Genomic DNA, 144,179 nt, shown 5'->3' with positions numbered 1-144,179 from the left:
CGTGTGCAGACAAGAGAGATACCCCAAAACAGGCTACTTAACCCCCAGTGGCTGTGGGCTAGCTGTCTAGCTTGTTCAAGCATGTGTGACAGACAAAGAGCACACCACGGAGCACAGTGGTGAAGCTGTGTTACGCTCTCATGTGACTATGTCGGCTGGCGAGGGCAGTTGTTCAAAATGGCGCACGTGTGTAAATGTATGTGTGTGTGTGTGTGTGTAAAAAGAAAGAAAGCACACTTAGAGAGGGAAACAAAGAGCACTTGGAGTCTTGATCTTCAAGGTTCTGACAATAATCTAACTTCTCCACGGAGACAGCAATGGTAGCATTTACAGTTTAACAAAGCTACATTATTCAACATCTCAACAATATATCGTGATCAAATGATACATTCACAGCAACTGGGACACGGCGGTCCTGATCACAGACTAATGGCAAAACAATGGCAACATTAGACTTAACTCATTAATAAAGTACACTGTCCTATATCTCTGCCCATAACAAAAAAGGCTTACTGCAGTTTTGAAACACTGATGCCTGTTTCACAGGATCCAATGGTGCCTCCAGAACACAGAGAAATAGTCCACTTTTCCGGGAAATGGAACTATTTCGCACAAGCGCTTGCTTGCTCCCTGCAGCAACTGGGGTTGCAATAGAAGGCAAAGAAAGAAGGCATGTTTATAGGCTTGGACCCCATTCTGCGTTTAGGTTTCGCCAGCTAATGGGAATTCAGAGCTCCGGCCATTTGTTGAACCTTTTCCCTCTAGGAGTTTGGTGCAGAGGCTGTCAGGATTACATGTAGGCCCCGATCTCTCTGTCTCTTTTGTCCACAAGATAGTGTCTACCCATACTGTTTGGTTCCAACAAACTTAATGATAACAAACTTTTTTATACAAGCATTTTCTAGTTCTCTAGTAATCCAGGGGTTGTCTTCATAATTATTGGTTTTTACTGGTTGTAAATGGCAATGTTTGTCATACAGAGTTGTAAATGTAGACATGGGTCATGATAAGTATATCACATTGCACTTTTCTGCTCTTTTTGCACTTCTGGTTGAATGCAAACTGCATTTTGTTGTCTTCGTACTTGTACTCTGCACAGTGACATTAAAGTTGAATCTGATCTAATCTAATCCAATCTAACTGAAATAGTCATCTGGCCACCATTAACTGTCAAGTTAAAAAAAGCAGTGCAAAAAATACTCCCAATCCAATGTATAGGCCTACATGAGTGGAGTTCTCATCCTTGTCCCGTCCACTGTTTGAACCTGGAGATGAAAAAAACATACGAGTCAGGAAATGAGTGAAGAGTGTGGTAGTTTTCACCCTTCAGCTCCACAGAGAAAGACACAGGGAGAGAGACTCACTCACCTGTAACCTGCAGTTGGATGGTTCTGATTGGCTCCGAGTCAAGGATTGCTCTCTTTGTACGTATGAAACCACCTGATGCTACTCGACACTCGTATGTTCCTCTGTCCTGACTCCTCACATTCGTCAGAATTAAAGACACATCTCCATCCTTCAGATGTCTGTCCACCAGGTCCACTCTGCCCTTATAGGATGGATGCAGGTGGGTTGTGTCCAAGTGTCCATCTCTGTAGAAGAGGACGTACTCTGGAGGCTCCAGGTCAGGTCTGGTCCACTCTACAGCTCTGATGGAGACGTCAGCGGCCCTGCATGGCAGAATGGCATCCTCTCCAGGGTGGACTGATACCACGATCAAATCTGAAAAACGATAATAAATAAAAAAAGGTACACTATGTTCTGTATGCAAGCGAGAAAGCGAGCCCAGCCAGACTTTCGGGAGCATCCAGTTGGGCCTATAGTTTATTTACATGAATCTTCTCACAATAAAAGATGATATTTACCAGAAGCTGCTTCAGACAGAAGGAACAACAGGAACAGAAATGCAGCCATGAGAGCTGAGTGTCGATCTGCTGTCGTCTTTTATTCCGTCACTGTTCTCTGCTTCACTGGCTGTCTGTTGTGAATTTAAGAATAATCAGCAGTTTACTTGGTACATAGTAGTAAATGTACAGTGTAGGATTGCTGCAGCTCCTCCTCACCCATGTGATGACTGTAATGGGAAAATTACATTTAAGCATAATTCCTTATATTTTTATGTTTAATTCGTACTTTACTTCTCTCACAAATGCTGAAAGAGTTTATCTCATTTCCCACATGTAGATTTTGATTCTAACTTTGTGAGACACCCAGTCTGGAACATTATGTGAGCTGTTAGCCTGAACCGATAAAGGTACAACGTCACCCTAAAACTATCTCATGTTTTCTGCCATGTTTTCCCATGCCAGTGACAAAGTTGTTTGCCCTGATATGACCAACCAATTAACAGTCCAGGATCAATCAAAAAGAAAAAAAAACAAAGTTGTTTGCCCTGGATTAACATGTTTAACCAACCAATCAGTGGCAGGTAAGATTTTGCTTTTTGATGTCAAAACATTATAGAGTTGATGGCAAATTCTAAAAAGATAAAAAAAAACGACCAGCCAGTTTCACTCAATTGGAAAGGGTTATCTACCAAATTGATATTTATAAGAAATAAAATATCACGGTCCAGTTCTATCTCTTAACAAGATGGAATGTCAGTCATTAGGCTAACCACTTTAATCCTATGGAAAACACGCTACCTAGCATGACCAGCTAGTGTGCTAGCAGTTATTAAATTGAAAAGGGCTGAGCTACCAAGTGTGATATTAATAAGAAATAAAATATCACTGTCCAGTTCTATCTCTTAACAAGATGGAATGTCTGTCATTAGCCTAACCACTTTAGTCCTATGAAAACAGGCTACCTAGCATGACCAGCTAATGTGCTAGCAGACTTATGGTGGTATGAACTAGCCTAAAGGTAGCTTACTACTAAAATGTTCATGCTAAGCCTGTGTGAGTTTGTAGACGTTTTTTGCATAACTAACATTACAGACAAAACACCTTAGCAATGTGTGTTTTAATCAAAGTTGATAGCATTAGCAACTTATATGTGCTATGCTAAAATTAGCTGCAAGTGATTAAGTGTTGATCCTGGACCACTACAACATCACATACATCCTGGACTGTTGTTTATTGTTTGTCCTGGACAATCAGTCAGTTATTCTGTGCTGTCATTAAGTGTTGATCCAGGACCACCACAGCATCACATTCATCCAGGACCACCACAGAGTGACATTTATCCTGGACTGTTGTTAAGTGGTAGTCCAGGACAATCGCAGCATTACAGCCCCAGAGTAATTATGTTATTAAATCATAACTCCGGCATTATGCAATCTATAGCCCTGTTATTCAAGGTCACCTAAGGCTAATCTATCAGGGCACTTGGCTTACATTTTGGTTTGGTTTCAAATGCCCAGTTAGGTTAACTTTAGCTGCTGAGTTATTTATTAACTCTATAATGGAAAGTATTGTAAGTAAAGTCTGTGGAGGTAAAACCATGTGCTCTTTTCTTTCAGAAATGGAGGATATTTAAAAAGCGGTCATCAATGAAGAAAAAAGAATGTGCATCCAAGAAAGCCAAACTTGATGTTTTTGTGATGCCACATCAGCAAGGTTCACAGTATTCAAATGGAAAAACGGCAAAACCTGGACTCTTATTTTAACCTGCTGCTGCATTTTACCTTGACCTCAATTGCTGTCTTCCAGGAACACCACCCTTTGGAGTACATGACAATAAAGTACTTGAACTTGATTAGACAGTCTTCTTGTGTGTATTAATTTGCACATACATGAAAATGGATGAAATGATAAAAAAAAACTCAGAATGTTTATGAAAGGTTTTTATTTATAAACTAAAACTGTAATTGGTCCAATTTCCCGATTAGACACTAAGTGTCCACAATCCACATCATAAACTGTTGTTCTCCAACATCTTCAACGGAGGTTGTCTGAGGAAAAAACACAGCAAAATTAGTTGGAACCTCATCTGAAATTTACAAGTTCTCGAATAGAGTCTTGAGAGAGGAAAATTGTGTGAGGTCCGCACGTTCCCACAAGGTAATCTAATAATAAAAAAAGTAAAATGATATCTTTAAGGATATACTTTGAAATGCACTAATGGTTAATTACGCTTTATTACGTAACCTTTCACACTTACCAGACATCCAGACAATCTATGTTTTCTGAAACATAGATTTGAGTGATTACAATAAGGTGTGGTCAAGATAAGAATGAATGTCACTCTGTGTCGGTCCAGGATGAATGTGATGCTGTGGTGGTCCTGGATCAACACTTAATGGCAGCACAGAATAACTGACTGATTGTCCAGGACAAACAATAAACAACAGTCCAGGATGTATGTGATGTTGTAGTGGTCCAGGATCAACACTTAGTCACTTGCAGCTAAAGCTAAAGCAGTTAAAGCTACCTCTCCTTATGACCTGTCTCTCTTAGTTACGCTGTTATAGTTACGCTGTTATAGTTCTAGACTGCCGGGGGACTTCCTTCCTTTGACACACTGAGCTGCTCTCTCCTCTCCCTTTCTATTACTATTACTATTACTATTTGTGTGTATCCCGTCCCAGAAATGCTTGTTACTAATCCTAGCTTCTGGGGAGTTTACTCCCCGGAGTCCTTATGTTTTTTCCCCCAGCGTATTTCCTTGGAGAACGTTGGCACCAAGATCCTGGTTCCAGCTGTCGCCGTGGTCCTGCTGCACTCCCTGCTGAGCTCAGCGGTGCCCTGCAATGTCATGCTGCTTCCTGCTGAACCCTGCAGCTCCCCGCTACATCCAGTCACTGTTCCATTATTAATGTGACTACTATTGCCACTGTTCATCACACCCCCAACCGGCCCGTCAGACACCGCCTACCAAGAGCCTGGGTCTGTCCGAGGTTTCTTCCCAAGAGGGAGTTTTTCCTCGCCACTGTCGCACTGCTTGCTCTTGAGGGAATTACTGTAATTGTTGAAATTGTTGGGGCTTTGTAAATTATAGAGTGTGGTCTAGACCTACTCTATCTGTAAAGTGTCTCGAGATAACCTATGTTATGATTTGATACTATAAATAAAATTGAATTGAAATTGAATTAATTGTAGCATTGCACATATAAGTTGCTAATGCTATCAACTTCGATTTAAACACACATTGCAAAAAACGTCTACAGACTCACACAGGCTTAGCATGAACATTTTAGTAGTAAGCTACCTTTAGGCTAGTTCATACCACCATAAGTCTGCTAGCACACTAGCTGGTCATGCTAGGTAGCGTGTTTCCATAGGATTAAAGTGGTTAGCCTAATGACAAACATTCCATCTTGTTAAGAGATAGAACTGGACCGTGATATTTTATTTCTTATCAATATCACATTTGGTAGCTCAACCCTTTCCAATTGAATTACTGCTAGCACACTAGCTGGTCATGCTAGTTATTTTATTATCTTGTTTAGCCTACACGTTAGCTCTTTAGGCTAGCTAGATCATACCACCACAAGTCTGTTAGCACATTAGCTGGTCATGCTAGGTAGCGTGTTTTCCATAGGATTAAAGTGGTTAGCCTAATGACTGACATTCCATCTTGTTAAGAGATAGAACTGGACCGTGATATTTTATTTCTTATCAATATCACATTTGGTAGCTCAACCCTTTCCAATTGAATTACTGCTAGCACACTAGCTGGTCATGCTAGTTATCTTATTATCTTGTTTAGCCTAGCTACACATCAACTCTATAATGTTTTGAAGACGTTCAAACTCTTGGAAGTATGCTAAATCTTACCTTTTAAGCACGATAGTGAAGCATCGGCGGCAGCTCTGGAACAGGCGGCCGTTACGATAGTGAAACTGGCAGACGTTTTTTTTTTCTTTTTTGAATTTGCCATCACGTCGCACTATTAATGACATCACAAGCAAAACGTGCCACTGATTGGTTGGTTAAAATGTTAATCCAGGGCAAACAACTTTGTCATTGATCCTGGACTGTTAATTACTTGGTGTTATCAGATCGTGCATGCCGCACAAGATGTAACTGGGGGGTGAAAGTCATACAGGGAGGAGGAGGTGAGATGACTCCAAGATGTCTCTTGCATTTCTCTGATTGTCTTCATGTATCAGATTGCCTGTCAAAATTGTAGCGTCATAATAATCCAAGTGCGTGTGTGCTGTCACTCTGAAGATGCATATAAGCCTGGTGTTCTGTTCACTCATTGGAGAAACTGACTCCACACTGGGCTGAGGCCTTTTGTGAAATCATGTTGATCCTATATTTGCAAAGATATCTTTTTTAATAAAATACAAAAACCCAATTCGGTTTTAGTCTCAACCTGTCTTATTTGTTTCAATTTACTAAACTCTCAAACTCTTCCCCCTGCTGCAAAGGAAACTTCCACTACAAACATGGCGACGAGAATGGGGATCATGTTCAGGGGTCAGATAAGAGAGACTCCGTGGTTGACTGAGGACTCGCGATCCGAGATAAAACGATCTTCGCCTCTACCTCGCCCAAAAAGCATTCAGAGAGAGAGGATCAGAAACCACGGAGGGCTCTACTGACCCAACACTGATCTGTTAAGACGGAAGCAATTCCACGCAGCAGGGTAAGATCACACTCTAATTTAAATTAAATTCAGAGTAATTTGAATTGGCTGTAGTAAACTTCCAGAAACAAAAACTGACACTAAAATAGGATAACCACTTTGGGGTTGTTTGTATTAATTTTGGGTAGGCCTAGTCTTTTATGTTTGTGTAAATACATAGGCCTAATTGTGATCATTCCAGCAGTATTTTTGCACCATAAAACTGATCCACGCACGGGTGTGACTTTGCTTTGTAGATTTTCGGGGGACAAATCTAAACAGGTTTTGAAAGAAAATCTAATAAACAGTTTTTCAGAAACTGTTAGGTTTTTTTGACTTTGGTTTTCCGAAATAAGATAGAAACCTGGCCTTACAGTGACAAAAACTTCTTCCCAGTAAAATGGGTCGGATCGGGAAGATCCGGCTCACGATTGGTCCAAAACCGTGGTGGATGACATTTTCCTGAAAATGGCTCAAAAAGCCTGGGGTGTCTCAAACTGGTCCAAAAATTAGACGTTTTTCCTGAAAATGGGTCTTTTAGCACGTACAAACTCAAACTGTTAAGACAGGAATTAGAGGAAGTAAAAAGAAAATTAAGGACTTTGGACATTGGGTATGTAATTGCCCGAAGAAAAAGCTGTCCAAAAGCTGATAAGGAAGGTAGTGCTAAAAAACACACACACACTCGCTTCATGCAATGAAGAAATGCTTGGCACTGATACACAGTTTTTGTTTTTGCTATTAGGGACAATTGATAGGTTAGAAAGTTCTGAAAAAGAATCTAATCAGTTAAACCATTATAGTATGTTATCTTCTGAAACCTAGAAGAAAATGCCTACTACTGAGGGTAAAGTTAAAAGGGGTTCCACTCACATAACTTGATTATTAGAGCTAAAGATTTGACACTGAAGTGCAGTGGTCATTCTATTTGGTCAATTGGGAATACAGGTTAAACAGTAAAACAACAATTTTCTGTTCCTTTCTCATATACATGGGAAACTTTTTTTTGGTGTCTGATTTATGTCCACTTATTTTGCTCAGGTAGTGATTTAATGTGCACTTTTAACATTGGCTTAACCTCAACACCTGATGGATTGAGAATTTCTCATAATGATGCATCTGACAAAACTACATTTGTTAATCACAGTGTGGCTAAAATGACCTCACTGAGGCGGCGTCTGTAATCAGTCCTGCCTCTGACTGCATGAAACCTGACAACCTGCACTACACAGCTCATATTACTACAGGGCCTGATGAAGAATGGCTTTAGAGACATAATGACAGTTTGACAACCTCACATCTGATTTGGACTGATACTGACTGTGTTGTAGCTGTATGCTTGACTGACAACCAATATAGTTTTTTAAAGTGCCCAGCTTGTGTTTTTTCTACATCTCTCAAGGCTGCATCTGCTTTTTCCTTCCTCGAGAGAGTTTTTTGGTACAGTGCTGTTTTCATGTAAAATGAACAGAATAGCAGCTTTTTCAGTTTAGTGTTAATGATTAGGATTTTTTACTTGAGCCTCTCACGTAAAAATGCCTGTACACGTTCCTGAGGTCACTGTGAGACTTTTTGCTGCCTGAGCTAATGAAGCGTTTGTGAATATGAAACTGGCTTCCCCGACGCTGGGACTGCCAGATCCTTAAAAACAGTTCATGCAGACCGATGATAAGCACAAGAGCTGCGTGGCTCTGTGTTGCTGCAACACCACGGCGACAAAACTCCATCTGGTTGCAAATTTCTCTGCTAAACTTGATTCTCGAAGTATTAAATACGCCCTGTTCCACATTCTGTGTCACACATTTTGTGGGAACAGAATGAAAAACTCTATTTATCTGTGGCCAGGTACCTTAGATATTACTACTCTGTTAGATTGCAAAATGTCACTCTAACAGATGCACTGTTCTTAACCCTGATTTTCTTCTCCACACACCAGTTGACAGAGAGAAACAATGGTGTTGCAGAGCTAAAGGTGGTCTGAATACATGACCTGACCTCTCTGACACACCTGTCACTAACCCCGATTTCATTTTTTTTTAGGTTAACAGTTCTTCTTCCAGAGACTCTAGCAGTGTGGGCTTCTCTGTTGTAGGTGTTTCTGATGCTATCTGATTTGGACCTCTGCCATCTCATCTCTCTGTACAAGCAGTAGAGCTCATTCTTCCTAACAGAAAGTTATCCAGCTTTTTCTTTCCTAAATTTTGCAAAGTTGACACATGGGTTAAAACCAGGTGTAAAAAGTATGATTAGGATGATGGAAATACAATTGATGGAAAAACAGTTGTTTCACAATGGTGAAGCAACATTGGTTCACAAATGATTTCTTTTTGATCAAGACTACTGTCAGCTAGTGTAGGAGCCAAAGCCCTACTTACTGAAATAATTCCAAAATGGAGAATTCCTACCAAAATCTCAAGTATAGTGGTTTGCATTCAAAATGCAACATGCCTACATTTAACAAAAGCTCTGCTTATTGTACTGAGGTATAGAATGTGCACGCGCAAGCGACTTGTCACCTGTCACCCTTTTGAGATTTTGTTTACAGTACCTCCACACATTGGACTTGGGTAAAGAGGACACCCACCAGACACACCACTGTGTGAGGACCAACTGGTAACGTATTATGTCTCAGTGCAAAAGGCACAAATTCCTGATGACATGCTAACAACCACAATGAGAGCAGCAGAGCCACTCAGTGAGGTGATTGGTTAACCCTCACTGTAGACTAAGCTTACAGAGCAGCAAGGCCATAGCAACACACACGCATAGTCAGAGATAAGAGAAAAACAGGAGTTGTGCATGTAGAGTTCAGCAATGATTTTGATATACTATAGTTTGTCATGAATTATAAGAATGTGATATGTTTCCCATATCAGGTAAGAAATGGGATAAATAGAGGTCAAATTGGAAGTACTTAGGTTTGTTCTATAGGCCTAAAAACTTTAATTCATAATGATTTTTAGAACTACCAGACAGCGAGTAGTATAACTTTGGGTTGCAAACTAAAGATAAAAAGAAAATAAACAACATAATTTTTGTTTAATACTTATTTTATTGGTTATATTGAAACCAATACAGGTTGATATGAGATTTCAGCCTAAAAACAGTTAATTTAATATTGTACTCTAGTGAGTTTTTTTTTAATAAAACTGCACTAAAGACTTTGTTTGTATTTTGATTTGCTATATCACAAATAGGTTAAAACTAAATTAATTGATGTTGATGTTGAAAACACTTTGGTGAATGGTTTCCTTTTAAAAGAAATGATTTATTGAATTTTGTGTTGCTTTTATTCAGGTTTTGCTGTGTAACACAAGACAGTGTTAATGGCTAAACCACTGAACAGATTTATATGTGCTGCGTTTTTTTTGAGTCATGAGCTTGTCATGCCTCAAATAGAAGGGATATAGTAGCAATAATAAATTGGGTGTTTAATGAATGGGGTGTTCACATAATTTTTAAATTTAAAAACTATTCTAAAGAAAATTTAGTTTTGTTTTGATTGACCTTCACTATTTACTGAAACACAACCCTTAAAGTAATCTAAAAGAGAACAATTACAAAAGCAGTGTTTCCTTTTTAGCACAATTTGTATGGATTTTATAGAGTTAAACCAGCATGAGGGAAAGAAATGCGGTTTTATAATTATTGATATTCATTAAAATAAGTAGACACTTTTCCAAGTGATAATATTAATAAAAGAACAAATAATGCTTTTTGGAGTTCTGTTTTGTGCCACACGGCGCCTCATTTGTGTCAGTCGGGTCCATCTCACTCCCCCTCCAGCTGCAGGACCGGTGAAAACTGTCTGGAGGTACGGACCAGCAGACAGACTGAGAGAAGGAGGGGGGGGGGGAGCACCGTTCTGCTCTGACACATCTGACGCATTGTGAAGTTAAGTAGCACACAGACTCACATTCTGAAAATACAAACATTATTAGGAGAAGATAATTAGAAGTACTTATTTTTACTTTTAAGATAAGTATTCAGTTGATGTGTCAGGAAATGTTTAAAGTACGTTTCATTGTTCGAATCTGAATTGGATTGATGAAAATTTGATAGAAATAACTTTGGCTTTAGGTAAAGTCTGACATAAAACACGTTTACACGAAAAGTAAAATATAATATAAGTTAAAGATAACTCTTATAAACAGTAAAATATAATACTTTTATACCATAAAGATAATAATATATAATATACTAGTATACTTTATAAATAGAAGGGATAATAATTCAGTCAGGAAAAGCTTAGAGGAAACAAGAGCTTTAGAGAGAAGTGCACTGGATGACAGTCTATGAGAGACTGGCTCAGGTTACAGCAGGCGTGTCCAGCGAGGAGGAGTCTGACACAAGGCCTTCTGTCTCGGAGCTTTCAGCACACCAACATAAAAACTTGAATTGACTCAAATGCTTAAAAGTTTAGAAAAAACAAGAAGTTGCCTTTCAGGCCAGTTCCTGCTGGTACCAGAGAGCTAAAAGTACTTTTGAATTAGGATAATAGGTTTCCTATTGATGGATTGTATAGGAGTTAAATTTAACTTTTTACTTTCAAACGGAAGTCAATTATATTTGACCTATTTCTTGCTTTTATCTGAGGGAATTTTCCCACTGGGGGCTAAATAAAATCTTTCTTATGTCATATAGGTGATAAACAAACAGTTGGTTTTTGATTTCAAAGACAAATTATGTCATTTTTAGGAATAACTAATTTGGATTTCAAAGACAAAAAACTTTGTATCAGAATTTTGTCAAATGCTTACAGATGCTATTTGTAATCTGACATATTTGGGTTAAAAAGAATTAGGATTTTTGTACACAAAACATATGTTTATAAAATATAATGTTTTATTGTCATCAAACTGCCCGACCAATATATAGGCCTACAAGTCCAACTGAAATGATTAGTTGCTAAATCAATTAATTGATAGACAGAAAAACTGCTTTGATCGTTTCCAGTTTCAAAAAATGTGAGGACTTTTCAATATTGCTGGTTTTTTTGTACCTTAAGTACATATTTTTGGATGGAATGGAATATTGGTGGTAACAGAAAATGTTTACTTTAACTATCTGTATGAACCTTGTTTAATTGACTAACCTAGATCAAACTTTGAAAAGCAGTGTGTTTAAATGCTCCTTCTTACAGAGGCTCAAAACAGCCAAGAAGGTCACTACACACACACACACACACACACACACTGACACACACTGACAAACACACACACATACACACCCGAAACAATGGTAAAGATTGTTTCCAACGATTTGTCAAGTGCTAGCAACCTCTGACAATAGAAGACATGGAAGACGCTATTTGCAAAAAATATATATAATCATTAAAGTAATTTGTGTATTATGATTAGGTTGTAATCAAAAGGGTGGAATGTAATGGGAAAATTACATTTAAGCATAATTCCTTATATTTTTATGTTTAATTTGTACATTACTTCTCTCACAAATGCTGAAAGAGTTTATCTCATTTCCCACATGCAGATTTTGATTCTAACTTTGTGAGACATGCAGTCTGGAACATTTGGTGAGCTGTTAGCCTGAACCGATAAAGGTACAAGGTCACCCTAAAACTATCTCTAGTTTTCCCATGCCAGTTAAGATGTAACGGGGGGGTGAAAGTCATACAGGGAGGAGGAGGTGAGATGACTCCAAGATGTCTCTTGTATTTCTCTGATTGTCTTCATGTGTATCAGATTGCCTGTCAAAATTGTAGCGTCATACTAAGCCAAGTGCGTGTGTGCTGTCACTCTGAAGATGCATATAAGCCTGGTGTTTCTGTTCACTCATTGGAGAAACTGACTCCACACTGGGCTGAGGCCTTTTGTGAAATCATGTTGATCCTATATTTGCAAATATATCTTTTTTAATAAAATACAAAAACCCAATTCGGTTTTAGTCTCAGTCTGTCTTATTTGTTTCAATTTACTAAACTCTCAAACTCTTCACCCCTGCTGCAAAGGAAACTTCCACTACATGACGACAGGATGTAGTAACTGGAGGGTAAAACCAAAACTAACCGGATCAAAGACGTGAGAATAAAAAAGAGCCATTGTCTGTGACCGGACTGTCCTGTCCGAGAAGTGTCACCGTGGATCTAAGAAGTTGTCACTATGGGAATAAGAAGCGTGTGGGCCATCTTGGTTCACACTGAGGTCATGGACTCTGTGTTTTTACGCATTAGCTCAGAGGGCTAACTTGGCCTGTTGACTTTTGATTCCTTCCCTTGAGACTGTTTGCATCCGTACACTAGCTGCAGTCCCTGATTCCTGCTGTCCCAGTTAGGATCTAGTTTTTAGACAATTTACAATTTAAGACAGAAACAGAAAACACAGTCTACAAGATCAAAACATAGCCTATATACAAAACGAAAAAAAAAAAAATCCCCATCCCGTCTTTCCCTCTCTCTCTCCGTCTCATCCTACAGTTTATCTCTACGGTCACTCCCTTCCTCTCGCCCCTTGTCTGAGCCTGACGCCATTTTTTTAACTGCACATTTGGTCAAACAAGGTAAAATACTATGATCCCTCCTTTGTAACAGCACTTATCAATCACAGACACAATAGTGTTTAAGAAAATACATTTAAATGTTTTTTTGGCCTTTTTTTCCCCCCTCCAAAAACAAAAGCCTATCTTTGAACTATTCCATGTAAAACATGTTAGTGTTAGTTAAACATTATTCACACTTTCATGAATCCAGTTTCATTATCAAAAGACTAAAATGTACTGTCAATAAATGTACAAGTTCTCTTAACAAGATGACATCATGCTATAAGACAGGTCAGAAATAAAGTCTACATGAATCTTTTCACAATAAAAGTTGATATTTACCCGATGGTGCTTCAGACAGATGGAACAACAGGAGCATGAATGGAGCCATGAGAGCTGAGAGAGGGTCCATCTCCAGTCATATTTCTCTCCTTCCCTGTTCTCATCCTCACTTGATCTGTTTCTACGTGACGGTGCATTGTAGTTGCATACCGTACGTTCTAAAGATATATGTCTGTGTGAGTGGTTGGAGCTTTACTGGGCAGTACGGTGTGTTACAGGAAATCATGTGCTTCACGGCTTGGCACTCTATCAGAACTCTGTGCAAGCTGCACTAAGTGAAGCCTCAGCCCTCTCTGGGGACACTGTTAACCGAGGAAACTTTAAAAGGCTCAAAAAGGGGTTATTAAGTTCACCCATGTACACATCTAGATGCACATTTTAAGCATCTTAACTGGTTGATGTTGGAAAATATAATCAATATGAGGATGCTGCTTGATTGTGAACACACATAGTATCAAAGTACTTAATTATGTTTCACTAATAAGAGGCGAAAGATTGACAGACTTTGAGCACATATACCCTGAAATGAAATAAAGGAATAAAGTCTGTCAATCTTTCACCTCTTATTAGTGAAAAACAATTAAGTACTTTGATACCTAACAGTGCAGTTTGTGTGTGTGTGTGTGTGTGGAGGTGACCTTTATTTAAAGTTTGAATCTCCCGCTGTCCGGCCTGTCCAGTGGTTCTTCTACTGGGCCTTGGCACAAAAAAAGTTTGAGAAAGGCTGTGATATGACACATGCACAAAATGAGCCATGCTGTGTCTTTTGTCTTGCTGTTGGTATTTTTCAGTCTATTTTCTGCTGGACCTTGTGGTGGGGAAAGACCTTGATTGAATCATATGTCATATGCTGCACTGTCTCTTCATGTGGCACATTATGTTTGGCACAATGTATGTGTCACTTCTTATATCATAACAAGGTAATACAATGTATAATCAAGTGATAACTGATTAACATTAATGTAAAAGCTAAATGCCCTAATACCTGTTGATACTACAACAATGCAAAGTTTGCAGTTTTGCACATATCATTTAAGACTCGATTTTTCAATTTCTTTCCACAAAACTCTCCAGAAAGTGCCATTTAATGGTTTATTTAAAAAAAAAATCTCAGCTCAGGAGCTGTATGGAGGTGTGTGTGTGTGTGTGCGCGTGCGTGCGTGCGTGCATGCGTGGTTAGTAAAAGAAGAAAGGGTAAAGAAAGAGACACACTGATCTTAGTTATCAATAATGACCAGCCCCCCTCAGCCACTCAGGTCTGGAACAAATGTGCAGTTAGGGTAGACTCCAGTAGCTAACAGATGATTTTCTGCGATTATCTCGCAGACAGTAACTAAACTCCGTGAAAGGGGAGTTAGCAGGTAGCAATTACAGTTTTACCAAGCTACTCAACACAACCTATCAACAGTATCATGATCAATGATACATTCACAGAAACAGATTAATAACCACATATGGACCAGTACATGATTAAAATCAGATCACATTAATGGCAAACAAGTGGTAGCAATTCTTTCAGTAATGGATTACCGTGAAGAGCCGGGATTTTTGGGTGATCAGGCTATTTATAGGTTAAGACCTCATGCTGTGTTTATGGTCCCGCTGAATCAATAGGAAGACTCAAAACTCTTGAAAGTGTGAAGACTACAATCTTATAGTTCCTTGACTTCCGGCCAGTCATGAGGCTATTTCCCTCTGGCTGGGACTTTCACATAGAGGTGTGAATTAACCAGGCTGGGGCTTTTACATGCAGGCCAAGATTCCTTTGTCTTGCCCACATGTCTTTGTCTCTCCGGTCAGTTCAAACTGAGGCATTTTTGGTTAAAATCAGGTTTAACCAACTGCTTAGTCCCAACACTACTAATCACCTTGTTGCTAAATTTGCTGACATTGATTCTTCACACAATGTCTCACCTTTTTTTTGATTGTGAAATTTCCTAAAGATTTTGGACAGATTTGCAGTCTTACTTTTTTAAACCCACCAACTTTGTCTGCTCCTTTAACCTTAAATATATTATCTGTTTCTTCACAGTTTCAGGTAATGGTGCTCTTGAGTATCTAATTAATTTCATTATTCTGTATGCAAAATTCTATATTCAGAAGCAAAAATTTTCAAAGTCATCTCCTAATTTTGTACCTTTTCTCATAGAATTTAAATTTCTATTGCAGTCACTTAAAACATTGGATAACAAAGTGTTAAAATTGTTGAAACGGTAGAGCTTTTTTTTCCCTGAAACCTTTGACTAATTGTAAATTTATGTCTTCTTGTACTTTTTGTTTTGTTTGTAATGATTCTGGTATTTCTCGTTTGTATTGCCTCGTATGTTTTTAGTTTTTTTTCTTCAAAAGTATGTACGCTTGATGTTCACATGGTATTATTGCTTACCTGATTCTCTGTATATTTTATTGTCAATACAAAAAAAGCGTAGTGGATTTATGCTCTCTCAGCTCTAATGGCTCCATTTCTGTTCCTGTTGTTATTTCTCTCTGAAGCAGCTTCTGGTAAATATCAGCTTTTATTGATAAAATTGCTATGTAACGTTAGACATTAAATGTTTTATCGGCATGGGCGCCTAGCTAATGTTAGCTAACTAGCTGTCCGGGCGGACACCAGATTATTAAAAGTGAACATCTTAATGTTTCATTCACACACTTGTCGAAAATCCATTGCTATGGTCAGATGGGTGGTGACTTTTTTCAGTTCAAGTTCTGTCAACAGTGTAACATTACTAACGTTAGCATTAAAGCACGGTTTGTGGAATCACCTACCTAACAAGCTAGCTAACGCAATGGTATTATCACTAAGATAGAGGACTCATGGAGAAATACATCGGTTACATCTTCTTACATGACTACTTTATTATTCACTAAGCATCATATGCATTAGAGAAAATAATCACTTTATCTGATGTTTAAAGTAAATAAAGCCTTGCGGCCTACTTACAGAAGTTCCCCCGCAGTTATGTTTGACGCAGTTATGTGTTGATCGGTATTGTTTCAAATAAAAAAAAGTTTGGTATCTCCCATCCCTAATCGTCACACTGTTTCTAACTTTGAAGTTAAAAAAAAAGGGTTTAGAGGGACAGAGATACAGAAGAGAAACAGGGGGTGGAGGGGGGTAGTATTGTTATGTGTGTATGTTTCCTCTGTTGCACTACCATTAATGGCTGAGATGCAAACTGTAAACCACAGGGACATTAAAGAGAGACATTACCACTATTTAAATGTTGAACTCTATTAGTTTGAGTTGTTCCTCACAGCAGCTGATGACAGGAAGGACACACGTTAACATTCACTTACTGCAGGTCAAATAATGAGGCAACATTCTTAATCCAGCAAAGATATTGAATAATGTTCTCTATATACAGTATGTATATAATATCTTAAAGAGATTTAAATTAATTCATTTTAAGCACATTTGCAGACATGGTAAAATGTCACATTTGAAACAGATTTATACTGATATATTGGTCCAACTCCTATCTTTAAAATAATCTGCCAACACTTTTCCACGGCTCTGATTGGCTGCGTGAATGGTGCTATTTTCACATCACTGTTGAAATGACATGACGTTTTTATCATTAACAATAGTTTTTTATTGTTTTTCAGACGTGATTCTTGTAACAGTGGATCCTGGACAGGATGCCATTCTGACATGTCAGGCTGCTGATTCCTCCATCAGAGCTGTAGAGTGGACCAGACCTGACCTGAAGCCAGAGTATGTCCTCTTTTATAGAGATGGACACTTGGATCCAACCTACCAGCATCCATCCTTTAAGGACAGGGTGGACCTGGTGGACAGAGAGCTGAAGGACGGAGACGTGTCTTTAATTCTGAAGAATGTGAGCAGCATCGACAACGGAACATACGAGTGTCGAGTGGCAACAGATAGTTCAAGACGGAAAAAGAGAGCCATCATTGACTCTGACCCAATCAGAATCATCCATCTACAGGTTACAGAGCCAGGTGAGTGAGTCTTCTGTGTTTTTATGTTGTAGATGCAGTTTCAAACATCAGAGAGGATGAAGACTTCTTACTCTCAGTTGTATTTCTTTACATTTTATAAAAAAAAACTTGGTGTTTGGAGTTTTAAGCCCGCAACATTGTCTTCCAGTTAGGCACTACAGTTAGGCAATGGTTAGGGTTAGGTGCCTTGAAGTCAACGTTGGTGGTTTAAAACACCATCGAGCAAAAAACTCCCTTACCTTAAATGCAAAATATTCTCATCTACTACTACAACTACTGATACTCATCCTTCCTTATTTTCTGTATTCAATCTCTTATAGTTTAAACATACCCATCATCTCTTAGAACAGCTGCAGTAAACCTTCAGTAATATTTTATATTTAGTCCTATTTTCTTTCCTGGGTAAAATCATATTTAGTTTTAGTAAGATGTGAGTAAGGCAGAGTAGGGCGGGACATCCCTTCACCTTGATAGAAAACCAAAATACACTCCCTCTAACAGTTCAGCTCAATAGTCAGCTCTCATGGCTACACATTTCTGAAGAGCAATTCTTGACTGGGACACAAAAAATACAGCCAAAATTGTACTTTGTTTTTTATATATATATATATATATATATATATATATATGCGGCCTCTTTTTTTCTTTTGCTGTGTATCATGTTGTAGTTGCAGTTTCAAACATCACAGAGGATGAAGGCTGTTCCACTACCACACATTTACTGACTCATGTTTTTTTTTAACTTCAGGTTCCGAGGATGGAAGCTCAATGAATGATGTCCCTGGTGATGGGAACTCCTCTCCTGTAGGCCTATACGTTGGACTGGCAGCAGGTGGACTGCTTCTTGTAGCTGTTGTTGCAGTGGTTGGTGTCCTGGTATGCAAATGACATGCGAACAAGAGATCAGAACCGTCTGCTGCTGCTGCTGCTGAGAGAGAGAGAGTACCGGTACATTTTGTTTCCTACTTCAAGCACTGGTTACAATGACAAATAAAGATATTCTATTCTATTCTGTCAATTTGCATATTGAGCACCTCCATGCTGCGTTCGCTGCAGCAGGCTTTGTCTAGACATGCGTTGGTACACTGGGATAAGTTTCTTCCCCACATATCGCGCTAGAAAGTTTCCAGCAGGGTGTTTATGGCTACCAGGTGTTTCACCATTTTCCTCTGCTTTCCTATACCAACACCAGGATTCAGTTATCATTGGACATAGAGTGGAGAAGACCTTGCCAGATTGCTGCCTTCATCCGATTTACCCCCCCTGTAATCATTTAGCAATATTGGCAGTCAGTTTCCCCACACCCTTCCCTCCTAACTTACACTGTGCACTCAACTTTCTTAGTGCCGTACCCATTCGCTTGTGGGCATGATTGATACACTCCAATTTCTCAATGTCATGCCCAGGGTTCAGTACAACCACCTCCCTCAATCCTGCACTATCCCCATCTGAAAGCATCTCAGTGTACTGCACCTGGTGGCGATGTACAGACCTGGCCCACATCCTCTTTGCTGATTCCTGCTCCATTGCCTTACTCGATCCTGCAAAGATTTTCTGCATATTCACTGTGTGTCTCTTTCCAGTTGTCAAACTCCTGCTCTGTTATCTTGTTCTGTTGCTTAGCATTTTCATTCAGGGCACAAGCAGACAACATGAGGATAGGACATCATAGTCTATCACCAGTCCCGTAAGGATGTCAATGCACACACCGATCCCATAATGAGAGGTGAGAATCAAAAGACACACTTATATTAATGACAGCATCTGCATCCTCCCTCAGCAACTCTGCCACATCTGGGTCAACATCTGCATAAGCCTGTCTGATCGTTTCCCTGGTCTTGTGCAGTGACTCCAAGCCTCACTCATAGTGTATTACTAACTGTTCACCCATATTATAAAACACAAAGATGGAGGCTAAAATCTATGATGCCGAGAGAGAGAGAGAGAGAGAGAGAGAGAGAGAGAGAGAGAGAGAGAGAGAGAGAGAGAGAGACAAGAGGTGGGATGTTTTCAATTACTGCTAAACATACAGAAACAAGCTGTAACATTTTGGACACATCTAAATGTAAGTCAACAAGGCAGCTAACTAACCAGGCTCCCATCAGCACTGGTTCAAAACAACACAACAGAACAAAACTAATTATGAATCATTCAAAAGACCAATATTTAGAACATTGGAGAAAGCAAACTAAACTAACTAAATTGTTATTTGACAGAGTATCTGCTCACGGTCAGAGATAGCCTACGAAGAAGAGATGGATCTTCACTAAATACAGGCTCAGTGGGCGCCCGGTTAGCTCAGTTAGTAGATGTTGCAGGTGGCCATATAAAGAGGTTTACTCCTCGACGCAGCAGGCCCGGTTTGGACTCCACCCTGCGGCCCTTTGCTGCATGTCATACCCATACCTCTTCAGCTGTCCTGTCAAATAAAGGCCTAAAAATGCCCCAAAAATAATCTTTAAAAATAAAAAATAAAAAAAATAAATAAATACAGGCTAAGTGACCACCAACTGGGTAAGACAGAGGTGCACTTCCTCCTCCACTGAAAAAAAAACTTCACTAAGAGATTTACACCTTGGAAAAATAGCCCAAAAATAAAACTTCCCAATGTTAACACCAGACAAGAAGCTGGTAGTTCTCATAGGAGAGGGGACAGCAGCTCTACTGACAGCTAAACATGGATCTGCCTGCCACAGCCTGAGAGACTCACAACCACTTAGGATCCCAAAATTACAGATTTGTTTAGTATTGCGTAGTAATTATATTATACAGAAACTGAAACATGTTGTGTAATGTAATTACACGACACGGATATTACACAGACATTACCCCTATCTTCCAAAATGCTGCATTAAATGCTAAACTTGGGAAAAGAAAAGAAAAAAACGTTCACAGTGAACAAAAACACTCTGACAAAAAATGGTTCGACAAAAAATGGTTTGACAGTGAATGGAAACATTTAAGACAGCTATCAAACCAGACCATGAGACTAAAGAAATTCTACTATAGCAATCAAACACTTCAGGAGATTGAAGACGCAGTAGACCAGGGTCAGTTCTGGGACATGTTGAACAGTTTAGAAACCACAAAGCCACAACAATTGGCAATACAAGATGGAGACCTCTGGGAAAAATACTTCAGTGACCTTTATAAAAGTATCCCACCTGAAGACATGAACATAAACCAAATTGATATTAAATCAAAATTAGACAATCTTGAATCAGCCATCAAAACTAACCAAATATTAGATTATCAAATTACACAAAAAGAGTTAACAGACAAACTGAAATCTCTTAAATCAAGAAAAGCTTGTGGCACAGATTGCATTGTTGTTAAACTGCCGTTGTTAAACTGTTAAATATGGTGCTGACATCTGGCTGTGTTCCTGATGTCTGGAAAGAGGGCCTGATCACCCCAATCCACAAAAATGGAAATAAATCAGACACTAATAACTACAGAGGGATCAGTGTCAACAGCAACCGTGGGAAAATATTCTGTAGTATCCTAAATTCAAGGATACTAACCTTTATTCAAGAAAAAAACATGCTTAGTAAATGCCAAATTGGCATTCTTCCAAGTTACAGAACCAACTTTCATACTTTAATTAACAAACATATCCACCTATCAGCACTGGTTCAAAATAACACAACAGAACAAAACAGATTATGAATTATTCAAAAGATCACTATTTAGAACATTGGAGAAAGCAAACAAATTAGTCTAAATTGTTACCTAACTCTTAACAGAGAATATAAATTGGCTGAGTATCGTAATAAGCAGAGACGGATCCTGACTAAATACAGGCTCAGTGACCACTGGTTGGCCGTAGAGACAGGAAGACTCAGGCAGACATGGCTGTCCAGAGAGGAACGTATATGTGCTCACAGGGGAGATAGAAACAGAGATACACCTCCTCCTCTACTGTGAACAATTCTCTTCACTAAGAGATTTACACTTAATACACAAAATACCCCAAAAAATAGCTAATTTCCCAATGTTAACTTCTTAAAAGAAGCTGAGACAGAGAGAAAGACAGACAGACAGAGAGAGAAAGAGAGAGAGACAGAAAGAGAGAGAGAGAAAGAGAAAGAGAGAGAGAGCGCATGTTTCCATGCCTGTTACTCTCCTTTGGTGTCTCTGATACATAGGGCTGTGCAATTAATTGAATTTCGATTTTGGCTCCCAGCGATCACCAAAATAGTACACTTGTGAAAAAACGATAATTTTGCCATGTTCTGTTTTGCAAGAACACTCTTGTTTTGTCTTGTGTTCTGAATGACACGCGCATGCGCACATCCTCCCCTCCGCCCCTCCCATAGCCATAAACTCTCTCAGCTTATACAGTCAGGTAGGCAAGTCATGTGCATATCATCTGTTGGAATTTAAAAACTCAGTGTGAGTAAAGATGGCAGAAGGAGGGCAGTCACTGCAGCGTTTGGTGAGAAAAAAAGGCAAGACCAACTCCATTGTCCGGGAACAGTTAACGTTAGCTAACTATGCCTTTGCTTCCCCGCTGTAGTAGACATTGTATTCCCCCGACAAGTTGTATTCACTTACTGTTTAAAACTTTTCCAGCTTAGTGGGGGTGCATACCGCTCAAAACCAACATTAAAAAATGTTCCCTAACCATTTTGTTTTGTTGTTAAACTGTATGTAAAATAAGCGGCGATGTTAAATTACCTGTTTGTATCGTTATTCTAAGGTACCATCTATGTGCTGGATTTTTCCTTAGGTTAGCTAGGAAATAAGCCCACTGACGGTGACATTATTGTTCATATTTTGGCACATGTTTAGTGATGACAGTAGTAGTGGTCATAGTGAGTGAAAATGTTATGTGAGATGCACATTGTGTTATGTATCTGGAATTGTTCATTAGCTGTGTAACGTTATGTGTGATATCTGTAAAGCTGAACTCACAGTAGTAAAATTAATTTTATTCCGATCCAAAGACTCTTTCTGTGACACCAAGGACACTAACATTATATGCTGGACACTATCACTTGTATCCAAAGGTTAGTGAGTAATGTATCTGAAGTCTCTTTTATATAGACCTTAGTGGTCCCCTAATACTGTATCTGAAGTCTCTTTTATATAGACCTTAGTGGTCCCCTAATACTGTATCTGAAGTCTCTTTTATATAGACCTTAGTGGTCCCCTAATACTGTATCTGAAGTCTCTTTTATATAGACCTTAGTGGTCCCCCAATACTGTATCTGAAGTCTCTTTTATATAGACCTTAGTGGTCCCCTAATACTGTATCTGAAGTCTCTTTTATATAGACCTTAGTGGTCCCCCAATACTGTATCTGAAGTCTCTTTTATATAGACCTTAGTGGACCTTAGTGGCCTTGACCAACTGCCACTTTGAAAGCCATGATGTCGCTCTTTCTCAAGGACAGGCCAAATTCTCTGGGTGGGCAAAGCAGAGAAAGGGGAGGTAACCTTGCTCCTTATGACCTCATAAGGAGAAGATTCCTGATCGGTCCATCTGAGCTTTCATTTTCTCAAAGGCAGAGCAGGATACCCAGGGCTCGGTTTATACCTATCGCCATTTCTAGCCGCTGGGGGACCATAGGCAGGCTGGGGGAACACATATTAATTTTAAAAAATCTCATAAAGTGAAGTTTTCATGCCATGGGACCTTTAAATAATCATGATTTCAGTATTGACCAAAATAATCATGATTATTATTTTATTCCATAATCGAGCAGCCCTAATGATATGTTTTAAAATGAAGGCCAGGAACATTAAAAGGTAACTTTTTATTTGGCTATTAGTTTCCATATGAGACAGGCTTTTTCTGTAACACGAGCACCATCTATTGGTGCCATTCTGCAGACTTTAGGGTAAATTCCTACACACCATCACCAGTCTGCAGTAGCCTGTTTCATGGTAAGTCGCATATACTGAGCTCCACTGTTATAGCTAGGTAAATGTGTTCATGGTGATAATATCTTAGTATGGATGCTGTATATCCACATGGGAGGTCTCTAAGAGTCTCTGAGAGAGAGAGAGAGAGAGAGAGAGAGAGAGAGAGAGAGGAATCAGCAGCCTGACATGGCCGAGTGACATCATCTCCAGGGCGCACTGCTACCACAGGTAGGTCTGAAAAACAATAATAAACAATTATTAATAATACAAAGTCATGTTATTTCAACAGTTGTCTCCAGGTGTGTCCCTGCAGAAGGTCTCTGTAGAGTCTCACCTGATGGAGACGTTCGCTGATCTGTCACAACTGCAGCGATATCACAGGACTTTATTACCACAAGGTCAACAATATTTGAGACACATGAAGCTGATCAATTTCTAATCAATTGTTCACATCTTAGCATCTCCTTAGATTTGAATAATTGATTTGATCTGATCCCTTCCTCAGTCAGCGTCTCTAAAGCTGCTGACACGCAGAGCCGACGGCCAGACGGCGGCAGAAAAGGCGGACTGTTCAGTCAGCTCCCCGAGGTCCAAAAAGTGCCTCGGAACACAGCAAAGTGACGAGACGTACGTCTCAATAACAGCAGGTGGCGCTAATTTGTATTGTCGCCCAAAAATTAAAACCGGCAGCTGATTGGACGAACCCGTCAACGCGGGTCTGGTTTCTCCAGAAATTCAAAGCCAGACTGTCATGGCGGCTTGTTCAGAATACGATCTCATATCGTACTAAAATAGTGTGTCTGGAAACATTTTAAGCGAGAAATAGGCCATGCAGATGCTGAATCTGTCTTCAGATCAACAAAGGTCAGTTTTAAAGATTTTCGTCAGATTTTGAGAGACTCTAGTCACGCTCTCCACCAATCAGATGGGTCATTTGAGGGCGACTGCCAGCAGTGCCCGCCCCCGCCGATTTTAAATGTCAAATCGGCCAAAATGAAGGCCAACGGCCCCTCAGACGGACGACGGCAGGGAACACACCGAACAGACTCGAGTCACCGACCTCGCCAGACTGTCCAACGGCTGATTATTAGGGGTGGGAATCACCAGAGGCCTCACGATACGATATCATCCCATTACTTATGTCACGATACAATATTATTGCGATTTTAAAGATATTGCAATATTCTACCTTTTTTCCAACTTCAGATTTTTCCCAATTTCAAATGATGTCCCGAAAGGACAATTTTGTCAACATCTGTTGTATCTAAAAATATACATTTCTCTGTTTGTTCATCACACTTCAGTTTTATTGGTGCAAAATGTGATTGTCAAGCAGACAAACTGACCAACACATATATCATAAAAGATCGATACTTGGCGTCTGTGTATCGATATAGTATTGCCATGAAAAATATCGCGATACTATACTGTATCGATTGTTTCCCCCACCCCTACTGATTATCGGTGTCCGGGCCTAAACAGCACAGAACTACAGACTCCAGGTGTCCTGCTGTAGGAAATGTGTTACTGCTTGTGTTTTAACTGTCACTGCACTCATTGGTATACAACTGTTATATATGTGTGTGAGTGCAGCACCACGTGGTTTAAAACATTGTTTTTTTATTGTTTAAATCCAACAACATCAACACAGCACATCACAATGCACGTCAGAAATGTTTTTTTTTTTTTTAACATTTAATTGCTATACTGGATATTTATTGAAGATGTCCGTATTTCAATTCTTCCTAGTCAAAAAGAACATTGTCATACTTCCTAGAATGAATGACGTCACTTTTGCCATTCATGGTTATCCAAAAAGTCTATTTAATATGTATTTGTGTTATTATCAGTTGTTGTAGGAAATGGTAAACAGTAGTGTCACTATGAGTATCTTTTACTTTGTACTGTTCCTTCAATGCTAAGTAAAAGTTAAAACATGGTACATTAAAGCAGTAATAATAATAGTCTTAATTTTAGTGTACTCATTCCTACCTATCAGGTCCTGAAGCTATAATGGCAGACGAACTTATTCTGAAGTATTTCACAGAAGGCCACAGTTATGAAATAATATCAGAGTTACTGGCAACCAAGCACATTTAATCGAGTCTTAGCACTTTACTACACTCTGATTGCAACTGTGTAGGCACTTAACGGATCACTCTGAAACGGAAGAACTCTCTTATCAGAAGAGATGATATCATGTGCCTAATGGGAGAAATTGATCCATCTGGAAAAGATAATCATGCAGTGTGTAGCTAAGCTTCCAATGTGTCTCAGCCAAAAGCCACATGGACGGCACTTCAACATCCAACCAGCACATTGAAAGCTGGTTGTCCTACTTTCGGAAACAAAGTTTTTTTGTCTCATATGGTACATTCTCCATTGATTTATGCTCTACCTACTACATTTGTGTATGTTTTACTGATCTAGGCAATACTAACTCCTGCTTGGTGGGTGCCTTATCTGTTGTATTCATTTAGTGTCAGATTGAGAATATATTTTTTTCCTACATTTTTTTCTAATATCTACAATATTATAGTATGTTAATGTATGTTTTCTTAACTAGGAGTTCCTTTTGGATGGATCTGTTCAGTGACTTGAGGGAGAGGCATATCTTCAATGGCAGCTATCAACAAACACGTTTGGTGCGATACTGCTTCTTGGGTGTCCTGCAGAACGGATTGGATGAATACAAGCAATTGTGGAAAACTATTCATTCTGTTTGCCAATCCCAATGCCCATCTGGTAAATGTAGTGTATAATGTGCCTCACAGGTGAGTGTTGCCTCACCACCTTAAAACAGAAACATCAGGTAACGCTTTATTTGAACTATATTTACATTAAGTATTCATGGATAGATAATACAATAACATTGCACATCAAAAGCCAAAATCTTCAAATGTAGAAAACATTAATAATAATAATAATAATAATAATAATAATAATAAATACATTTAATTTGCACAAATCATGAATGCCTTTTTTAAAGTTTTACCTTGTGCTACTGACCTTAACACTGCACTTCAGATTTTCATATTGTATTATGTCTAAATGAAATTGCCTCTACAACTTTAATTTTCAACCCATGTTTCACATATTGCAATCCATTTTTGTTGACCACCATATAGTCTTCATATACAAACAAATTATCTTTGTTGTCATCATTTCCATCTGACACGCTGCCACATAAACTTCCATTATTCATGCTTCTCTCCAAGATACGCTATCTGGTCTGTAGTCTGTCAGATTGGCTAAGTGGTTCTGGGAAATTATGCATTCATGAAGTATTTGGGAATAAATAATGTTAGTTGATTCACAAAATGATTTTTTTATTTGTAAAACATTTAAAAAAACATACCTCTCTGGAATAGGGTTTAAGGTCAAATTTGTGACTTGAATCTGACCTAACTCCACACCTTTGCCTATTTTTAGGGTAAGACTGAGGACATGAAACAAAACCATAGACTGTACAAATGGTAATATACAGTCTATGAATAAACCCTTTTACATGGCGTTAAATACTGTCTAAACACAAGAGTCCACAGTCTAAATTCTATTCATTTACTTATTTTATTTTCAGTAGAAGCAATGTTTACCATTGAAGTGGCTAAATGTAGATAACATGCAAAGTATACAGCCTCTCTCTCTCCAGCTGATCCAGAATGCTGCAGCACGTGTTCTGACGAGAACTAAGAAAAGAGATCATATTTCTCCTGTATTAGCTTCTCTGCATTGGCTTCCTGTAAAATCCAGGATTGAATTTAAAATCCTCCTCCTGACCTACAAAGCTCTAAATGGTCAAGCACCATCATATCTAGAACAGCTCTTAGTACCTTATTGTCCCATTAGAGCACTGCGCTCCCAGAATGCAGCGCTACTGGTGGTTCCTAGAGTCTCTAAAAGTCGAATGGGAGCCAGAGCCTTCAGCTACCAGGCTCCTGTCCGAACCGGCTGCCATTCTGGGTTCGGGGGGCAGACACCATCACCACTTTTAAGAATAAACTTAAAACTCTCCTTATTGATAAAACTTATATTTAGGGAGTCTCAGCGTTCGCCTAGACTGGCAGGGGAGGGTGTGTATCTCTTCTAGTTGTCAGATTCATCTACCAACCCTTATAGAACTGGCTCAGCTTTGCCTTGCACCAGCTCTTAATTATGCTGCTATAGTTTTAGACTACTACTACAACTACTATTTGTAGTCATAGTTCCATTATCGTTATTGTGACTATTGTCCCAGGTGTGTGTCTAAAAGGAGTTTTTCCTCGCCAGTGTCGCACTAAATGCTTGCTCTTGCAGAAATTACTGGAATTGTTGGGTCTTAGTAAATTATAGTGTGGTCTAGATCTACTTCGTCTAGATCTGCGTGTCTTGAGATAACTGTTGTTATGATTTAATACTATGAATAAAATTGAACTGAATTGAACTTAGTACGTAGTAGTAAATGTACAGTGTAGGTTTCAGTTTGTCTCTGAATACATGCTGCAGCTCTTCAAACCCCCAAGTAAAGTTCCTGTGTTTTGCTTCTCAACAACGCAACAAAAGAACCGCGGCAGCACGGGGAGAGAGTCAGTTTGAAAAAAATCAGAAAAACTCCCAACACCAGAGAGAGGACGGAGAAGCGTGTCTACAAAACAATCGAGTATCGAGGGACGCAGCTCACAAATGTGATGACGACAGGATGTAGTAACTGGAGGGTAAAACCAAAACTAACCGGATCAAAGACGTGAGAATAAAAAGAGCCTTTGTCTGTGACCGGACTGTCATGTCACCATGTATCTTAGAAGTTGTCACTATGGGAATAACCAGTGTGTGGGCCATCTTGGTTCACACTGAGGTCATGGCCTCTGTGTTTTTAAGCATTAGCTCAGAGGGCTAACTTTTTGACTTTCGATTCCTTCCCTTGAGACTGTTTGCATCCGTACACTAGCTGCAGCCCCTGATTCCTGCTGTCCCAGTTAGGATCTTGTTCTTCAACTATTTAAAATTTAAGACGGAAACAGAAAAAACACATATATACAAAATGAAACAAAAATGAAACAAAAAAACATCCGGTCTTTCCCTCTCTTTCTGTGTCTCATCTTACAGTTCATCACTATGGTCCCTCCCTTCCTCTCTCCGCTTGTCTGAGCCAGACAAAGTTTTTTAACTGCACAGTTGGTCAACCAAGGTAAAACACTATGATCCCTTCTTTATATTTTAAAGTAACTGACTCAGTTAAAAACAGCCTTTATCAATCACAGACACAATAGTGTTTAAGAAAATACCTTTAAAAGTTTTTGGCCCTTTTTCCCCTACAAAAACATTCCATTCCATGTAAAACATGTTAGTGTTAGTTACATATTATTCAAACTTTCATAAATCCAGTCTCATTATCAAAAGACTAAATTATACTGTAAATAAATTTACATTTTCTCTTAAGAAGATGACATCATTCTATAAGACAGGTCAGAAATAAAGTCTACATGAATCTATTCACAATAAAAGTTGATATTTACCCGATGGTGCTTCAGACAGATGGAACAACAGGAGCATGAATGGAGCCATGAGAACTGAGAGAGTGTCCATCTCCAGTCATATTTCTCTCCTTCCCTGTTCTCGTCCTCACTTGATCTGTTTCTACACGATGATCCACTGTAGTTGTTGCATACCGTAGGGTCTAAAAACATTATGTCTGTGTGATTGGCTGGAACTTTACTCTGCATTACGATCTGTTACAGGAAATCACGTGCGTCAGGGCTGGGCAGTCTATCTGGCTGCACTAAGTGAAACCACAGCCCTCTTTGGGACTTGTTAGACCAGGGGAAACTTTAAAAGGCTAAAATAAATCCCCAATGTACACATCTCAATGCACATTTTAAACATCCTAACTGGTTGATGTTGGAAAATCATTAATATAAGGATGCTGCTTGATTGTGAACACACATAGTATCAAAGTACTTCATTATTTTTCACTAATAAGAGGCAAAAGACTGACAAACTTTATTCCTTTATTTTATTTCAGGGTATACGTGCCTGAATTATTTTAACCCCTGGTTAGGGTTAGGGTTCAAATAATTTATGTTTATTTAATTATAATTAGTTAATTTAATTATTTATGGTAATTTCCTGTGTGGCACATTTACTTTTTAAGCAGTTTTAAACCTCAAGGGCAAGTAATTCAGATAGTATTTTTACTATCTTTAGATTTTTTTTTCCATGTTTAATGTTTTAATGTTTTTTGTACTTTTTAATGTAAAGAGATTGGGATAGATTTAAAAAATAAATAAATAAAAAATCTATCCCAGAAAAAACGAAACAATAACCCTTATTGGAAAATAATTTGGGACACTAAACTGCACATATATCTTATTTCGGTGTTGTTGTTTTTTCACTTAAGGTGATGTGTAAGATATATACATTTCCACCTGGGGTATAATAATAGTTTACTCTGACTTTGGTTTTACTGACATGCTTGCAGGATACATCTTTTATTTTCAAAAAACTTCGTAGCCCTCCTTACAACTATACAGATTTTCCCTGCTTTTTGTTTGGTCGATGAGTTAATGACTGTTGGCCTGCTTTAACATGCGTTGTCCCTAGTTTAGTTTCCTGCTTCAGGGCATCTCACTGGCTGTGAGACAAGTTACACTAAACAAAAAAAGATGGAAGTTGCATAAGTAATCTCTCTGGGATGTCTCACAAGAAAACAAATTGGGATTTTATTTCAGGGGCTTTAACTCAAAGCTGTTCTGCAGTTATCAATCGACAATCCCAGTTATTACACTGCTAAAGAACGTTGCGCCACCGTAAGAGGAAGGGCTAGAAAAGTAATATTCAGTTGGTGGTCATATACAATTTCACCGCTAGATGGAATACATTCTTACATAATATTGCTTTAATGAGACTTTCCAGTGTAATGCTCCTCTGGGGAACAGAGTGAAAGCTGCCTCCTGCTGGCTGTCTGAATGCATTACATCATGCTTTCTTTCTTCTCAAAGCCTCAGCACATGATTGGCTCAATGTGCAAACATCATCAAATATTCTTCATTGATTAACACTGGACCTTTTATATTAAATGTATGTGTAATTGAGTGTAACACCCAGCGGTGTAAAGTTACCATCTACTTTAACCCTGCTGTTATCATCAAATGTACTACCATCTGTTCACAAGGATAAGGGAGGTGAATTAGCTCATCCCCCACCCACCCAGCATGCTAGGTGACACAAATCAAACACACCTGCTGCCATGTTACTTCACCAACAGGTGCATGCTGGTTGTGGCTAACATGCTAAATGCTAACATGCAGATGGATGATCCTTCAGGTTCAGACAGGTGAGTTCAACAACACACTCTCTGGTGTGTGTGTGTGTGTGTGTGTGTGTGTGTGTGTGTGTGTGTGTGTGTGTGTGTGTGTGTGTGTGTGTGTGTGTGTGTGTGTGTGTGTGTGTGTGTGTGTGTGTAATGTTGCACGCGGTGTAGGCTATGCCTGTTGTCGGTCATTTTAGTTGAACTGTCTGAGTTTGGTCTCTGTTCTGTTTTCTGCTGCAGAGTGTTTCTGAAATGAATTAACTGTTGGTTTGGACAATCTGTGGTGTGATGTCATAGGTGTGTTGACATGTTAATGCACCTTATTTTGTTTGCCAAACACAGCAAAGTTACTGTCATATACAGTTGAATTAAAAAAATACATAAATGGAAAAACCGAGCCAACAGAGTGAACTGTGAGCTGAACTGAGCATGTGTAGAGAAAGAGAAGGAGCTGTGCTGCCACCTGCTGGCTGGCTGACTCAACTGATATGATGCTTTCTCATTAGCACTCACACAAAAGGACATTTTGTGTGACAGTGTTGCTGAAGCTTTTCATTAGTTAAGTAATTTCAACAGTTCTGATGCTAAACAAAGTTGAAGTTGGATGGTTACCTCCTCACTGAAGGCATCAAAACTATGAATGAACACATATGGAATGATGTACTTAACAAAAAAGTGTGAAATAACTGAAAACATGTCTTATATTTTAGATTCTTCAGAGTAGCCACCCTTGTAAATAGAGAAGAAAATAAAGAAATAAATTGAATGAGAATCTTCGTATCCGCCGAGCGGGACATACTACGTCACTTCCGGAGTTTTCCGCGGATTCGTTTAAACGTTATAATGGTTCATAACTTACTGGAACAAAACTGAGCAACGTGTTGTTGCTGGTGACACAATCACTGACTGTATATTATATGTGACCACTGATTGTATATATGTATATTGACCACTGACCACTGACTGTATATATGTATATTGAAGTGATACTGACCACTGACTGTATATATGTATATTATATTGATACTGACCACTGACTGTATATATGTATACTGACCACTGACTGACTGTATATATGTATATTGTAGTGATACTGACCACTGACTGTATATATGTATATTGAAGTGATACTGACCACTGACTGTATATATGTATATTGTAGTGATACTGACCACTGACTGTATATATGTATATTGAAGTGATACTGACCACTGACTGTATATATGTATATTGAAGTGATCCTGGCGTTAAAGACCAGCTGATCGCTGCCCGATTCTTTGAAATGAATGGCCGCATTGCATTGTGGGATAGGCCTATCGGCTTTGAATGCTTCCTGCTCGGATCATATCGTAATGTTCTGTATTACAGCATATATATTGTAATATTTCACCGGTAATAAGACCGAAATAATATTATTAAAGTAAAGAAATTAATACAATGATAACATCTAAATAAATGTTGATAGATGTAGCATTATAGTTTAAAAAATATAAATCAACAAAAAAGCAATCCAGCTTCCCTGGCCGAAATATACCGAAATAATAACATAAAAAGAAATACATATAAACCATGATACTATCTCGTGAATAATGTTGATTAAAACAGCGGTTATTGGGCTAAAAATACCAATAACTGTCACAGATTTCGAGTAAAGGGGCGGGGGGCGTGTTTTTTTCTTTCGTCGATATCCGACGGTGAGGGAATAACATGAATGTCTATCTGACGGACCCCCTCGTCGAAATATAACGTCAAGGGTACCCCTATTTTGTTGAAACTTGACACCAGGGTCCTTGACCATACGTCATACATTTGACGAGTAGGGAGTGAGACTGAGTTGTCCTGGGGGGCTGCTCTCAAGATAAAGACACCATGATGAAAGTGAAGATACAGTCTGAGCACAACGTGAAGTGTTCTGGGGCTCGGGGGCAGAGTTGATGTTGGTCTAGCATTTCTAACCAGCATTTCCTCTGTGTAGGTTGGTGCAGCAGCCGCGTGGTTTCTCCTCTTGCAGTTAGCAGCTCAGTCTCTTGTTTATAATCGCAGAGATGAACGTTGACTAAATATTCAGATTGAATCAGATTGTAGTTGCCATTTCCCTGAAGTGACAGACTTCAGACTTTGTCTCTGTATTCAGTGTTTATTGTTATGGACAGATGTGGAGCAGCTGTTGGTTCTGAGGACCCTCCGGGACCTGTACGCCTCCAGCTGGCCTCACCTTGTACCATGAACACCACATGTTACATTAATGCAAATCTGTTGCACATATTCTTATTCTAACTGTACTAAAACACCAAGGCAAATTCCTTCAATGTGCAAACGTGATTGGTTACTTGATGTGAAGTTTGATCGCGTGCCGCTACACAGTTTCTTTCACCATCTTTTTGACCACATTCCAGTGGTTAGACAGAGACATGCTGTAAGAGCTGAGGTACAAAATCACACCCCCGCCCACCTGTTTACTTCCTCCCATCAACAGGAAGATACAGCTTGCTTATTTGGAGATCATAAACATACACATTTACTAATGAATCTCTGACGGATTCTTTGCAAAAGGATAACTAGGATGCCACCTAAGGCATCAAAACAATGAACACACACACACACACACACACACACACACACACACACACACACACACACACACACACACGGGTTAAATTGTATTTATTTTTTAATTTACATTCTGGTGTCCGTTATTTTACATCGGGTTAGGGCATTTATTTAGTTTTTCTTCTCTCTTTTTATGGTTCACTTCCATGTTCTAAAACTGAGTGTATCTGCTTTGTTGCAGCTAAACAATGCATTTTTTTTTTTACACTGTGGAGGAAACCACAACACTGCCAGTCACACAGCCGGTCACACTGCCAGTCACAGAGGAAGGAGGGGGCTTTACTTGATGCGACTATGAAGTGAACAAAGGGTAGACATCATTTCCCCAACTGTTACAATGGAGGAAACATCTCTACTCTGGCTGCTTTGTAAGTTATCTTTTTATTTTTACAAACATCAGATGAAAGAAATACATGATACAAGAAAATCAATAGTTTGTGTTTTTGTATGTTTGGCTAAATAATGCTCCTAAAATGTTAAATTATGAGAATATTATTTTGAAAGGCTGTGTAAATTCTTTTGCAGCCATTTTTTAACGTGGTATTTTCATTTATTTAAACTTTGAATGTCTTGTATCACAAACTCAAACCGACCTGAGGTTCATTTGTCTTCAGTTCTGATCTCATTGCTGAGCAGCACAACAAACCAAGGTCAGTACACTTTATTGTCTTGTTTCTAGATAGCAAGTTGTCTTTAGAGTACTCGTAGAATGTGTAATGAAGAGGATTAGTTCTATGTAGGAAACAGTTTTGGCTTTAAAATTATAATTTTAAAAGTTGGGACTCCAATACATTTTTCAAATGTGGCCCTAATCTAGCCTAGAAGTCTAGACGCACCCCTGGCAGCAAATGTAATTTGCAGCCAGGGTCCGTCTAGTAACTCTCCGTTGGCTTGCAAGCTGGAAAAACCAAATTCTACTCAGGCCAATCACATTGTGTATAGAGTCGGTGGGAGGGCTTAACATAATGACGGCAGAGTTGCGACGGTTCCGTGTGAATTCCCTGCTACTTGAAAACGAAGAACATGGCTTCTGCTGCTGGCAAACGGCGGTCTTTGGAATCGGCTTTGGCCGCGACTCTGGAAGACTTGGAGTTCAGCTTTTCTTTGAGAAAAGAACAAAGAACGGCACTGAAGAAATTCTTAAAAAAGGAAGATGTGTTCGGAGTTTTGCCGACCGGATACGGCAAAAGTTTTTTCTATCAACTAGCGTTGCTCTGGTTGGTTGTAGCGCTATCCTATTGCGTGCAGAGGGAATTTCAAAGACAACCGTTTTATCCCACCCCTCGGATTGAGCCCTGCCAATGGTGAGTTCTCAGACCCAACACCTTGATGTGGGTCTGGCTTGTCAGGCTAGCCCTAAACCTCTTTCGTAGTCAAACTGTGGCCAAAGTAGTGACCCTGAAATTCCGCCATCTTGACAGTGTGGTATTAGTACTTTTGCTTAAGTTAAGAATCTGAAAACTTCTTACACCGCTGCCAGTTATGAACAACACACATCCGATTTGTGGCTGTGTTTTAGTTGTTAAAATAGTAAAGTGATGCAATATAGGATCGGGAGTCTTCACAGGGGGATTTTTTTGAATATTGACCAGATGCTGTAGCCCTTCCTCTCCCTGCCAGCCTACTGAACAGCCCGGTCTCATGGCAGTTCGTGTAAATGTGACGTTATTTTAATCTATTGATACGTGTTCACGGAGACGTTTTTACGTGGCGGACAACACGAAAATGTGAATTAACGTATTTCAATGGGAAGCATATTTTGTGGCCACAGCACGAAAATGGTAGGGAGTAATATAAAAATCCGAAAATCCGCGTATGGAGGTTGGTCGAGGTGGTGGATGGGTCAAATAACACTGGACTTTCACCCGGGCGAGCGGGGTTCGCGTCCTGCATGTGGCGCTTTGTTTCCCGGGGATGGCGTCCCTGCGTGTGGCGTTTTGTCCCACGTGTTACTGTGGCGCGTCTCCCGCTGTTTAAGGCGCCCTTTCCCCGTAAAGTTTTTCCTAAACCCAACCTCCACCAACCCGTTGTGGCGCGTCCCCAGCGGGCTGACTCGCGGGCCGACTCGCGGGCGCCTCCCGGCTTATGGAGCTTCCTTTTCAGCCGCCGTGAACATGTATCAATAGATTAAGAATAACGTTGATATTTACACGAACTGCCGTGAGACCGGGTTGTACTGAACGCCATGCAGCTCCGCCGGAAATAGACCTGGCACGTATTTTTAGCAAAGTGTCACTGGCTGCCATTTTTAGGACCTTCAATGGGTTTCTTGAGTTCAATTGAAAATGTAAAATATCACCAATTAATTTTTAACCTCCACATCCACATCCCTCCAGCCTCTCTGATTGTGAGTCCTCGCAGCTCTCAGATGTTTAGAGGACGGCATGTCTCTCTGAGCTGTGAGGAGGACGACAGGTCGGCCAGATGGACTCTGAGGAGGAACACAGTCAAAGACAAAGATGAAACCAGAGCTGAGTGTGGGGTAGACTGGGGAAAAACTGTTGGTTCGTCATGTAAAATCAGCTACATCCTCCCATGGGACAGTGGAGTTTACTGGTGTGAGTCCAGAGAGGGAGCAACCAGCAACAGCATCAACATCACTGTCTCTGGTAAGCTCAGACTATTTGTTTCTTCAACATGACTAAAAGTCATCAGACACACCACCACCCCCATGTGGCTGTATTGTTCATTAAACAGCTGCACTAGGTTGCACCAGCCATGTGTAAGTTCAAACGTAGATTAGTTTAAACGCAACTTAGGTCGGAGTTTACACGATACTAACACTTTGAGGGTTGCACCAGCTGAAATAGTTCAAACATAGGCATATGTTACAACTTAAATCTTACACCTAGCACTTAGTAGGTATAAAGTCCTGTGTAAGATCAGTTGGCATTGCATTGTTTTGAAAGGTGGGATAACTTGGAGTATGAGGAGTGACCAGCTGTTTTGCGTCAGCAACGCGTTCTCCCAATCCTTGGATATCTATTATGATTTTGATTCACACTAGAGCTGGGTGATATGGAGAAATGTGCATCACTCTACTATAATGCAGTTTATAAAACAAGGAAAAGACAAAAGTTTTGTCATATCAGCATATTATGATATCCAAAATTTAAGACGATATTTAACCTCATATATCGATATGTATGCAATATCGATATATTGCCCAGCCTTAATTCACACTCACACTTATGTTTCCACGAGCGGAGCTACAGAGGATTACTGACCTGCTGGCAGCAGACTTGGGTTATATAACCTTAATTAACAGCTACAATCATAACAGTTTCCCAGTTTAGGCTATCATTATGTGTTTGTTAATGTAATCTGACCATAACTTTATGGGCTACCCCATGTGACACTGTTGTTATGTTGCACTAACATTAGCTGTAGCTTAAGGTTGTATAGTTATCACCTAATCATAATGATTCTTCCTGGTTTATGTACTGGTTGTTTAGTGATTAACGTTACCAACATTAACTATTTTTAGCCGCTAGCTTCTTCGCTGTTGCGGAGCTAATGTTAAGTATTCAAAGACAATTGGCAAGAATGATAACACTGTTAAAATAATATAATAATATAAAAAAACTGCGTCAAGAATAGTGTTTTTCACTGATTGGCCACGGAAAGTGATGTCATTTTTTGTGACAAAATTATGGTTAATGTAGACTTTAAGCCAGTGTAACTATGATGACCCTTAAAGGTGCCCTGCCATAAAAAAAACATTGTTAATTGCATTTTCTTAATATATTTTAGGTCGATATGTGTTTGTGTTATGTTGTGAATGTGAAAATGAACTGCTATCTCCTTTGTCAGCTCTAGCCACCGAAAAGAAATAAGCGGTGAAATCAGGCCAATTACAAAAGCTGGTCAGTCTGACATCATGCTGCCTGAGCTCATTACTATTCATTAGCTCGCCCAGTTGGGCTGGGTAAAGGAATCTGACAGCAAGGCTCTAATTGGCTAGCTGTTAGCCAATCAGATTCAAACAGCTTAGCTTGTTGAATATTGATGAAAACTGGCAGAAATCAAGCTGAGTCAAGGCCTTCTTTCCACAATAAATGTTACAGACTCCATGGTAGAACTTCAGACATTACCACAAAGTAATGAAATACATGTGGCAGGGCACCTTTAAGTCTCCATGGTCCAACCAAACATTGACAAAACTTTAGTATTAAACTAACTAGTGTGAACGTATCGTTTAGTGTGGACTTTACACCCAAATTTAAGATAGAATGGTTACACTTTACTTGAATGTATCTACATAAGAGTGACATGATACTGTCATGAACGTGTCATAAACATTATAAACAAGTCATGAACGTTTATGACATAACCCTTCTTTAGTAAGTGTCATTCGGTTTTGCCATGACAAGTTAGGGTTAGAGTTCCTGTGTCATGACAGTGGCATGTGTGCATGACCGTGTCATGTCACTCCTATGTAGATACCGTCAAGTAAAGTGTTACCAATAGAACTTAAGCACAGCTGGTGCAACAGGCTGCAGCACTTTAAAGTGTAAAGCAGCTTAGAGTGTAAAGTAATCACCAACTGCTATGTCACTGCAGGTTAGTTTCACACTTAACTAACCACGTTGTTCAATTGCATTTGTTCTTACACTATAACTTCACTCTCAACATTGTGGCAAAGTGTGACGACTCATAGTGCAGCAATTGTGTTAAAATGGGATTGTCACTGTAACTAGTGTCAGTAACTTAATACTTAACAGTTAAAACACAGAGAAAGTACTGTATGCTGATGATACATTTTTCTGGGTCAATTATTTGTGTAAACTGTAGTGTAACTTCTACACTATGTTCAAACAAAGCTTCAACTTACAAATAGCTGCTGCCACAGGCTGCAGAAAACTGAACAGTTGGCTAAATGAAAAATGAAGAAAAACTTTAGTTCTTTTGACTTTCGTCTCCATGTTCAGATAAACCAGTGATCCTGCAGAGTCCTGTCCTCCCTGTGAAGGAGGGAGAAGACCTCACTCTGACCTGTAAAACCAAGAGGTCCTCCAACCTCCCAGCTTGTTTCTATAAAGATGGCTCCTTCATCAGGACTGGGCCTGCAGGTCACATGACCATCCGCCATGTTTCCAGGTCTGATGAAGGCCTCTACAAGTGTCTCATCAGCAGTGTTGGAGAGTCTCCACCCAGCTGGGTCTCTGTCACAGGTGAGGAGGTTACCTTTGATTTCAGGAGTTCATTCATCCAGATATTCACCTGACAGCTGATTCTCTCTACAGAGAAACCAAAGACCACAAGCCCTCCTTTGAGCTCTCTGCTGCCTCCTGAAACCTCAGCTCCACCTATGGCCTCAGACCACATCCACCTTGTGTTAAGACTGGTCTGCCACCTGGTGGTGTTCTGTCCGTACTGCATCTCCACTTTCATCATGGTGTCTCTATATAGAGACAGGACCACAGGTAACACTCCTTACAATCAATCCATCTCATACCACAACTTTGGTGTTGATTATCAATTATCTACATTTTCTTTCTAACCTGCAGTGACTGTAGGAAATGACCTGCCCATCTCCGTGGTGACGACCCCGCCCACCCAGGCTGTGGAAGGATTGGAAGATAACTATGATATCATCACTGCTGTCACCACAGTACACCACTTCTGAACTGATTTGAAAAGAAGCTCAAGTGTTTTGAGTCCTCATAGATCAGAAAAAGGGCGGAACTGAAAGGTTTTGTCTCTTTGCACATCTTTGCTCTGAACTGGACAGTTGATCAGGTTCTGCTGTAAGTTGTGTTGTTGTTCATGTTTTTATGGATGCCAAGTTTTCAATCTCTTCAGATCAAATAAATTAAAATGATGAGCGTCTTTTCTCTCTGTGCTTTGTTCCAACGTGATCATAACTTCACTTCTCTCATATCAGCCAGTTTCCTTGTAGCTGACACTTCAACATAGTCGTATATAAAGAGGAAGGAGGAGGCTTTTACTGCTGTTGACCTCATTTCACCTGCAGAATGGAGGATGTCTAAAGGCCCTGACACACTAGGCCATACATGTTGGATTGTGAGATCAGAGTTGTTGTGCGTGCCAGTTGAAGTAGGAATTTCCAGGTTCCCTGTCACTAAAAGACTGGAGGTGAGAAACATAAATACACAGAGGCCTTGGACACCGTCCAGGTGAGTCAGTTGGACTGTGTGTTGTGTTTCTCACCTTCAGCAGTTACCTGAGGCTCAGGGGTGGTGTTTCTAGATCAACAGTACGTGTATCAACATGTTCAATAGATTCACTTCTAAGAAGTTAAATTGACTGCACCTGAATCCCTTTTCACATTCTAAATCCAGTGTACCATAGGGCGGCAAAGCATTACCAGATTATTTTTGAAAGATTAGTTTGGAGTGCTAAACAAACCGTTACGACAAGTCTTATGCTCCTTACGGAAAGCATTGTACAGACGGCGCACATGGTCACAGCGACACCCTCTGGTCATTCATACTGATTGCGTTGAAAGGCAGAACGGCTCCAAGAACAGACTTCCTCCTTCCTGTAGCCAATCGCTGCAACAGGCCGCGTCCACTTTGTAATAAAGATCTTGTTGACCGTCCACAGACTCTCAGTCGCCCTGGCCACAGTTGGGTAATATCGCTGGATGAAGCATTAAAAAAAACAAGTTTGAATGTGTTCTTCAAATACTCAACATGTTGGACAAAGGTGTCTTCAGCTGAGACCACCAACACTCCCTCAGATTCAGATCTCAGTCTCTCAGGATCACATCGTTCCCCCAGTCTCTGCTCCTCCTCAACACATTTAAAACTTCAGTATGAGGTATGATATTTTAAACTGCTTTAGCTGTGTTCAAAGAAAGAAACGTGCAAACCAATGAATGAATAAAAGTAACACAACTTGATACAAATGTAACAAAAAAGTATTTATTTTTCTCACAAGATACACTGAAGACTGAAATACAGGAAGCTTTTAGCGTATTGTTCTGCAAGTTTGTAATTAAATGTTTCATCATGTTTCTGCTCATGTATTACATAACATACGCTTATTTTATTTAACTAGTTCAGTCTCAAGTAATTTGTATTATTAACATTTTCTCATAACACTTCCTTTTGCACGCATGTAAATCAACTTTGTAGATAAAAATGCAGTTTAACATCTTATTTTCTGATGGACTCGTCCTCCTGTTTCTTCTGAGACAGTTGCATCAGATTCTTTTATAAATATAATTTCAAACAATATTCACAATGTAATCAACTCCTCAGTTTAAACCATTCAAGGTTATTTGATTTTAAATCATACACCGGTAATATATTTTAAGCAGAGACCATGAACCCTTCAAATGGCTTAGCAGAAAACAAATATACAGAATAAAAACCATATGAAATGTAAAGTAAACTTGATCAAACACACAGATAACATATTAAAGACCTCTACACCTGATTATAAGATATTTGGTGGGTGCTCGGTCTGCTGATATTTCAATCCGAACAAACATTTCCTGTTTGCAGTGATAAGGTCAGTGCTATATCAGCGCTGAGTCATTATTGTTACATTTAATCTGTTTAATGGAGCAAAATATTTCTGTTTATGTGTATATAAGGAAAATGTATATAAGGTAAAAGTACTTTTAGTTAAGTAACATTTTTTTTTCTTTGAAGCAACTTTTAATCAAGTAAATATTCTTGTTCTCTAATAGTGAAGTTAATTTGAAGTGAATCTCTCTCTGTCTGACCCTCCTCTGGGAACCCTCCCCCCACCACGGTAAGGTGGAGATTCAGAGGGGAGACATTATTGCAGAACTTTTACTCAAGTAAAATGTATTTAAAGTAACAGAACCTTACTTGAAAAAAAAGTATGTGAGATTCATGGAGGGGAGAAATTGGATGAGAAAAAACTAGGAGCAGATGTAAACATGACCTCACACCCAGAGAAAGATAAGTCTTGAATATATGACATGTGAGAAAACTGCCAGGTGTAAAGAGTTCTGTGAGTGACACAGTCCTGAGCCCTTGTCCTTATGTCTTTTAAAATATCAGGACACCAACCACTGCAGCAGCTACAAGAATCAGTCCAACTGGAACACCTGCTGCCAGTCCACGGTATCGGCCTACAGGAGAGGAGTTTCTACCCTCAGGGACAGCATTCATTGAGTGTCCGTCCTTGAAACCTGAAGATGAAAAAACACAGGTCAGGAAATGTGTGGATAGTGGAGCAGCCTACATCATTATTCTCAGAAAAAACTCACTGAGAGAGACTCCCTCACCTGTAACCTGCAGACGGATGGTTCCGATTGGCTCAGACTCAAGGAAGAGTCTGTTTTTATTTGTTAAGGCAACTGGTATAACTCGACACTCATATATTCCAGTGTCGATGCTTCTCACAGCCTTCAGAATTAAAGACGCGTCTCCATCCTTCAGATCTCTGTCCACCAGGTCTACCCTGTCCTTAAATTCTGGATGCTGGTGGGTTTGATCAAAGTGTCCATCTCTGTATAAGAGGATGTATTCCTCATCCAGGTCTGGTCTGCTCCACTCTACAACGCCAATGGTGTAATCAGCAGCCTGACATGGCAGAATGACATCATCTCCAGGGTGCACTGTTACTACTTCTTGGTCTGAAAAACAGTAATGAGCAATGACTAGAAAATCCTGCAATAACTTTTGACAGTGTGCTTACCAGGTGCACATCCCACTGCTAATATTATCACCATATCTGATAAGTAACAGCCGTCAGAAAATGTGACCCCAATGTAACTACTAAGATCCATTCTGAACTTGGATGACTGGACTAAGTTGAAGAAGCTGTGTTGGGCTTTATTATAAATTTGAGTAATGGAAGACAATGTTGGTAACAAACAGTAGAGGGCAGCAATACGCCATTACACTAGTACAGCAAACATCTGTACTATAAAACAGAATACCTTTACTGTCGTTGCACAGATGTACAACACAATTTTGTGACTCTTCAGTGGTATGTGCAATTCAAAATGAAAACAATCAGTCAATCAACATGCAAAGTTTAAAAGCAAGTGTGAATAGAGAATAAGTGTATATTAATAAGTAGTCTGTATTTACATAAGTATAGTGTTAGCTTCTTTGTTACCTTGCCTGCAAGAATAAGGAAAAGTTAGCTATACTGAATATTTCTATTGCAGCTCCACATCAATCCCAAATAATTTAGAGAGGTTAGCTGTAGGTGCAGCTCCACATTTTCTGGTGTCTATGTGTGTGTTTGCTTGAAGTTGCCACCCATTGAGTTTACTGTGAACTTGAAGTTAAGCCAACCTTATGTGGTGTGTTTTTTAAGCTAAGGTGTTTAAGGTTATTATATGTTAAATAAGTGATACATTTATCTGATGGCCATATGCTAATTCCATAAAAGGTATTACAGCGCATTTATTGACGTGGGTGAAGTAAACTAGTGGGTACAGATGATTTAAGGTGGATAAAGGAACTCAAGACATTTAAAAGTGTAAATAAGTAAAAAAGAGAGTTCAACATTACGTGGGTGTTCTTTGTTGTAAATTACGTTAGCTGATTTAACGAACGATACATTAGGTGGTCTTCAAACATTTAAACATGCTAAATGCATAACCTAACATTTAAAAAAACAGCTTCTACATTCACACTTTCATAAATCCAGTCCAATCATTAAAAGAAACTGGCATTTACTGTTAATACCAAAAATCAATTATTCTGTTTTAAACACATTCTCATTTTCTAGAACAAGATGACATAATTCTCTAACACAGGTCAGAAATAAAGTCTACTTTCCACTTTGGGTGGCAGTAGGGAGTTGAGTTGGGAACCGGTGGGTTGATGGTTCAAGTCCCCATACCGACCAAAGTATGGTGGTGGACTGGTAGCTGGAGAGGTGCCACTTCAACCCCAAACTGCTCAGGGCACCTTTCCATGGGCAGCACCCTCACTCTGACATCTCTTCATTAGTGCATGTATAGATACTGAGCATGTGTGTGTAATCCTGTGTGTAATGTGTGTAATAACAACAGAGTGAAAGCATTGTAATTTTCCCCTTGCGGGATAAATAAAGTATTAATAAAGTATACATTATATTCACAATAAAAGCTGATATTTACCAGAAGCTGCTGCAGACAGAAGGAACAACAGGAGCATAAATATAGCCATGAGAGCTGAGAGGTCGTAGATCTGCCGTCGTATTTCTCTACCTCTGTTCTCCGTTCTCGGCGTACCGTACAGTCTGAGGATCGGTGCAGAATAAGAAGAATAGTAAGTGGAACGCGTGCGGTCTGAGGTTTGGTGTCTGTGCAAGTGGGTGGATCTACACACAGTCTGTAACTGCAGCCGGATTCTGATTGGCTCAGAATCAAGCGCTTTAAGGCATGGCACAAAGTGGAGATGCAGCCTTCTCTGTGATATTTTGAACACGCACTCTCTGGAAACTACTAACGGATAACAATGTACCGTTAGTTATCGCTAACATCAGATAAACAATCAGAAAGCAGTAAAACTAAAACAGTCCATGACATCACATGATCGACATTCAAGTCTTTGAACCATCTAGATAAAAACATACATATACTTTTAGGAATCTACAAGTCTCTGTGCCTTTTTAAATTCCCAAAAAACTTTTTGGGAACATTTCTTCAACAATATAGAAAACATAAATGCACAGAAACAATAGCTGATGAAATCTTTAAGAGGTGAAACTCCCGCAGCACTTGTAGTAAGCAGAGGAAGATAATTGTCAGACCAACATGTTCCAGCTTGTAGCTTGATACTACACATTACAGAAAGCCTTCAAGTTGGGTAGGTATTGAGCAGAAAGTAAATGAATATAAAACCCAACCAGTCATATAGACTCATCAAAATATTGGCCAGTGGGGCACTGGAGATATTTCAGAGAGGTGAGGGCCCAATAAAGGACACATGGACCCCATGTTTAGTCAATGGAGGAAAAGAAATGCACCCATGCGACAGTTATCTGACTTACAACCCATGTTAAGGGGAAACACTCCAGGTGAATAGGGAAAATATTTCATCTAAGAGATATCTTCATGAAACTTCACCAACTGATTATATATATTAAAACATACATGTTTTTTGTATTACAATGTTTTGAACTTTGATGTTTAAATTCTAGAACAGTTTATGATTAAACAAAATATATGAGATGCCAACCGGCATACATACATACCCGTCAGGGAGCTTAGCACCAAAACACCACCGATAGTGGCGATAGTACAGCTGCACGGGGCCTACAATAGAACAGACGATTACTTAAACACTCTCAGGAGAATATCCAAGAGGAGAAAAGATTTGCCTAACCTACCAGCAGCAAAACACAACCCGGTTCCGTTACAGGAGTAGTCGGGTTGGGACAGGGAGACACTGCAAAAGACAATGCGTGCTGTAATGCCCATCCTAACACAAAAGAGGCCTATAAATAACAAATTAATTACACTGCAATTGCTGTCGAATTTCTTTGACCGCGCCGCGGACGCGAGGGGACCCAGAGCGGAAATGTGGCTCCGGCAACAAAGAGTAGAGAGTGTCAAGTGTATGATAGCAAACAAAAAGTTATGCACACTAAAATATAAGATATACGAATACTAGTAGCCCACCGGCTGGTCACGTGACATCGGCTACAGAGCTCTGTGACACCGAGCAGCAGCTGCTGGTTATTTAGGCTGCTACAGGGCTTCCTGCCGCTGGTAACGGACCGCCATTCTGACCTCTGATTAAAATTAGTAATAATAGTAAAAGCATCCAGTCATCCCCTTCATGACTTTATTACTTCAGAGTTTTCTCTGTCATGAAGGTGCATGGCTCTCTTTATAACCTCTTTATGTAATAATTAATGATATTTTCAGGGCAGATCAACAGTGGAGAAATGCATATTGTAGATATTTTTAAGAAAATGGGCTAGGTTAGCTCTTTAATTGTAACATTTTAACAACGATGCACAGAATTTGATGATGACTAAACGTGATCATTTACACTACATATGCTGTAGTGTTAATGATCCCGTTTTAACAACATTGCAGCATTCATTACATGAAGTAGCCAACAAGAAACTGCATGCAAAGGACGTTTAACAGACTTTGTAGAACACCATAGAATACATGTTGCTTTGTGATATTTCAACGCAGTAGCAGCAACGTAGGGAGACCAGCGATAGTTGTAACACAGGTCAATCACGTGTCACGCCCAATTTCTCCAATCAAGAACAAGTTTTGAATCACCTGATCCCTTCTAAAATGCTCTGTTTAGTCCGTATTCCACGTGTGAAGAATCAGCCCCCTGTGACAGACAAGGCACACTACTTTTTAGGTAGGAAAATATATATATTTTTTAACCACATTTATTGTTTTGATAGCATTGCCGGCTTTATAGTTAAACTCAACAAACTTAAATCATGTTTATTGTGTTTATACATGGATATCTTTCAAGCAGGTTGTTAGTGATAACGTTTTAACTGTTGGCTGTAGATTAAGATGGAAGAGTCTTTGGCATTGTTACTCATTGCTCGGCTCGCGAGCCTCCTACGGCTCTTGTCTGTGTTAGCTGTCCACACATCTACACATCTTGATGCACATTTTAAAAATCTTCCTAGTTGATGTTGGGAATCGTAATCATTAATATGAGGATGCTGCTTGTGTCAGGATCCTGCTGTGACTGACTGCCTTTGTGTCATCCTGGTGGCCATTTTGTATATTGTGTTGTGTTTTGTGCTTGTTTGTTTCCCATGTGCTCTGTGGTTACCTGTCTGTCATGTGTCTTTGTCTCCGCCCATCCCCTTATATGGTCTGCACTTCCTGTCTTGTTAGATTGTGCTCTCACCTGTTCCCAATTATGGTTTTGTCCAGTCGCCTGTCTTCCTGTTAATTGGTATGTTTATTTTATACTCCTGGTCTTTGTTTGTAGGTGTAAGTTTGTTAGTTGTAAAGTCAGAATAAAAGCATGTTCGTCTGAACTTCTGCCTGGAAGAGTCTTGCATTTGGATCCTTCTGCTGAATCATGACAGCTTGATTGTGAACACATAGTATTGAGGCTTCGTGAAACAATGAAACAGTTGAAGCAAATGTGCCATATTGTGTCGAGGCTTCGAAACAATCCGACACCCGTCTCAACGATGACACCTAGTGGTCACCTGCAGGTGTTGATCTGAAACAACCTTGACAACGAGCCATTAAAAAAAATATGTATTATTGTATTTTTCTGATATATATGTGAAGCTTGTAGGCTCCTTACTGTGCATAATGTTATTTTGGTCATGGAAAATGAATATTAATAAAAGAAATCAAGCCACAATGTCTCACTTTTCTATAGATTTTTATTCAAAATATTAATTTCTCTGCTGTGGAAGGACTTAGCCTACTTCTTTTTTTACACATAATTTCTCCAGCCTTTGAAAAAATCCTCTCACAAGGGACACTTGTTGCTGGCATGCAAAGATATCTTTTAGCAAGGACATACAAATGAGGAAAATATTACTGCTCTCTCTTTCCAGTAAGTTAGGTGCACATGAGTTCTGGGCAAAAAATGCATAGTGGAGGTATTTTTTCACTTCCACTGTGGCATCAGCTGTAGCATTGTGTATCATCTGGGTTTTACGGATACGATCATCCCATAAACTGTCCTATGTTTCTACTGGTGTTGATGTTGATTATGATGGGCCTGATGTTGACATTTGTGGCTCTGAATGAAAATGAAAACGGAGCTTCCATATCTATCTATCTATCTATCTATCTATCTATCTATCTATCTATCTATATATGTATATATCTATTAATGTGTCACTGTATGTATACTCTGTTTGTCTCTAGCCTATCAGTCAATGTGTAAATTTAAATGTAAGCCTAAATATAACTAAACAAATCGCACTATAAATGTCACTATATCACCAAAAATCCGCTATCTCAAAATCAAACTCTTCTCACAAAAACCCAAGACCTCAAGATGTACTGACTTCACTTCATACAGATGTGCGATTGTGTGGTCTGTTCCCTGTCAATCAAACTCTGATTCGGCGGACCATGCCACCTGTCGAAACACTTGTGAAACACTCCAAAGCTTCACTTAGCCGTAGTCACGGGACATGGGTGTTTTGAATCACGCTTCGGATCAGTGTTTCGAAACATCTGCGCTTCGGGATCTCGACAAAGCTTCGGAACGTCAGCCATCCCTACATAGTATCACTGTACTAAATTATTTTTCACTAATAAGAGGAGAAAGATTGACAGAATGTATTCCTTTATTTTATTTCAGTGTTGTGTTTCTTTTTTTGCTTAAGGAGATGTGTAAGACCACATACATTTCCACCTGGGGTATAATAATAACGTTTACTCTGACTTTGGTTTTACTGACATGCTTGCAGGATCTTTTATTTTCAAAAAACTTCCTAGTCCTCCTTACAGCTATGCAGACTTTCTCTGTTTTGTGTTTGCTGAATGTGTTTGATGCTTATTTACAATGACTGTTGGCCTTCTTTAACAGGCGTTCCTAGTTTAGATTCCTGCTTCAGGGCATCTCATTTGCTGTGAGACAAGTTACACTAAACAATTGGTGATCAATTGACAATCCCAATGATTACACTGCTAAAGAACTTTGTGCCTTATTTAATACTTTTGAGCATGTAGTGTGTGGTGTGAACTGTCAGGGTTTGAGCTCTGAGCAGAGTTAATGAGACTTTTCAGTGAAGCATGCGGTTTAAAAATATTATTAATAATGTTATTATTAATCATGTTTGTTGCACCTGCCACGATGTCATTTTAGTTGAACTGTCTGAGTTTGGTCTCTGTTCTGTTTCTCTGCTGCAGAGTGTTTCTGAAATGAATTAACTGTTGGTTTGGACACTGTGGTGTGATGTCATAGGTGTTTGACATGTTAAAGCACTTTATTTTGTTTGCTAAACACAGCAAAGTTACTGTAATATAAAGTTTAATTAAAAAATACATAATTTCAAGACCAAGCATACAGAGCAAACTGTGAACTGAACTGAGCATGTGTAAAGAAAGAGAAGGAGCTGTGCTGCCACCAGCTGGCTGTCTGACTCAACTGATATGATGCTTTCTCATTCACACTCACAGCAGTGATAGGGAGCTGCTGGTAAAGGCAGTGACTGAACCATTGGAAAGAAATTGAGTTTCACCATGTTGCTAAAGACACTGAAGCATTGTATTAGTTATTAAGTCATTTAAACAGTTCTGATGCTAAACAAGGTTGAAGTTAGAGGGCTATGTAGTTTGTCTTTTAGCTGAGGAGGGGGCAGTCTTGCTTCGACGCGTGTCCTGGGTGCGAATAATCAATGTCCATACAATCCATACATTTCGGTAGCCTGGGAATCCGAAAGATTAAGGGTCTAGCAATGAGTAATGAAAGTGGCCCAACTTGAGGGCGGGGGCAACAAGCATGCATGGATAACACTATGACCAATCAAAACTAAGCCCCATACGCTTAGCTACCAGCGGAGCTAATGACTTTGTCGTCGCAGCGCTGTCGTCATCTGTTTAGCTCGCCTCTGGCCCGCCTATATCAGATATACAGATGTGAAGGGCATAGTTGATGAGCATCATTACTGAATCCCAGAGTGACTCGCTGAGCAAATTCAAATTGTGCTCTTGTGAGATTTCCAGGGTAACATTTCGGTGTTGTTTCCATAAAACTCCAATAACGTTAGACGATTACACCTACGTTGACACGCAAACATGTACCCTGACACAATTCACATGGTGAAAACCTGGTTGCCCCACACCTGTGTACCTTTGGCTGATTACCTTCATGCCTTTTAATGCCAATGCTCCAGCCAGTGACCACATACAAAAACTGCAGATTAATTAACATCACCAACGTGGTATATAATCAAAACAAAACAAAGTTGCATAATGTCTCCAACAGATGTTTGATTGTAAGGCCATTGAATGATTCAGTGTGTGGCCCTGTGTGTCTTCATTAAGGATGTATTATTTCAACTGGAATCAGGATCACAAAATGTCACCTATTCATTTCAATGAAGTTGCCCGCCTGGCTCGTTTGCAAAAACGTTTATAGGCTTCCTGGTTTCCTCCATGATCTGTGGCCTGCTGAATCTGTGCAGTTGTGTTCCTCCCGCTGGCCCAGAGACTTTACATTGTTGTTGGCTTTCGAGAAATTTTTCAAATATAAAAAAAGTCCATGGATTAAAAATTCTAAATAGAAACAACCAACTAGGGCTGGGCAATATATCGATATTATATCGATATGAGGCTAGATATCGTCTTACATTTTGGATATTGTAGTATCCTGATATGACACAAGTGTTGTCTTTTCCTGATTTTGAATGCTGCATTACAGTAGAGTGATGTAATTTTCTGAACTTACCAGACTGTTCTAGTTGTTCCATTATTTCCCTTTACCCACATAGGTATTATATCAACATATGTGATTGTTTATCAAAAATCTCATTATGTGCATATTTTGTGAAAGCACCAATTGTCAACCCTACAATATCGCCACAATATTGATATTGAGTTATTTGGTCAACATTATGGGTATATTTGATTTTCTCCATATCGCTTAGCTCTATTACCAACCTTGTTAGCAGTTGGAGGCATCCTCACAGCAATTTTATAGACATTTATTTTACAATGCTGGTCTATCCAATTGCACCTGACTGCAGTATGCAGATCGGGGTTGGGCCAAATGTGGGCGGAGCTAAACGTTTGACTCCGTGGGCGTGCCATCTGGTGGTGGACATCATGCAACACCTTTTATAATATAATATATATTATAGATATACAGATTATAATATATAATGATATTTGAATTATAGATATATTGATTATAATAAATAATATTTGAATTGTAAAAAGGAAAAAAGAACGAGGTTGGGTTTAGGGAAAGAAGAACGGGGAAAGCAAACATGACTCCCGGGAAATGAGCCCTGGTCTCTGGGGAACGCCAGACAACTGACGGTTGTTAAGGCAGAGGCGGAGTGGCAATCGGGAAAGTCTGGACGGACTAACCTGCCGGCTGCCTGCCCGAGAACGGACGCTGGGTGCCCGCGAACGGACACTGGCTGCCCGCGGACGGACGCTGGTTGCAGGCTGGCTGCCGGCTGGCTGCCCGCGGACGGACGCTGGCTGCCCGCGAAAAGAAGCTGGCTGCCCGCGGACGGACGCTGGCTGCCCGCGAAAAGAAGCTGGCTGCCCGCGGACGGACGCTGGCTGCCCGCGGACGGACGCTGGCTGCCCGCGAACGGACGCTGGCTGTCAGCTGGCTGCCCGCAGACGGACGCTGACTGCCGGCTGCCTGCCTGCCTGCCCGCGGACGGACGCTACCTACCCGCGGACGGACACTGCCTGACGGCCGGTGGTCTACAAAATTCCACAATTTTGTTGTGGTATTAGTACTTTTGCTTAAGTAAAGAATCTGAAAACGTCTTACACCACTGCCAGTTATGTACAACACGTATGAGATTTGTGGTTGTGTTTTAGTTGTTTTAAATAGTAAAGTAACAGGGAGATGTTTTTGAAAATTGACCAGAAGCTGTAGCCCCTCCACTCCACCTTCTGAACGCCCTTTCAGCTCGGCCGAAAATAGACCTTGCGCTTATTTTTAGCAAAGTGTCACTGGCTGCCATTTTTCGCACCTTCAATGGGTTTCTTTTGTTCAATTGAAAATGTAAAATATCACCAATTCATTTTTAACCACCACATCCACATCCCTCCAGCCTCTCTGACTGTGAGTCCCAGCAGCTCTCAGATCTTTCGAGGAGAGTCTGTCTCTCTGAGCTGTGAGGAGGACTACAGCTCTGCTGGATGGACTCTGAGGAGGAACACAGACAAAGAAACCAGAGCTGAGTGTGGGGTTGAATGGGGGGGGGGGGAAACTGTCGGTTTTTCATGTAAAATCAGCTACATCCTCCCATGGGACAGTGGAGTTTACTGGTGTGAGTCCAGAGAGGGAGCAACCAGTAACATCATCAACATCACTGTCCCTGGTAAGATCAGTCTATTTGTTTCCTCAACATGACTAAAAGTCATCAGACACACCACCACCCCCATGTGGCAGTGCTGATCATTGAACGCCTACACTAGGTTGCACCAGCTACGTGTAAATTCAAACGTAGACTAGTTTGAACGCAAGTTGTAACTTAGGTCGGAGTTTACACGCTACTAGCATTTTAAGGGTTGTACCAGCTGAAATAGTTCCAACGTAGGCATAGGTTACAACTTAAATCTTACACCTAGCATTTAGTATGTGTAAAGTCCTGCGTAATATCGGTTGGCATGGCATCGTTTTGAAGGGTGGGATAACTTGGAGGATGAAGAGGAGTGACCGGCTGCATTCTCTGGGATAGATTCCACCCCTTGGAAAACTATTATGAGAGAGCTATAGAGGATTACCAACCTGCTGGCAGAAGACTTGGGTTAGATAACCTTAATTAACAGCTACACACGTCAATCATAACAGTTTTCCAGTTTAGGCTATCATTATGTGTTTGTTAATGTAATCTGCCCATAACTTTAGGGCTACCCCATGTTGTTGACGTTTAACCACTAAATGTCACTGCTCTTATGTTGCACTAACATTAGCTGTACCTTAAGGTTGTATAGTTATCACCTAATCATAATGAATCATCCTGGTTTATGTACCTTTCTGTGGTTGTTTAGTGACTAACGTTACCATCATTAACTATTTTAAATTTTGAATGTGATAGATGTGATTTCCTGGTGCATTTTTGGGATGGTCAGCTTCAGAAAGGGCAATGCCTAAATTTGTTCAGATTCACAGCCTTTTGCTTTTTGACTTAATAAGGTGGTGACTTCACACAACTACTTGGGCTTCAGGGCCAAACACGTTCAATCACACAGGACTTCATGTTCTCTATTTATCCTGATAGGGATGGATATTTAGATTTTTTGTCCTGAGCAATAGCCCGCCCGTGTTAACCGCTTATTAACCGTTAACAATCAGCCGACTAAGTCCAAGTCCACCCTTCTGGGAGAGTTAGCAACCACATCAATTAGTTTAGCTGCGTGGTTGTCAGCTGTGGGTTTGCCGGACATACACTGTGTTAGTAGGAAGTAGGGCTGGGCGATATGCCCTCAAAAAAATCCCTGATTTAAATCGATTCTTCCCCCCTACTTAAAAATCAATCTGCAGATGACAAATAAATGACAAGATCACACACACACACACACACACACACGGGACATGTATACCATTATGATTATTCGCGGCAATTGCTAGTTGTTTAAGCCGCTAATGGCGCGTTCTAGTAGATGTGTTGAGCTGCAACCGAGTTCCTCAACAGCTGACGGTGCTCCGTGGTGCTCCATCCAATACTCGCTCCGTCAGGTCAGCGGTAGTTCGTGGTTCAGTTATTTGAGAATAGGTGACTTTGAGCCGGGTAAAGAGCACCATGTGTTGCCGGTCATTTCGGCGGAGATTACGGTTAAGTAAGTAATGAAACGACTAGTTAAGAAAATAACTAATATTAGCCGCTGTCGCTGCCATGTTGTTTGTGTATCTCCATCGCAAACGCGTGCGGGGAGGGCTGGGCACATTCTGAACTACGGAAACCCAGATGGGACCGTCGGCGAATGTTAAGGAGAAAAAACAACACTCGATTGGGGGCCCTCTGGTGGCCTGGGGGCCCCAAGCAGCCGCTTAGTTCGCTTATGCCTCGGGCCGGCTCTGGACATCAGGGATACATTTGTAGACCTGCACAAGGCTGGAATGGGCTACAGGACAATAGGCAAGCAGCTTGGTGAGAAGGCAACAACTGTTGGCGCGATTATTAGAAAATTTGAAGAAGTTCAAGATGACGGTCAATATCACGTCTCAGCTGCGTGTCAGCTGCGTGGATTTTTCTGTGTCCTACATACCAGAAGCGTGTCTGACGCGGCGCTGCTCCTGCTGCTAGATACAGGGAGGGCTGATCTCGGGACATAGTGCCGACAGATTCAAACTCTGATAAATGGGTAAGTGGGCTGTCTGAACAACTTTGTGTAGCTGTAAAGAGCCTATATAGCCTATCTGATGTTGGACCTTCACTCAGAACACACACTACGTTGTTATCGTAGCCTATCCTACCATTTATATATAGCCTCCTGATTTGATTAAAGCAAGACATCGTCGGCAGTATTGACTGCAAAATATGTCACAGAATATTTCGTTCTGTATGACAGGTGGAATATTTGAAAATTTTTCTCAAGCAGCGCAAGCCCTACGCAAAAAAGTTTCTTTGCTAGTTTAAGACCAACACAGTTTTCAGTTTCCCATCTAGTGCCCACATCGTTTACATAGCAAATGAACCTGCGCCCATCTTTGCATCCATGGGCGTGCTGGTCTTACAGGGAGGTGTGTTCAGGTGGCTAGATGGTGTTTTAAGCCCCCAACATCTCCTTCCAGGCAGCGCTGTGACAGTTGCCTTCAAGGCACCTAACTCTAACCTTAACCATACCACCAACAGCAGAGGGAGCCAGAGCTGTTAGCTGCGGCTTCCTGTGGGAGAAACCCAATCACTGAGGTGCATATCAAAAAGATGATGATACGGGGACAAATGAAAAGCAAGAAGCTGATTACACCCCAAACATCTGAGTTATCCACCTCTATCCCAAGCAGGGTTTCTCCGGCAGCACCTGGCTCCCCAGAGCGCCCGGAACCACACACACACCCACGCACTTTCAAAAAAATACAGGAATGGTTGTTGGAGGTGCGGAAGCCGACCCTCTTTCTTGGGGACTCCAACCTCTCACGAATTCCATCTTTCACAGATCCAGACATACAGGTTGACAGTTACCCCGGAGCAACTTTACACCACATAACAGCCATTTTAAAGAAACTACAGCCACAACCAGACACACAACACATCATACTTTCCTTTGGACTAAACAACTGCCACGAACAGACTACCATACTCAAGCAGCTACAGCAAATGGTAAAAACTGATCATACTACTTTTCCTAACGCCACCATTTACATCCCTGTAATAAATTTCTCCATCAGGCTGAACAGATGCCAACAGGCACTACTAACCACTCTGAATGAAACCATAACCTCAAAATACATCTTTCTTGCAGAAATGAAAAGGTTGTTCAAAGGTTGTTTTAGTCGTGCAACAGAAAACTCAGATTGGACAGACAGTCTAGCTAGCTGTCTGGATTTACCCTGCAGAGATCTGAGGAGCAGTTAACCATAGTCCTCTTAACACAAAGAAAGAGGAAGGTGACGGACATCGGTGAAAAGACATGTGTGACAGGATGAAGTTTTTCCCTCCCTCTTACCTGTGCACGGGAGTGTGCACCAGCACACCTGGGGCTCATCCCCTTTGATTGGGAAAGGTGGGGGCATTATTTAAGCCTGTGTGTGGACTCGTTCTGTTTCTCTGTCTTCTCCTGCTGGGTGTCTGTGGAGATGTGTCCGGGTTGGCATGCTGTACGTTTTTGTCGCTGTCCTAGGTTGTCAGTTTGCTGCGGCGTGGTAAGGACACTTTTTCATCTTTTGTGCCTTTAATTGTTTTGTGTCGCCGTGCGTTTGGCACTAACGTGCGTTCTTTCATAGAGCCGACCCTGTCTTGGCTGTGGATTATTATTATTATTATTATTATTATTATTATTTATTACATTTATATAGCGCTTTATCATAGACACTCAAAGCGCATTTGGGGGGGGGGGTGGGGGACTGCTCTCTAACACCACCTGGGTGATGCACGGCAGCCATACAACGCCTTACGACGCCAGAACGCTCACCACACATCAGCTAGTTAGGGAGGGGGAGGGGAACATATTTTTAGTGGTGGGGGAAACCGGAGAACCCGGAGAAAACCCACGCAGACACGGGGAGAACATGCAAAATCCACACAGAAAGGCCTGGATTTGAACCCAGAACCTTCTTGCTGTGAGGCCACAGCACTAACCCCTGGGCCACCGTGCTGCCCAATGGGATGTCCCCGTGTGGGTAGATGTATCCCTGGGCTGCTGCCGTTCGGTGTCTCGGTAAGCTGCATGCCTCCCTGTTTCGACCCATTTGGCGTTATCAAGATCTGACAGAGTCTTTTTGTTATAGTGTGGGCCGCTGTGTGCATGCGCAGAGTGGGTGCCTCCGCCGGTGTCTCAGGGCGGCGTGTCCTGTAAATCGGTAAATGTCTGCCGGCTTGCTTTAAATTTATTGCGGTCCTGTTTTAATGGTGTTTCACAACACAGCTGAACCGGGTTGCAGCCTCATACATGCTGCTGCGGGGCTATCGTGGTGCCACAACTAATTAAAGGGCCAGTACTCCCCGGCGCGTTCTTCTCCCACTGATGCTATTCTGGATTCCAGTAAAAATATTCTGGATATAGCCTAGAGAGTGCTGGATGCGGAGTGCTCTGGATTGATTGGTGTTGGAGCGGATATAGCTCTCCTGGAGTGATAGGCTAAAGGTTTGAAAATTCAGATAATTGTACAAAAGGATTGTTTTATATAAATGCTGTATATTAACTGTTGTACCAATCGCGTGGTTTGATTTTGTTTGGTTTTTCTTTCTTTTCATTATGCATGATGGTTTATTGATTTGACTTGTGTTTTTTTTATGTTTCTAATATCATCACTTACCTTCTTAACAGAAAATATTTTGCTATTTTAAAACATATGTAATTAAATAAAATTATATATTTTTATAATTACTTTATTGTCTCTCACCCCTGATTTTGAGAACAAACCTGTGTGCTTTTAAAGGTTTGGGCCTATCCCAAATGGCGTTGTTGGAAATCTTAAATTACCTAAATGTCATCTTTGCCACTCACTGCCACACATGCATCTGGCGGAATTTCCTGCAGCACCGGAGCAATCCCTGGAGTGGAAGGTCGTGGATATAGACTACTGTGGTGCATAGAGCATATAGTTCCTTTTTGAATGTATGGTTCATGACAACAGACTGCACTGATTAAAAATAATGGTTACAATTTACTTGACGCTATCTACATAAGAGTGACATGACACTGTCATGAACGTGTCATAAAAATTATAAACCAGTCATAAACGTTTATGACATGATGCTTCTTTTAGTGAGTGTCATTCGGTTTTGTCACAAGTTATGGTTAGAGTAAGGGTTCATGTGTCATGACTGTCACGACAGGGTCATGTGTTCATGACAGTGTCATGTCACTCTTATGTAGATACCTTCAAGTAAAGTGTTTCCAAAATAATTCATACTCAGTGACTCACTCTGTTGCTCATAGATATAGAGATTTTATAATTTTCATTTGTGATCTCCTTCAGATTAAAAGAATGCAGTTCTGATCCTCATGACTTCACTCTCCTCTTCTCTCTCGTTATAATTTGTACTGAACACATTCATAATCAGCTCTCAGATCATCTGTATTTCTTTATTAACACTGGTGACTTTATTATCAAGGAAGTAGGTGTATCTGAATGTGTGTCTGTTTTAGTTTTACACATGTGTCTTGTGGTTGGAAGAAACGTGAAACTACATGTTTTGTATTCAGATTAAATAACATGTTAGAACTAATCTCCTCTTCTTTCATCTTGTTTCCTTGCAGACAAACTGTTCAGGGCAGCACAACGCAAGCAGGTTTGGCGAATAATTGCTCCTAGATTGCAAGTTAAAGCATGCTCCATATCAGTTGGTGACGTGATGCCTGTCAACAGGTTCTCACTCCCATCTCGTAAAATACGGACGCTTGGTCAGGTGCCTTTGTCGTTGTTATTGACGCTAAAAGTCTCATTTAGCATCATATAACCATTTTGATGCAGTTATGTTAAGGAAAAGGCTGTGGGTGGGCTTACATTTCCGTGACACGTGGGAATAACAGGAAGGTTGGGTTTAGGAAAAGGTCGTGGGTGGGCTTACCCTTCCGTGACACGCGGGAATAACGGGGCGGTTAAAGAAGAAAGCGACTTAAGGTAACGTGCCGGGGGCGGAACTTACATACTACTCGCTAAACCCAGTGTAGCTGCTGCTCTCCTTGGTACGTTCTACAAACACGCTGAAGGCGTGAGTAGGGGTGTGCCTGTTAAAAAAATAATAACATAGGCCAAAACTGAAGAAGAACAGGAGGAAGCATAATAACTGAAGATAATGTTACACACCTTGGCCATAATAAAAAAAAAAGAATACTTTTACTTTTATATCTACAACTTAAGTACATTTAGTGTCAGAAAATTACTTTTGATACTTAAATATCAGATACTTTAAGACTTATACTCAAGTAATATTGTAAAAGGTGACTTTAACTTCTACCAAAGTTATTTTTGGTAAGATACTTGTAATTTTACTCAGGTATTGCTTTCAAGTACTTTATAAAGACTGCCTTAATATAAGCTGAACTGAGCATGTGTAAAGAAAGAGAAGGAGCTGTGCTGCCACCTGCTGGCTGTCTGACTCAACTGATATGATGCTTTCATCCAAAGAGAGTTTTACAATGAGCATCTCATTCACAATTACATTCACACTTGTTATTTTCACATGGAAACCTACTTGACAATAAAGATTGTTGATTATTATTGTGTAGTTACATAGTGTGCAGCTACACAGTCTATTTTAGTCCATTTCTGACCACATTTCAGTGGTTAAACAGAGGCAAGGTGTTTCTGTGTTCACTTCACCCCCCACACCTTGGGTAGCTGGGAGGAAGCTGCACCTACAAATAGATGGCTCATTTGTTTCAAGATTATAAGAAGCTGCCAAGGCCAAGATTTATATTTACTTGCACATACATGTTCTTCTGTTCTAATCCGTACTTATGGACACAAACCCTCATACTCGCGTTATGCAGGATGTGTGTGTAGGTATGAATGCATGAGAGTATGCATGCATGTGCAACTAAAGTATTCAACTTTGGCAGAGGCAGCTCTCGTCAACCACACTGCAGGTCACATAGGAAGGAGGAGGGGGGCTTAGTTGATGCGACTATGAAGTGAACAAAGTGTAGACATCATTTGGCCAAAGACAGGATGGAGGAGCCATCTCTGCTGTGGCTGCTTTGTAAGTAAACTCTTTGTGTATTCATAATACCAATGCTTAAAAAAATACTAAATGAAATGCAAGAAATCTAAAGTCTAGGTTATGCAGCAATGTTTGACTTAAAACAATGCTTCTGGAAAGTTAAAATTATTTCATTTATTAAGTTTGAAAGGTTGAGTAAATGTTTCATAGTGTTATTTTCATTTTTTAAACTTTGAACCGAACCAAACTCCAACTAACCTGAATGTCTTGTCTCTTCAGTTCTGATCTCACTGCTGAGCTGCCCAACAAACCAAGGTCAGTACATTTCTTCTCTAGATACAAAGTCCTGTTCAGAGTACTTTTAAAATGTGTAGAGGGTTATTGTGTGTATTTAAAGTACAGATTTGTTTATTTTTTTAAAGTTTATGAATGAGAAGCCAGAAGCCTCATTTATCAAAGCATGTGTAAAACAATTTGTCAGTGTGTAAGAAAACTGTTTGGAGTAACAAAAAGTTTTGTATTTATCAAACCTGCACGTGAAAAATGATACATCACACCTACATCTACATCTGCCAGCTTGTTCACACTTATTCACATACAGAAACTCCCCCAGAATACCAGATATGGTTAACCACATCTCTATGAAACTCTGAGTAGTTTTAATGTAGAGATACTTGTTGTGGTCAAAAGTAGAAAAAAAGAAAGATAAAGATGAAAAACATCACACACAATTAGGTTAAGATATTGGAGCATCCTGGTAGCAAACATGAAGGAAGGTTTCCCAGCTTAGATCAATTATTGATTGTGTAAAGAAATGAGCTGATTCCTTAAGTGTCCTAGAGAATCAGTGTGAAGTATCAGAGGCCCGCTTTGTCAAAAGCAGTGATTGTCACAGTAGCAGTAATAATCAACTAGTTTTCACTAAACCCTCCTCCCTCCAGCCTCTCTGACTGTGAGTCCCAGCAGCTCTCAGATGTTTAAAGATGAATCTGTCTCTCTGAGCTGTGAGGACGACGACAGCTCTGCTGGATGGACTCTGAGGAGAAACACAACCAGAGAAAGAAGGACTCAAGGTGGAGTTGACTGGGGGACAACTGCTGGTTCTTCCTGTATCATCAGCTACATGGCCCTGTGGTACAGTGGAGTTTACTGGTGTGAGTCCAGAGAGGGAGCAACCAGTAACAGCATCACCATCACTGTCACTGGTAAGATCAGACTGTGGAGTCAGTATTGATGAAGCTGTGTGTGAATGGATGACATGCTGTAGTTTGTCTCTGTGCAGGCTGTTCTCATGAAGCATTCGAACATATAACTATGAAAAGTAAAGCATTGTAATTTGTATTCATTCAGTCAGCGTGGATGTTTAGCTCCTAAAACACAGGGCTATCAAGCCGGGGAGCAGGTGTTCATGTCCCGAGTGTTTTAATACAGACCACAATCTTTTTTTCTAATCTTAACCTGTCCTTTTTTAATACAGACCACAATCTTTTTTTCTAATCTTAACCTGTCCTTTTGGTGTCTAAACTTATCTGCATGACCCTCACTTTTTGTCAGCTAAACTCAAATGTATCAGCCATTGATCATGGTGCTTTGTACCCATTGTTATGTGACCAGCCGGCTGTCGCCTAATTTAGTAGGATGTCATACAAATTTGTGTGCATACATTTCGTACAACATCATATGAAACCTTTAATGAGAATGCGTTGCTCTGTGTTGAGGTGGACCAGTGATCCTGCAGAGTCCTTTCCTCCCTGTGATGGAGGGAGAAGACCTCACTCTGACCTGTAGAACAAAGAGGTCCTCCAACCTCCCAGCTGGTTTCTATAAAGATGGCTCCTTCATCAGGACTGAGCCTGCAGGTCACATGACCATCCACCATGTTTCCAGGTCTGATGAAGGCCTCTACAAGTGTCTCATCAGCAGTGTTGGAGAGTCTCCACCCAGCTGGGTCTCTGTCACAGGTGAGGAGGTTACCTTTGATTTCAGGAGTTCATTCATCCAGATATTCACCTGACAGCTGATTCTCTCTACAGAGAAACCAAAGACCACAAGCCCCCCTTTGAGCTCTCTGCCGCCCCCTTACACAACAACAGCTCTGCGTCCTGACACATCCTCAGACCCCCTCCACCTTGTGTTAAGACTGGTCTGCCACCTGGTGGTGTTCTGTCCGTACTGCATCTCCACTTTCATCATGGTGTCTCTATATAGAGACAGGACCACAGGTAACACTCCTTACAATCAATCTATCTCATACCACCACTTTGGTGATGATCAATTATCTACATTTTCTTTCTAACCTACACTGACTGTAGGAAATGACCTGCCCATTTCCGTGGTGACGACCCCGCCCACATAGGCTGTGGAAGGATTGGAAGATAACTATGATGTCATCATTGCTGCCACCACTGAACATCACTTCTGAACTGATTTGAAAAGAAGCTCAAGTGTTTTGAGTCCTCATAGATCAGAAAAAGGGCGGAACTGAAAGGTTTTGTCTCATTGCAAATCTTTGATCTGAACTGGACTTTAGTAGCAGATAGTTGATCAGGTTCTGCTGTAAAGAAAGAAACGTGTAAATCAATTCATGAATAAAAGTAACACAACTTGATACAAATGTAACAAAAAAGTATTTATTTTTCTCACAACATACACTGAAGACAGAAATACAAAAAGCTTTAAGCGCATTGTTCTGTAAGTTAGTAATTAAAGGTTTCATCATGTATCTGCTCATGTATCATATAACATAAGCTTATTTTATTTAACTAGTTCAGTCTCAAGTAATTTGTATTATTAACATTTTCTCCTAACACTTCCTTTAACATCTTATTTTCTGACAGACTCGTCCTCCTGGTTCTTCTGAGATATCATTAGTTGCATCAGATGCTTTTATAAATACCATTTCAAACAATATTCACAATGTAATCAACTCCTCAGTTCAAATCATTAAAGTATATACCATTTTAAATCATACGCCGGTAATATATTTTAAGCAGAGTCCATGAACCCTTCAAATGGCTTAGCAGAAAACAAATATACAGAATAAACACCATATGAAATGTAAAGTAAACTTGATCAAACACACAGATAAAATATTAAAGACCTGATTATAAGATATTTGGTGGGTGCTCGATCTGCTGACGTATTTCTGGTTTGCAGTGATAAGGTCAGTACTACATCAGCGCTGAGTACATTATTATTACATTTAATATGTTTAAAGGTGCCGTAGGTAGGATTGCGTAGATCCAGGACTTAGCCAAAATATTTGAATATTAACACCTTCTCAGTCCCTCCTTCCTTTCCGCTAAAGCCTAAAACGGTCTCCCCCTCAAAAGAGAATGAATGCGTGTGCATGAGCAGTGATTGACACACAGTTAGACACCCCCCCTGGCCCTGATTGGTGCATCTGAACAGGGAGCAGTGAATTTTTAAAAATCGCACTACAGGCTGTAGGTGGTGCCAGAGGAGCTGGATTTTTTTCAAATTACCTGCTTCATGTAGTGCTACTTGAACATATGGTCAGTTTCAGCAAATATGACAGAAAGTTAGTTTTATAAGCTTTACCTACTGCACCTTTAAATGTATTTAAGGTAAATGTACTTTAAGTTAAGTAACATTTGTTTTTCTTTGAAGCAACTTTTACTCGAGGAAATATTCTAGTTCTCTTAAGGTAAAGTTTATATTAAGTGTATTTCTCTCTTAGTCTGACCCTCCTCCGGGACCAACTCATCATGGCAGACCCTACAGGAGCTCAGAGCTCCAGATAATACAGATCCCAGACTCATCGGGTACACAAACCTCTCCACCACGGTAACATGGAGATTCAGAGGGGAGACATTATTGGTGTGTTTTGAGTAACAGAACTTTTATTCGAGTATAGGGATACACCGGATCTAGGATTCGGCTTCGGATTCGGATTCGGCTGAATATTGGGCTTTTTGACGGGGTTGGGTTTCTGCCAAACCTTGGAATTTTTTCCAGCAAACTGAACCCTACGATTGCACTACGTGCGCTACGCTCGTCGACGTAATGGCGGCACCGGTGATTACGGGGAAGGTGTTTACATACAGTAGGTGGACCATTCAATGCAGCAGGCTGTGAGAAAGTGAAAATGGAACTGGTGAGAAGAAAACGTGTAGTTTGGCTGTACTTTCAGTCAAAACAATTTGTCTCGTGGTAGCAAGGACCCTAAACAATACACAACATGGCTGCTGTTAAAACATTTGGTCTGAAACATCCGAAAGAATACGAGTTGTGCACGAAGGAATCTACAGACAGCAGCCAAAATGCAGCAACTTCAGGTAAATAAAATTAAAAATGCACTGCTGTGGATGTTGTTTACTTCATTAATGTGTTTACAGTGTTAATGGACTGAGGATGGGAGGAGGATTCGGTATTCGGTTTTGGATTCAGCAGAATCTTAACCAGTGGATTCGGTATTTGGCCGAACCCCAAAAATCGGGATTCGGTGCATCCCTACTCTAGTAAAATGTCTTTAAAGTGACAGAACCTTACTTGAAAAAAAGTATGTGAGGTTCATAGAGGGGAGAAATTGGATGATATAAAACTAACATTAGATTAAAACATGGCCTCACACCCAGAGATAGAGAAGTCACAAACAGTGAGGTGTAAATAGCTATGTGAGTTGTCCGATGAACTGAACAGCCGGTTCTTCATCAGCATCATCAGCAGCCGATCCTAACCTCTTGTCCTCATGTCTTTTAATATGTCAGGACACCAACCAGGGCAACAGATACAAGAAGCAGTCCACCTGCTGCCAGTCCAAGGTCTCGGCCTAGAGGAGAGGAGTTTCCAACAACAAAACCTGAAGATAAAAAAACATATGAGTCAGTAAATGTGTGATAGTGGAGCAGTCTTCATCCTCTCTGATGTTTGAAACTGCAGCTACAACAATATACACAGAAAAAACTCACTGAGAGAGACTCACTCACCTGGCTCTGTAACCTGCAGACGGAGGGTTCTGATTGGCTCAGACTCGACGATGAATCTTGAACGATCTGGTTTAACTCGACACTCGTATGTTCCTCTGTCGATGCCTCTCACATTCTTCAGAATTAAAGACACGTCTCCGTCCTTCAGATCTCTGTCCACCAGCTCCACCCTGCCCTTAAATTCTGGATGCTGGTGGGTTGGATCCATGTGTCCATCGCTGTAATAGAGGACGTACTCTGGCGCCAGGTCAGGTCTGCTCCACTGTACAACGCTGATGTGGTAATAATCAGTCTGACATGGCAGAGTGACATCATCTCCAGGATACACTGTTAATGCTTCTTGGCCTGAAAAACAGTAATAAGCAATGACTAGAAAATCCCACAAGACATTTCCACAGTGTGCTTACCAGGTGCACATCCCACTGCTACTATTAGCACCATATCTGCTTTTGATAACTCTGCAAACCCTTGGTGTTCTCTCAATGAGCTTCATGAGGTAGTCACCTGAAATGGTTTTACCTTCACAGGTGTGCTTTGTCAGGGTTAATTAGTGGAATGTTTTCCCTTATTAATAAAAAAGCAAAGGGTGGCTACTTTGAAGAATCTAAAATATAAGACATGTTTTCAGTTACTTCACACTTTTTTGTTAAGTACATAATTCCATATGTGTTCATGCATAGTTTGGATGTCTTCAGTGAGAATCTACAATGTCATGAAAATAAAAAGGAAACGCATTGAATGAGAAGGTGTGTCCAAACTTTTGGCCTGTACTGTAAATCATCAGAAATAATCATATCCCATTGTTTTCCCAGCAGAGAAGAATAAGCAGAAGCAACAGTGAAAATTGCAAAGGAAAAATGGAGCTTTCTTTTCATTTCCAAACATTGGAAATGTAACATGCAACATAAATAAAAAACGCAATGTGCAATTTTCAACATAAACTGAGGACATCTGTACAATGAAATAGAATACATTTACTGTCATTGCACAGATGTACAACATCATTTTGTGAGTCCTCATGGGTATATACAATTCAAAATAAAAACAGCCAATCAACACAAAGTTTAAAAGCAAGTATAAATAGAGAATACGTGTATATTAATAAGTAGTCTGTATGTACATAAGTATAGTGTTAGCTTCTTTGTTACCTTGCCGGTACGAATAAGGAAAAGTTAGCTATACTGAATACTTGTTCTATTGCAGCTCCACCTGAATCCCAAATAATGTAGAGATGTTTGCTGTAGGTGCCTTAAATAGCTTTGCATTTACTGGCGAAACACTTTTCCACCCAAAAGTGATCACTATAAAAATGTCCTGTTTCTGCCTCCACTGAAAGGGAGGCAACTGGTGGAGTCAAGGAGGCAATTTAAGGGTGATGACATATACCTCGAGAAACTGGTACAAGTGCAGAAAGGACTTTTGACCAAGGTACCATGCTATATTTTATCGCTCTTTTTCGAGTGGAGGAAAAGACAGTGGACTTCTCTACTCTCAAACGTTGCATCAGGCCTGCAACAGGGTTTGTCATTTTAATATCTACCAGCTTGTGTGTGTCTGTGTGTGTGTGTGTGTGTGTGTGTGTGTACATTGAGGGTGGCACTAGCTCAGTCTGTTGGCCGCCTTAATGCACGGGCTTACCTGGGCTTAAGCCCATGGGCCTATGAAGACGAGGGGCCTATCATGAGCCATTAAAAAAATCACATTGATTTGTAATTTGTGGAATTTTCTGTCCATCACTTAAGGCCAGTGATAGCATTGGCAAGAATGGCCTCAGCCCACCTAAAAGTATTGCTTGCCTACTCAATCAAAAGTTAAATAAATGTGCCCTGTCTTCTCATCATGTTCAGGCTTGTTTATGTGGTTTAGGCACAAACATATACCATACACAGCTCTGAAAGACCGATATGCCACTCTGTGTCTATCCTGTCTGTCCTATCTATCCTGTGATTACAATGGAGGTGCTCTCCTGTGCATGCTGCAGGAGAAGTGTTGCGATGCGTGCATGCTTCATGATGTAAATACTGGTTATTTGTTATTGATTAGACTGACTTTTGTGTTTATGGTCAAGTAGGTTTAAGTGATTTGGTCATTTCATAGAGAGGGACAAGTTACTGTTGTCAGAATTAAACTAATACATATTTTGCTGTGTAGACGAACGTGGATATTACGTATTTTTATTAACTTATAGTATGAGTTGGGGGGCCTACAAAACCTCTCGACCCCGGGGACCTAGTGGCAGGTTAAGGCGGGCCTGCGTCCATCCACCAACAGGCTGCAGCCCCCTCACTCAGACTCCTCCATGTGTGTATTTCAGGCCTGTTTGTAATGTGTGTGAGTGTAATTTCCCTTGCAGGATTAATAAAGTATGAATTATTATTTTTACATGTATCTCATTAAGTAAACTAAGCCTAATAATAGTGGTTACAGATGATCTTAGGTGGCTAAAGGAACTCAAGACATTTAAAAGTGTACCTAGTACAACAGTACTTGAAGTATTCTTAATTGTAAATTAAATTAACTGATTCAATGAAGGTGGGCTACAAACATTTTGAACATGCTAAATGCATAACCTAACATTGAACATTTCTTGAAGAAGAAAACAGCTCATACATTCACACTTTCATAAATCCAGTCTCATTATCAAAATAAACTGATATTTACTGTTAATACCAAATCAATTTATCTTTTTTTAAACACAACAAAATTACATAATCCTGTGATAAAGGTCAGAAATAAAGTCTATTTGAATCCTTTCACAATAAAAGCTGATATTTACCAGAAGCTGATGCAGACAGAAGGAACAACAGGAGCATTAATATAGCCATGATAGAGTGTAGATCTGTTCTCTCGCTCTCCGTTCTCCGTTCTCGGCATACCGTGTGGTCTGAGGATCGGTGCAGAATGATACCTGTTTGAGAGAGTGGATCCCGTACGGTCTGACGTTTGGTTTGTGTTTGAGTGGGTGGATCTACACAGCACATTCTGTTTGAGGTCATCAAGCGCTTTAAGGCATGGCACAAAGTGGAGCTGCAGCCCTCTTTTCATACATTTAAACATACACTCTCTGGAAACTACCAACTATCAGATAACAATGTGGCGTTAGTTATCACTAACATCAGATAAACAATAAGAAAAGAGTAAAAAAAACGTAAACAGTCCATGACATCACATGATCGACATTCAAGTATTCAAACCATCTGGTTAAAAACATATACATACTTTTAGGAAGTCTCCTTGCCGTTTTAAAGTCTCAAAAAACTAATTTTTACAACAATAGAGAAAACATAAATGAACAGAAACAATAGCTGATGAAATGTTTATGAGGTGAAACTCCTGCAGCACTTGTAGAAGGCAGAGAAAGATAATTGTCAGACCAACATGTTCCAGCTTGTAGCTTGATACTACACATTACAGAGAACATTCAAGTTGGGTACGCATTAAGCAGAAAGTAAATAAATATAAAACCCAACCAGTCATGTACACTCACCCAAGTGGGGCACTGAGGATATTTCAGAGAGGTGATGGCCCAATAAAGGACACATGGACACCATGTTTGGTCCATGGAGGAAAAGAAGTGCATCCCAGCAACGGTTATCAGACTTGTTCAGAGGTCCTAACCTCAAATAGTACGAACAAAAGGGGTGAATCTCCCACAAATTGCAACAGAAAATCTGACAAATGTGTATCAAGTCTCCTCTATAACATATAAAAAGTCCTAAGAGATCAAAGTAGTAGAAAGTATAGACAAATACTGAAATTGGTGTTCAGATTTCTGTCTGATTCTGTCTTGCTGTATAAAGTTCTGTGTCATTGAGAGTCAGAGTCAGACGTCTGATTAGAACATTAAAATAGTAAAATCATTCTGTCGTACCCTTCGTTACTTCAGCTGATCTCTCTGGGCTCTATTTTGGAGCAATCCCGGGAGTGGAACGTCGTGGATATAGACTAGTGTGGTGAATACAGCATAGGGTGCCGTTTCAAACATATGGTTCATGAGAACAGGCTGCACTGATTAAAAATAAATAATGGTTACACTTTACTTGAAGGTATCTACATAAGAGTGACATGACACTGTCATGAACGTGTCATAAACATTATATACAAGTCATGAACATTTATGACATAACACTTCTGTCATTAAGTGTCATTTGGTTTTATCATGACAAGTTAGGGTTATGGTTATGGTTATGGTTAGGGTTAGGATTCATGCTACTTTTATGTAGATACCTTCAAGTAAAGTGATACCAAAATAATTCATACTCAGTGACTCACTCTGCTGCCTATTTTATCATAAATATCATAGAGAGTTTATCATTTGTGATCTCCTTCAGATTAAAGAATGCAGTTCTGATCCTTATAACTTTAGTCTCCTCTTCTCTCTCTCTCTCTCTCTCTGTTTATCATTTGGACTGAACACATTTATTATCAGCTCTCAGATCATATTTATTCCTTTATTAACACTGGCGACTTCATTATCAAGGATGTAGGTGGATCTGAATGTGTGTGTTTTAGTTTCACATATTTGTCTTGTGGTTGGAAGAAACGTTAAATTACATGTTCTGTATTCAGATAAAATAACATGTTAGAACTGAACTCCTCTTCCTTCATCTTGTTTACTTGCAGACAAACTGCTCAGGGCGGCACCACGCAAGCTCGTTTGGTGGATCATTGCTGCTAGAGTGACAGTTAACGCTCCATTCCAGTTGTTGACGTGATGCTTGTTTGTTGCAAAAAAAAAGGAAAAAAAGTAGGCCGAAACTGAAGAACAAGAGGAAGCATAATAACATGGAAGCACCTGGTGCAGGCTCTGCCGCCATGGTAACAGACGATGACCACAGTGGTGATGAAGATAACACTACACACCTTTGGCTACAATCAAAAGTTTTTTGACTTTTACTTCTAATACTTAATATCAGAAAATTACTTTTGATACTTAAGTACAGTAAATATCAGATACTTTAAGATTTTTTTACTCAAGTAATATTCTACTCAAGTAATATTCTACAAGGATACTTTAACTTCTACCAAAGTTAGTTTCTGGTAATATACTTGTACTTTTACTCAAGTATTGCTTACAAGTACTTCATACAAGACTGCCTAAATGAAAGAGTGAGCCAACAGAGTGAACTGTGAGCTGAACTGAACATGTGTAAAGAAAGAGAAGGAGCTGTGCTGCCACCTGCTGGCTGTCTGACTCAACTGATATGATGCTCTCATCCAAAGACATTTTTATGATGAGCATCTCATTCCCACTTGTTGTTTAAGGCCCCCGGTGTATTTCGCCGACATTTTAACCCTTGCACATATTCATGTTTTGACTGCACCAAAACCTTAAGGAAAATACCTTCACATGGAAACCTACTTGGCAATAAAGCTGCCTCATTCTTGGTATGCAGCTACACAGTCTATTTTAGTCTATTTCTGACCACATTTCAGTGGTTAAACAGAGGCAAGGTGTTGCTGTGTTCACTTCACCCCCCACACCTTGGGTAGCTGGGAGGAAGATGCACCTACAAAGAGATGGCTCGTTTGTTTCAAGATTATTAGAAGCTGCCTAGGCCACGATTTATATTTACTTGCACATACATGTTCTTCAGTTCTAATCCGTACTTATGCACACATCCCTCATGCTCACGTTATGTTATATGATGTGTACGTACGTATGAATGCATGAGAGTATGCATGCATGTGCAACTGAAGTATTCAACTTTGGCCGAGGGGGCTTCTCGTCAACCACACTGCGGGTCACATAGGAAGGAGGAGGGGGGCTTACTTGATGCAACTATGAAGTGAACAAAGTGTAGACATCATTTGGCCAAAGACAGGATGGAGGAGCCATCTCTGCTGCGGCTGCTTTGTAAGTAAACGCTTTGTGCATTTATAATAACAATATTTAAAAAAATACTTAATGAAATGCAAGAAAACTGAGAAATCTATAGTCTAGTTTATTCAGCAATGTTCGGCTTAAAACAATGCTTCTGGACCGTTAAAATTATGAGAATTTTAAAAGTTTGTGTAAATGTTTCATAGTGTTTTTTTTTTTTATTTTTTAAACTTTGAACCGAACCAAACTCCAACTAACCTGAATGTCTTCTCTCTTCAGTTCTGATCTCACTGAGCTGCCCAACAGACCAAGGTCAGTACATTTCTTCTCTAGATACAAAGTCCTGTTCAGAGTACTTTTAAAATGTGTAGAGGGTTATTGTGTGTATTCAAAGTACAGAGTTGTTTATTTTTTTAAAGTTTATGACTGAGAAGCCAAAGGCCTCATTTATAAAAGCATGTGTAAAACAATTTGTCAGTGTGTGTGTGTGTGTGAAAAGTGTTTCTACGAACAATAAGTTTGGTATTTATCAAACCTGCACGTGACCAATGAATGATACATCACACCTACATCTACATCCGCTGGCTTGTTCACACTTAAGGGGTTTTTATTGTCATGAGATGTTTCACATACAGAAATCCCCCAGAATACCAGATATGGTTAACCACATCTCTTTGAACCTGAGTGGCTTTAATGTAGAGATACTTGATGTCGGCAAAAGTAGAAAAAAAGAAAGGTAAAGATGAAAAACATCACACACAATGAGGTTAAGATATTGGAGCATCCTGGTAGCAAACATGAAGGAAGGTTTCCCAGCTTAGATTAATTATTGCAAGTGGGAAGAGATGAGCTGATTCCTTTGGTGTCCTAGAGAATCAATGTGAAGCCTCAGAGGCCCAGTCACGCTTTCTCCACAGCAGCGATTGTCACAGTATCAGTAATAATCAACTAGTTTTCACTAAACCCTCCCCCCCTCCAGCCTCTCTGACTGTGAGTCCCAGCAGATCTCAGATATTTAAAGGACAGTCTGTCTCTCTGAGCTGTGAGGAGGACGACAGATCTGCTGGATGGACTCTGAGGAGGATCACAGAAATAGAATCCAGAACTCAGTGTGGAGATGGCTGGGGAATACCTGCTGGTTCTTCCTGTAAAATCAACTACATTGGCCCATCGGACAGTGGAGTTTACTGGTGTGAGTCCAGAGAGGGAGCAACCAGTAACAGCATCACCATCACTGTCACTGGTAAGATCAGACTGTGGAGTCAGTATTGATGAAGCTGTGTGTGAATGGATGACATGCTGTAGTTTGTCTCTGTGCAGACTGTTCTCATGAAGCATTCGAACATATAAGCATTGTAATTTGTATTCATTCGGTCAGCGTGGATGTTTAGCTCCTAAAACACAGGGCTATCAAGCCGGGGAGCAGGTGTTCATGTCCCGGGAGTGTTTTAATACAGACCACAATCTTTTTTTCTAATCTTAACCTGTCCTTTTGGTGTCTAAACTTAACTGCATGACCCTCACTTTTTGTCAGCTAAACTCAAATGTATCGGCCATTGATACAACAGACTCTCATGGTGCTCTGTACCCATTGTTATGTGACAAGCCGGCTGTCGCCTAATTTAGTAGGATGTCATACAAATTGCTGTGCATACATTTTGTACAACATCATATGAAACCTTTTAATGAGAATGCGTTGCTCTGTGTTGAGGTGGACCAGTGATCCTGCAGAGTCCTGTCCTCCCTGTGATGGAGGGAGAAGACCTCACTCTGACCTGTAAAACAAAGATGTCCTCCAACCTCCCAGCTGGTTTCTATAAAGATGGCTCCTTCATCAGGACTGAGCCTGCAGGTCACATGACCATCCACCATGTTTCCAGGTCTGATGAAGGCCTCTACAAGTGCAACATCAGCAGAGTTGGAGAGTCTCCACCCAGCTGGGTCTCTGTCACAGGTGAGGAGTCGGGTTGGGAACCGAAACCCAGTTCCACTATGGAACCGCTTCCTACGCAAACGGTAGTATTCGGACCGGATTAGAACGCGAAGTTCGGTTCCTCATTTCGGTTCCAACTGAAATATTTTCCCTCTGTCACTCCGGAAAGCGGCAGACTCTGTTTTTCTTTCTCCCTTTTCTGCTGAGTGGCGCAGGTGCCCGCTCGCGGTGTGAAGCGCGTGTCCACGCTATTCTTGGACACGCACTCTACAATCCCTGCTGATAGACGGCTTTTAGTACACGCTCTGAAACGGCCGTAAAAATATCACACTCTCTCTGTAGTCTACCGTTAGCTAGCTACCGTAAATGTAGGCTACTTTTAAAATGTCATATTTTCCCTCTGGGCTCACCAAAAACGGACGTAAAAGCATATTAACCATTCACTGACTGTACGTGATCGCTAGTAAACATATTACACTTACTCTGCTAGTCTATCGTTCAGGACAAGACCCTGTAGCCTGGTGGTGGGGGAGGCAGGACAGCCTCCCCAAATTGTCTGCCCTTTCAAACTCATACCTGGGTGTGTACAGACCTCTTGGACACCGTTTGAGAGAGTTTTCTCCTGTGCGGGACATGCCATAAATCAGGAGAGGTGTCCTATCTTGCCAGAGAAGGCAAATATGGTCATTTGTCTGCTAAAGAACTGCTAAAGTTTGAAGCTGGTTGGCATACCAACTCAACATTTATTTTGTTGTTACTTGTTAATAGTGTAACTGTTATTTGTTAAATTATTGTAGTTATGTGTTAGGTGACTTAGGTTTAGTTATTATATTTAAACGTTAATATATTGTTAAATTTAAATCATTTTCAATTTAAAAAAAAAAAACTCCATAAAAAGCCTTTCTTTTGTCATTTTTCAGTTTTTCAAGAATCGGTTTAAGAATCGTTTAGGAATCGGAATCGTTTTAAAAGTACCGGTTCGGCATCGGAATCGTAAAAATCCAAACAGTACCCAACCCTAGTGAGGAGGTTACCTTTGATTTCAGATGTTCATTTATCTAGATATTCACATGACAGCTGATTCTCTCTACAGAGAAACCAAAGACTGCAAGCCCACCTCCGAGCTCTCTGCCGCCTCCTGACACAACCTCAGGCCCCCTCCACCTTGTGATCAGACTAGTCGTCCACCTGGTGGTGTTCTGTCCGTACTGCATCTCCACTTTCATCATGGTGTCTTTATATAGAGACAGGACCACAGGTAACACTCTGAATCATTCACTGACCTTACAATCAATCAATCCATCTCATACCACCACTTTGGTGTTGATGAAAAATTATCTACATTTTCTTTCTAACCTGATCTGACTGTAGGAAATGACCTGTCCGTCTCCATGGTGACGACCCCGCCCACCCAGGCTGATGAGGGATTGGAAGATAACTATGATGTCATCACTGCTGTTACCACGGAACATCACTTCTGAACTGATTTGAAAAGAAGCTAAAATGTTTTGAGTCCTCATAGATCAGAAAAAGGGCGGAACTGAAAGGTTTTGTCTCATTGCAAATCTTTGCTCTGAACTGGACTTTAGTAGCAGATAGTTGATCAGGTTCTGTGTTATTCATGTTTGTTTAGATGCCAGGTTTTCAATCTCTTCAGATCAAATAAAATAAAATGATGAGCATCTTTTCTCTCTGTGCTTTGTTCCAACGTGATCATAACTTCACTTCTCTCATATCCAACAGCCAGTTTCTTTGTAGCTGACACTGTTACATAGTTGTATATAAAGGTGATGAAGGAGGCTTTTACTGGCTGTCCAACTGCTGCTGATCTCATTTCAGCTGCAGAATGAGGAATGTCTAAAGGCCCTGACACACTAGGCCATCCATGTTGGATTGTGAGAACAGAGTTGTTGTGCGTGCCAGTTGAAGTCAGATTTTCTGAGTTCCCTGTCACTAGAATTTCACCGGTAAAGTCCCCTAAAGTTGGATTTCCGACTTGGAAAGTCAGGAGAACCTCCCTTACCCCAACATCACAATCCAACATTGCTGATCTGAGCCTTAACTGTAGTGAAAGCTATATGAGTATACTGTTTATTAGCACTTCTGTTTAATATCTTGGTTGGTTGGCGTGTCGTTGAGTGACATTTTGCAGGTGAAGGCCCAGGAGGCCCCTGGCATTTTGAGCCCCTGGGCCTTAGCCTGGTAGGCCTGTTCAGTAATCTGTGCACACTGTTCAAGTGTTTACACGTTAACATTTAGAACTTATACTAGACATTTCTCTGAAACATCCTTACACAGTTAGGTTTCTGTAAACACAGGTTTAATAATAAAGACTTTTATAACAGTTACTCACAGCTGTAAGTTTCACTGAAGGCAAGAAAGTAGTAAGGCCAAGAGCACAGGTTTCCTTCCTTGGAACTATAGGCACTGACACACCAAGCTGACGGGCAGTAACTAATGGCGCTTTTCCATTACATGGTACCAGCTCGACTCGTCTCGACTATACTTGCCTTTTTTGGTTTTCCATTACATAAAAAAGTACCTGGTACCTGCTAAAAGGTCAAGGGGGAATACGGTACTAGAAGCTCTTCTAGATATGATGGTGCTTGACCATTTAAAGCTTTGTAGGTCAGGATAAGGATTTTAAATTCAACCCTGAATTTTACAGGAAGCCAATGCAGAGCAACTAATACAGGAGAAATATGATCTCTTTTCTTAGTTCTTGTCAGAACACGCGCTGCAGCATTCTGGATCAGCTGGAGAGTCTTAAGGGACTTATTTGAGCAACCTGACAGTAGGGAATTACAATAGTCCAGCCTGGAAGTAACGAATGCATGGACTAGTTTTTCAGCATCGTTTTGAGACAAGATATTCCTAATTTTGGCAATATTACGAAGATGAAAAAAGGCTGTTCTTGAGGTTTGTTTTAGATAGGCGTTAAAGGATATATGTCCTGATCAAAAATAACTCCTAAATTTACCTTTGATTTAACTGATCTGAGTCGGGGGAAAGACACCGTGGTTTTTAGACTATGAGTGGGCGACTGCTCCAACAGAAGCACAGAGGGACGTGTAGCACTGCACCTCTGATTACTAATATCAAACTTGGGTTGTCATGGTTTATGACCGATATTAGACTCGGTCAGGTTTTTTTGATATAAGAGCGGCTCCGTCCCAGGTAGGATGAGTGCCGTCTCTCTCAATCAGACCAGACTTTCCCCTGTAGTTTGTGGCGTAGCAGGGCACAGCAGGGCGTAGCAGGGCACAGCAGGGCGTAGCGGGGCATAGCAGGGCGCCCAGCAGGACCACGGCGGCAGCTGCAACCCCAATCCAAGGAAAACTGTGAGGCGAGGAAACGTTCCGACTATGGGGAATAAGCTGCCCAGATCTAAGTAAGTAACAAGGAATTCTGGGGCATGAATGCACACAGATGGAAAGAGAGAGGAGAGAGGAGCTCAGTGTGTCAAATGAAGTCCCCCGGCAGTCTAAAACTATAACAGCATAACTATGAGACAGTTCTATAAGGGTTTGTAGATGAATCTGACGACCAGGAAGAGAAGCAGAGAAGAGAAGGGGTGCCGTGTCTAGAGGTCTATCACGGTATTTGTTAAATTTCACAGTATTAGTTTATTAACGTTATTTTATTATTTAATATGTAGGTATGTAGAGATCTTTTAAAAACATGTTATTGTTAAAAAAATATAAATAAACAATTTGAATTTCTGGTGCACCTGAATAATTCCAGAAGGGGAATGTCATGTATATAGACTAATGGCAATATAAAACAAGTGTCCTTTTTACAAACCGCTACAAGATGGTGCAATAGTCTAATGGAACGTGATGTACACACATTACATTACACAAGTTATTTTAAAGCTCCCATATTATGCTCATTTTAAGGTTCATAATTGTATTTAGAGGGTATGTCGGAATAGGTTTACATGGTTTAATTCTCAAAAAACACCATATTTTTGCTGTATTTTGCTTGCACATTGCTGCATCTCCTCTTTTCAGTTCAGTTCAGTTCAGTTTTATTTGTCATTGCTACATCATAACAACGAAATATTGTTAGAGCAAAAACAAACAGACAGGCATATCATTTTAAGCTGTTCACCCGCTTGTTTTATCTATATATGTCCCCATGAAAATAATTTACCCATGACTTCATACCTAATTTAATTTAACTCCCCATAAATACCCCTAGAATAACTTTATACCTAAGTTTGCTTCCCATAAATCCCTCTAGAAAAAAAAAAAAAAAAAAAAAAAATCCCATAAAGTGCTAAGTCCATTAAAGTGCATGGTGCAATCGATAAATCATTGTAATGTTTTTGCAGCAATGCAATGTCCAGGTCACAGGTATTGATGGTGTATGGGCAGAGACATTATGTCACAAAGGGATGTCCAATGGGGAATGGGGGGGGTAGTATGTCCATTAAGCAACCTGACAGCATGGGGGTAAAGACTGTTGGCTAGCCTGCTGGTTTTGGCCCTGATGGACCTATATCTTCTCCTCGAAGGCAGCAGTTGAAAGAGGTGATGGGCTGGATGTAAATGGTCTTGGAGGATGTTCTTCACTCGTTTCATGCAGCGCGAGGTGTACACGGTTGGAATGTCTGGGAGGACGACCCCAATGATCTTTCCTGCGGCTCTCACAACTCTGTGTAGGGCCTCCTTCTCTGCGCTTGTGCAGGCAGCAAACCATACCAGTAACCCGTAGGTCAACACACTCTCCACTGCACAGTGGTAGAAGTTGACCATGAGTCTCTGGGGCAGTTTTGCCCACCTTAGCTTCCTAAGGAAGAAGAGGCGCTGTTGGGCCTTCGCTGTGGCAGAGACGATGGTTTTCCCCCACGACAAATCCTCCGTCACAGTCACACCTAAGAACTTAAAACTAGAGACCCTCTCCACCACCTCATTCCCAATGAGGAGTGGAAAGTGGTTTAACTGTCCAGACCTGCGGAAGTCCACTATGACTTCTTTAGTTTTCTTTGTGTTGAGGGTCTGAGGTTGTTGCTGCTGCACCATTCTGCCAGCAGTTGGACCTCTCGCCTGTATGCAATTTCATTATTCCCAGTAATGAGGCCGAGCACTGTTGTGTCATCGGCAAATTTTATTACATAATTGGATGGGAAAGAAGAACTGCAGTCGTGTGTAAAGAGTGTATATAGAAGTAGGCTAAGCACACAACCCTGAGGGGCCCCGGTGTTGATGGTCATGGTGGAGGACGTATGCTTGCCCACTCTGACATATTGTGTGTGATTTGTTAAAAAGTCCAGTATCCAATTGCATAATGTGTTGCCTAGTCCAAGTCCATGTAGTTTATTACGTAGTTTGTTTGGCAAGATTGTATTAAATGCTGAACTGAAATCAACACCCTTGTTTCAACCTGTTTTCAGTTCCCTGTTTTAGCTACAGATTGAGACTCTCACTTCTCTACCAGCTTTGTTGTGAGTCGCACATGCTCAGTAGCTAGGTAAGGATCTCCTTAGCTAGCTAGTTGTTTCTCTAACTTCAGTCAGTACAAGGCAGGATTAGCTGGCAGTCTTCCTCTAAACGAACGCGCACTTCCAACTTTGCGTGGAATACCTGCAGAACAAGGACATGTAAGTAGTTCTATACATTTATTTTGTAGATTAGGGTGAATTTGTGTGTGTTGTAGCAGAGTTTTGCCATTGAAAACGAGCTAGCATGCTAGCGCTAGCATGCTACGGTTAGCCCTTCGTTTCGGCTAGTGACGTAGATAGCCCTGCAGATTTGAATGAGCTCACCCTGAGACTGAAGGCAGGACAGGACACATTCAGAAACCTGCATCTCACTCAAAACAGCATGGATGTTTTTTTTTTTCAAAGTTTGTATGCGTGTGAAAGCACCAACACAAAATAACTCCCCCCAATAACTATTTTTTTCATAATATGGGCACTTTAACTAGCACTCTGGTCTTTATAATTTTCACAATATTTCATTTTGCGCCTACGTGAAATAACCTACCATACCAGCTTTCTTTACATTGTGTAAATCCACTATCGACATACTAAATAGTAAGTTTAAAGTATTGTTCAGTGACAGACTCATCTTCTGGGTTCCTTCACAAGATTTACTTAGAAATGAAACTAACTCTACCTGAATACTCCTGAAATTCTAAATCAAGTCCCCCTTTAGCTGCCTACACATGATAGGCAATTTGCTCTCTGTAGAGAGCAAAGCACAGCGCAGGTATTCGTCATCAAGGGTGGCAAAGAAGCTATTTCCTGCAAGGTAACGACACGCTGTTATCTCATTGGTTGCGCTTTCAATTGAACTGTCAGCGCAAAACAGTTTTGCCGCCTATCATGTGTAGGGTGGCAAAGCATCGGCAGAAGTTTTTTACAGGATAGTTTAGTTAGTTTTTCTAAGCAGCGATCCATGCACTTCCAAGATTTCGTAACAACGCGTACAAAGTCCTGTTGCATTAATTGGCTGCAGAGGAGAAGAAGTCTCTCTGTTTTTAACAAAGGCCCTAAAGACGAAAATGATAAGGAAAGACTGGAGGTGAGAAACATAAAGACACAGAGGACTTGGACACCGTCCAGGTGAGTCAGTTGGGTTTCTCACTTTCAGCAGTTACCTGAGGCTCATAAGTTTGGAGTGCCAAACAAACCGTTAAGAGGTGTCTTATAATTCTTGCGCCCTGGCCACAGTTGGGTAATTTCGCTGGCAAGAATTATTAAAAAACAAGTTTGAGTGTGTTCCTGAAATACCAGACATGTTGGACAAATGTCTCTTCAGCTGACACCAGCGACCCTCCATCAGATTCAGATCTTAGTCTCTCAGGATCACATCCTCCCCCCAAGTCTCTGCTTCTCCTGAACTAATTTTAAACTGCTTTAGTTTTTTTCAAAGACAGAAAAGTGCAAACCAATGAATATATGAAAGTAACACAACTTGACACAAATGCAACAAAAAAATATTTATTTTTCTCAAAAGATACACTGAAGACTGAAATACAAAGAGCGTTAGGTGCAGTGTTCTTTAAGTTAGTAATTAAAGGTTTCATCAGCCCAGCAGGCTGCCGCTTTCTCGTCAGACTGTGTGGAGCTCCTAAAGTCTATTAAGAAATTTCTAAAAGACGTGTTCGTTCTGATTTCTGGAGGAAGGAGAGGCTGGGTCGAATTGAAAGTTAACTAAAAGGTTTAATAAAACAACATGAAAACGACAGTCAAAACACAATTGTTACACTGCAGATGACAGCGGACTGATCTCATGCTCTCCTTGCGGAGTCACAGAAGAACAGTCCTGAGACATGACAAACAAATACACTGTAAACAGCGGACTCCAACTGCTTCCCTTGCGGGGTCACAGATTGAAGTCCTGAATCATTCTCCGGATTACACATTTATTCCCTTCCCTCAGGATAAGGACACACCTCTGAATTTAGGTTCACTCCAGGTCACAGACTAAGGTTGATTATCATGGAAGTGTTGATTCCATAGTAATATGCATTTCCTTTGTTCTAATCACATCTAGCTCAACAGTTACCTTTCCTATGGGGACAATGAGTCTCCTACAATATGCTCAAATGCCTTATATAGTTGATTTCTCGCATAAAAAAGTCTCAGAAGTGAATTTGGTAACGAAACATGGCAGTGTCTGAAATATGAGATTCTGTTGCGTCCCTAATGTGTGTGTATTGGGGATTCGCTCAACCAATCAGCGGGCGTCTCTAATGTGTGTGTATGGCGATTCGCTCAACCAATCAGCGCGCGTCTCTAATGTGTGTGTATGGCAATTCGCTCAACCAATCAGCGCACAGCTCATCTATATATTCATGAGCATACCATATTTGGAAGAAAAGCTCTTGTTACAAATAGGGCCAAAACAAAGGGATGCATAAGGGCCAATAAAATATCAACCAGGCCATTTTCAGCCCAACCAATGTTACATACCCCATTAGGAGACCATAAGGAACAGTGCGAAATACCCTGTACAATCATTCTATCACTCCTTTAACTAGTTAAGTCTCATGTCATTTGTATTCACATTATTTCATTTCCACATTTCCTTTTGCAAACATCATGTAATTCTACTTTTAGATAATAAACACTTATTTTATGGCAGACCTGTCCTCCAGGTTCCCCTGAGATATTCTGAGCTGCATCAGATGCTTTTATAATTACAATAACAACAATATTCACATTGTAATCAACTGCTTAGTTTAAACCATTCAAGGTTAGTTGATTTTAAATCATAAGCTGGAAATATATTTTAAGCGGAGAGCATGAACCCTCTAAATGGCTGAACAGAAAAAAAACATACAACATAAACACCATATGAAATGTATAGTTAACTCAATCAAACAGATAACATATCAAAGACCTCTACACCCGATTATGAGATATTTGGTGGGTGTTTGGTCTGCTAATATTTCAAACTGAAGAAACATTTCCTGTTTGCAGTAATATGGACAGTGCTACATCAGCACGTGGGTACATTATTACATTTAATCGGTTTAATGGAGCAAACACTTTCTGTATGTGTATTAAAGGAAAATGTATCTAAGGTAAAAGTAATTCAAGGCTCTGACACACCAACCCGATGGCCGACCGCCGGCAGAAAAGGCAGTCGGACTGATCAGTCGGCTCCCTGATGTCAAAAAAGTGCCTCGGAACACATCAAAGCGACCCCGACTTGAGCCTAAGTTCTGTGCATGCGCCAGGCGTAATACGTCTCCATAACAGCAGGCGGCGCTAATCTGTATTGGAAATGAGAGAACATCTCTCTAGACCTACTAAACACAGAGCACGCTGTCGTCAGTCATTGTTTTCATCAGAGCGTATTGATAGTAGTCAAGAAGGATCGTTGCTGTCCTTACTCGCTGAATGGAAGAAAATACGATGGCTGGTAATAAGAAGATACTGTCAGCTCTCGGGCTCTCTGGTTTTCTCATGCACTGATTTGCTAGTCAAGGGCTAGCACTCCACCAATCAGATTGGTCATGAGTCCGACTGCCGATTCAACAAGCCAAATCGGCCAAAATGAACGCCGACGGCTCCACCAACTGACGATGTCGTGGAACACACCGAACAGACTCGAGTCACCATCATCGCCAGACTGTCTGACGGCCGATTATCGGGTTGGTGTGTCAGCGCCTTTAAGTTAAGCAACATTTGTTGGGGAGACCCATCAGGTTCTCAGAGCTCCAGATGATACAGATCCCAGACTATGGGTACACAAACCCCTCCACCACGGTAAGGTAGAGATTCAGAGGGGAGACATTATTGGTGTGTTTTGAGTATTTTTTTACTCGAGTAAAATGTATTTAAAGTAACAGAACCTTACTTGAAAAAAACGTATGTGAGATTCATAGAGGGTAGAAATTGGATGAGAAAAAAAACAAACAGCAGATATAAACATGACCTCACACCCAGAGAAAGAGAAGTCTTGAATATACAACACATGAGAAAACAGTCAGGTATAAAGAGCTCTGTGAGTTGTGAGGTGAGGTTATCACTTAACCATTAGCAGACGGTCCTGATTTCTTGTTCTTACATCTTTTATAAATCAGGAATCCAACGACGCTCAGAAGCACTGAGTGACCGATAATGCCACAGCTGACCCGCAGTTTTCACATGATTTACCTTTAGTGACACAACACATTACAACAGGTACAAGAACCAGTGCACCTAATAGCCCTCCGACATATAGGACTATAGTAGTAGTGGAGAATTTATTCTTGGAGTTTCCAACATGAGAACCTAAATATGAAAAACAAATGAGTCAGTAAATGTGGAGATAGTGAAGCAGCCTTCATCCTCTCTGCAGTTTGCAACTGCAGCTACAACCTGATACACAGAAAAACACACTGAGAGAGACTTATTTACCTGGCTCTTTTACCTGCAGACGGATGGTCCTGATTGGGTCTGTGTCGTTCTTTTTACGTCTGGAACTAGCTAATGTAACTACACACTCGTATGTTCCATTGTCGATGCTGCTCACATTCTTCAGAATTAAAGACACGTTTCCATTCTTCAGATCTCTGTTCACCAGCTCCACCCTGTCCTTAAAAGATGGATGCTGGTAGGTTGGATCCAAGTGACCATCTCTGTATAAAAGGACATACTCTGGCGCCAGGTCAGGTCTGCTCCACTCTACAATGCTGATGTTGTAATAAGCAGCCTGACATGGCAGAATGACATCATCTCCAGGATCAACTGTTACTACTTCTTGGTCTGAAAAACAGTAAAAAGCAAAGACTAGAAAAACGTATTTTTATACGTTTTTTATTATTTAAAGTGTGAGTTGGGAGGGCCTACAAAACCTTTCAGCCCCGGGGGCCTACTGGCACGTTAAGGTGGGCCTGCGCCCATCCACCAACAGGCTTTCCATTTGTGTGTATTTCAGGCCTGTGTGTAATGTGTGTGAGTGTAATTTCCCTTGCGGATTAATAAAGTATAAATTATTATTACATTTATGTCATTAAGTAAATTAAGCATAATAATAGTGGTGACAGATAATTTAAGGTGGCTAAAGGAACAAGACATTTAAAAGTGTAACTAGAAGTAGAAGAAAAATAGTACAACATTACTTGAAGTATTCTTTATTATTTAAATTAACTGATTCAACGAATGATATGTTAGGAGGGCTACAAACATTTAAACATGCTAAATGCATATTCTACCATTTAACTATTCCAAGAAAAATAGTTCCTACATTCACACTTTCATAAATCCAGTCTCATTATAAAAATAAACTGATATTTACTGTAGGGTGCACAGTTACTACGAGTGTGTCTGAAAAACAGTAACAAAACAATGAACTAAAATATTTCGCAGGCATTTCACAGTGTGCCTGTCACAAGTAATTCCATTTTAAAAGGCTTTGTTAAGAAATGTCTAAAAGACGTGTTCTTTCTGAGTTTTGGAGGAAGGAGCAGAGGCTGGGGTCGAATTGAAAGTTAAGCAAAAGGTTTAATAAAACAACACGATGAAAAACTACAGTCAAAACACAATCAAACATAAAACATGAAACACTGCCAGCAGCAGACTGCAAAATGCTTGCCCTGTCGGGTCACAGTTAGCAGCCATGCGACATGACAAAACAATACACTGTAACCAGCGGACTACAAACATGCTTCCCCTTTCGGGTCACAGTTCGCAGTACCGAGACATGACAAAACACTGTAAACAGTGGTCTTCAAAATGCTTCCCCTGTCGGGGTCACAGATTGAAGCCATGCGACATGACAAACAATACACTGTATAACAGCGGACTACAGAACCATGTTCCCTTGTCGGGTCCCAGGCTTGTAGTCCCGAAATCACCTCGGTTTCCGAATTATATTCCTGTGGAATTGTGGGTCTCTGATTAAGGACACACCTCTGATTTTAGGTTTACCCCAGGTCACAGACTAAGGTTGATTATCATGTAGTGCTGATTATATTCAAGTTTACAGAGTTTGCATTTCCTTTGTTATAACCCAGACTTGGCACCAGGAGGGTGGAGACTCAAAGAGACGTTTCTCTTCATATGTTAATAGTTGGTTTTAACCTAATCAATCTGCAAGAAACGGGAAGAGAGGGGGATATAAATAACCAGCTGTTTTTTCCTTAGTAGGCTAGTCATTCTAGATTCCATTCCTATTTTCATAACCTGACTGCAGCATACAATTTATTATTTAAAACATAAAACATAAGCCTGGTTTTAACTTTTTACAGCCTAACAGCTTCCACAGTCAGGACACTGCAGAAGGCCTCTGTAGTGTCCTGACTGTTTGGCTCCCAAAACACAAGGCTTTAAAATAGGAGTTCATGTCCTGAAGAAGTTAAGGAGAAAAGACAAGACTTTCACCCAGGAAACAGGTGTTCATGTCCTGAAGAAGTTAAGGAGAAAACACAAGACTTTCACCCAGGAAACAGGTGTTCATGTCCTGAAGAAGTTAAGGAGAAAACACAAGACTTTCACGCAGGAAACAGGTGTTCATGTCCTGAAGAAGTTAAAGAGAAAAGAAAAGATTTTCACCCAGGAAACCGGTGTTCATGTCCTGAAGAAGTTAAGGAGAAAACACAAGACTTTCACACAGGAAACAGGTGTTCATGTCCTGAAGAAGTTAAAGAGAAAAGAAAAGATTTTCACCCAGGAAACCGGTGTTCATGTCCTGAAGAAGTTAAGGAGAAAACACAAGACTTTCACGCAGGAAACAGGTGTTCATGTCCTGAAGAAGTTAAGGAGAAAACACACGACTTTCACCCAGGAAACAGGTGTTCATGTCCTGAAGAAGATAAGGAGAAAACACACGACTTTCACCCAGGAAACAGGTGTTCATGTCCTGAAGAAGTTAAGGAGAAAACACAAGACTTTCACCCAGGAAACAGGTGTTCATGTCCTGAAGAAGTTAAGGAGAAAACACAAGACTTTCACCCAGGAAACATGTGTTTATGTCCTGAAGAAGTTAAAGAGAAAAGAAAAGACTTTCACCCAGGAAACCGGTGTTCATGTCCTGAAGAAGTTAAGGAGAAATCACAAGACTTTCACGCAGGAAACAGGTGTTCATGTCCTGAAGAAGTTAAGGAGAAAACACATGACTTTCACTCAGGAAACAGGTGTTCATGTCTTGAAGAAGTTAAGGAGAAAACACAAGACTTTCACGCAGGAAACCGGTGTTCATGTCCTGAAGAAGTTAAGGAGAAAACACAAGACTTTCACGCAGGAAACGTGTTCATGTCCTGAAGAAGTTAAGGAGAAAACACACGACTTTCACCCACGAAACAGGTGTTCATGTCCTGAAGAAGTTAAGGAGAAAACACAAGACTTTCACGCAGGAAACATGTGTTCATGTCCTGAAGAAGTTAAAGAGAAAAGAAAAGACTTTCACCCAGGAAACCGGTGTTCATGTCCTGAAGAAGTTAAGGAGAAAACACAAGACTTTCACGCAGGAAACAGGTGTTCATGTCCTGAAGAAGTTAAGGAGAAAACACACAACTTTCACCCAGGAAACAGGTGTTCATGTCCTGAAGAAGTTAAGGAGAAAACACAAGACTTTCACCCAGGAAACAGGTGTTCATGTCCTGAAGATGTTAAAGAGAAAAGAAAAGATTTTCACCCAGGAAACCGGTGTTCATGTCCTGAAGAAGTTAAGGAGAAAACACAAGACTTTCACGCAGGAAACGTGTTCATGTCCTGAAGAAGTTAAGGAGAAAACACACGACTTTCACCCACGAAACAGGTGTTCATGTCCTGAAGAAGTTAAGGAGAAAACACACGACTTTCACCCAGGAAACAGGTGTTCATGTCCTGAAGAAGTTAAGGAGAAAACACAAGACTTTCACCCAGGAAACCGGTGTTCATGTCCTGAAGAAGTTGTTGTTTCATTGACCTCTTTTGTCTTGCTTGTCTGTCAAAGCACTTTGTAAATTCAGTTTTTAAAGGTGCTCTATAAATAAAGTTATACTTATAATTACTAAACTTCTGTAATCGCATGCTTACTAGTTTTCACACACTTTTACATCACTACAACATATAGTGTTCAGGTGTTACAGCTGACATGTTCTCATAATTAAATCATAATTTCTATATTTCTTTTCATTAGTTGAGCTGCTCCACAGTCTTTCAACTTTTCATTTTTTTTAATTCTAACTTTTGATGGGAAAATGTTCCAGATTATTTTCTAGATATGAGACAGGAGGTGAACCGATGTGTCCCAACAGAATATGAGAGTCGGATCCAAACAGAAGTGACATTTTACCTATGGCTTAAAATTTGCTTAAAATTATTAATATGAATCTCTTTCAGCTGGCTCTCATATTATATACATATAGAATACATAATTTAAAATTTTTGCTGGTTTGAAAAATGTTCACATTGTGATTCTCCTGTAGCCTTCTAACTGAATGTTAATGGGTGTAAGAAATTACTCCCATACTCTCTTTTCCTGCCTCCTACTCCTCCTTTCCTCTTAACCATTTGCTGTGCAGTTAGAAACAGAGTGATGATTCCTAGAGTAACCGACAGGATAGCAGGTCAATCACATCATTCTACGGTCTGTTATTTCTCTGTAGACTCAAACATAATGATTCTTTCAAATAACTTAAAACCACGGCCACGCGTTAAACCAATAGCACCGCTCGCTCCACACTAACGTTATCCCTTACATACTTAATATTTAGCCAATATAAACCTAATACTGTACACCCTAAACCACATATAACATGCATCCCCTACAGTATTCATACACTGTACAAAACCTGGAACTATCTGTGTTTTCAACACATGCATCATAACACCACAGGTTAGAAATGGCCTTAATCTGCTCATGAATCTTTTCCAGGTAAAATATCTGATATTTACCAGAAGCTGCTTCAGACAGAAGGAACACCAGGAGCATTAGTGGAGCCGTGAGAGTGGAGAGAGTTTCGATCATGGTTGTATTAATGTTTGGATCTGCTGCTGTCTAATGACTCTCTGTAGTCTGCCGTTCAGCAGCATGCATAGGAAGGAATGAAAGACGTAGTATGAATAACTTGCTTCCTTAATCTCCCCCCACCCCACTCAATCCATTGGGCTAGAGTTCTATCACATGGCTCCCTGTTCTTCCAGTTTGTCCCACCCCTTCCTCATGACCAATTCATTTTAAAATTACCCGTGGCAGGAAGGACACAGCAGTGATCAGACGTCTGTTTCTCTGCTTTGTTTTGATCTGAGTCATTGCAGAAAATGAGGCCTCACACACATCTGTGGATCCAAAGGGCAGTAGCTTCTGCAAAGCTTTTTCTCCCAGCTCAGGGCACTCCTTTTTTACACACACAGAACTGCATTAGGGAGGGAGTCTTCCAACAAAAGAAATGGGTTTCTAATCCAATTTCACTAGGGTTAATTTCATCAGACGAGACAAGACTAAATATGTTCGTCAACGACCTTTCTTTCCATGACTAAGACGAGACGATGACGAGACTGCACTAATGTCCTAAAACGCTGACTAAGACTAAATGAACATGCATTATTGTTGAGGAAAAAAGAGACTAAAATGTTTTGCATAAAATAAAAACTAAGATAAAATCTCACTTAATTAATAAAAAAAAATCGTCTCTACTTTTTCATCATGAGAATATTCAGCTGTTACGGCACCGGTGCCTTAAAGACCATTATCTACCGAATCGTCAACATGGATTTCGGCTGCACTTCTCTCTGATGCTCCTTAACATCGCCGCATGTCACGCTAGTTAACACTACACTTGGTAGCAGGTAACGTTAGCCTACAGTTAGCTAGCAACTGGAGTAAACATGGTTAAAATGCTGACAGCTAAACGGTGTAAAAGTCTGTCTGTATTTAACTGTAGAGGATTCCTGTAGCTGCCGTTGTCTGAAAAACAACAGATGTTGCGATCACTTGAAACTCGCCTCGCCAGCCTCGTGCTGCATTCAAAGTTATTGTAAAATACCCTTTTCCCAACCAGTGGTTGTTTTTGTCGTTTAACAGGAAATTACTGGTGAAATGAGGAAGAGGCTCGATATTTGGTCGCATTTTACGTACTAAAAATCAGAATGTGTCATTATAACTATTTGACTGCAACGGTTATCAGAAATAATCTCAGAAATAATTTGTTATTTAAAAAAATACTAAAATGTTTTGACTTAAACTTGACTAAGATATATTGAGTTTTCTTTTGACTAAAACTAGATTAAATGACGAGACTTTTGGACGACTAAAACTTGACTAACAAAAAAAGATATGTGAATGACTAAATATGACTAAAACTAACAAGGACATTTGGCATAAGACTAAGACTACGACTAACAATATTACAATATTAACACTACATGGGACCTTTAATAACAGTTCTGATGCTAAAGTCTAAAATGGATTGTAGACGTAGAGAAACACAGCTAGCTTCTGGCCTGAGACTGAAAGAGTTAATACAACATGTAGCCATGTATCTGTGGTGATCAGTAGGTTTTAGATTTGTTGCAGCGACACAAGAAGAAAGTTCTACATTTTTTTCTTTTCTTTCTTTTGTTTTGAACAAAAACTTAAACTAAAATAAAAGATAAAAATACAATAAGTGTGTTGCAGCATACAAAAGGAAAACTAAAATGTATAAAGTATAAGAAGCAGGACGAAGCAGAAGCTTATTTTTCCATCCCCTTATTCTATATATTATATATTTTGTTATATATCTTTTGACGAGTAAAGAAAAGAAGTTATAATTCTCTTTATGCATTTGCATCATTTTTCTTTGAGCATTTAGATTCACAGTAATTTTCAAGCCTCAAAATTAGTCGGTGTTCTGCAGCTGCACAGCATTGTGGGAGTGTTTTGTTTCGATCACTGAGCATTGAGTGTTATTTAAGGTCAGTGATTCAGAGTGTTTCCTGTGAGGACAGTGGAGATGCAGTACTGATAGAACACCACCAGGTGGCAGACTAGACCAGTCTCAACACAAGGTGGAGGGGGTCTGAGGTTGGGGGGTGTAGAGGTTGGTTATTTCCTCTGTGTAGGGTGGTGTAACAGCTGCGTGGTTTCTCCTCCTGCAGTTAGCTGCTCAGTTAGTCTCTTTTTAGTTTATAATCACAGAGATGAATATTGTTGATGAAGTTTATTTCCTTACATGTTGTCAGACTGTAGTTGTCATTTCCCTAAAGATCAACTTTCTCTTTGTATCTAAAAGCAGTTAATTGTTATGAACAGATGTGGAGCAGATGATGTTGGATCTGCAGACAGCAACAGCTGATCATCACTAGTTTCACTTACTAGTTACACTTACTACACTTACTTAGCCTACGACAATGGTCAGTCACATCATTCTGCAGTCTGTTATTTCACTGTAAACCCATTTACCTTTATTTATTCAGGGAAGGTTCACTGAGAGGGAGTCTCTCTTTTGCAGGAATGACCTGATCACATTCACACAGTTCCAAATTCATACTGGAAACTGCCCGGTACACCCACAGTCTGATCTGCTGGCCAATGGAGGGTAGGGTTAAGGGCCTGTCTGTGTTAGGCAGTGTTACAAAGGCCTACTGCAGATATAGCCCACATAAGCCTTATTTTAAAAGATTACATTTAAAACAGCTCCTGCATTATCTATACACTGTACAAAACAGAGCTATCTAGAACTATCTTTTGCATCAGATTTTAACACATTCATAATAACAACACAGATCAGAAATAAAGTCTCAATCTTTTACCTTGATTCTTGGTGTGTAGTTTCATAGTGTGCAGCTACAAAGTGTATTTTAGTCTATTTCTGACCACATTTCAGTGGTTAAACAGAGGCAAGCTGTTGTTGTGTTCACTTCCTCCCACATCTTGGGTAGCTGGGAGGAAGCTGCACCTACAAATAGATGGCTCGTTTGTTTCAAGATTATAAGAAGCTGCCTAGGTCAAGATTTAAATGTACTTGCAAATACATATGTTCTTCAGTTCTAATTCATACTTATGCACACAAACCCTCATACTCACGTTATGCAGGATGTGTATGTATGTATGAATGCATGAGAGTATGCATGCATGTGCAACTGAAGTATTCAGCTTTGGCCGAGGCGGCTTCAGAGGAAGGAGGAGGGGGGCTTACTTGATGCGACTATGAAGTGAAAAAAGTGCAGACATGGCCAAATGTCAGGATGGAGGAAACATCTCTGCTGCGGCTGCTTTGTAAGTAAACACTTTGTGCATTCATAATAACAATGCTGAAAATAATACCAAAAGAAATGCAAATGAAAAACTGAGAAATTTAAAGTTCTGCAGCAATGTTTGGTTTTAAAACAATGCTTCTGGAATGTTGAAATTATGAAAACTTTAAAAAGGTTGTGTAATTGTTTCATAGTGTTATTTTAATTTTTTTTTAACTTTGAAGCGAACCAAACTCCAACTAACCTGAATGTCTCATCTCTTCAGTTCTGATCTCACTGCTGAACTGCCCAACAAACCAAGGTCAGTACACTTCTTCTCTAGATACAAAGTCCTGTTCAGAGTACTTTTAAAATGTGTAGAGGGCTATTGTGTGTATTCAAAGTACAGATTTGTTTATTTTTTTAAAGTTTATGACTGAGAAGCCAGAGGCCTCTTTTATCAAAGCATGTGTAAAACAATTTGTCAGTGTGCGTGTTAAAAGTGTTTGTACGAACAGAAAGTTTGGTATTTATCAAACCTGCACATGACCAATGATACATCACACCTACATCTACATAAGGCTTGTTCACACTTATTCACATACAGACACTCCCCCAGAATACCAGACATGGTTAACCACATCCCTCTGAAACTCTGAGTGGCTTTAATGTAGAGATACTTGTTGTGGGCAAAAGTAGAAAAAAAGAAAGATAAAGATGAAAAACATCACACATAATGAGGTTAAGATATTGGAGCATTCCTTGAGCAAACATGAAGGTTTCCCAGCTTAGATCAATTATTGATTGTGTAAAGAAATGAGCTGATTCCTTAAGTGTCCTAGAGAATCAATGTGAAGTATCATGGGCCAGTCACACTTTGTCCAGAGCAGCAAATGCCACAGTAGCAGTAATAATCAACTAGTTTTCACTAAACCCTCCCCCCTCCAGCCTCTCTGACTGTGAGTCCCAGCAGCTCTCAGATATTTGAAGGACAGTCTGTCTCTCCTAGCTGTGAGGAGGACGACAGCTCTGCTGGATGGACTCTGAGGAGGAACACAACCAGAGAAACCAGGACTCAGTGTGGACCTGACTGGGGAAGACGTGACAGTTCTTCCTGTAACATCAACTACATGGACCCAGCGGAGAGTGGAGTTTACTGGTGTGAGTCCAGAGAGGGAGCAACCAGTAACAGCATCAACATCACTGTCACTGGTAAGATCAGACTGTGGAGTCAGTATTGATGAAGCTGTGTGTGAATGGATGACATGCTGTAGTTTGTCTCTGTGCATGCTGTTCTCATGAAGCATTTGAACATATAGCTACCAAAAGTAAAGCATTGTAATTTGTATGTGTCACGGGGCAGAAGTTGATTTTATTTAACCATGCTTTTACTTGGATTTGCTGTGTTTTTACTATTTGCTGCGTATATATCTTTTACATAACATGCTTTTATTTTGAAATGTGCGGTGTGTGTTTTTAATGTTGGTTTTACTTACCGCCAGTGAACATTTTAGTAATCAGGACTTAAGGACTTGCACCTGGGAGCCAGAGATAGGTCGCTTTTGGTTGTTAGACATACAAAGGGCAGAACAGCAACAGAGCAGTGAAGAAGCACATGATGGAGGACACTGAGGGTGAAGAAGCACAAGGGAAGAAGGTGGGCACCGGGAACATGAAGGAGGACATGGAGAGAATGAGAGCACACGAGGAAGGATGCAGAGCACAACAGATGGAATGGAACAGGCGGAGGAGCAGATAGAGAGGAGTGGACGGAGAGACACAAAGAGAGATCCACAGAGGAGGCCTGAGAGTACACCGAAAAACTTAAACACCGATCGCTAGCGGCAACAGTGGGAGAAGGTAAAACTTCTCCCTTGCGCGTAAGTCTCTTTCTAAGACCGGTGTTTGTTGTGTGTATTGTACGAAGCGGTGGCACTTTCTAAAGGATGTTTGACTGGCCTAGAGTTCTCTTTACAGGCTATGGCCCAGGAGAGGAGCCAAACGACAAAGAAGCTGGTTGCCAGAGGAGACCTGGGGACATTTTAATCTCCCACTACTGTTCTGTTGTATTTTTTTTTTTTTTTTCTTTATAAGCTTGATTTTTAGTTGGTTTTTCTTTTGTTTTTAAATTATTTTAAGGAGGAATTTTTATTTTTAAATTGTTATTCCTTAACTTTTTTTGTTTTTTTAACTCACTGTTTTAAACACAATGGTTTTAACTGCTCTCCCCCGGTATAAAGGACCTGTTTTAATCTTTATTCTTAAATTGGAATCTCTGTAATTTTAAGAGGGCCTAGGCCTCACCAAAAACCTAGGTGGCATTGTCAGCCCCCGTTGCACAACCTTATATCCACGAGCTCGCGTGCCCTTTTTACATATGAATTCAGTCAGGGTGGATGTTTGGCTCCTAAATCACAGGGCTATCAAGCCAGTGAGCAGGTGTTCATGTCCCGGGTGTGTTTTAATACAGACCACAATCTTTTTTTTTTCTTTTTCTTCTAATTTTAACCTGTCCTTTTGGTGTCTAAACTTAACTGTTGTTGCTGCATGACCCTCACTTAGTGTCAGCTAAACTCAAATGTATTGCCATTGATATGACCAACAACTCATGGTGCTTTGTACCCGTTATGTGACCAGATGGCGGTCCCCTAATTTAGTACGATCTAATACAAATTGGTGTGCATACATTTCGTACAACATCATATGAAACCTTTAATGAGAATGCGTTGCTCTGTGTTGAGGTGGACCAGTGATCCTGCAGAGTCCTGTCCTCCCTGTGATGGAGGGAGAAGACCTCACTCTGACCTGTAGAACAAAGAACTCCTCCAACCTCCCAGCTGGTTTCTATAAAGATGGCTCCTTCATCAGGACTGAGCCTGCAGGTCACATGACCGTCCACCATGTTTCCAGGTCTGATGAAGGCCTCTACAAGTGTCTAATCAGCAGTGTTGGAGAGTCTCCACCCAGCTGGGTCTCTGTCACAGGTGAGGAGGTTACCTTTGATTTCAGGAGTTCATTCATCCAGATATTCACCTGACAGCTGATTCTCTCTACAGAGAAACCGATGACCACAAGCCCTCCTCCAAGCTCTCTGCCGCACCCTGACGCAACATCCTCAGACCGCCCCCACTTTGTGTTCAGACTGGTCTGCCACCTGGTGGTGTTCTGTCCGTACTGCATCTCCACTTTCATCATGGTGTCTCTATATCGAGACAGGGCCACAGGTAACACTCCTTACAATCAATCAATCAGTCTCATACCACCACTTTGGTGTTGATGATCAATTATCTACATTTTCATGCTAACCTAATCTGACTATAGGAAATTACCGGTCTGTCTCCATGGTGATGACCCTGCCCACCCAGGCTGAGGGATTGGAAGATGATGATGTCATCACTGCGGTCACCACGGAATATCACTTCTGAACTGATTTGAAAAGAAGCTCAAGTGTTTTGAGTCCTCATAGATCAGAAAAGGGCGGAACTGAAAGGTTTTGTCTCATTGCAAATCTTTGGTCTGAACTGGACTTTGGTAGCAGTTGATCAGGTTCTGTGTTATTCATGTTTGTTTAGATGCCAAGTTTTCAATCTCTTCAGATCAAATAAAATGCAATGATGAGAATCTTTCTCTCTGTGCTTTGTTCCAAGGTGATCATAACTTCACTTCTCTCATATCAGCCTGTTTTCTTGTAGCTGACACTGTGACATAGTTGTATATAAAGAGGAAGGAGGAGGCTTTTACTGGCTGTCCAACTGCTGCTGATCTCATTTCAGCTGCAGAATGGAGGATGTCTAAAGGCCCTGACACACTAGGCCATCCATGTTGGATTGTGAGATCAGAGTTGTTGCGCGTGCCAGTTGAAGTCGGATTTTCCTGTCACTGAAATTTCACCTGTAGATAATAGATTGCAATCATTGAACCTATCTATTCACCTACCTATCTAGTTCTATCACCCCTTTAAGTACAGTAAATATCAGATACTTTAAGACCTTTAGTCAAGTAATATTCTACAAGGAAACTTTAACTTCTACCAAAGTTATTTTCTGGTAAGATACTTTTACTCAAGTATGGCTTTCAAGTACTTTATACAAGACTGCCTAAATGAAAGACCAAGCCAACAGAGTGAACTGAGCTGAACTGAGCATGTGTAAAGAAAGAGAAGGAGATGTGCTGCCACCTGCTGGCTGTCTGACTCAACTGATATGATGCTTTCAACCAAAGAGAGTTGCTTTCATCCAAAGAGAGTTGTATCTTGTAAGTTACCCCACTAATAATGCCCGAAATGATAACCTTAAACTTCTACACTAGTACAAATAGGTTATGCATTCATAAAAGGATGGATTGGAAAGTTTGTAAGTACACCAGAAGTTTATGTAAATAACACTTAAATAACACTGCTGCTGCTACTGTTACCGGTAGTAAGAGCGCTTAGGGACGTCTACAAATTACAACACCGAAAATATTTCTTCATTTAATGATTAAATAAGGTAATGTCTCCAAACTTACCTCAATTATTACTTGTCTCTTGCTAGTTATACTACAGCACTTACTTTTAAAAAGAAGTTAAATTAATAGATATTTTTGTTGCATCTCTTTTCGGTGTTGTAATTTGTAGACGGCCCTAAGCACTCGTCTAACTGCAGGTAGCAGCAGCAACAGCTAGCAGAAGAAAGCAGGCAAGTGTTCATAAACTTCTGGTGTACTGACACACTTTCCAATCCATCGTTTTATAAGTGCATAACCTATTTGTACTAGTGTAGAAGTTTGGTATCATTTCGGGCATTATTAGTGGGGTAACTTACGAGATACAAACGTGGGTCCATTAGCCCCTGCTCTAAGCTATTCAGCGGCTAACGCTACTCTATGCTAACTCTCCCAATGTTCGACACAGGTGAAAAAAGCTTCTGGGGGGGTGTTTGGCTCGAGGTCCTGGTGCAAAGGACCCTAGGGTGAAATTACTCCAAACCATCACTTCAACCCTTGCACATATTCATATTTTGACGGCACCATAACCTCAAGGAAAATGGCTTCACATGGAAACCTACTTGGCAATAAAGCTGGTTGATTCTTGGTGTGTAGTTTCATAGTGTGCAGCTACACAGTCTATTTAGTTTATGGTAAGGTGTTGTTGTGTTCACTTCCTCCCACACCTTGGGTAGTTGGGAGGAAGCTGCACCTACAAAGAGATGGCTCGTTTGTTTCAAGATTATAAGAAGCTGCCTAGGCCAAGATTTTAATTTACTTGCACATACACGTTCTTCAGTTCTAATTCGTACTTATGCACACATCCCTCATGTATGTATGAATGCATGAGAGTATGCATGCATGTGCAACTGAAGTTGCGGCTTCTCGTCAACCACACTGCGGGTCACAGTGAAAAAGGAGGGGGGTTTACTTGATGCGACTATGAAGTGAACAAAGTGTAGACATCATTTGGCCAAAGACAGGATGGAGGAGCCATCTCTGCTGCGGCTGCTTTGTAAGTAAACGCTTTGTGCATTTATGATAACAATGCTGAAAATAATATTAAAAGAAATGCAAGAAAACTGAGAAATCTAAAGTCTAGGTTATATAGCAATGTTTGGCTTAAAACAATGCTTCTGGAACGTTGAAATTATGAGAATTTTGAAAGGTTGTGTAAATGTTTCATAGTGTTATTTTAATTTTTTAGACCTTGAACCGACAAAAACCCAAACTAACCTGAATGTCTCTTCTTCTCTTTAGTTCTGATGTCACTGCTGAGCTGCCCAACAGACCAAGGTCAGTACACTTCTTCTCTAGATACTAAGTCCTGTTCAGAGTACTTTTAAACTGGGTAGAGGGTTATTGTGTGTATCCAAAGTACAGATTTGTTTATTTTTTGAAAATGTTATGACTGAGAAGCCAGAGGCCTCATTTATCAAAGCATGTGTAAAAGAATGTGTCAGTGTGTGTATAAAAAGTATTTGTACGAACAAAAAGTTTGGTATTTATCAAACCTGCACATGAACAACGATACATCAAACCTACATTTACATCCGCCTGCTTTTTCACACTTTGAATCTCCCCAGAATACCAGATATGGTTAGCCACATCCTTTTGAAACTCTGAGTGGTTTTAATGTAGAGATATTTGCTATGGTCAAAAGTAGAAAACAAGAAAGGTAAAGATGAAAAACATCACACACAATGAGGTTAAGATATTGGAGCATCCTGGGAGCAAACATGAAGGAAGGTTTCCCAGCTTAGATCAATTATTGCATGTGCAAAGATAATAGCTGATTCCATAAGTGTCCCAGAGGCCCAGTCATGCTTTGTCCAAAGTAGTGTTTGTCACAGTAACTTTGATATCATATAATTTTTATTACCGTGTAATGTCACTAAGTGGCCCATCCCACACGGATTTACATGACACCCATATACACACACAACATACTCTACTCTGCAAAAAATAAAGAATGAAGAAAACATATTACAGCAGCCACAACACAATATACATTGTCAACTAGACATTTTGAACCAAAACTGCAAACACAATTTTTTTTTATAAATAAATAAATAGGTAAATATATGTCACTACCAGACAGAGAATCATCAATACAAATCCATACTAATACCGAACTGATTTTTCACCAAACTAAAGGTTCTAAGTTTTGGTTTGTTATAAATCTCAGCAGCCCATTTCTCTTTAAACTGGTGAAAAACAGCAGTATTAAATCTACCAACTAGTTTTTGAACTACAACACATTATTCTCCCTCTTCACTCCAGCCTCTCTGACTGTGAGTCCCAGCAGATCTCAGATGTTTAAAGATGAATCTGTCTCTCTGAGCTGTGAGGAGGACGACAGCTCTGCTGGATGGACTCTGAGGAGGAACACATCCAGAAAAACCAGGACTGAGTGTGGAGATGGCTGGGGAGAACCTATTGGTTCTTCCTGTAAAATCAGCCACATCCCCATATGGTACAGTGGAGTTTACTGGTGTGAGTCCAGAGAGGGAGCAACCAGTAACAGCATCACCATCACTGTCCCTGGTAAGATCAGACTGTGGAGTCAGTATTGATGAAGCTGTGTGTGAATGGATGACATGCTGTAGTTTGTCTCTGTGTTGAGATGGACCAGTGATCCTGCAGAGTCCTGTCCTCCCTGTGATGGAGGGAGAAGACCTCACTCTGACCTGTAGAACAAAGATGTCCTCCAACCTCCCAGCTGGTTTCTATAAAGATGGCTCCTTCATCAGGACTGAGCCTGCAGGTCACATGACCATCCACCATGTTTCCAGTTCTGATGAAGGCCTCTACAAGTGCAACATCAGCAGTGTTGGAGAGTCTCCATCCAGCTGGGTCTCTGTCATAGGTGAGGAGGTTACCTTGGATTTCAGCCCACCACCTCCAAGCTCTCTGCCGCCCCCTGACGCAACCTCAGACCCCCTCCACCTTGTGTTTAGACTAGTCGTACATCTGGTGGTGTTCTGTCCGTACTGCATCTCCACTTTCATCATGGTGTCTCTATATCGAGACAGGGCTACAGGTAACACTCTCAATCATTCACTGACCTTACAATCATTCAATCCATCAATCTCACACCACCACTCTGGTGTTGATCAGTTAACAGCTCATCAATCATCTACATGTTCTGACTGTAGGAAATGACCTGCCCGTCTCCGTGGTGATGACCCCACCCACCCAGGCTGATGAGGAATTGGATGAAGACTATGATAATGTCATCACTGCTGTCACCACGGAGCATCACTTCTGAACTGAGCTGAAAAGAAGCTGAAATGTTTCAAGTCCTCAAATCAGAAACAGAAAGCTTCCCTGTGGATCTCCACATGTTCTACTCTGACCTGTAGATGGAGGATGTTAACCTAAGCCCAGTTCAGTCCAAAGATTTGCGATGAAAACAAGTTTTGAAACCTGTTAGTTTACACCAATGAGATGAGAAAGTGTATCCTCTGCATTGAGATGACTCTGGGGCACTCGTTGAGCCTCCGTATCAATTTCTGCCATTTCCAACAGCTGACAGTTTGAAACATAGCAATAAAATGGATCATTTCATTTCTGTAGTTTGCAGCTGATTTGACCGTTCCAAAACCAGCCTCTGAAAACATAACCAGCTGAGTCGCAGAGACACCATCAGCTGGTTTTAGTCGAGCTGAGTAGTAAGAGAAGTAAAGGTTTCTTCTCGTTGCAATCTTTGCTCTGAACTGGACTTTAGTAGCAGATAGTTGTTCAGGTTCTGCTGTAAGTCGTGTTGTTGTTCATGTCTTAGATGCCAAGTTTTTAATCTCTTCAGATCAAATAAAATAAAATGATGAGCATCTTTTCTCTCTGTGCTTTATTTCAATGTGATCATAACTTCACTTCTCTCATACCAAACAGCCTGTTTCCTTGTAGCTGACATGTGACATAGTCGTATATAAAGAGGATTTAGGAGGCTTATACTGGCTTACCAACTGCTGTTGGACCTCATCAACTCTGACATCACAATCCAACATGGCTGCTCCGAGGATCAACAGTAGTGAAAGCTGTGTGAATATACTGTTTATTAGCACTTCTCTTTTATATCTTGGTTGGTTGGCGTGTTGTTGAGTGACATTTTGCAGGTGAAGGCCCGGTAGGCCTGTTCAGTAATCCATGCCCACTGTTTAAATGTTTAAACATTATCATTCACAACTAATACTAGACTTTCCTCTGAAACAACCTTTAATATCTGCATTCACACAAAAAGTTACTCGCAGCTACAGTATTTCTGTCAAGTCAAGAACACACATGACAATAAAAATTATTTAGGAAATTTTTATTGACTTAATTGCATTTCAGTTAATAAATTCTGAATTAAATTTTGGCGGTATGGCTCTGTTCAGGGAGTCCTCTGACCTTTCATGAGCACCATGAAATAGCAGAGAGTCAGAGGACAGCAGCAGCATTAGTGAACGCTACACAGTTTAGGACTGCGTGAGCTGAACTATCCCCCACATGAACAGAGCAGCAACGACGACATAGAAGCAAATACCACGTTATACACGACAACGAGGAGCAGGGGAGGTGGCGGGCGGCAGAGAAGCGAGCAGCAAGCAGGTAGGAGCAAACTGAATCTGTTTTAAATAGGGCGCCCTGTTTGAGTGTAGCCATTAAGCAGCGAGGGGTGTTGACCAGCTCATGCGCTTATCCAGATCAGCTGATGCAGCTCAGCTGGAGCAGATCAGCTGATGAGACCGTGTTGTTGGCCAATAGCGTTAGCAGCGACTTGACTACCTGGCCTGCCAGAACTGACGCTGACGCTCAATAAGTGTAACTGAGGACAATAAAGTAGTAAAGCCAAGAGTACAGGTGTCCTTTCATGAACTTGTAACCTAAATGCATAACTGAAACACTGCCAATGTAAAATGTGTCTTATTCACAAGCCGCAACAAGATGGCGCCCTGGTATAATGGGAGGAACCTGATGTTTACAAGTGACACTCCAACAATGGAAAAAGAAAAATAATTTGCAATTCAAAGTATAACCTATCTTATGTCGTGTATTGTAGGAAAAGATGTGACCGATTCTACTGCAGCACAAATGGCCAGAGACTTTTTGACTCCAACGGTCACTTCTCAAGTTTTCCCCTTTCATTTTGTGTTCGTTGAATGGTAGACCAGGAAATGAATACTCAGGATTCGTTCAGTTAAACCACAATGATGTGCGTGTTTCTTTGCATCTAGAGCATGGAAGCATAGGCGGAGCCAGGGAGGGGCTAGCCCCTTAGCACCCCCAAGAAATGACTGTGGTTGATTCATAAATAAATAAAAAAATGTGTTAATGTGTAAATAGTATAATTTATATTTGAAAAATGAATAAATACATTCTTAAAACGAACCGATTATTTTTAAGCTAAAAATCACAGGTGATCGTATTCGGCCAAAGGGTACAGCACCGCACAAGAAGAGCTCAATATTTGGAGCTGTTAGGATTAGAGAAGTGAGTCTTACACTAGCAATGGATAGTTTTTTACTCCCAAACGTCAAGGTGTGGAGACTTCTCTGTAAATGAGACTGAGAGATATGGTGAACCTGTCACCAACTGGGACGAAGAAAAGCGGCCGGAGGAAGATGAGCTGACCGCGGCCGTGATTGCTGCTGAGGATGCTTAACGTCACCCTGCTGTACATAGACCAGGGGATCGCACAGCCAGGCCACAGTGGGGGAGTCAGCTGATAGGGGTCCATACAAGAACTTTACTCTTATCTCTGTCTCGTAGAAGAACAAAATGTGAATAAACGGATCACTGAATCTAAAGTTATACAGCGCACTGGGCATTGGTTTATTTTTTTTGCCCAGAAAACATGTTCGCCCTCAGTGGATTCTTTAGATATATTAAGTCACTACAGATATGACTACATTATTTTGACCATATATGCAAGCAGTGTTGTGCCTGAACGCGTTCATTGAACCATCGTTCATATTTTGGATGAACGTGAACTGAACGTACCGCATTACTGCCTGATGAATGTTACTGTGAACTCCTTCATTCTGTTGTCTGTGAACACCACGCTCTCTCAGTTTAACTTCGTCCAATAGGGTGCCAGATTTCTATAGAGCCTTCCAGGCTAAAACCAGGGCTAAAACACACCGTAAACAGGCCTTCATATGTAGCGGAAAAAACACCCAATCTGGCAACACCGCCGCATGGGTCATCAAAACACAAAGCAGCGTGGAGGCTTCGTATGATCATTTAAACCAGTTTTATGACGAGGTCGGTGAGGATGGAAAAATCTGACATTTCTGTGCAAAAAGAAAATCCCCACTTCAGTCACATCCACAGCAAACCTGAAACGGCACATTGAACTGATTGGATATGAAGATGAAATCTGACGCATAGTTTCAGTGTTAAAATTGATAAAATAATTGCTGTCTGTGGTTCTATATGGGCTGTGGTAATAATTTAGAAAAATAATAGCTCGCAGCAATATATGGAAAAAAAGAACTATGAACTAGTTCATTTTTGGAACTGTGAACTTTGTTCAAAATGTTGAAGTATGAACTATGACCTGAACTAGTTCATTTTAAAATTTGTGAACTGAACTTTGAACTAGTTCATGTAGAAAGTGAAAACTGTGAGGATACGTGCGTGTGTGTGTTTATGTGTGTGCTTGGCTGTGTGTGGTGTATTTGGCCTGCTGCATTACTCTTCTGAGTCACTGTATGAGAGCTGCAGTAAAGATTGTTAAAACCCGGCTCGTTGGCTGGTATCTGAAATATGTTTGGTGGGCTAATCAGAGTTTTAAAGTGCTGTTGTATCGGCAACTTTAAGTCAATGGGCGTTTCTCAATGTGTGTTCTTCTATTGACTTGTGTTCTTGTGTCCCTGTGAAACGTCATCTCGTGTTGCCAAAGTACTGTCCCAATACACAAGTTCGCATTTCACCAAGGACAGATAAGATTCCCGGAAATGTTCTTGACACGCCCATTTTACCAAGGATGCATCGGTTGGTAACGTGTATGACCTTCGCAGCACCTGTATCCCAACATAAATTTCGGCATTCAATGATGGTCGGGTGTCTGGTACATAGACAGCCCAAAAACAGGACAATTTTAACAATTTTTGCTATCTTATTCATCACTAAATTCACTTCTGAGAATATTTTTGGCGAGAAATGAACGGTGTAGATTTCGAATATAGGCAGTCTTGCGGAAATTTTTGCCAAATTTACAATTTTCTCAAACGTTTTCGGAGTTTTCGGAGCTCCATAAAGTGATGCGGCCGCAAGCTTGCGCCTGCCGGGGCCGCTAGCTCGGCGCTTGGACAGTCTCACTCGGAGACCCCGCTGTAAGACGGAGGTCTTTTAGACCGGTTCCGTAAATAAGAGGCTTTTATTTCGCCGCAGGCAGAGGAGAGATATACCATAGATAGACTGTATATTATTAGTCTATGAGATATTCCCATTAAACCATAAACAATAAAATTAAAGCTCAATTAGTTGCAATAGTTGTAGCATTATGAGGTTTTCTTGTTTTCTTGGGTCTAGGATCTCACCATTGGCAGGGATCAATCTGAGGGGCGGGATAAACGGTTGTCTTTCAAATTCCTGCACTCATAGCCAACCAGAGCAACGCTAGTTGATAAATAAAAATTTTGCCGTATCCGGTCTGCAAAACTCCAAACACATCTTCCTTTTTAAGAATGATTTTCAGTGCCGTTCTTTGTTCTTTTCTCAAAGAAAAGCTGAACTCCAAGTCTTCCAGAGTCGCAGCCAAAGCCGATTCCAAAAAACGCTGTTCTCCATCAGCAGAAGCATCTTCTTTGTTTTCAAGAGAAACCGTGGCAACCCTGCCGTCATTATGTTAAGCCCACCCACCGACTCTATACACAATGTGATTGGCCTGACCAGAATTTGGTTTTTCCAGCTCGCAAGCCAACGGTAGACGGTAAAGTACATTTGCTGCCGCCAGGGTGCGTCTAGATTTCTAGGCTAAAATCAGAGACTGGAGGGAGGATGTGATCCTGAGAGACTAAGATCTGAATCTGATGGAGGGTCTCTGGTCGACACGGAGCCAGGATGCTATCTGACAACATAACGACCACACTGACAGAAGGCAAGTATTGACATTATGTTGAAAATATCACAGATTCATGTCCCCCAGGTATTGATCTTGATAGCACTATACAAGTGGATGAATCTGAAAATGTTTTCTGTAGGATAACATGTAGTACTAGCATTATTCCAGTAACGTGTAGTACTAGTACTATTCCAGTAATTATCAACAACAGACCACAAAAAGTGGTGAATAGAGGGGCAATACTTAACAACCTAATTGGAATTAAAACTACCACTGTAATGATAGAAAAGGATAGGAAAATTAGATGTGGATTACTAAATATCAGATCTTTTGTCTTCTAAAGCAGTACTGTAAATGAATTGATATCTGATAATCAAATTGATCTATTCTGTCTTACTGAAACCTGGCTGGGCCATGAAGAATATGTTAGTCTAAATGAAGCCACCCCTCCCAGTCATATTAATACTCAAATTCCTAGAGGCTCAGGCCGAGGAGGGGGAGTTGCAGCCATATTTGATTCAAGCCTGTTAATTAACCCTAAACCCAAACTAAATTATAACTCTTTCGAAAGCCTTGTTCTTAATCTTCAACATCCAACACGGAAATCAGTACAGCCAATTATATTTGTTGTTGTCTACCGAGCTCCAGGTCCGTATTCTGAATTTTTATCTGAATTCTCAGAGTTTTTATCATGTGTAGTCCTTAAATCAGACAAAGTACTTATTGTAGGTGATTTTAATATCCATATGGACGTTGACAGCAATAGCCTTACTACTGCTTTCAACTCATTACTGGATTCAATCGGTTTCAGTCAGAGTGTGCACAAGGCGACGCACTGTTTTAACCACACCCTCGACCTTGTGCTGGCATATGGTATTGAAATTGAGGATTTAATAATATTTCCGCAGAATCTGGTATTATCAGATCATTTTTTAATTACTTTTGAATTCTTGTTACCTGACCATATTAAACCAGATAGCAGCTTCTACACTAGATGCCTATCTGACAGTGCTATAGCTAAATTTAAGGAAAGTATTCCTACAGCATTCCAGTCTATGTCGTGCCTTAACATAACAGAGGACCTCTATGTTAACTTCAGTCCCTCTCAAATTGATACATTTGTAGACGGTGCTACGACTTGCCTACGGACGACCTTAGACTCTGTCGCTCCTCTCATAAAGAAGACGATAAAGCAAAGGAAATTAGCTCCTTGGTATAACTCCCAAACTCGCAAATTAAAACAAATCTCACGAAACATCAAAAGTAAGTGGCGCTCCACCAAAGTGGAGGAATCCCGTTTGGAATGGCAAGACAGTCTGAAAACCTATAGGAAGGCCCTAAGAAAGGCCAGATCAGACTATTACTCATCATTAATAGAAGAAAACAAGAACAACCCAAGGTTTCTTTTCAGCACTGTAGCCAGGCTGACAGATAGCCACAGCTCTACTGAGCCATCTATTCCTCTAGCTCTGAGTAGTGATGACTTCATGAGCTTCTTTAATGATAAAATTATAACAATTAGAGATAAAATTCATCATCTTTTGCCCTTAACTTCTAACAGTGTCTTAGCAAACTATAGACCTATATCTAACCTTCCCTTTCTATCCAAGATCCTTGAGAAGGTGGTTGCTAATCAGTTATGTGATTTTCTACATAGCAACAGTTTATTTGATGATTTTCAATCAGGATTTAGAAAGAATCATAGCACGGAGACGGCACTGGTGAAAATTACTAACGACCTTCTAACTGCTGCAGACAAAGGATTTGTCTCCATTCTTGTTCTACTAGATCTTAGTGCTGCATTTGACACTATTGACCATACCATCCTGTTACAGAGACTGGAACACTTAGTTGGCATTAAAGGAATCGCACTAAGCTGGTTTAAGTCCTATTTCTCTGAACGATCCCAATTTGTTAATGTTAATGATAAACCCTCCAAGCACGCTAAAGTTAGCCATGGCGTTCCTCAAGGCTCAGTGCTTGGACCAATTCTATTCTCCTTATATATGCTTCCTCTAGGTAATATTATTAGGAAACACTCGATTAACTATCACTGTTACGCAGACGATACCCAATTATATCTGTCAATTAAGCCAGATGAAAGTGGTCAGTTAGCAAGACTTCAAACGTGTATTGAGGATATAAAATCCTGGATGACCCACAATTTCCTGATGTTAAACTCAGACAAAACTGAAGTTATTGTGATAGGACCAACGCACCGCCGAATTTCGTTTTCGAAAGACATAGTTACTCTGGATGGTATTACCCTGGCCTCCAGCACTGCTGTCAGAAATCTAGGAGTTATTTTTGATCAGGATATATCCTTCAACGCCCACTTAAAACAAACCTCAAGAATAGCCTTTTTCCATCTTCGTAACATTGCCAAAATTAGGAATATCCTGTCTCAAAACGATGCTGAAAAACTTGTCCATGCATTTGTTACTTCTAGACTAGATTACTGCAATTCCTTATTATCAGGTTGCCCAAATAAGTCCCTTAAGACTCTCCAACTGATCCAGAATGCTGCAGCACGTGTTCTGACGAGAACTAAGAGAAGAGATCATATTTCTCCTGTATTAGCTTCTCTGCATTGGCTTCCAGTGAAATATAGGATCGAATTTAAAATCCTCCTCCTGACTTACAAAGCTCTAAATGGTCAAGCACCATCATACTTAAAAGAGCTCATAGTACCTTATTGTCCCACTAGAGCACTGCGCTCCCAGAATGCGGGGCTACTTATGGTTCCTAGAGTCTCTGGAAGTAGACTGGGGGCCAGGGCCTTCAGCTATCAGGCTCCAGTATTGTGGAACCAGCTCCCAGTCTGGGTTTGAGGAGCAGACACCGTCACCACATTTAAGAGTAAACTGAAAACCCTCCTCTTTGATAAAGCTTATAGTTAAGGAGTGAGGAGTTGCAGCGTCCGCCTAACCCGGCCCACCTGCTTCTCCTCATAGTCATCAGTTTTATATACTGTATAATTAATAATCTAGCGAGAGTAGAGGGAGGCAGGCCAGTACAGCCCGATCCGGTTGGGGAGAGTTCTAGCCCGACCAGGCACCTCTCTTTAACCTGCCTCTCTTAAGTTATGCTATTACAATTCTAGACTGCCGGGGAGGCTGTTCCTCCCTAAGACACACTGAGCTGCTCTCTCATCTCTACTTGTTACTTTTGTATGCATCCTGTCCAAGAAATGCTTGCTTGTTACTAATCTAGCTCTGGGGAGTTTACTCCCCGGAGTCCTTATGTTTCTTCTTCGCAGAGCTATGCTCTGCGATTCTCGGCATTTCCCGGCCGCATGCTGCTGCGTCCTGCTGCACCCGCCGCCTCCACCCATGCTCTGCAGCGCCACGTTACATCCCGCAACGCCCTGCTGTGATGTTCATACGCACAGAGTAGTCAGGATCCGGTATAGGAGACTGCACTACTCAGTATGACACGATGTGCCCTGCTATGACATGAACTTCCACGATAACCTTCGAAGTCACTGTGACTTCTAATGTGACTGTTATCACCACTGTTCATCACGCCCCCAACCGGCCCGTCAGACACCGCCTACCAAGAGTCTGGGTCTGCCGAGGTTTCTTCCTAAAAGGGAGTTTTTTCTTGCCACTGTCGCAATAGCCACTGCTAATGCTTGCTCTTGAGGGAATTACTGTAATTGTTGGGGTTTTGGAATTTATAGAGTGTGGTCTAGACCTACTCTGTCTGTAAAGTGTCTCGAGATAACTTTTGTTATGATTTGATACTATAAATAAAATTGAATTGAATTGAAAAATTGGTCTCAGCTGAAGACACCTTTGTCCAACATGTCCAGTAGTTCAGGAACACACTCAAACTTATTTTAATGCTTCTTGCAGTCAGCGCATTTGGGGCGATGTGGTCGGAGATATATCCCAACTGCAGCCTGGGCGACTGCGTGGAGAGTCTGCAAGGTTTTTATAACCACGCGGTTAAACGATGGAACGGACCGCCACTCGCGATCGGGGAAATGAGGCGCCACACGCCGGCTAAAACAATTAAAAAAACGGGCCGCCACTCGCGACCACACAACAAAACTGAAAACTGTGTTTTCTGAAAAACACAGGACTTTCACCCCGGAGACCGGGGATCGCGCCCTGCGTGTGGCAGTTCCTTTGTCGGCGTGTCCCGTGTGTGACGGTTCCTTTCCCCGTTCTTTTTTGACCCGTTCGCCTTATCAACTACTCGCTACTCGCTTTCGTTCTGGGATCACGAAATATGCTTCCCATTAAAATGCATTGCTTTCAATTTCGTAATGGCCACACGAAAAAAACGGGATTTACGTAACCTGTCCACGACTTAATAGATTACAATAACGTGACTATATAACGACCTGGCGTGAGACTGGGCTGCAACTCCCAGACGGTTCGCCGTGACCATGCACGCCATCCGCACCACACTGACCGTAAGAAGCATGAGACCCATCTTAAAGGTTTGTTCAGCACCTCAAACTAATAGACAGAGTGCAGAGAGAGAGAGAGAGAGAGAGAGAGAGAGACCCGAGGTGGTACTCCTAACTTACTGATTTACCTGACAGAGAACGTTGCAGAATCAGAATGTAATCGCAAAATATCACAATTAAAATGTGGAGTAATCAGACATTAGCATCATGGCAGTGTGCTACCCACCTTGCTCATTATGAGAGCTAATCAGCACATATCTGCGAACATCAACCACCTGTGTGTGTGTGTGCGTGCGTGCGTGTGCGCGAGAGAGAGAGACGGTGTAGAGTGAGTCACGACACAAACAGATGCTCAGTCAGTGTTTGCATGCAGTGTGAGAGGGGGAGTGGCCAGTGGCTAGAGCAGCAAAAGCCAATGTGTACTTCTTTTATATTTAACAATATATTTTGCGTTTCTTATCCAAACAACGTCACACTTGGCACTGCAGTTACTCGTGCCCATAGCAAGACACCTGTCAAGTTTGAAATCCATCGGCCTAACGGTTCAAGACATATGCGCTTAACACACACACAAACACACACACACACACACACACAAAGACAGACAGACGTTCCTGCAATTTATAGATAGATTTGCCTGTGTCATATCCTCTTTTTGTTTGTGTGTATGTGCACACATAGTCAGATTCTTTGAATATGAACACTTGGATAGTGTTACTATTCACACTGTAAACTGAATAAAATACCCAAGCTGACACTTTAACCCACAGTTAAGAGAAATATAGAAAGTCTTTGGACCAAAATATTCTTCTTCTTCTCCAACATTCAATAGACCGGTCAGTGTTTGAGCTCTGAGCTGAGATGATGAAAGTTGACATCTGTCTGAACTCATCAGCTGAGCTGCTCTGCTGCCAACAGAGATGAGCCTTCCACAAAAAAATCTCCTAACGTCCAATAAAATCCTTCATAATAAAAACCTGACCAACATGTTTTGGGGTAGGACATCATTTGACAATTAACCCTGACTTTAGTCACCAGCAGTCAGACCAGGCCTGTCTCTGATCAGCAGCAGCAGCATGATAATCTCCTCCCCCCTCACTGAATAACACTGCAGGTCCTCTCCCTGGAACATGATAACAGGACTCAGTCATTGGAATTTCATATATTGAGGCAAAGTTTTTTCAGTTTGAACTCAGATCAGGGGCCTATACCATGAAGCTGGTTTAGGTGGATAGCCAGCTATGTTTCAGTTTAGTTTCCACCAACCCTGGGTTTTTGGTACTATGAAAGTAGCTTGGCTTTAATCGGTGTTCGTTGCCATGGTATCTTACGCTGCACGGCTAACCTGCTCCGGGGCAGGTTATGTTCTGAATTCGAGATCTCAATCTGAAGTTTGACAGGTGGTCCCAGCACTGCAGGGGTACATAAATAGCTTTATTGTGTTCGCTGGACATTTATCGACCATGTCCATAAAAGAGGGATTTTATAAAATTGCCGGTAAGATATATTGATAGGGTGACATGAACAAATTTAACCTTTCACAATCAGTTTTTTTTTCCTTCAAAAAGCAGCTTGCACTTAGAGCACTTAAGTATTATACAATAGTCTACAGTAGCTACATGTTAAGAATGTTTTTTAATATATATAGGCCTATATATATATATTTTTTTTCATATGAAAGGATTCCCTAGAGTCATTGGAGCAATAGACTGCACACATCTTCTCAACATTCTGTTTGCTGCAAAGAAGTGTTTGTGAAAACATGTTCACAAAAATAATAAAAGGTTGTGGTAAATACTCACCACTTTGAAGTATATTTTTATATTTTGTCTTGATATATATATATATATATATATATATATATATATATGAATACACACATTTTCATTTTATTTAATACATTTTTAATATGAGTAGCCTATATTCATAAGTTTACATTAATGTAAACATTAATATACTAAGAAGATTTGAGTTCAATTTGATTTATTTTTTAATCATTATTATTATTTTAGTTTAGTTTTTTGGTACTGTACACAGCCTAATATTAGATATCCTGATCCACCCTCCACACCAGATGGTGGCGGTAATTCACCAAGAAGAAGAAGAAGAAGAAGACACCTGCTGCCATGTTCCTTCACCAACAGGTGCATGCTGGTTGTAGCTAACATGCTAAATGCTAACATGCTGATGGATGATCCTCCACTTCACGTTCAGACAGGTGAGTTCAACAACACGCTCTCTGGGATGGGTGGTACTGTTCAGAGGAAGGTTGCTAGGAAACGTGTGTGTGTGCCGTGTGCACTAAGAACAAAAATCTGCAGTGTATTTTTGCTGTGTGTATTTGTTTGTGAACAAAAGGGCAAAAGCTTAAAAAAAGTGTGTGTGTGTGTGTGTGTGTGTGTGTGTGTGTGTGTGTGTGTGTGTGTGTGTGTGTGTGTGTGTGTGTGTGTGTGTGTGTGTGTGTGTGTGTGTATTATTATATTTTATAAGTCTTACCTACTGCACCTTTTAACTGTCTAAGTTTTGTCTCTGATTATTGAGTCTTTCTGAAATGAATCAGCTGTTGGTTTGGACACTCTGTGGTGAGATGACATGTTTTCTTTGACAATTTGACTGTTCTTTATTTTGGCTAAACACAGCAAAAGTTACTGTCATATAGTCATGGTTAAATTAAAACATACCCAGCCTAAATGAAAGACCAAGCCAACAGAGTGAACTGTGAGCTGAACTGAACATGTGTAAAGAAAGAGAAGGAGCTGTGCTGCCACCTGCTGGCTGTCTGACTCAACTGATATGATGCTTTCATCCTAAGAGAGTTTTATAATGAGCATCTCACTCACACTTGTTTTTAAAGGACCCGGTGTATTTGGCCGACATTTTAACCCTTGCACATAGTCATATTTTGACTGCACCAAAACCTCAAGGCAAATACCTTCACATGGAAACCTGCTTGGCAATAAAGCTGGTTGATGCTTGGTGTGTAGTTTCATAGTGTGCAGCTACACAGTCTATTATTTTACTTTTTTCTGACCACATTTCAGTTGTTAAACAGAGGCAAGGTGTTGCTGTGTTCCACTTCCTCTTCTGCTGGTGTAGCCCATCCACCTCAAGGCTGTGCGTGTTGTGGCTTCACAAATGCTTTGCTGCTTACCTTGGTTGTAACGAGGTTATTTGAATCAAAGTTGATCAGCTGGAATCAGTCGGCCCATTCTCCTCTGACCTCTAGCATCAACGAGGCATTTTTGCCCATTTTGCAGCATACTGGATGTTTTTCCTTTTTCAGATCATTCTTTGTAAACCCTAGAAATGGTTGTGCGTTAAAATCCCAGTAACTGAGCAGATTGTGAAATACTCAGACCAGCCCGTCTGGCACCAACAACCATGCCACGCTCAAAGTTGCTTAGATCACCTTTCCTTCCCATTAAATTCGTATATATGCACACAAACCCCCATACTGATGTTATGCAGGATGTGTGTGTATGTATGAATGCATGAGAGTATGCATGCATGTGCAACTGAAGTATTCAACTTTGGCCGAGGCGGCTTCTCACAAAGTAAACCACCTTCTTCTTCCTATGTGACTATAGCAAGAAGGAGGTGGTTTACTTGATGTGACTATGAAGTGAACAAAGTGTAGACATCATTTGGCCAAAGTCAGGATGGAGGAGCCATCTCTGCTGCGGCTGATTTGTAAGTAAACTCTTTGTGCGTTTATGATAACAATGCTGAAAATAATACTCAAAGAAATGCAAGAAAACTGAGAAATCTAAAGTTTATGTTATACAGCTATGTTTGGCTTAAAACAATGCTTCTAGACTGTTAAAATTATGAGAATTTTGAAAGGTTCTGTAAATGTTTCAGTGTTATTTTAATTTTTTAGACCTTGAACCGACAAAAACCCAAACTAACCTGAATGTCTCTTCTTCTCTTTAGTTCTGATGTCACTGCTGAGATGCCCAACAGACCAAGGTCAGTACACTTCTTCTCTAGATACTCAGTCCTGTTCAGAGTACTTTTAAACTGGGTAGAGGGTTATTGTGTGTATTCAAAGTACAGATTTGTTTATTTTTTGAAAATTTTATGACTGAGAAGCCAGAGGCCTCATTTATCAAAGCATGTGTAAAATAATTTGTCAGTGTGTGTATAAAAAGTATTTGTACAAACAAAAGGTTTGGTATTTATCAAACCTGCACATGAACAACGATACATCAAACGTACATTTACATCCGCCTGCTTTTTCACACTTTGAAACTCCCCAGAATACCAGATATAGTTAACCACATCCCTTTGAAACTCTGAGTGGTTTTAATGTAGTGATACTTGTTGTGTTCAAAAGTATAATACAAGAAAGGTAAAAATGAAAAACATCACACACAATGAGATTAAGATATTGGAGCATCCTGGGAGCAAACATGAAGGAAGGTTTCCCAGCTTAGATCAATTATTGATTGTGTAAAGAAATGAGCTGATTCCTTAAGTGTCCTAGAGAATCAATGTGAAGCCTCAGAGGCCCAGTCACGCTTTGTCGAAAGCAGTGATTGTCACAGTAGCAGTAATAATCAACTAGTTTTCACTAAACGCCCCCCCCTCCAGCCTTTCTGACTGTGAGTCCCAGCAGATCTCAGATGTTTGAAGGACAGTCTGTCTCTCTGAGCTGTGAGGAGGACGACAGCTCTGCTGGATGGACTCTGAGGAGGAACACAACCAGAGAAAGAAGGACTCAGGGTGGAGTTGACTGGGGGACAACTGCTGGTTCTTCCTGTATCATCAGCTACGTGGCCCCATGGTACAGTGGCATGTACTGGTGTGAGTCCAGAGAGGGAGCAACCAGTAACATCATCACCATCACTGTCACTGGTAAGATCAGACTGTGGAGTCAGTATTGATGAAGCTGTGTGTGAATGGATGACATGCTGTAGTTTGTCTCTGTGTTGAGGTGGACCAGTGATCCTGCAGAGTCCTGTCCTCCCTGTGATGGAGGGAGAAGACCTCACTCTGACCTGTACAACAAAGAGGTCCTCCAACCTCCCAGCTGGTTTCTATAAAGATGGTTCCTTCATCAGGACTGAGTCTGCAGGTCACATGACCATCCACCATGTTTCCAGGTCTGATGAAGGCCTCTACAAGTGTCTCATCAGCAGTGTTGGAGAGTCTCCACCCAGCTGGGTCAAGGTTACCTTTGATTTCAGTCCACCACCTCCAAGCTCTCTGCCACCTTCTGACACAACCTCAGACCCCCTCCACCTTGTGATCAGACTGGTCGTCCACCTGGTGGTGTTCTGTCCATACTGCATCTCCACTTTCATCATGGTGTCTTTATATCGAGACAGGGCAGCAGGTAATACTCTGAATCATTAACTGAACTTACAATCAATCAATCAATCTCACACCACCACTCTATTGTTGATCAGTTAACAGCTCATCAATCATCTACATTTTCTTTCTAACCTGTTCTGACTGTAGGAAAAGACCTGCCTGTCTCTGTGTTGATGACCCCACCCACCCAAGCTGAGGAGGGATTGGATGAAGACTAAGATGATGTCATCACTGCTGTCACCACGGAGCATCACTTTTGAACTGATCTGAAAAGAAGCTGAAATGTTTCAAGTCCTCAAATCAGAAACAGAAAGCTTCCCTGTGGATCTCCACATGTTCTACTCTGACCTGTAGATGGAGGATGTTAACCTAAGCCCAGTTCAGTCCAAAGATTTGCGATGGAAACAAGTTTTGAAACCTGTTAGTTTACACCAATGAGATGAGAAAGTGTATCCTTTGCATTGAGATGACTGAAGAGCTCGTTGAGCCTCCGTATAAAGTTCTGCCATTTCCAACAGCTGACAGTTTGAAACATAGTAAATAAAATGGATCATTTCATTTCTGTAGTTTGCAGCTGATTTGACTGTTCCAAAACCAGCCTCTGAAAACATAACCAGCTGAGTCGCAGAGACACCATCAGCTGGTTTTAGTCGAGCTGAAATGGTTCACTTCAGAAGTAAAGGGTTCTTCTCGTTGCAAACTTTGCTCTGAACTGGACTTTAGCAGCAGATAGTTGTTTTTAATAAAGTTTTTACAGTTTTTAATCTCTTCAGATCAAATAAAATAAAATGATGAGCATCTTTTCTCTCTGTGCTTTGTTCCAATGTGATCATAACTTCACTTCTCTCATACCAAACAGCCTGTTTCCTTGTAGCTGAGATGTGACATAGTCATATATAAAGAGGATTTAGGAGGCTTATACTGGCTTACCAACTGCTGTTGGACCTCATCAACTCCGACATCACAATCCAACATGGCTAATCCAAGCATCAACATTAGTGAAAGCTGTGTGAATATACTGTTTATTAGCACTTCTCTTTTATATCTTGGTTGGTTGGCGCCTTGTTGAGGGACATTTTGCAGGTGAAGGCCCGGTAGGCCTGTTCAGTAATCCATGCCCACTGTTTAAATGTTTAAACATTATCATTCACAACTAATACTAGACTTTCCTCTGAAACAACCTTTAATATCTGCATTCACACAAACAGTTACTCACAGCTACAGTATAAGTGTAACTGAGGACAATAAAGTAGTAAAGCCAAGACAGTACAGGTGTCCTTTCATGAACTTGTAACCTAAATGCATAACTGAAACACTGCCAATGTAAAATGTGTCTTATTCACAAGCCGCAACAAGATGGCGCCCTGATATAATGGGAGGAACCTGATGTTTACAAGTGACACTCCAACAATGGAAAAAGAAAAATAATTTGCAATTCAAAGTATAATCTATCTTATGTTGTGTATTGTAGGAAAAGATGTGACCGATTCTACTGCAGCACAAATGGCCAGAGACTTTTTGACTCCAACGGTCACTTCTCAAGTTTTCCCCTTTCATTTTGTGTTCGTTGAATGGTAGACCAGGAAATGAATACTCAGGATTCGTTCAGTTAAACCACAATGATGTGCGTGTTTCTTTGCATCTAGAGCATGGAAGCATAGGCGGAGCCAGGGAGGGGCTAGCCCCTTAGCACCCCCAAGAAATGACTGTGGTTGATTCATAAATAAATAAAAAAAGTGTTATATGTGTAAATAGTATAATTTATATTTGAAAAATGAATAAATACATTCTTAAAACGAACCGATTATTTTTAAGCTAAAAAACACAGGTGATCGTATTCGGCCAAAGGGTACAGCACCGCAGCACACATTGAACTTTTGACCTTACCTCCACAGTAACGTTTTCACCCCGAAGAAGAAGAGCTCAATATTTGGAGCTGTTAGGATTAGAGAAGTGAGTTCAGGCTAGTTTGGAGAGCTAAGCTAACTGTTAAGACGTGTTTCGTGCAGGCTGTTGCTTCTTGCGTTCAGTGCGGTCGGCGCTGTGCGCAGAGGGTCCAAGCACCGAGCCGTGCACTTCCAAGATTTCGTAACAACTTCCTACAACTTCGTACAAAGTCCTGTTTGAATTGATTGGCTGCAGAGGAGAAGAAGTCGGGGAGCTCTCTCTCTGTTTTTAACTAAGGCCTTGAAGACCAAAATGATAAGGGGAGACTGGAGGTTAGAAACACAAAGACACAGAGGACTTGGACACTGTCCAGGTGAGTCAGTTGGACTGTGTGTTGTGTTTCTCACCTTCAGCAGTTACCTGAGGCTCATAAGTTTGGAGTGCCAAACAAACCGTTAAGATGTGTCTTATGCTTCTTACGATCAGAGCGAAACCCTCTGGTCATTCGTAATGATTGCGTTGAAAGGCAGAACGGCTCCAAGAACAGACTTCCTCCTTCCTGTAGCCAATCGCTGCAACAGGCCGGGTCCACTTTGTAACAAAGATCTTGTTGACCCTCCACAGACTCTCTGGCCACAGTTGGGTAATATCGCTGGCAAGAAGCATTAAAAAACAAGTTTTAGTGTGTTCCTGAAATACTCAACATGTTGGACAAAGGTCTCTTCAGCTGAGACCAGAGACCCTCCATCAGATTCAGATCTCAGTCTCTCAGGATCACTTCCTTCCTCCAGTCTCTGATCCTGCTCAACACATTCAAAACTTCAACATGAGGTTGGATATTTGCTTTAGCTGTGTTCATAGTAAGAAAAGTGCAAAAAAAGTGAATATATAAAAGTAACACAACTTGATACAAATGTAACAAAAAAGTATTTATACAGTATTTATATATTATATACACTGACGACTGAAATACAAAGAGCTTGAAAACACTTGTAAACACCAGGTTCCTCGCATTACACTAGTGCACCATCTTGTGGCGGCTTGTAAAAAGGACACTTGTTTTATTATATTTGCAATAGTATGGTAGGTTAGGTTAGATAACTACATTGTCCCCGAGGGGCAGTTGGTTTTGCGGCACAATCGCAAGGCACTTTATCACAAGACATCAGACATATGATACAAACAAATAGTCCTTACATCAGACACCGACGGGCATAACATGAAGAATATACATCACACACTACAATACACTTGGGTATGATCAGGCCAGCTAGACGACTAGCTTATGTATTTCTGTACAAACCCTCTGTATGTATGAATACAAAGTGAGCAGCAGCTTCTTGTGGAAGTATGATAACGTGAAACACATTATTTAAAAAAAAAGAAACAGGTACATATACATATATTGACCACCGCTCTGAACTGAAACCATCATAATCATACCATTCAAGGATTAGGCTACTAATCATTTGCGCAAATTAACCATTTTATTCTTTACCTCAAAAGTAAGCAGAAGATAATGTTACTCAGGACATTTACCATGAAGATCGGTTTTCTACAACGCTAGAATATGATGTATAAATATCTCTTTCACTCTGTTTCTCCCTGTCTCTCTCTCATGGCAATTTCCTAAGTCATATTAACTTCCACTGCTCGCTTTTAATGCAAAATGTACAACTGTTCTTTTTTGCTATGACAAGTGACTCATTGAATGGTTTCAGTTAAGAGCAGTAGTTCATAAATGTATATTTTTAGACTAGCATTCAGTCAGTTTGTTATTATCTGCCATGCTTTTTCTCACGGTTTTTTTTTATTTATTTTTTATAGAGAACCAGTTTCCTTCTTTACATATTATATGCTTTGCGCCCTCGAATATATGGACATCGAAAATAGAGACACTGAAGAAATTGGACTCTAAAATCTAGAAACTACAGATAAAATTAACTGATAGATTTCTTTTTTTTTTAGAATTGTTTTTATTATGCAAGTACAATGAAAAACAGAGAGGCAAACAACCTGGTCAACCTGGTTTCCAGTCCAAATCCATCCAAGTGTTAACCAGTGTTAAACAATATCCTCTTAACAGTAGGGGAAGAAAATAAATAATTCACAATGCTCATTCCCCTTTTACTTTATTATTTAATTAACTGATAAATTCCATGCATACTATAAACATGACTGTAACAGAGTATATTCATTTGTTATTTTCCCCCAGCAAAATATAAGGTCAAAAACCATTAAGGTGATATTGTATGAAAAGTTATGCACACTAAAACGTATGATATACGAAAACTAGGAGACTGCCGGGTGATCACGTGACATCGGCTACAGAGCTCCATCACAGCTCGGTTGTATCAGTAGGAGTTAGTAGATGTGTTGAATGGGAGAAAAACGTGTTTTGGTTTAATGGCATTCATTTAAAAAACAATCACAATCATCAGGCGTTGCTAAGCACCAAGTAGAGCCACCGTGCCTCTGCAAAATAGACTTGGGAAGGAACTTGTTTTGGTGAAACGTGTACGTAGTTTTAGTCGTGCAACACAAAACTCAGATTGGACAGATAGTCTAGCTAGCTGTCTGGATTTACCCCGGCAGAGATCTGAGGAGCAGTTAACCATGCATAGTCCTCATAAATCCACCGGAGTTTTGATCACCAACACAAAAAAGAACAAGGGGAAGGACATCTGTGAAAAGACATGCATCTTGCTGAATTTCCTGCGGCACCGGAGCAATCCCGGGAGTGGAACGTTGTGGATATTGACTAATGTGGTGCATACCGCATGCATTGCCTTTTCAAACATATAGTTCATGAGAAAAGTCCGCACGGATTTAAAATAATTCATACTCAGTGACTCACTCTGCTGCCTATTTTATCTATCCGTCCTTCCATCTTCGTCCACTTATCTGGGGTTGTGTTTTATCTAGTCATTTGTCCTCTCCTTCAGATTAAAAGAATGCAGTTCTGATGCGGGTGACTTTAGTCTCCTCTTCTCTCTCTCTCTGTTTATCATTTGGACTGAACTAGTGCTGTCAAGCGATTAAAATATTTAATCGCGATTAATGTCATAGTTAACTCGCAATTAATCACACATTTTAATCTATTCTAAATGTCCCTTGATTTCTTTTTGTCTCATTATTTTTTTTTTATTTTAATGCTGGAAAAGACATGGAAAAGTGGATTGGCTTGCTTTTTGCAAATGTTTTTTTTTTTTTATTGAAAACAAAATTGGCATATAATGTAGTGTTCAAAACTGACATTCACACTTGGAGGAAATAATCTCTCACATAATGTAACACTGTCCATCAATAAAAGGGTGAAAAATATACTTTGTCACACAAATAGCCCCTTCAACAGCCCTTTCTAAGGGATCTAAACAGGGCGATACAAAATCAAATTACAAAGTGCACATGTAAGGTAACTAGGTCTCAGCCTATATTGCAGTTGAACCATGGCTTAATACCCTCTTTTTCTCAAGTTTGCTTTGAACATAGCAGTGAGGCTACTGATCTTTATTCACCAGAGGCTCATCAACCCACCCTTTTATCTCAAAGAATGAACAGTAACGGTTAGCAATAAAAGGTAAGTCTACTGCTTCTTTGCTTTGAGCCAGTTACTCAAACAGACAAGCCTGTTGACATTTTCTGACAACAGGGAAAGCTCGCTTCTTTTGTACAACATGCCCAGACGGTGAAAACAACCTTTCAGAAGGTACTGATGTGGCCGGTGTTGCTAAATACTTGCGTGCAAGGCGGGCCATTTCACCGCGTGCCCCTTCATTTGTGGACCACCATTCCTGGGTACAGTCATCCATGCCAGTAAGAGGCTCTGACTTGTAGCGCTCCAGACATTGGTTAATGCTGTCCTCCTCTTCATCAGACGAAGACTCGTTTGCAAGCATGAGAGTTGGTTTCTTCGCAGGAGGCTCAGGCGTGACTTGGTTATCCGGCTGTGCAGGCCTCTCCATCTCCTTGAGCAAGGCGCGGATCGTATTCCACACCTCAGCCCTGTCAGGTTTGCTCAGACACTTGAGGTCCTTAAACCTTGAAATGAAATGCAACTTAAATAGAAGTACAGGTGCAGGTATAACAAAATTGCGACAATACCCCTATCTCTACAGTGCTAAATGAAAATACAAAGTAAAGAAGCAAACAACCTAACAAAACAAACCCACTGAGAGAAACACAATGCTGAGAATGAGGATGAGTGTAAGAATGAAGGATGGCAATCTGACCTTGGGTCAAGTGCTGTTGCAACTCTCAGCCATGTGATGTTGGTCTTCTCCTTGCGACCCTCCATGTCTGCTGCGAAGGTTCCCTTCAACTTGATCATGTAAGCTGGGTCGTCCTCAGTGACCTCCATCACTCGGGACAGATGACATAAGGCTGGCAGCACCGCTGAGCAAAACACAAACTTCTCTCCTCCCAGAAGTTCAGACACATACCTGCAATAATATGGGGAATCACTTTTGTGGGGAACTAGTTAGGCCTACTGTAATTCACACAGAGTTCTCTCACTCACTCACTCACTCACCACACTCACACACACACTCTAATCTTTGACACATGCATAGCCTACCTGCTCCAGCACAGCCTCGAGCTTCTTCAGTTTCTTCAGCTCGGTAACTGTTGGCATGGCGATGTTGGTTGTGTGCAGGGCCAGTGCATCTTTCAGTGGTTCAGCATTCCGCTGAACACGCGTGATCATTTCCAGGGTACTATTCCATCTGGTTGACCCTTCCTGTGCGAGTGACTCTTTCTTCTGATGATGTGCGACTCGTTGCTGCTCGAGCTCCGCTTGGTTTGCCGGGCTGTGCTTAAAATGTTCCCGCAACCTTTCTGCATTTTGCCACTGCGCTGTCAAATGGGCTGTTGGTTAGAGAAACAGGTGACGCCTCGGTGCACACTGTGTGTGCGATGCACGCCATGTGCTCAAAGGGGAGCTGACTGGCCGCTGCAATCATGTTGCGTGCACTATCCGTGGTCAGTGAGACAACTTTGTGTTCGATGTCCCACTCTCTAGCTACTTGCATAAAGTGCTCTGCAACAGCGTCAGCAAAGTGCCTCTCTTCTGTCTTTAGAAGTTTCCACTGTGGATCAAAGTAATGGGCTGTGACCCCGAGGTGGTTGTGATTACTGACGGATGTCCGGTAATCACCAGTGAGCGCGACTACTTTTGTATTCTCCAACGCCTGCTGTACCTTAGCCTTCTCCGTTTTTGTACAATTTCTGTACGTGGCTTGTAATGGTGGCTCTCGAAGGCAATTCGTAGGTCCGGTCGTTGGATGCGATGCGAATGATATCAGCTAGACCCTCGTCCTCCACAACATTAACAGGCCTACATGCAGTAGCCACCCATTTAGCTATGGCTGCAGTAAGTTTGTTCTTAGTTGTGGTATCCATGTGCTTCTGTCTGAAGTCATCCATTGTCGCCTGGCTTTGGCGAGGGAGCGGAGAATTCACATCAGCTGTGTACTTGGCCATCAAGTGGTATTTCAGATGCGACAATAGCTCAGTTCACAAACACAAAACCCACAGATCACTTTGGTCTTGTCAATAGAACCATTCGGCAACTTTTCAAAAGTAAACTTTCCATTCAGAATCTTACTGGCATCCATTTCGCTGGCATCACGCTCGCCATCCACTCAAAACGTAACGTTAGCCTGCTACTCTTTGGCGTTAAAATGGGTTTGCGTTAATGCCGTTAATAAAGCGTTAAACTCACAGCCCTAGACTGAACACATTCATAATCAGCTCAACAGTGGTGACTTTATTATCAAGGATGTAGGTGTATCTGAATGTGTGTGTTTTAGTTAAATTACATGTTTTGTATTCAGATAAAATAACATGTTAGAACTAAACTCCTCTTCCTTCATTGTGTTTAGTTGCAGACGAACTGCAAGCAGGTTTGGCGAATCATTGCTCCTAGATAAGATAAGATAAGATAAGATAAGACTTTATTAATCCCACACTGGGTAAATTCCTGTGCTACAGCAGCTCAAAAGAAAAAAAAATCACACATCAGAATAACACATATACACAATAGGTAGACATAGGAGAACACATTTACATAAAGTATAAGAATAAGTATAACAATACAATTAGTTATAATAATAATAGTAATAAAAAACAATAAAAACCCTTGTAATAACAGACAGTATATAAACACAGATATACAGATGAGTAAGGTGCGGATGAATAGAAATTTCATATTGCACAGTTGCAGGGAACACAGAATAATAAATGATTAAATATGTATAGTGCAGAATATTGTCCAGTGATGGCTCATATTGCAGAGACAGCTAGCAGTGCTACATTATGATGTTGTATTAAAGAGTCTGACTGCTGCTGGAATGAAGGACCTGTGGTAGCACTGAGGAGCTGCTCAGGGAACTCACTGTCTTATGTGGTGGGGGGGGGGTGTTGCCCATGATTGATGCCATCCTCCTTTCCCCCACCTCCTCTATGGATTCCTACTTAATGCACACGCCATGGTAACAGACGATGACCACCCCGCTGACAGTGGTGATGAAGATAACGTTACACACGTTGGCCATAATAAAAAAAAGAAGTACTTTTACATCTAATACTTCAGTAAACTTAAAATCAGAAAATTACTTTTGATACTGAAGTACAGTAAATATCAGGAAAACTAAATTAAAGGAAATTTTAACTTCTACCAAAGTTATTATATACTTTTACTCAAGTATGGATTTCAAGTACTTTATACAAGACTGCCTAAATGAAAGAGTGAGCCAACAGAGTGAACTGTGAGCTGAACTGAGCATGTGTAAAGAAAGTGAAGGAGCTGTGCTGCCACCTGCTGGCTGGCTGACTCAACTGATATGATGCTTTCATCCAAGGAGAGTTTTACAATGAGCATCTCACTCACACTTGTTCGGCATCGGGTCATCTGGCTCCATCACTACATTTATGGCACCGTGTTTTCCTGCGAGATGTTGTGCAGAACCCCACAGGCTAAAACAATGTTGCAGACTTTTTCTGCCGTGTATAGGGTATAGTCTATTTCGGACCACATTTCAGTGGTTAAACAGAGGCAAGGTGTTGCTGAGTTCACTTCACCCCCCATACCTTGGGTAGTTGGGAGGAAGCTGCACCTACAAAGAGATGGCTCGTTTGTTTCAAGATTATAAGAAGCTGCCGAGGCCAAGATTTAAATTTACTTGCACATACATATGTTCTTCAGTTTTAATATATACTTCTGCACAAAAACACTCATACTCACATTATGCAGGATGTGTATGAATGCATGAATGCATGAGAGTATGCATGCATGTGCAACTGTATGTGCAAAGTATCCAACTTTGGCCGAGGCGGCTTCTCATCAACCACACTGTGGGTCACATAGGAAGGAGGAGGGGGGTTTACTTGATGCGACTATGAAGTGAACAAAGTGTAGACATCATTTGGCCAAATGCCAGGATGGAGGAGCCATCTCTGCTGCGGCTGCTTTGTAAGTAAACTCTTTGTGCATTTATAATAACAAAGCTTAAAAAAATACTAAATGAAATGCAAAAAACAGAGAAATCTAAAGTCTAGGTTATACAGCAATGTTTGGCTTAGAACATCGCTTCTGGAATGCTCAAATTATTACAATTGAAGAATGAAAGTTTGTGTAAATGTTTCATAGTGTTATTTGATTTTTTTTAAACTTTGAACCGAACCAAACTCCAACTAACCTGAATGTCTTATCTCTTCAGTTCTGATCTCACTGCTGAGCTGCCCAACAGACCAAGGTCAGTACACTTCTTCTCTAGATAGAAAGTCCTGTTCAGAGTACTTTTAAAATGTGTTGAGGGTTATTGTGTGTATTCAAAGTACAGATCTCTTTATTGTTCATGACTGAGAAGCCCGAGGCCTCATTTATCAAAGCATGTGTAAAACAATTTTTCAGACAGTGTGCGTGTGAAAAGTGTTTGTACGAACAAAAAGTTTGGTATTCATCAAACCTGCACATGCAATGGTACATCACACCTACATCTACATCTGCCGGCTTGTTCACACTTTGAAACTCCCCAGAATACCAGATATAGTTAACCACATCCCTTTGAAACTCTGAGTGGTTTCAATGTAGATATACTTGTTGTGGTCAAAAGTAGAATACAAGAAAGGTAAAGATGAAAAACATCACACACAATGAGGTTAAGATATTGGAGCATCCTGGGAGCAAACATGAAGGAAGGTTTCCCAGCTTAGATCAATTATTGCAAGAGTAAAGACATGAGCTGATTCCTTAAGTGTCCTAGAGAATCAATGTGAAGCATCAGAGGCCCGCTTTGTCGAAAGCAGTGATGGTCACAGTAGCAGTAATAATCAACTAGTTTTTTAACTACTACTTCCTCTTCCCTCCCCCCCTCCAGTCTCTCTGACTGCGAGTCCCAGCAGCTCTCAGCTGTTTAAAGATGAATCTGTCTCTCTGAGCTGTGAGGAGGACGACAGCTCTGCTGGATGGACTCTGAGGAGTAACACAACCAGAGAAACCAGGACTCAGTGTGGAGATGGCTGGGGAAGACCTGCTGGTTCTTTCTGTACCATCAGCTTCATGATCCCAGGGGACAGTGGAGTTTACTGGTGTGAGTCCAGAGAGGGAGCAACCAGTAACAGCATCACCATCACTGTCACTGGTAAGATCAGACTGTGGAGTCAGTGTTGATGAAGCTGTGTGTGAATGGATGACATGCTGTAGTTTGTCTCTGTGTTGAGGTGGACCAGTGATCCTGCAGAGTCCTGTCCTCCCTGTGATGGAGGGAGAAGACCTCACTCTGACCTGTAAAACAAAGAGGTCCTCCAACCTCCCAGCTGGTTTCTATAAAGATGGCTCCTTCATCAGGACTGAGCCTGCAGGTCACATGACCATCCACCATGTTTCCAGGTCTGATGAAGGCCTCTACAAGTGTCTCATCAGCAGTGTTGGAGAGTCTCCACCCAGCTGGGTCTCTGTCACAGGTGAGGAGGTTACCTTTGATTTCAGGAGTTCATTCATCCAGATATTCATCTGACAGCTGATTCTCAATACTGCAAAACCTATGACCACAGACCCACCAACCTCTGCAGCTCCGCCCCCAGCCTCAGACCTCCTCCATCTTGTGATCAGACTGGTCTGCCACCTGGTGGTGTGCTTTCCGTACTGCATCTCTACTTTCATCATGTTGTCTTTATATCGAGACAGGGCCACAGGTAACAGTATAATTTACTGACCTTACAATCAATCAAACATCTCAAAATACCATTACCGATTAACACTTGTCTCAGAGCAGAACTATTCCATCACATCACATATTTCCATATCGCATCTCAGTAAGTTTATTTGAAGGAGTGTGCATAAGACTGACCAACATGGAGTCTTTTTGAATGTGCATGACTGTTGTCATTTGATCATTTCTGGCACTTCTAATGCCATCTTGGCATTGTATGAGATGTTGGTTTTATGACCACTTGACATTAACAAAGACAACATAAGCTGTCAATGTCTTTGTTTTGACAACTTCCCATTAAGCTTGAAGTCATAAGTCTGTCATGGCAGGCCTAATTATCAAACTTTAAGAAATGATTTAGCTTAATGTGTTAACATTACATTAAACTGTCATTAGGTGGTTGGTTTACATTGGGGGTCATGAGACCAGTATAATTTTGTCATGAATATTTTTCCTTGACCTTAAGTAAAGTGGAACCATTTGGACTTGTCACAAATATGTCATAAAAGTTTTAAGACAAGTTTGATGACAGTGAATGCACTAACAAGGGTATTTAATGAGGTTTGTACAGATAATGTTAGCTTTAGGCTAACATTACTTGTTGCTACAGTAATCGTTAACAGTAGTTAGCTGCCGTTAGCTAGTTAGGTCGGTAAGCTGTGCAGCTGTCCAATTTGCCGACTCAGGCCCAGGTTGCAAAGAGCCAAACCCAGGGAAAAAAACATCTGTATGTAGTGTATTCCCCACGATTATAATTGGTTTAAAGAAACGCAAACAACCCAGAGCGTTTTTTTTCTTCTTTCAGCTGATTGAATTTTCTATATTTTCTTTTTAACCAGCTCTAACTCTAGGAAATGACCTGCCCATCTCCGTGGTGACGCCCACTCAGGCTGAGGAGGGATTGGATGATGATGTCACCACAGAGCATCACTTCTGAACTGATCTGAAATAAAGCTCAAATGTTTCAAATGCTGATAGTTTAGAAAACAGTAGAGGACTCACAACGCTTCCCTGTGGAACTCGACATGTTCTAGTTTGACTTATTTGTGTAGGATGTTAAGCTCAGTATTTTTTGTATCGTTGTTTAGATATTTTTGTGAGTTTTCGTTCATGTTTGTTTAAATGTCAAGTTTGTAATCTCTTCAGATAAAATAAAAACATTAGCATATTTTCTCTCTGTTTTGTTCCAATGTGATTATTTTTCTTCCTTTTACTTGGGACATCTATCACATCATTTTGTTCAGAAACGATAACCTTACATGGATCAACAAGTGGCAACAGAACCCAAACTTGATCTCCTGCGCTACATTCCTGACGCTCCACTTTGCAAACAGTCTTTTAATTTTTTTCTGAGATTTTTGATTAGCCATTTTGCCAGCCTCATAAAGTCTTTGCCTGAAACTATTTACATATGTAACCAAGTTCTATGGAGGGTCAGTCGACATCCACTGATCACGCTTGACCGCCAAGTGACCACGAACCGTGTGGTCAAAAACCAGCTCATTGGGCCTAAACCCTGTACTTTCTTAAACAACTTCTCTAGTTGCTAACAAGAGCTACGGTAAACCCACCTCCCAGTCTGCCTTTAACTCTGTGCAATAAGCACGCAGCAATGATTTCAAATGCTGATGAGAGCGCTCAAGTACACCCTGGCTCTCTGGATTGGTTGCTGAGGACTTTTTATGCTTGATGTTAAGTTGTTTAAGAACTTCTGCAAACAAACGTGATGTAAAATGAGACCCTTGGTAACTTTTAGGGATCCCAAACACAGATATGAATTGGCAGAGGGTTCTAACTACAGATTTTGCAGTCATGGTACGTAGTGGATAAGCCACTGGATATCTAGTTGATTAACACATTACAGTTTAAGTAAGTAAAACCTGATATAGACCGGGGAAGAGGACCCACACAGTCAATGATGAGATGTTGAAATGGTTGACCCACAGCAGGAATTGGATACAAAGGAGCAGGTTTTAGGGTTTGATTGGGTTTAATGGTAACCTGGCAAGTGTGACACATTGATATATATGCTGAAACATCACGTTTCAAGTAAGTTTAAAAAAAATAAATAAAAAAATAACCTTTTGATCAGTCTTAGCCACTGCGGCTTCCTCACTTCACAAGCTCCACTGTTCAAGTGTTTCAACATTAATATTCAGAACTACGTAATAATAGCTAGAAGTTCCTCTGAATCATCTTTACACAGGTTTCTGTAAACACGTTTAATATCTGCATTCATACAAAGATTCTATAAACACAGTTTTAATATCTGCATTCATACGAGTTTTACAACAGTTACTCACAGCTATAATCTTCACTGAGGGAGAGACAGTACAGTAGGTTTAACCAAGAGCACAGGTTTCCTTTCACAAGCTGTCACAAGAGGGCAGACGTTGCCTAGCAGAAGAGCTACTCTGCCTGTCAACAGCTGTTTATATAAAGTTAACAGTTTCAGGTGTGGGAGGTGCAAAGTTAACATGTGCTTTGAGCTACTCCACACTCTCAATACTGCCCATGTAGTTTTCTCTGATTACACATTTGTGTTTTCTAGGATGGCAAAGGCATGACCCATCAATTTCAAACTGGACGTTCCACACTCTAAATGGAGTTGTCTCTGATTAGGGGACATGCCATGTTGAGTCGTACAGATTTATTTCATTCTTCACCTACAGTTTTGTTCAACATTGTGCTCTATAATGTTTCCACTCTGTTGAACTCAAATAACAAAATGAAGCAAGAGCAAACCGGGTCTTTAAAGGACAGTAAGTTTGTTCTTAGTTGTGGTATCCATGTGCTTCTGTCTGAAGTCATCCATTGTCGCCTGGCTTTGACGAGGGAGCGGAGAATTCACATCAGCTGTGTACTTGGCCATCAAGTGGTATTTCAGATGCGACAATAGCTCAGTTCACAAACACAAAACCCACAGATCACTTTGGTCTTGTCAATAGAACCATTCGGCAACTTTTCAAAAGTAAACTTTCCATTCAGAATCTTACTGGCATCCATTTCGGCGTCTCACGCTTGCCATCCACTCAAAACGTAACGTTAGCCTGCTACTCTTTGGCGTTAAAATGGGTTTGCGTTAACGCCGTTAATAAAGCGTTAAACTCACAGCCCTAGACTGAACACATTCATAATCAGCTCAACAGTGGTGACTTTATTATCAAGGATGTAGGTGTATCTGAATGTGTGTGTTTTAGTTAAATTACATGTTTTGTATTCAGATAAAATAACATGTTAGAACTAAACTCCTCTTCCTTCATTGTGTTTAGTTGCAGACGAACTGCAAGCAGGTTTGGCGAATCATTGCTCCTAGATAAGATAAGATAAGATAAGATAAGACTTTATTAATCCCACACTGGGTAAATTCCTGTGCTACAGCAGCTCAAAAAAAAAAAAATCACACATCAGAATAACACATATACACAATAGGTAGACATAGGAGAACACATTTACATAAAGTATAAGAATAAGTATAACAATACAATTAGTTATAATAATAATAGTAATAAAAAACAATAAAAACCCTTGTAATAACAGACAGTATATAAACACAGATATACAGATGAGTAAGGTGCGGATGAATAGAAATTTCATATTGCACAGTTGCAGGGAACACAGAATAATAAATGAATAAATATGTATAGTGCAGAATATTGTCCAGTGATGGCTCATATTGCAGAGACAGCTAGCAGTGCTACATTATGATGTTGTATTAAAGAGTCTGACTGCTGCTGGAATGAAGGACCTGTGGTAGCACTGAGGAGCTGCTCAGGGAACTCACTGTCTTATGTGGGGGGGGGGTGGTGTTGCCCATGATTGATGCCATCCTCCTTTCCCCCACCTCCTCTATGGATTCCAAGTTAATGCACACGCCATGGTAACAGACGATGACCACCCCGCTGACAGTGGTGATGAAGATAACGTTACACACGTTGGCCATAATAAAAAAAAGAAGTACTTTTACATCTAATACTTCAGTAAACTTAAAATCAGAAAATTACTTTTGATACTGAAGTACAGTAAATATCAGGAAAACTAAATTAAAGGAAACTTTAACTTCTACCAAAGTTATTATATACTTTTACTCAAGTATGGATTTCAAGTACTTTATACAAGACTGCCTAAATGAAAGAGTGAGCCAACAGAGTGAACTGTGAGCTGAACTGAGCATGTGTAAAGAAAGAGAAGGTGCTGTGCTGCCACCTGCTGGCTGTCTGACTCAACTGATATGATGCTTTCATCCAAGGAGAGTTTTACAATGAGCATCTCACTCACACTTGTTCGGCATCGGGTCATCTGGCTCCATCACTACATTTATGGCACCGTGTTTTCCTGCGAGATGTTGTGCAGAACCCCACAGGCTTAAACAATGTTGCAGACTTTTTCTGCCGTGTATAGGGTATAGTCTATTTCTGGCCACATTTGAGTGGTTAAACAGAGGCAAGGTGTTGCTGTGTTCACTTCACCCCCCACACCTTGGGTAGCTGGGAGGAAGATGCACCTACAAAGAGATGGCTCATTCGTTTCAAGATTATAAGAAGCTGCCTAGGCCAAGATTTATATTTACTTGCACATACATATGTTCTTCAGTTCTAATATGTGCTTCTGCACAAAAACACTCATACTCACATTATGCAGGATGTGTATGAATGCATGAATGCATGAGAGTATGCATGCATGTGCAACTGAAGTACTCAACTTTAGCCGAGGCGGCTTCTCATCAACCACACTGCGGGTCACATAGGAAGGAGGAGGGGGGCTTACTTGATGTGACTATGAAGTGAACAAAGTGTAGACATCATTTGGCCAAAGACAGGATGGAGGAGCCATCTCTGCTGCGGCTGCTTTGTAAGTAAACTCTTTGTGCATTTATAATAACAAAGCTTAAAAAAATACTAAATGAAATGCAAAAAACAGAGAAATCTAAAGTCTAGGTTATACAGCAATGTTTGGCTTAGAACATCGCTTCTGGAATGCTCAAATTATTACAATTGAAGAATGAAAGTTTGTGTAAATGTTTCATAGTGTTATTTGATTTTTTTTAAACTTTGAACCGAACCAAACTCCAACTAACCTGAATGTCTTATCTCTTCAGTTCTGATCTCACTGCTGAGCTGCCCAACAGACCAAGGTCAGTACACTTCTTCTCTAGATACAAAGTCCTGTTCAGAGTACTTTTAAAATGTGTTGAGGGTTATTGTGTGTATTCAAAGTACAGATTTGTTTATTTTTCATGACTGAGAAGCCCGAGGCCTCATTTATCAAAGCATGTGTAAAACAATTTTTCAGTCAGTGTATGTGTGAAAAGTGTTTGTACGAACAAAAAGTTTGGTATTCATCAAACCTGCACATGCAATGGTACATCACACCTACATCTACATCTGCCGGCTTGTTCACACTTTGAAACTCCCCCAGAATACCAGACATGGTTAACCACATCCCTTTGAAACTCTGAGTGGTTTCAATGTAGATATACTTGTTGTGGTCAAAAGTAGAATACAAGAAAGGTAAAGATGAAAAACATCACACACAATGAGGTTAAGATATTGGAGCATCCTGGGAGCAAACATGGAGGAAGGTTTCCCAGCTTAGATCAATTATTGCAAGAGTAAAGACATGAGCTGATTCCTTAAGTGTCCTAGAGAATCAATGTGAAGCATCAGAGGCCCGCTTTGTCGAAAGCAGTGATGGTCACAGTAGCAGTAATAATCAACTAGTTTTTTAACTACTACTTCCTTTTCCCTCCCCCCCTCCAGTCTCTCTGACTATGAGTCCCAGCAGCTCTCAGATGTTTGATGGACAGTCTGTCTCTCTGAGCTGTGAGGAGGACGACAGCTCTGCTGGATGGACTCTGAGGAGGAACACAACCAGAGAAACCAGGACGCAGTGTGGAGATGGCTGGGGATACATTGCTGGTTCTTTCTGTACCATCAGCTACATGGCTCCATGGTACAGTGGAGTTTACTGGTGTGAGTCCAGAGAGGGAGCAACCAGTAACAGCATCACCATCACTGTCACTGGTAAGATCAGACTGTGGAGTCAGTATTGATGAAGCTGTGTGTGAATGGATGACATGCTGTAGTTTGTCTCTGTGTTGAGGTGGACCAGTGATCCTGCAGAGTCCTGTCCTCCCTGTGATGGAGGGAGAAGACCTCACTCTGACCTGTAGAACAAAGAGGTCCTCCAACCTCCCAGCTGGTTTCTATAAAGATGGCTCCTTCATCAGGACTGAGCCTGCAGGTCACATGACCATCCACCATGTTTCCAGGTCTGATGAAGGCCTCTACAAGTGTCTCATCAGCAGTGTTGGAGAGTCTCCACCCAGCTGGGTCTCTGTCACAGGTGAGGATGTTACCTTTGATTTCAGGAGTTCATTCATCCAGATATTCACCTGACAGCTGATTCTCTCTACAGAGAAACCAAAGACCACAGACCCACCAACCTCTGCAGCTCCGCCCCCTGATACCTCAGCTCCGCCCCCGGCCTCAGACCTCCTCCATCTTGTGATCAGACTGGTCGTCCACCTGGTGGTGTGCTGTCCGTACTGCATCTCTACTTTCATCATGTTGTCTTTATATCGAGACAGGGCCACAGGTAACACTATAATTTACTGACCTTACAATCAATCAAACATCTCAAAATACCATTACCGATTAACACTTGTCTCAGAGCAGAACTATTCCATCACATCACATATTTCCATATCGCATCTCAGTAAGTTTATTTGAAGGAGTGTGCATAAGACTGACCAACATGGAGTCTTTTTGAATGTGCATGACTGTTGTCATTTGATAATTTCTGGCACTTCTAATGCCATCTTGGCATTGTATGAGATGTTGGTTTTATGACCACTTGACATTAACAAAGACAACATAAGCTGTCAATGTCTTTGTTTTGACAACTTCCCATTAAGCTTGAAGTCATAAGTCTGTCATGGCAGGCCTAATTATCAAACTTTAATCAATTATTTAGCTTAATGTGTTAACATTACATTAAACTGTCATTAGGTGGTTGGTTTACATTGGGGGTCATGAGACCATTATAATTTTGTCATGAATATTTTTCCTTGACCTTAAGTAAAGTGGAACCATTTGGACTTGTCACAAATATGTCATAAAAGTTTTAAGACAAGTTTGATGACAGTGAATGCACTAACAAGGGGATTTAATGAGGTTTGTACAGATAATGTTAGCTTTAGGCTAACATTACTTGTTGCTACAGTAATCGTTAACAGTAGTTAGCTGCCGTTAGCTAGTTAGGTCGGTAAGCTGTGCAGCTTTCCAATTTGCCGACTCAGGCCCAGGTTGCAAAGAGCCAAACCCAGGGAAAAAAACATCTGTATGTAGTGTATTCCCCACGATTATAATTGGTTTAAAGAAACGCAAACAACCCAGAGCGTTTTTTTTCTTCTTTCAGCTGATTGAATTTTCTATATTTTCTTTTTAACCAGCTCTAACTCTAGGAAATGACCTGCCCATCTCCGTGGTGACGCCCACTCAGGCTGAGGAGGGATTGGATGATGATGTCACCACAGAGCATCACTTCTGAACTGATCTGAAATAAAGCTCAAATGTTTCAAATGCTGATAGTTTAGAAAACAGTAGAGGACTCAGAACGCTTCCCTGTGGAACTCGACATGTTCTAGTTTGACTTATTTGTGTAGGATGTTAAGCTCAGTATTTTTTGTATTGTTGTTTAGATACTTTTGTGAGTTTTTGTTCATGTTTGTTTAAATGTCAAGTTTGTAATCTCTTCAGATAAAATAAAAACATTAGCATATTTTCTCTCTGTTTTGTTCCAATGTGATTATTTTTCTTCCTTTTACTTGGGACATCTATCACATCATTTTGTTCAGAAACGATAACCTTACATGGATCAACAAGTGGCAACAGAACCAAAACTTGATCTCCTGCACTACATTCCCGGCGCTCCACTTTGCCAACAGTCTTTTAATTTTTTTCTGAGACCACTGCAATTTTTGATTAGCCATTTTGCCAGCCTCATAAAGCCTTTGCCTGAAACCATTTACATATGTAACCAAGTTCTGTGGAGGGTCAGTCGACATCCACTGATCACACTTGACCGCCAAGTGACCACGAACCGTGTGGTCAAAAACCAGCTCATTGGGCCGAAACCCTGTACTTTCTTAAACAACTTCTCTAGTTGCTAACAAGAGCTACGGTAAACCCACCTCCCAGTCTGCCTTTAACTCTGTGCAATAAGCACGCAGCAATGATTTCAAATGCTGATGAGAGCGCTCAAGTACAACCTGGCTCTCTGCATGGAATGCTTAGGACTTTTTATGCTTGATGTTACGTTGTTTAAGAACTTATGCAAACAAACGTGATGTAAAATGAGACCCTTGGTCACTTTTAGGGATTCCAAACACAGATATGAACTGGCTGAGGGCGCTAACTACAGATTTTGCAGTCATGGTACGTAGTGGATAAGCCACTGGATATCTAGTTGATCAACACATTACAGTTTAAGTAAGTAAAACCTGATTTAGACCGGGGAAGAGGACCCACACAGTCAATGATGAGATGTTGAAATGGTTGACCCACAGCAGGAATTGGATACAAAGGAGCAGGTTTTAGGGTTTGATTGGGTTTAATGGTAACCTGGCAAGTGTGACACGATGTTGATATATATGCTGAAACATCACGTTTCAAGTAAGTTTTTAAAAAAACGAAACAAAAATAACCTTTTGTTCAGTCTTAGCCGCTGCGGCTTCCTCACTTCACATGCTCCACTGTTCAAATGTTTCAACATTAATATTCAGAACTACGTAATAATAGCTAGAAGTTCTTCTGAATCATCTTTACACAGGTTTCTGTAAACACGTTTAATATCTGCATTCATACAAAGATTCTATAAACACAGTTTTAATATCTGCATTCATACAACGAGTTTTACAACAGTTACTCACAGCTATAATCTTCACTGAGGGAGAGACAGTACAGTAGGTTTAACCAAGAGCACAGGTTTCCTTTCACAAGCTGTCACAAGAGGGCAGACGTTGCCTAGCAGAAGAGCTACTCTGCCTGTCAACAGCTGTTTATATAAAGTTAACAGTTTCAGGTGTGGGAGGTGCAAAGTAAACATGTGCTTTGAGCTACTCCACACTCTCAATACTGCCCATGTAGTTTTCTCTGATTACAAATTTGGGTTTTCTAGGATGACAAAGGCATGACCCATCAATTTCAAACTGGACGTTCCACACTCTAAATGGAGTTGTCTCTGATTAGGGGACATGTCATGTTGAGTCATACAGATTTATTTCATTCTTCACCTACAGTTTTGTTCAACATTGTGCTCTATAATGTTTCCACTCTGTTGAACTCAAATAACAAAATGAAGCAAGAGCAAACCGGGTCTTTAAAGGACAGCTATCTTACATAATAATAATATGTCATTATGCAGAAGATGAATGCTTTCTTTCTTTGAAAAGTGTGTTTTTCGAATTGAACAAAAGGATGAATGTACACATTATTTTCAATAACTCTGACCACTATATTGATCCCGCTCAGGGAAATTGTTCATACAAAAATAGAAATCTTGAGGATTCAAATGTAACTATGTTAAAAAAAGTCTTATTTAGCAACAGACTCGTGCCCTTGGTCCCCCTGAGAGATTCTGAGCTGCATCAGATGCTTTAATTAATACAACAGTATTCAGAGTTTCATCAATTCCTTAGTGTAAACTACACAATAGCGGTGTCTATAAGCTTATACAAATGACAAGAGCCTTTAAATGGCTGAGTAGAAAACTAAAATACAACAAAAACAGACACAAACAGATGTCATCTCGAACTTTATTCATTTTTATTTATTGTTTTATTAACCCATCCTAAGTTTTAGGAGCAAATGGGATCCGGGGAGCGACTTGGGTGTTCAATGTCTTGCTCAAGGACACCTTGTGGCAAACACTCTACATCAAAGCCGAAGCAACCAACAGATTCTCACTTCCATCTCGTAAAATACGGACGCTTGGTCAGTTGCCTTTGTCATTGTTATAGACGCTAAAAGTGTCCTTTAGCGTCATATAACGCACTTTAACTAAACGCACTTGGTCGGGACTATTGGCATCCATTTTGACGCTGTTATGTTAAGGAAAAAGTTTGTGGGTGGGTTTACGCTTCGCGACGGTTAAAGAAGAAAGCGAATTTAGGAAAGGTGCCATGCGGGAGACGATCCTCTGTCTCCTGGGTGAAAGTCCTGTGTTTGACCCATCCACCACCCCCCAACCAACCTCCATGTGCAGAATTTCGGCGTTACATACTACTCGCTAAACCCTGTGTAGCTGCTGCTCTCCCTGGTACGTTCTACAAACTTTAGACACTGTCCAAGCGTCCATATTTTACGAGTTCTGCGTGAGAACGGGTTGAGGCAACACAGGTCCCAGCGGAGCTGGTCCGCCCTATAGACATACCATGCAAAGTGCGTTTAGGGCCCCGCAAATTAGGGAGGCCCCTGCCTCCCCGTGCCAAAATGTGACAAACACTAGGTCAGTGGTCAAAGGTGACACTTCAATGAGAGGATGAAGCAGAATTATCCTTCAAGCAGGGTTTAAAGTGGTTCTGGCATCTTTGATTAATAATTAAATTAATCTAATTGGCAATTTCATACATCAATGTTCCACGATTTTTGAAATAAGCCCAAATATCCAGTCCAGCGTTTCCCTGCACAAGGCAACTGTCTATGGTGAGTTCACATGTGTGTATGTACATACTAGCAACATAGTAGTATGTATATACTATGTGGTATATAACAGGTGAAATCACGTCTGTAGCCTACAGGTTACAAACAGGCTCAGTAGTGATTGACAGCTGCATATCTGCCACAATGAAGCTGCGTTCAGACCAAATGAGACGATCCGGTGATTCTCCGCAGACTGGTGCGGCGGAAGGAGTGTCTCTGAAATGGCTCATTTGTGTGACGTCCCGTTTTGTTCTTTCACCAAAAAGAGATGGAGGACCGAGGAAACAGCCAGCTGTTCCACAAATTCCCGGGCAGTTCATTTCTTGTGTTTGGTGTTTTGAAACGTTCTTGTGGCAGCGATAGAGGCAGGGATGTTTCCTGTTTCCTGTTCGGGACTCTCGCACCGCCTCAAAACTCACCAACAAGTCTGATCTCCTTTAAACCCCAGTCTCCTACTGCAGCAGGAGGTGGTTAGGGTCTGTCGCCCATACACCTTTTATATATCAGGCCAACAGACACTGCAACAAGAACTAAAAGAAGCAGTGCACCTGCTGTAGCCAATCCAATGTGTAGGTCTGGTGTGAAGTGTGCGCTCCTCTGATCTGAAGACGAAAAAACATAGGAGTCAGGAATTGTAGGGAGAGTGGAGCAGTCTTCATCCCTTCATTCATCCTGATGTTTGAAACTACAGCTACAACCTGATACTCAGAAAAACTCACTGAGAGAGACTCACTCACCTGCTGGCTCTGTAACCAGCAGACGGATGATCGTGATTGGCTCAGAGTCGATGATGGCTCTCTTTTTACGTCTTGAATCATCTGGTTTAACTCGACACTCGTATGTTCCGTTGTCGATGCTGCTCACATTCTTCAGAATTAAAGACACGTTCCCGTCCTTCATATCTCTGTCCAATAGGTCCACCCTGTCCTTAAAGGATGGATGCTGGTATGTTGGATCCAGGTGTCCATCGATGGTTAAGAGGACGTAGTCTGGCTCCAGGTCAGGTCTGCTCCACTTTACAACACTGATGGGGAAATCTGCAACCTTACCTGGCAGAGTGACATCCTGGCCAGGGCGCACTGTTACCACAATCACGTCTGAAAAACAATAACAATCATTAATAAACTACAATATTTTGCAAGAAGGTTAGGTAGGGGCAGGTGGGGCTGTTGAAATGCAAATTTATTTGATGAAAGAAGATTATCTCCTATTTATGATCTTCTATGAATAAACATTTTCCTAAATTGCATATCATTTGTGGTAGGTTTTTATTTCATATTCATTGGTCCGCCCCTGCCTTGCCGCTTCAGATTGAGTTCTCCCGACTTGTGGAAAAACAGAGCAGGCTTTTGAGTGGAACAGTGGAAATGTAACACATATTTAACATTTATAATATACAACGGTTTACTATCTTCCTTTCAGGGATGTATCAAAAGTATTTTAGTTACTGTCGTGCCAGCCTCTCTCAAACACATAACTGGCGCATCTACTGACCCAACAATGTATTTACTGTAGTGTCCCAAATTTTATTTGGTCGTTCCCCGTATAGTTCACTATTTAATAAACATTATATAAGGAATAGTGAATAGTGAAGGAGTGAATGAGGGAACGGTTTCCAACACAGTAGTAGTAGTAGTATCTTAGTATCGTAGTTTTACAGGTATGTAGCCTGTAGTATGTATCTTCTGAAATGGTTGGTGCCCCACCAATGTTTTACGTACAAAAACACTACTGGCAAGGTGTGTGTGTGTGTGTGTGTGTGTGTGTGTGTGTGTGTGTGTGCGTTTGTGTCAGAGAGAGATAGAAAATACAATGGTAGAGTAAAGGCCATCGTCACCACAGGTATATAGTTCATCATTACGTACTCTGGCTTCAGGTTAACTCTGCTCCATATATTGCAATCAACTCTCTCGCGGCACACAGTTCAAAGTACGTATAACAGCTACAGTAGCCTTCACACTTTTTTTCTGATTGCTCTTTTCATAATACTTTTAGACTCCTGTTCCTGAATTTTGGATTTTGAATACGTGTGGTCCTTCACGTTTCCTTCTTCAAACTTGCCACCGGGGCCGAGAAGCTACGATACCCGTTAGCAGCATTAGCAGCACCTGGGAGTTTATCATGTGACAGCGAAAACATGACAGGCGGAGCTGTATGTCCTGTATGTCCCTTACATACACAGACACACACACACACTCAAAGGTGGAGCAGTATGTCCTGTATGTCCCTTACCGGCTAACATATTTCAAGAGGGCACATAAATATGGAGCGTCTAGCCCAGTTCATGTGAAAGCAAATGTAAAATTTGAAGCCAAAAGGAATATTATGTATTGATGGTGGTGGTAAATATTCATGAAAAAGGACAAGTTTGTGAACGGGGCAACACACTGGACCTTTAACTTGTCGTTTTGGTGTATAAACTTTGGTGTGCATTATTTAGTCAACTGGATCGTTCTACAGTCTGTTGTCTGTCTGTAGACCCAAACACGACGCTTCTTTACAATAACTTCCGGGCTTAAAACCTCTGTCGCGCGTTAAACCAATAACACCGGCTCGTTCCACACTAAGGTTATCCCTTACATACTTAATATGTAGCTAATACAGCTTAAATCACATATAACATGCAGCTCCTACAGTATTCATACACTGTACAAAACCTGGAACTATCGGTGTTTTCACCACATGCATCATAACACAGGTCAGAAATAAAGTCTACACGAATCTTTACCAGATGCTGCTTCAGACAGAAGGAAGAACAGGAGCATTAATGGAGCCATGAGAGCTGAGAAAGTGCAGATAATGGATGCAACGTGTGGACGTGCTGCTGTCTTAACTTTTTCTGTGACTGGAGTCTGCCGCTGCACTGAGCAGCATGCATAGTCATTCCGCCTGCCCATGTTTAAGTGGGAGGGTCCCACAGCCCGGGTTACTAGAGGACGTTGAGGAATTTGACATGGGAAACAATGGAAATACCTAGAAAAAAGTTCTAAAATCTAGCCTATGAAATCAGTAACAACAGAAAAGGAAGCACCAGTCATCTTTACTGATCAGACTAACACACACACACACACACACACAGCACTGAATGACCTCATTAATTTTTTCCTCTGCACTGTCACACTATTTATACTCTCTTCAGTCTCTTCTTCGCTCCCTCTGTTGACTTAATGGGTGTTCCTTTCAGAGAGGAAGCTGCATATGAAAAGTCTTGCAGTCAGGTCAAACTAAATGTGGGGATCAGTGTGAGGGGGGGAGGGGGGGGCGTAACCTTACCTGGGTTAATTGGTACGGTAACCAGATAATCCTTTGTTGTTTATTCCCAAAACCTGAGTTAAACATGAAGACATGGCATGTGCGTGTTCTGAAATGAAACGAAAAGAAAAATGCTTTTGAATGCAACTTAAATCCAAACATGAGAACATTGTGACAGAAAACATAGGTTCTGCTTTTTCCTATCAGGGAGAATAATAGGAATATACACAGTAATATACACCATAACTACATTATCAGTAACCTATATTAGATAATACCGAGGTAGCTCCGTCCAAAAAGTATTTAGACATAAATCATTAAACCAAACAACAACTCATAGCTTACATCATGTTTGTCCTCATTGATGCCCACAGCAGGGGGGTTAAAGACGGGCCAAATTCTGGTTTCTGGACAGGATTGACCGTGGTGAAGAACTACTGCCTTTCTCTTGACTCAGGAAGTCTCTGTGGAATGTGTTAGTCATCAGCTTCATGTGCCAACTGCACCCCCCCTCCCGCCCTCCTCCCTTTCCCCGCCTGGCTGAAAGGAATGATCTGGTTTCTGAACCTAGAGAAGTTTAGGTTTTACTCAGAGGGGTTGCTAAAAACAACACTTCAGCCTTCCATTTCCTACTTTAATGGCTATTTAGTGTTGTGTTTTTTCTTCGTCTTCTTTTGTGTAGATATGTGATGTTGGAGTTCTTCCTAGTAAGAATATTATAGCAGATATCTAGGATATTGATTCTGGACGGGAATCAGTGATATGTTCAGTTATTAGAGGGGCAGTTCTCTGTGTGAAGTTGGAAGTTTGTGGGCTGTTTAGCTGCCAGCTGCACATTCGCAGTAGACAGCTGTTTGACAAAAAGAACATGAAAGGTGAAGAGTTATCAGAAACACAGAGTCCAGAGTACCAGGGGGACCGGGGAGAGGTTCAGGTCTGTTCACAGTGGGGAAGGGGAGACAACATGTGTTGATTACAGTATTGTTGCTCACAGGTTTGTTATATTAATGCGCTTTAATTAAACCCAGTTTGGATACTCCTGTTCTTGTGTATTTTGTTCAGACTTCAAATTAAAGTATAAAAAGTAAAGTCACAGACAAAGTGGCCCTCATGTGGGTAATCTGGGTCTCTTGGTTCTGGTTGCTATGGCTGCAGACTAGAGGATGGATAGCCGAGCCGAGCCTGACAGGACCCGGCGGTACCCGAGGGGCCGGGCTGGGTTTGGACAGATATTTAGAAATGATGTTCGGGTTCGGGTCAAGCAGGGTCACATCAGCGCGATAAGGCATTGAACATTTTAGCGTCATGGCTGTGTCCTTCCCAGAAGAACCTGAAAGTGAAATTACATGTTTTGTATTATTCAGATAAAATAACTTGTTGGAACTGAACTCATGTAAAGTGTATTCATCTTGTTTCTTTGCAGACCACCAGCTGATCTCCTACTGTTGTGTATCAGAGTATAGTCCAGCCCAACCTGCTCTACTCTTCCTACTGTTTCTCCAACACACTTTCTGGCACAGACTCATACTACAAAATGAATCAGTCTCCCCACCCACACTCTCAGATCCTAATTTCAAGCCCATCAAACACATCTCAACCTCAATAGCACAGGGCAACACACACACACACACACACACACACACACACATACAACTGTCCTCATGCTGAAAACGTGACTTGTCGCATACGTGACTTCACTCCCCGAGACGCAAGAAGAAAGCAAAAATATATATTTTTACTAAGGAAAAATGACAAAAATAGTAACGCACAGTGACTTGGATAAGTAACTTTAATCTGATTACTGGTTTGGAAATAGTAACGCGTTAGATTACTCGTTACTGAAAAAAGTGGTCAGAATATAATGCCACATTGTGCAACATTTGGTTGTAATTTCCAGTCCAAAGGCAACAAGGGGAGTGATGTAAGCCTCCACTGCTTTCCTCATGAGAAGAAAATAAGAAAACAGTGGGAAGATGCTTTTGGACGAGTACAACTCCGTACAGACCCACGGCTGTGTTCACGCCACTTCGGCCCTGATGCATTTGAGGCATTTAGTCGGACAAAAGAGCTCACAGGTGCTGCAGGTTACAAGCGAAGATTAAACCAAATGCTGTGCCTTCAATTTTCCCCCACAAGGAGCCTAAACATCCGCGCATAGCGAGTGAAAGCCAAATCCATAACTGTAGGCCTACAGTGTTCACCAAGTATGACTGATGCAGCAACGCAGACGGATGTAAACCAGTCGGATGCAGCGGTACAGTGGCCAGCTGATGTGGACTACCCAGTAAAAACGGACCATACGTACGCAGGTAAACATGAAATTGAGCTGGGCAAACGTGTACAGGAGGATGACGTTGGTAACTCCCAGGATCTGTTCCTCTCGGATGATGAACTTGGCGAACAGAGTCAACCACAGTACTGTCAGTCTGATCCGGAATACATTGTAAGTTCATCAGATTTTTCTCAAAGAACCCAGGAAACACAAGTTTCAACTAACACACATAAAGAAATTATGTTTTTTTCTAGTTTTTGAGGAACAGTTAAACCAATTGCTTTAGCGTTGTTTAAAGTGTGGCTCCCTGATTGTCCAGGAAGAAGTGAAAGAGCTAAAAAATGAAGGATCACAGTTGACACTAGAGCTCACATGTGCTAACAGCTGTAGTTTCAGATGGCAGTCTCAGTCTACTTTGAATGGGACCAAAGGGATAGGAAACCTGCTTATAACAGCATCAGTTTTCTTCTACACATACACACCACTGAGGAAGAAGTTTGTGTTTCCTGTCATTGAATTAATTTGGATACAAGAGCAGAGTTCAGTGTTAACTACCATGAAATCGGTGTGTGACTCTCCAGGGCACTCAGCCAAATACTGTACATACACTTTTTTAGACGCACAGAGTCAAAAGGTTGTGGACTTCAAGGTAATTCGCTGCACCCAAGTTTCAAGCTCTAATACCATGGAAATCAAAGGTTTTAAAGAAGCTCTCAAAACCATAGAAGAAAATGGAGTGAAGGTCTCTACCATCTCCACTGACAGACATCCACAAATTGAAGAAATGAGGGTCAGTAATCCAGAAAAACACCATCAATCCAATCCTTGCCATGTGGCAAAAGGAGTGTCAAAAAAAATGGCAACTGAAGCTAAGAGAAGGGAATGTGAAGGCCTGGGACAGTGGATTCCATCCATTGTAAATCATTTGTGGTGGACTGCACAAACCTGTGAGGGTGATGCCGAAGTGTTGAAAGAGTGGATATCAGTAATACACCATGTTACCAACCGACACGACTGGCCAGGGAACGGGCACTATCACCTATGTGCTCATGAGCAACTTGATGAGACGAGCCACAGTAGCAAGCTTTGGTTAAAGCCAGCATCTGAAGCCCACAACGCACTTGTGAAGGTTGTGAAACACAAGCAGCTTTTGAAAGACCTGGATCATCTGACAAAGTGCATCCACACAACAACACTAGAGGTATGGCAAAATAAAGACATATTTAAGAAATATTTCATGTATTATGATGTGGCAGGATGTGACTCACATGTTTTAATTTTTTAATTTAAAATTCAAATTTGTTTAAGGTGTATCACTCCATGTACCTGAAATACCTCCCAAAGAGAACACATTTTGGATATGATGTGATGATCCATGCCTCCATGCTTGCTGCTATGGATCATAACAACAATGTGAACAGGGAACAGGTGCATCAACTGTAATCACTCCTATCTGCAAGCACTATGTGACACTATGTGAATATTGCATATGAAGGTAAATATGGTGCAAAATGCGAGAGCTTATATAAGACACAAATGTGTCAAATGTGTAAGTCACATGCTTGACATAGGCAGGTATACAAGGTGTAGAATCACATGACCTGTTCAACTGAGGATGTAGGCAATTTTACCAGAGGTGGCCAGCACCATGAAGAGATTATTTAGGCAAAGAAACCATTTTTGTTAAAAGTCATTTTTTCAGGTTTTTCGGAAAACACAAAAAATAAAACTGCCTAAATCACATGCTTGACATACGCAATTTTACTAAAGGTGTAGAATCACATGACCTGTTAAACTGAGGATGTAAGCAATTTTACCAGAGGTGGCCTGCACCATGAGGAGATGATTTAGGCAACAAAATCATTTTTGTTAAAAAATGACTTAGGCAATTATTTTAGGAAAGTGACGATAAGATGTATTGCATACATTGTGTGTTGTTACATTGTGTTGATAGATTAGAGAGAAAGAGAAGCGCTGCATCTCACCACTGAGATAAACTAAATTGAGGCTAACCCATCGTAATTAGTTGTACAAGCGCAAGTTCGTCTGTACAAAATCTTAACATACACTACATTTTTTATGATTAAAGCAAAGTGTAATTCTTAAAAATTCAGATTTCTGGTCACCGAAAAAGATTCCTTTGGCTCCGCTCTAGAATCTTTGGTTATTATTTACTTTGGTTGTCAAGGAAACGGGAGGTTTTGGTGTTTTCTCATAGATATAGACACTAACGTTGTGTTGTTAGTAATCCTGCTTATAAAAAAGTACGAGTTTGTAAGGAAATTTTTCGTCCAGTGTGCATACAACATAGTTGGAAACAATTTCTGTAGTACTTTTACGATTTTTTACATGACCTCTGCAAAAAAAAAAGTTGACATCGGTGATTTAAGATGTAAATTAAATTCCTAATTTTGAGGGTCGGACCACCATAGCTCACAGGAAGCAGGCAGTGAGCTCCAGATCCTGAGGCGCAAACGGACTCTGCTGCCCCGCACCGCAATGGCTCCTCTCCTACTGCCGGCCACCGGCAAAGGCAATGGAACTTTCCCCCGAAATCTACGTACAGGTCGTCCTGGACTACGTGGAAGATCCTCCCGATCACCAGTGTGTCTATTGCCAGTTCCATCTGGATCAGCGGGGACCGGCGGGTAGCCAAAACCGACACCAAGAAGCTGGAGGCCCAGGACGTACTGCTAGGCCGGCTAGAAGGCGGGACTCGGACTGTGGATGACGAAACATGACCAAGGGACCGCCGCAGCAGCTAGGCGAAGCTGTGTTCCTATGGGGTGCCGTTTGTAAAGCGGCTCCCTCTGAAAATAACAGCAACATTTTGTCACATTTAGCTTCAAACAATGTTTAAAAAACTGGTATGAATTTTTGAGGGTCACTTTTTAGCACATTTAGAACAATATTTGTCGACTTAGTGATATTTTAAATAGTTAAATCTAAACATTAAATGTTACACCTAAATGTTAAATTTAAATATAAATCTAAATATTAAATCTAAATGTTAAATCTAAATCTAAATCTAAATGTTAAATCTAAATATTAAATCTTAACTAAATCTAAATGTTAAATCTAAATCTAAATGTTAAATCTAAATATTAAATCTAAATCTATATCTAAATGTTAATTCTAAAATATTAAATCTAAATCTAAATGTTAAATCTAAATATTAAATCTAAATCTAAATGTTAAATCTAAATATTAAATCTAAATCTAAATGTTAAATCTAAATCTAAATCTAAATGTTGAATCTAAATGTTTCGAGTGAAACTAAATATTTAGCTAATATGCAAATTCAAAATACCGGTAATCGTAAGTACCAAAATAAAAGCTTGAGGAGGTCAGTGTGTGTTTATAGTGTCAAATAATGAATAACAAAACATCTCATCCAGGGAAATGGAATCTTGGACATGGATTATCGTGATAATAACTACCTAAAACCTTCGTATTTTTCTTTTTTTTCCTCCATGTCACCTCCGGGGGTCTGTACCTTTTAACTGTCTGAGGTTTGTCTCTGTTCTGTTTTCTGCTGCAGAGTGTTTCTGAAATGAATTAACTGTTGGTTTGGACACTCTGTGGTGAGATGCCACGTTTGACAATGTGAATGCTCTTTATTTTGTCGGCTAAACACAGCAAAAGTTACTGTTATATAGTCATGGTTAAATAAAAAAAATACCTAGCCTAAATGAAAGAACAAGCCAAGAGAGTGAACTGTGAGCTGAACTGAGAATGTTTAAAGAAAGAGAAGGTGCTGTGCTGCCACCTGCTGGCTATCTGACTCAACTGATATGATGCTTTCATCCTAAGAGAGTTTTATAATGTGCATCTCATTCACACTTGTTTTTTAAGGCCCCCGGCTTATTTGGCCGACATTTTAACCCTTGCACATATTCATGTTCTGACTGCACCAAAACCTCAAGGCAAATGCTTTCACATACTTGGCAATAAAGCTGGTTGATTCTTGGTGTGTAGTTTCATAGTGTGCAGCTACAGAGTCTATTTTAGTCTATTTCTGACCACATTTCAGTGGTTAAACAGAGGCAAGGTGTTGCTGTGTTCACTTCCTCCCACACCTTGGGTAGCTGGGAGGAAGATGCACCTACAAAGAGATGGCTCATTTGTTTCAAGATTATAAGAAGCTGCCTAGGCCAAGATTTAAATTGACTTGCACATAAATACACCTAAAGGATTATTAGGAACACCACACTACCTATTCTTCTGAAATATTGGCCCATATTGATAGGATAGCATCCCCCACACCATTACACCCCCACCACAACCAGCCTGCCCAGTGGTAACAAGACATGACGGATCCATGTTCTCATTTAGTTTACGCCAAATTCTGACTCTACCATCTGAATGTTTCAACAGAATTCGAGACTCCTCAGACCAGGTAACGTTCTTCCAGTCTTCAACTGTCCAATTTTGGTGAGCTTGTGCAAATTTAAGCCTCATGTTCCTATTTTTAGTGGAGATGAGTGGTACCCGGTGGGGTCTTCTGCTGGTGTAGCCCATCCACCTCAAGGCTGTGCGTATTGTGGCTTCAAAAATGCTTTGCTGCATACCTCGGTTGTAACAAGTGGTTATTTGAGTCAAAGTTGATCTTCTATCAGCTGGAATCAGCCGGCCCATTCTCCTCTGACCTCTAGCATCAACAAGGCACTTTTGCCCCCCAGGACCGCCCATTCTGACATTCAGTCTGGAGTTCAGGAGATTGTCTAGACCTGGACCACACCCCTAAATGCATTGAAGCAGCTGCCATGTGATTGGTTGATTAGATAATTGCATTAACGAGAAATTTAACAGGTGTATGTTCTTCAGTTTAAATTGGTACTTATGCACACAAACCCTCATACTCACCTTATGCAGGATGTGTACGTATGAATGCATGAGAGTATGCATGCATGTGCAACTGAAGTATTCAACTTTGGCCGAGGCGGCTTCTCGTCAACCACACATAGGAAGGAGGGGGGTTTACTTGATGCGACTATGAAGTGAACAAAGTGTAGACATCATTTGGCCAAAGACAGGATGGAGGAAACATCTCTGCTGCGGCTGCTTTGTAAGTAAACTCTTTGTGCATTTATAATAACAATGCTGAAAAAAATACTAAAAGAAATGCAAGAAAACTGAGAAATCTATAGTCTAGTTTATTCAGCAATAATAAATAATAAACAGTGCTTCTGGAACATTAACATTATGATAATTTTGAAATATTGTGTAAATGTTTCGTAGTGTTATTTTAATTTTTTAAACTTTGAACCGAACCAAACTCCAACTAACCTGAATGTCTCATCTCTTCAGTTCTGATCTCACTGCTGAGCTGCCCAACAAACCAAGGTCAGTACACTTCTTCTCTAGATACAAAGTCCTGTTCAGAGTACTTTTTAAAATGTGTAGAGGGTTATTGTGTGTATTCAAAGTACATATTTGTTTATTTTTGAAAAGTTTATGACTGAGAAGCCAGAGGCCTCATTTATCAAAGTGTGTGTGTGTGTGTGTGTGTTTGGTTTTTATCAAACCTGCACATGCAATGGTACATCACACCTAGATCTACATCCGCCGGCTTGTTCACACTTTGAAACTCCCCCAGAATACCAGATATAGTTAACCACATCCCTTTGAAACTCTGAGTGGCTTTAATGTAGAGATACTTGTTGTGGTCAAAAGTAGAAAACAAGAAAGATAAAGATGAAAAACATCACACACAATGAGGTTAAGATATTGGAGCATCCTGGGAGCAAACATGGAGGAAGGTTTCCCAGCTTAGATCAATTATTGCAAGAGTAAAGACATGAGCTGATTCCTTAAGTGTCCTAGAGAATCAATGTGAAGTATCAGAGGCCCAGTCATGCTTTGTCCAGAGCAGTGATTGTCACAGTAGCAGTAATAATCAACTAGTTTTCACTAAACTTTCCCCCCTCCAGCCTCTCTGACTGTGAGTCCCAGCAGCTCTCAGATGTTTGAAGGACAGTCTGTGTCTCTGAGCTGTGAGGAGGACGACAGCTCTGCTGGATGGACTCTGAGGAGGAACACATCCAGAGAAACCAGGACTCAGTGTGGAGTTGCCTGGGGAAAAACAGCTGGTTCCTTGTGTAAGATCAGCTACGTGGCCCCATGGTACAGTGGAGTTTACTGGTGTGAGTCCAGAGAGGGAGCAACCAGTAACAGCATCACCATCACTGTCACTGGTAAGATCAGACTGTGGAGTCAGTATTGATGAAGCTGTGTGTGAATGGATGACATGCTGTAGTTTGTCTCTGTGTTGAGGTGGACCAGTGATCCTGCAGAGTCCTGTCCTCCCTGTGATGGAGGGAGAAGACCTCACTCTGACCTGT

General features: G+C 40.7%; 9 protein-coding genes across 18 annotated transcripts in view; 6 read left to right on the top strand and 3 right to left on the bottom strand.

Moving 5' to 3' along the window:
• The window catches only part of LOC114545273 (butyrophilin-like protein 2), a 2,203-nt gene extending 245 nt beyond the window's left edge, over positions 1-1,958 (bottom strand). Inside the window, exons 1-3 of the mRNA XM_028563567.1 lie at positions 1,866-1,958; positions 1,369-1,722; positions 1-1,265 (exon numbers count right to left, since the gene is read on the bottom strand). The exon at positions 1-1,265 is cut by the window's left edge and continues 245 nt beyond it. Of these exons, the coding sequence (XP_028419368.1) occupies positions 1,171-1,265; positions 1,369-1,722; positions 1,866-1,914 (498 nt within the window). The 5' untranslated portion in view covers positions 1,915-1,958 and the 3' untranslated portion in view covers positions 1-1,170. The remainder of the gene's footprint in view (positions 1,266-1,368; positions 1,723-1,865) is intronic.
• A 28,218-nt stretch (positions 1,959-30,176) lies between these two features.
• On the top strand, positions 30,177-60,575 carry LOC114574112 (Fc receptor-like protein 5). Of its 3 annotated transcripts, XM_028563515.1 has the most exons (7): positions 30,177-30,501; positions 33,269-33,455; positions 33,702-33,737; positions 35,424-35,696; positions 38,019-38,513; positions 38,598-38,782; positions 60,458-60,575. In XM_028563515.1, the coding sequence occupies exons 2-5, from the start codon at positions 33,425-33,427 to the stop codon at positions 38,312-38,314; spliced, it is 636 nt and encodes a 211-aa protein (XP_028419316.1). In that variant the 5' UTR covers positions 30,177-30,501; positions 33,269-33,424; the 3' UTR covers positions 38,315-38,513; positions 38,598-38,782; positions 60,458-60,575. The 3 variants fall into 3 exon arrangements, with proteins under 3 accessions (XP_028419316.1, XP_028419318.1, XP_028419317.1); XM_028563517.1 differs by lacking the exon at positions 60,458-60,575 and having other exon boundaries at positions 33,303-33,455; positions 38,598-38,907; XM_028563516.1 differs by lacking the exon at positions 60,458-60,575 and having other exon boundaries at positions 38,607-38,907.
• Positions 40,947-44,455, bottom strand: LOC114546148 (coxsackievirus and adenovirus receptor-like). The gene is made up of 5 exons (XM_028564816.1): positions 44,365-44,455; positions 44,230-44,290; positions 43,151-43,272; positions 41,318-41,668; positions 40,947-41,221 (listed from the first exon to the last, which is right to left on the bottom strand). Exons 1-5 carry the CDS (start codon positions 44,453-44,455, stop codon positions 41,079-41,081), a joined length of 768 nt encoding a protein of 255 aa, XP_028420617.1. The 3' UTR covers positions 40,947-41,078.
• On the top strand, positions 57,753-72,322 carry LOC114545244 (Fc receptor-like protein 4). Of its 2 annotated transcripts, XM_028563532.1 has the most exons (6): positions 57,753-58,008; positions 58,249-58,284; positions 58,911-59,174; positions 59,688-60,191; positions 60,282-60,517; positions 72,283-72,322. In XM_028563532.1, exons 1-4 carry the CDS (start codon positions 57,978-57,980, stop codon positions 59,981-59,983), a joined length of 627 nt encoding a protein of 208 aa, XP_028419333.1. In that variant the 5' UTR covers positions 57,753-57,977; the 3' UTR covers positions 59,984-60,191; positions 60,282-60,517; positions 72,283-72,322. The 2 variants fall into 2 exon arrangements, with proteins under 2 accessions (XP_028419333.1, XP_028419332.1); XM_028563531.1 differs by lacking the exon at positions 72,283-72,322 and having other exon boundaries at positions 60,282-60,575.
• On the top strand, positions 62,552-72,156 carry LOC114546147 (uncharacterized). The gene is made up of 7 exons (XM_028564815.1): positions 62,552-62,587; positions 62,700-62,753; positions 63,067-63,170; positions 69,825-69,985; positions 70,454-70,696; positions 71,769-71,933; positions 72,047-72,156. The coding sequence occupies exons 1-7, from the start codon at positions 62,552-62,554 to the stop codon at positions 72,154-72,156; spliced, it is 873 nt and encodes a 290-aa protein (XP_028420616.1).
• A 15,887-nt stretch (positions 72,323-88,209) lies between the features above and the next one.
• Positions 88,210-111,234, top strand: LOC114574069 (low affinity immunoglobulin gamma Fc region receptor II-b-like). Of its 4 annotated transcripts, none has more exons than XM_028606375.1 (7): positions 88,210-88,299; positions 88,543-88,578; positions 89,266-89,468; positions 93,981-94,016; positions 109,787-110,050; positions 110,130-110,531; positions 110,657-111,234. In XM_028606375.1, the coding sequence occupies exons 1-7, from the start codon at positions 88,253-88,255 to the stop codon at positions 110,725-110,727; spliced, it is 1,059 nt and encodes a 352-aa protein (XP_028462176.1). In that variant the 5' UTR covers positions 88,210-88,252; the 3' UTR covers positions 110,728-111,234. The 4 variants fall into 4 exon arrangements, 3 of the variants coding, with proteins under 3 accessions (XP_028462176.1, XP_028462175.1, XP_028462177.1); XM_028606374.1 differs by having other exon boundaries at positions 89,205-89,468; XM_028606376.1 differs by lacking the exons at positions 93,981-94,016; positions 109,787-110,050; positions 110,130-110,531; positions 110,657-111,234 and adding exons at positions 90,998-91,240; positions 91,313-91,480; positions 91,578-91,877 and having other exon boundaries at positions 89,205-89,468.
• Positions 111,235-119,836: 8,602 nt separating this feature from the next.
• On the top strand, positions 119,837-121,341 carry LOC114546146 (Fc receptor-like protein 5; the record flags this gene model as incomplete). Its single annotated transcript, XM_028564814.1, has 4 exons — positions 119,837-119,867; positions 120,115-120,150; positions 120,775-121,038; positions 121,118-121,341. Coding segments are annotated over exons 1-4 (555 nt in total), but the record flags the coding sequence as incomplete, so codon positions are not given.
• A 5,037-nt stretch (positions 121,342-126,378) lies between these two features.
• Positions 126,379-144,179, top strand: part of LOC114545246 (Fc receptor-like protein 5) — a 20,207-nt gene continuing 2,406 nt past the window's right edge. Inside the window, exons 1-4 of one of the 2 annotated variants that reach the window (XM_028563534.1) lie at positions 126,379-126,459; positions 126,707-126,742; positions 143,769-144,032; positions 144,112-144,179. The exon at positions 144,112-144,179 is cut by the window's right edge and continues 313 nt beyond it. In XM_028563534.1, coding sequence (XP_028419335.1) covers positions 126,429-126,459; positions 126,707-126,742; positions 143,769-144,032; positions 144,112-144,179 — 399 coding nt within the window. In that variant the 5' untranslated portion in view covers positions 126,379-126,428. Of the gene's footprint in view, positions 126,460-126,706; positions 126,743-141,792; positions 142,904-143,145; positions 143,182-143,768; positions 144,033-144,111 lie in introns of those variants that run through there. The other variant, XM_028563533.1, reaches the window with a different exon arrangement.
• Positions 131,414-136,037, bottom strand: LOC114574109 (uncharacterized). Of its 3 annotated transcripts, none has more exons than XR_003695030.1 (3): positions 135,909-136,037; positions 135,585-135,672; positions 131,414-133,408 (listed from the first exon to the last, which is right to left on the bottom strand). XR_003695030.1 is itself a non-coding variant. In XM_028606434.1 (3 exons), exons 1-2 carry the CDS (start codon positions 135,206-135,208, stop codon positions 133,041-133,043), a joined length of 537 nt encoding a protein of 178 aa, XP_028462235.1. In that variant the 5' UTR covers positions 135,209-135,418; the 3' UTR covers positions 131,414-132,913; positions 133,031-133,040. The 3 variants fall into 3 exon arrangements, 2 of the variants coding, with proteins under 2 accessions (XP_028462235.1, XP_028462234.1); XM_028606434.1 differs by lacking the exons at positions 135,585-135,672; positions 135,909-136,037 and adding an exon at positions 135,040-135,418 and having other exon boundaries at positions 131,414-132,913; positions 133,031-133,408; XM_028606433.1 differs by lacking the exons at positions 135,585-135,672; positions 135,909-136,037 and adding an exon at positions 135,040-135,416 and having other exon boundaries at positions 131,414-132,913; positions 133,049-133,408.

Source organism: Perca flavescens, chromosome 19, assembly GCF_004354835.1.
Source record: "Perca flavescens isolate YP-PL-M2 chromosome 19, PFLA_1.0, whole genome shotgun sequence".
Taxonomy (NCBI): domain Eukaryota; kingdom Metazoa; phylum Chordata; class Actinopteri; order Perciformes; family Percidae; genus Perca; species Perca flavescens.
The sequence above is the reverse complement of the archived record's forward strand: the minus strand, read 5'-3'. Positions and strand labels throughout refer to the sequence as shown.

Coding starts and splice junctions, on each gene's coding strand:
- LOC114574069 (XM_028606374.1), top strand. CDS start 88,269: ATGGAGGAAACATCTCTGCTGCGGCTGCTTT. Junction 89,469..93,980: donor CATCAACATCACTGTCACTG/GTAAGATCAGAC, acceptor TCTTCTCTTTAG/TTCTGATGTCACTGCTGAGC. Junction 94,017..109,786: donor GAGCTGCCCAACAGACCAAG/GTCAGTACACTT, acceptor CCCCCCCTCCAG/CCTTTCTGACTGTGAGTCCC.
- LOC114545244 (XM_028563532.1), top strand. CDS start 57,978: ATGGAGGAGCCATCTCTGCTGTGGCTGCTTT. Junction 58,009..58,248: donor ATCTCTGCTGTGGCTGCTTT/GTAAGTAAACTC, acceptor TTGTCTCTTCAG/TTCTGATCTCACTGCTGAGC. Junction 59,175..59,687: donor CATCACCATCACTGTCACTG/GTAAGATCAGAC, acceptor CTCTGTGTTGAG/GTGGACCAGTGATCCTGCAG.
- LOC114574112 (XM_028563515.1), top strand. CDS start 33,425: ATGGAGGAAACATCTCTACTCTGGCTGCTTT. Junction 33,456..33,701: donor ATCTCTACTCTGGCTGCTTT/GTAAGTTATCTT, acceptor ATTTGTCTTCAG/TTCTGATCTCATTGCTGAGC. Junction 35,697..38,018: donor CATCAACATCACTGTCTCTG/GTAAGCTCAGAC, acceptor CTCCATGTTCAG/ATAAACCAGTGATCCTGCAG.
- LOC114546147 (XM_028564815.1), top strand. CDS start 62,552: ATGGCCTCACACCCAGAGATAGAGAAGTCACAAACA. Junction 69,986..70,453: donor CATCACCATCACTGTCACTG/GTAAGATCAGAC, acceptor CTCTGTGTTGAG/GTGGACCAGTGATCCTGCAG. Junction 70,697..71,768: donor CAGCTGGGTCTCTGTCACAG/GTGAGGAGTCGG, acceptor TTCTCTCTACAG/AGAAACCAAAGACTGCAAGC.
- LOC114546148 (XM_028564816.1), bottom strand. CDS start 44,455: ATGGGCATTACAGCACGCATTGTCTTTTGCAGTGTCTCCCTGTCCCAA. Junction 44,291..44,364: donor CGGGTTGTGTTTTGCTGCTG/GTAGGTTAGGCA, acceptor GTTCTATTGTAG/GCCCCGTGCAGCTGTACTAT. Junction 41,222..41,317: donor CATCCGTCTGCAGGTTACAG/GTGAGGGAGTCT, acceptor TTTCATCTTCAG/GTTTCAAGGACGGACACTCA.
- LOC114574109 (XM_028606433.1), bottom strand. CDS start 135,208: ATGGGCAGGCGGAATGACTATGCATGCTGCTCAGTGCAGCGGCAGACT. Junction 133,409..135,039: donor TCTGTCTGAAGCAGCATCTG/GTAAAGATTCGT, acceptor ATTGTTTTTCAG/ACGTGATTGTGGTAACAGTG. Junction 132,914..133,048: donor GCTGGTTACAGAGCCAGCAG/GTGAGTGAGTCT, acceptor TTTCGTCTTCAG/ATCAGAGGAGCGCACACTTC.